At 46.7% G+C, this 144,179-nt stretch overlaps 2 protein-coding genes and 1 pseudogene across 10 annotated transcripts; 2 read left to right on the top strand and 1 right to left on the bottom strand.

Moving 5' to 3' along the window:
• LOC139050354 (uncharacterized) overlaps positions 1-9,899 on the top strand; it is a 14,765-nt pseudogene extending 4,866 nt beyond the window's left edge.
• A 5,074-nt stretch (positions 9,900-14,973) lies between these two features.
• Positions 14,974-16,479, top strand: LOC135910241 (copine-9-like). The gene has a single exon (XM_065442293.2). It carries the CDS (start codon positions 14,974-14,976, stop codon positions 16,477-16,479), a length of 1,506 nt encoding a protein of 501 aa, XP_065298365.1.
• A 35,414-nt stretch (positions 16,480-51,893) lies between these two features.
• LOC135910242 (Na(+)/dicarboxylate cotransporter 3-like) lies at positions 51,894-112,257 on the bottom strand. Of its 9 annotated transcripts, none has more exons than XM_065442294.1 (14): positions 112,016-112,257; positions 108,504-108,653; positions 97,888-98,010; positions 96,730-96,869; positions 92,918-93,090; positions 92,040-92,221; positions 83,617-83,736; positions 80,062-80,181; positions 66,934-67,011; positions 63,716-63,808; positions 62,732-62,909; positions 59,341-59,502; positions 53,708-53,845; positions 51,894-52,134 (listed from the first exon to the last, which is right to left on the bottom strand). In XM_065442294.1, the coding sequence occupies exons 1-14, from the start codon at positions 112,240-112,242 to the stop codon at positions 51,991-51,993; spliced, it is 2,028 nt and encodes a 675-aa protein (XP_065298366.1). In that variant the 5' UTR covers positions 112,243-112,257; the 3' UTR covers positions 51,894-51,990. The 9 variants fall into 9 exon arrangements, with proteins under 9 accessions (XP_065298366.1, XP_065298367.1, XP_065298369.1 ...); XM_065442295.1 differs by having other exon boundaries at positions 108,504-108,650; XM_065442297.1 differs by having other exon boundaries at positions 97,895-98,010; positions 112,016-112,217.
• Between the last annotated feature and the right edge of the window lie 31,922 nt (positions 112,258-144,179).

The following is a 144,179-nucleotide window of genomic DNA, read 5'->3' as shown; positions in this document are numbered from 1 at the left end:
GAGGGAGTGCAGGGGGACATGGGATGGACGTCATTCGAAGGTAGAGAGGCAGTAAGTAAGCTAAAATATGAACAGAGACTCCCAGCATTGGAGGAAAAAAGGTGGGCAGGAAGGGGTACAAATATCTATACATGAAAAGTTTGACCACAAAGTGGACACTCAGAACGAGGAAGCTGAGGAATAGATACCTACAGCCGAGGGAGGGGGTCCAACGTGGTTCTAGTGTGGGGAAGGAGGTGACGGAGACGGAAAGAAAAATGTGGGAAGAAAAGATGCTCGGAAAGCCAGCGCCATCTATGTATAGGTCAAAAAACAGGAGGTTAAGAGAGAGCTCTTATTTGATAACTCGCGGGGCAGCTCACTATTATTCGAAGCTAGGACGGGGGTTTTGAGAACGAAAACATACAGGGCTAAATTTGAAGACGTGGACCTTTTGTGCACAGCTTGCGGAGCCGAAATGGAGACCACAGAGCATATAGTGCTGAGATGCACAGACCTTCGCCCGACTCTGGCAGAGGAAACAGTGGCAGATATGGAAGGGGCATTAGGTTTTCCCGGGGAACGGGGGCAAATGGACGAGGAAAGAGGGGCAGTAACGAAGGGGAGGCTAGAGGATTGGTGGAGGAAGTCAATGGAGAGATAATACCATAAATCGGGGAGATAATGTTTTTTTACTTTTTTAGATAGTTATTTTGGGGGGAGGAGGGGAGTGAAAACTAGTTTAAGGAGAAGGGGATATAAAGAAAGGAAAAATAAAATAGGAGGGGGAGCTAAAGGCTAGGTGGTACCAGCCGTCACCTGTTAGCAATTATGTCTGAACAACCAATAACGGCAGAAAAGCCTTTGGTTACAAGAACTATTATCGATAATGCACAGGTTGACACAAAAATCAAAAATACTAACTGGAGTGCACTCTTACCGCTTGATCACTTAACCATGTACAGTAGTCTTATTGAAACATTCAATAGGATTTACGAAGGTTCCACTAAAATAGTAAAGGTGAAGAAGAGAAAGCCTGACAGTAAATGGATCACGCCAGATATCATAGAATTGTGCTACCTTAAGGACAAAGCATGGCAGAAAAGCAAGAAAGAACCGCACGATGTTACGAAAAGAGCAGAATACTGTTCACTAAGAAATCTGGTGACAGCAAAATTACGACTTGCGAAACGAAGATACCTGTCACGAGAATTCTCGTTAAATAAAAACGATGTAAAGAAAACGTGGGCATTGGTAAACGACCTGATGGGCCGATCGAAACACGCATGCGTTGAAGAAGTGATAAAAAAGAACTTCCCCACAGTAGACACGAAAGTAATGTGTGATAAGTTCAATGACACGTTCTTGCATGCGGCGGAAAAACTAAGAGCAACAAGTCGCGATGGGCACACCGAATACAAACCTAAACGCACATGCGCAAACACAGCTTTTCTGCCAGAAATATCTGAATTCGAATTATGGAATATCATCAAGGGTTTGAAGGAATGGAAGCCACCGGGTTTTGATAAGATTCGTAATCGAGACCTCCGTAGTAATTTTAAGGAACTAAAGGACGTATTATTAAAAATACTAAACGGAATATTTCAAACTGGAGATATACCGAAAGGAATGAAAATCTCCGTTGTTAGGCCAATATACAAAAACGGAAAAAAGAATGACTGCGGAAATTACAGACCGGTTTCTATCCTTTCAGCGCTTGCCCACATAATGGAAAAGCATGTAGCATCCGTGCTGCTGTCGTTCTGTGATCGATTTTCACTGAACAATAATGCGCAATTTGGCTTCACACAGAATAAAAATACAACTTCCTTGCTAGATGAGCTATCCGATTACATCAACAGTTCGATAGAAAATAACAGAGTGGTCCTGGCTTTATTTTTAGATCTAACAAAAGCTTTCGATACCATAGACCATAACATTATGATAAAAAAGTTGCAATACCTGGGTTTTCGGGGACACTTCATTAAGTTTTTTTCAAGTTATTTTGCTGACAGATTTCAGTGTGTTAGGTTGGGAGATACATATAGCAGTTTGGAGTCACTAAACTATGGAGTACCTCAGGGTAGTACGTTAGGACCCCTGCTTTTTAACATTTATGTTACAGACCTCAGCCTTCTACCATTACATTCTAAAATGTTTCAGTATGCAGACGACACTGCGATTACTATAGATGTTGCCAACATTGATACAGGGTTCCAACAACTACAAAGTGATATTGTTAAATTATGTGATTGGTTTCAGGAAAATTATATTTACATAAATAAAGGAAAAACAAAGCTTATTTGTTTTAAGAATCCCCACAAAGCTATCACAATTAATAGAAGGATTTTTTTTTGCATTCATCAGACTGTAATTCATGCCGTTGCCTACCTTTGCCACTCGAATCAACTGTAAAGTATTTAGGTGTGCATTTCGATCAATGTCTTAATTGGAATAGTCACGTTAAACAAGTATGTAAAAAGCTAAGATCAATTGCTGCCATGATGTATCACCTTCGAGGCAGAGCTCCATTTAAGGTAAAGCTTACTGTATTTAAGGCGCTAGCTGAGTCTTTACTTATGTATGGCATTACATTATACGGCACTTGCTCTGAAAACAAAAAACAAGAAATTAATCGCGTAATTCGCAAGATAGTCAAGAGCATAACCTACGGTACAGCGTTAGATAGCGCAGATACAAGGGAAAAATACCAAGCCCTGGGTATACTACCAGTGACAGAACTATTTAATTATGTAGTTTTGAAGAATCACTACTTCAGCAAAGAATTCAAGGTTGCCGTAAAAAAGAACGTGACATTGCGACAAACTGAGAGGTACGTGAAACCACGAGTCTACACTCACTATGGGAAAAGAACCCGGAACTACTATGTCCCTTCAGTATTTAATCAATTGAGTGATGAATTATGTACACTAAACACGAAACGAAAAATGAATAAAGCGATCAGAAAATGGTGTGCAAGCTCAACAAACATTTAGTAGGTAAAGCCAGTTGACTCATGCGGAATTGTTTACCGGCTTTGTTTTCAACTTTTGTTTATGTTCTTGCTTCGATACCTGTGTATAATTGTGAATTCATCAGTTTGAAGAATTGAGTTGTAGTCCTGTAAGTGACTGGTGTACTTATGTATCGCTTTGATGTTTTGACTTTGTTTTGACTTTGATGTTGTTGTTGACAACATTGTGTAATGAAACGAAAAAACAGGAACTCAAAATGCTTGTTATTTTTTTTCTTTTTTTGTTTACTGCATTGGACGGTGTTCAGTGTATATATGCTAGAGAATATATTAATTCTGGTAATATGAATTTATTATGTTGTTTCACCAACTGCCTGGTCATTTTACAAGCACTGCGTGCTTAGATTGACCTGCAATTTCACCCTGTATAAAGAAATTTGGATAAATAAATGAAAAATGAAAAAAAAACCTGTTACAAAGGATGTAGCCGCCATCCATCCATCCATCCATCCATCCATCCATCCATCCATCCATCCATCCATCCATCCATTTCGTGAATGTAGTTGCACGTGTTCGCAGTTCTGCGTTTCCTTTTTTTTTCGTGCAGCGTGTGTCACGAAACTCAACGCTGTTTCAGAGTTAGCACCGGAACGGTAACGTCATCGGTAACGACGAGGAAGTACGTCGGTGCCGGGAGGTGTGTGTCCAGTGTACAGGCTGTGAATCAGCAGGCTGGGCATTGTTGCGTACTGCGGTGCCGCGGGAACTATGATGGTGGTGAGCGTGTGCGTGTCTTCACCTTCCCTTCGGACCCAGCAAGAAGAGCTCAATGGATTAAAGCTATCCACCGTGCGGACTTCACTCCAGGAAAGCGGTCGGTGGTAACGAAACATTCCTTTGACTGCCGTTGTTACGCCTCCCTCAGTGGCATTACAAACGCTGCGGGCAGCATGTTGCGAGATGATTCCGTAGTGCTGCTTCTTTCGGACCGAGTAAATTTGTGTTGCTGACATTCAGTTCACACGAAATTTATAGAAATTTCTCGCACTGTCATTCACCTGTATGATCTTTAAACTTCAGGTTCTAAATCTTTTACTGTCTGTTTTTTCTTATCCCAGGTCTGCGAGCGCCACTTTAAACCGTCCGACACGGTAAATAGAACAAGTTACACGGATACAAACACCGGCAAAGTAATTGAAGTGACGCTGAAGCTCGTACGGTTACGACCTGATGCTGTTGCATGCATACTTCCCGACTGCCGGGCATATCTTTCTGCCCCAAATGCAAGCACGTCTCGAGAGGCCCCAGATGAAAAGAGGACGCGCCGAGAGGCAGCCGCGTTACAAGATGCCATCAACTTGTCTATTGAAACACACCAGGCGGAAGAGGCCAGAAACAAAATCGACAACTTTCAGGTGCTCTTGAAATGCATACCATGTATCAAGGTCTCCAAATTCTGGACGGTTGTTTCCCAGCATGACTTTATTCTCTTCCTCAATCTGGCTGTCGATGGTGCCCCAGCAATCAAAAAGTCCGTTAAAGTCACCGGGGACCTCTCTCTAAAGCTGTATTTTCATGATGCCGAGGTCACCAAACTTGATGGCGTGGCGATCATTCCAAAAACTGTGAATGATATTCGGTGCTTGACAGGTCTATTGGATGCTGTTGAAAGCTGTGATAAGATTCCTGCCTTCCGCGAACCTGAATACAAGACAGGTGGCATATAGAAGATCGTGCTATCTCTTCTTGAAAACGTAACAAATCAAGAATTGCAAGACGAAGAGCGGCATGATGCTGTGACATTTTTAAAGGAACAAGTATTTCTCCTTTTTTTTTTTTTTTTTCGAGGATCCCTATATTGTTTATTGTTTGTTTCACGGATTCTCTCCGTGTAGGGGGCAGAGGTAAAGGCAAAATGCCTGACAGAGCCTCTGCGCCCCTACAGTTCAAGGCAGCATGACATATCATTCACATACATATTTGTCGAACATATCATTTACAGCACACAGCAACGAAAAATTCAATTATTCAGAACACATGTCTCGAAAGCATTACTTTTGATTCAACGGGATAGATTTCGAAAAACCAGAAGATACATACGCAATAAGTATTACATAACAATAAAATTGGCTTACACCAGAAGTCAACAAAGAAAATAAAACCATAGAATCACTTGCTCGAAAATAAATAGCACATACAGTAAGTAGATCAGTACATAGAAACATTTCAGAAAAAAAAAAACGAAGGTTTAGACTGATACACAATGTAAATGCCGAAACAATGGCAAACATGAGTTACAAGCGCTGAGAAAAATCTGTAACATAACTGAGGTTACATGTGTTATCAGGGATGAGCACAAGTTACTCAAAATGAAAATGCAATGTCACTGCCCACTAATAGGTTTTTACAGTCATTTTTGAACCTGTGGAAGGATTGTGTGTATTGTACATTAAAGTGATTACTGTTTAATATATTAATCGTTTGATAATTCAATGTTTGCTTTCCGTAATTAGTTCTTGTGGCGGGCTTTACATAGTGTGGTTTACGTATTGGGTATGAGGTGCAACTGTCGACAGGTATTGTGTGCAGCCTATTTTTATATATCCACTGCAGTAGTTTGAAATAATAAACTTGATCTGCTTTAAGCATGCTATATTTAATGAAGAGCGGTTTTGTTCGGAGTCCTCGTTTGTCACCCACATAGTTTTCACACATTCTCAATATTTTCTTTTGTACAAGGATTAGTTTGTTGTAGTTTGTTGTTGTTGTTGTTGTTTAAGCAAGTCACCCCGCTACTCTTCAGAGCTGTTAGTATTTTCCAGCCTTCTATTTATCATCTCTCCTCATGCCTATAGGTACTTGCGTAACTATGGAGCCATAAAATTCAAACAGTGCTAAACGACAGGACCAGAATGAGGAGAAGACAAACGCGCCGCGTTTGTCTCCTCCTCATTCTGGTCCTGTCGTTTAGGGCTGTTTGAATTTTATTGTTACCATGCAACACCAACTCGCCCAATCCGCTGCCCTTCTGCAGTAACTACGGAGGTCTAACATTGCCGCATGAGTCCACGATCAGGCGTGAATGCAATGCAAATGTTGTAAACCCAGCAGCTGAACAGCAGGATGCTTCTTTCCTGCTTTATGTGAAGCAACTTGCGAATGCAATGAAGGGTCATGAGAAGTCAGTGGTTCTTAAGATGGATGACATTCATCTACAGGCGCATTTTGATTATAAGGGTGGCGCCATTGTCGGCACTGCCAGTAACACTTCAAATGCTGCAAAGCAGCTCATGTCTTTATGATCCAAAGCCTCCTGTCATCACAAAAAAGTGTTGTTCACATTTTGCCAGTAGAACAAATCAATGCCCAACAGCTGAACACTGTGCTCCGCAGCATCATAAATGAGCTTGAAAAAATTGGCCTTCGCTTCATTGCAGTCATCACAGATAACAATTCTATCAATCGCAAAACAATGTCTCTCTTTGGATTGTCATCAGAAGTCAGCAGCTCCTATCCTCACCCATCATATCCCACTCGTCCTCTTTTTTTCGTTATTGACCCTGTTCACTTGTTGAAATGTATTCAGAACAATTGGATCAACCAAAAGAACCATGGAACCTGCATGTTTTTTCCTTCACGTATGAATTTGAACTCCAAACCCAAAATTATCACTGCTTCGTTCAAGACCCTCCGTGATCTCCATCTAAAAAAAGACCACCTTATCAAGGCTGCTCCAACACTGTCAGTAAAGGCCCTCAATACATCTAATATGGGAAGGCAAAATGTGAAGCTTGCACTGAAAGTGTTCAACCTATCAACCATAGCTGCTCTAGAAACATGCGGTCAACGCTATGCACTGCAGCATGCAGCTGGAACAGCGCAATTTTTAAAGGTTGTCGAAACCTGCTGAGGATTGTTAATATGAACTCGCCCTGCAAAGGACGCCTGCTTCGTGATGACCTGCAGACTCCCATTGCAGAAAAGCTGTGTGTCCACAAGTTGAATTCCTTCTGGGACTGTGCTTTCCAGAAACTTTGCCAGCTCAGACACAAGTTAAAACATTCTTCCGTTGAAGCTCGTCGAATTGCTTATACGTCCCTTCTCCGTATTCAACTGGAATATGCAACTCTATACGATAGAGGATCCTGATACGTTGATGCCATAGATATGATTTAGCGTGAAGCGGTAAGGCGAAAGCGTAAAGCGAAATATCGCTTAACTAACTCCCCAAGCCAGCTAATGATTGATCATAATATTGAGATGTCGCCATTAAGAAGGAAAATCCACACACTTTAATTTCTTTTTCACTTAATGAGGGCAAATTGCCTCTTTCTCCCTAGCCTAACATGGAGCCACTTACGGCCCGCAGAACAAAACATCATCACTGTGCGTCGCTAACACCTTGCAATGCCAGAACTAGCGTTTTCGGATATTCTTTCTTTACTCACACAATGATAGAGGGGGGCAGTCTGCCCATTGAACAACTGACCAGCATTGATTCTACTGAACATATAGCTAACTAAATCGGCTGTGTTCTTCATGTTTAATTAAGCTGTTGTTGAACCTACTCCCTAATGAACCTGTCATTGTTATCATTGCTGTTTTTCTAGTTTATTAGTGACGTCTACTCTTCCACTACTGAAGCTGTGCTGCATAAAATGATTTTGTTGTATTGTTTCTCTAATGTAACATTTTCTTTTTCTTTTCTAACGTGCTTGTCGCAATATATTTGTAACGTACTGCGATTCTACACGTTCTACTTTATTGCATATGTGCTTTACCCCTCGTACTTGGGCCTTCCGAGGCCTGCAGTACTTCATAAATAAATAAATAAATAAATAAATAAATAAATAAATAAATAAATAAATAAATGGGGCCAATATCGTGAGACCAGACCAACGTATCCTAGTAATCATGACTGTTTTGATGGACGCCACTGATTTTTTCACGGAATCTTGAAATTAAAGGTACGGACTCGGGAACGTTGGTAGTTCATGTTTTAAGTAAGAACAGCGCGATAGACAGGGACAAACGAAGAAACATACGCAGAGAGCTGTGTGTCTCTTTTTGTTTGTCCCTGTCTCTCGTGCTGTTCAAGTTTTTAAGCCTGGAATGGTAGAATTCAGTCAAAGACGTTATTAATGATAACCCCGCAGGGGCGTTTGCGTGAGCAGGCGTTTGGTGTGTTCCGACACCACGTATCCGAGCACATGGGGGTTGGACTCTCCCGCGTGTAGCCGTGCGCGGCTTGGCCGTGTCTGGGGAAAGGGGGATCTTGGGGGTTGAGCCGATGCTGGGTGTTTGGACCGTTAAGGCCCCCCGGTGGAGGCAACACACCTCTTCGGCCTCGGCTACACATAGAGGGCACCTCCAGACTGACCCACCTGGAGGGCATCGGCAGTCGCCTTTTCCTGTCTCTCCCTCCTCGAATCTTCGTCTTGATCTCTCACTTTTTGACCTTTCCTGTCTTCTCTCTTCAATTTACTTCCTTTCTCCACGGCGGCAAGGGTTAACCTTGTGTGAGTAGACAAACTAGGTTAAATCATATTTGGTCATAGTGGTCGCGTACAGCTGGTGTTTGTAGGCCCTGTTTTTTACAGGCCCTGCAGCGTCCCCCTGTTGGGCTCCATGGTGGGTGGCTGGCGCTACTGCCGAAAAATACACTCTCACTTATGGCTAGTTTCTTCCCTACACTACCTGATCGCTCCCTGTAGAGGGGGCCGAAGAAATCTTTGAATTTATTGGACGCCAAAAAGAAACTTTCCCGCGATTTCATGTCATCCATTCTGAAAAACAAAAACAAGCACGAACAATTTCAGCTTTTGTTGTTTCGAAATCTCTTATTCAGGCACTTGGACCAGGCTATAAAGTATCAAAGATGGCTAGCGGTGATCTCCTTTTCGAACTCCGCGACAAAAAAGCAACACGAGAAACTCCCTAACGTTGTATCATTTGGAGATGTCCGCACCGCACGATGAACTCCACCTGTGGTGTAGTTTCAGATGATGATCTGATGAAGCTTACGGACGTTGAACTGTTAGAAGGCTGGAGCGGTCAAAACGTAATCAATGTTAAGAGAATTCTGCTAAGCCGCGATGGCAAAGAGATTAAAACAAAACACCTTATTCTTACCTTTGGTTCAAGTGTGTGCCCTGAGAGTATTGAGACACGATATCTGAAGATCCGGGTCAGACCATATGTCCCAAACCCACTGAGATGTTTTAAATGCCAGCGATTTGGCCACAGCTCACCGAACGGCCGAGGCCGCCAAACCTGTGCGAAATGCAGTGCTCATGAGCACTCCGCTGAATCGTGTGAAACCACTCTCCACTGTGTGAACTGTGATGGGGAGCACGCCGCGTACTCGCGGTCGTGCCCATCTTGGAAAAAAGAGAAAGAGATTGTAACGATCAATGTAAAAGATAATGTATCATTCAAGGAGGCACGTAGGCGGGTTTCATACCTGCCCAAGAAAAGTTTTGCCGATGTGACGCGTCAGGGGGCAGCGACACAACGGCCTCCGGTGGCTGTCCGACCCACAAGAAGTGAGTCGGCAGTTACGCCATGTGCCCCCGCGACGGTTGGAGCTAGCGCTGCTCCGTCAACCCAGCCGAAGGGATCATCGACCCCGAAGGTGGGCGCAGCCCAGGCTACCCCAACCTCCCCGGCCCCTTCCAGCGCTGGCAACAGCCGGTGCAGCCAACAACCTCAGGGAGCCCCATCTACCTCCGGGCTGGTGCGCACAGGGGTCTTGCCCTCCAAGGCGGGACTCTCTCTGATAACTTCTCGCTCGCAAGAGCACGCGTCCGACGCCTCACAAGAGACAATGGACACTGCACCTATCCTCAAGGCGCACCAAACGCCTAAGGAGCGCCAAGGCTCGCTCGAACGCTTCAGAAAGGGCAAAACCCCCGTTACAGGGCCTCGAAAGAGCTCTGTAATCTAAGGCATCACTTCCGTTTCCGTACACACAGCACCAATTTACTTTCAATGTCGATAAATGAATTATTCAATGGTAAGTCAGAGGTATCCTCAGAAACCTTGATAACGTGCAAGAACTTATCCACAAACATAATCCAAAAGTGCTGTGTTTACAGGAAACACACTTAAAACCTAAACGCACAAACTTTCTCCTACAGCATGCTACGTTTCGCAAAGATCGGGATGATGCTGTCGCATCATCGGGCGGCGTTGCCATTGTTATTCATAAAAGTATAGCGTGTCAATTTTTGCAGCTACAAACGTCTCTCGAAGCAGTGGCGGTTCGCGTTGTTCTGCTAAACAAACTTATCACTATTTGCTCGCGTTATATACCCCCACATTACAAATTAAGCAAACATGAATTTCAGTCCTTTATAGAGGAATTGCCAGAACCTTATGTTGTTCTTGGCGATTTCAGTGCACACAACTACCTGTGGGGCGACTCTCGTATAGACGCGCGAGGACGTCTTGTTGAACAGTTCCTTTTTTCTTCAGGTGCGTGTTGCTGAATAAGAAGAAACCCACTTATTACTGCCTTGCAAACAATACCTTTTCTTCAATTGATCTGAGCATAGTTTCCCCGTCTATACTGCCCGAACTCGAATGGGAAGTTACGAATAATACCTACGGAAGCGACCACTTCCCCATACTATTAAGAACACTTAAAGAAAATGAATATCCACCACAGGCTCCTAGGTGGAAGATTGACACAGCAGACTGGGAGGAATTCCGAAACTTAACTAGTATATCATGGGATGACATGTCTTCTTTAGAAATCGATGCTGCTGTGGAGTACTTCACAGCCTTCATAATAGATGCCGCATGTAAATGCATACGTGAAGTAAGTGGCTCGGCATGCAAACGGCATGTCCCGTGGTGGAACGATGAATGCAGAATCGCACGTAGGAATCAGAACAAAGCGTAGGTGTTGCTACGCGCTTCGCCCACTGCTGAAAATCTTGTCAACTTTAAAAAAGTATAGTCCCAAGGCAGGAGAACCCGCCGACAGGCTAGAAGAGAAAGTTGGGATAAATTTTTATCGAGTATAAACTCTTATACAGATGAGGCCAAAGTATGGAACAAGTTAAATAGAATTATAGGGCGACAAACATATTCACTCCCTCTGGTAAATACTCAGGGCGATACACTGCAAGATCAGGCAGACTCACCTGGGGAGCACTTTCAGAGCGTATCAAGTTGAAATCATTATTCCAATCCTTCCTGAAATATAAACAAATAGAAGAACGTAAGCCATCGACAAGAAAATGTCGAGAGAATGAGCCTTACAACCATCTATTTAGTATTGCCGAATTGAGAGCTGCCCTGAGCGCATGCAAGAGCTCCGCACCAGGATCTGATAGAGTCATGTATGAAATGCTCAAAAACTTACACAATGATACGCAAGTTACACTACTTACACTTTTAAACACTATCTGGGATGCAGGGTACCTTCCAACTGCATGGAAAGAAGCCATTGTGGTCCCTGTGTTGAAACAAGGCAAAGACCTTTCCTCAGGGGCAAGTTGCCGCCTGATAGCCCTCAGAAGTTGCATTTGTAAAGTATTTGAAAAAAAAAGATAAACCGGCGACTCATCCATTACCTTAGACTGAGCAATATGCTTGATCACTATCAGTGCGGCTTCTGAGAAGGGCGCTCCACAACCGACCATCTTGTACGTATTGAAGAAAATATCCGTGAGTCATTTGTACACAAATAGTTTTTTTATCGATATTCCTCGATATGGAGAAGGCGTACGATACAACATGGCGCTACGGAAGCTTGAGAGATTTGTCAGAAATGGGCATTCATGGTAATATGCAAAACGTAATAAAAAGCTACTTGTCCAATCTTACCATCCGGGTAAAAGTCGGCAATGTGCTGTCACGTCCTTTTACACAAGAAACTGGTGTACCCCAGGGAGGCGTGCTCTGTTGCACACTCGTTATTGTTAAGGTGACAACACTTCGTGCTTCCTTACCACTGGCCATATTGTATTCCGTTTATGTGGACGACATTCAAATAGATTTGTAGGTTTCAAATCCTCTAACCTCGCAGTGTGCGAGCGACAGGTACGGCATGGTTTGAACAAGGTGTCAAAGTGGGCAGAGAAAAATGGATTTGAAATCAATCCTCACAAGAGTTCTTGCGTTCTGTCTAGAAGAAAGAGAGGCCTGGTTCCGAATCCTTGCTGAGAACTGTGTGGACAAAGCACAAAGCACAAATTTCTAGGTGTTATACTTGACGATAGACTCATTTTCGTCCCACAGATTAAACATCTTAAAGAAATATGTCTGAAAACAATGTGCCTAATGAAACTTCTATCCCAAACTACGTGGGGTAGTGACAGGAAGTGCTTAATGAATCTCTATAATAGCCGGAGTCGGTCACGATTAGAATATGGCGCCTTGGTATATAACCCTGCCGCCCCGAGCGCACTAAAGATGCTAGATCCTGTTCACCATCTAGGTATCCGCTTAGCCACGGGCGCTTTCAGAACAATCCCGATTAAAAGCTTATATGCCAAATCGAATGAGTGGTCACTCCACCTACAGAGATCATACATCAGGTTTACATATTTCCTTAAAGTGCGCTCTAGTCTTGAACATCCATGTTTTGGTTTAATCCCGTTAATTTGTTTAATTGTTTAATTAAACAATGTTTTAATTTAATGTTTAATTTAAATGTTTAATTTAAAAATGTTTTAATTTGAAAATGTTTTAATTTGAAAATGTTTTAAAAATGTTTAATTTAATCCCGTTACCAATATGACGTGCGCTACACTTTTCAGCAATCGCCCCTCTATAATACAGCCTTTCTCGCTGTGTGTGAAGGAGCTTAGCGATGAAATGCATGTCCCGCTCCTCGAGCATCGTTTAATGCACCCAACCAAGCTCTTACCTCCTTGGGAGTGGCAGGTGATAGAATGTGACATATCCTTTATAAAAGTTACAAAGCACGCTTCAGAGGCCAAAATCAGAATGCATTTCCTAGAACTTCAGTACAAGCACTCCTGCGCAGAGTTCTACACAGACGCTTCGAAGTCAAATGCCGGGGTATCCTATGCAGCCGTCGGCCCATCTTTCTCGGAATCCGATGTACTGCATCCGAAAACAAGCATGACCCGCCGTGGTTGCTCAGTGGCTATGGTGTTGGGCTGCTGAGCACGAGGTCGCGGGATCGAATCCCGGCCACGGCGGCCGCATTTCGATGGGGGCGAAATGCGAAAACACCCGTGTGCTTAGATTTAGGTGCACGTTAAAGAACCCCAGGTGGTCAAAATTTCCGGAGTCCTCCACTACGGCGTGCCTCATAATCAGAAAGTGGTTTTGGCACGTAAAACCCCAAATATTATTATTATTAAAACAAGCATATTTACGGCCGAGGTCTACGCATTACTCTCTGCTGTGAAGCATATAAGAAAATCAAAACTTCCAAAAGCAGCGACCTATACAGACTCTCTAAGCATCGTGAAGGCCTTAATGTCACTCAGCAAACGTAAAAATCCCGTATTTAATGAACTCTACTCGGTCTTGTGCAAAGCGTACTTATCTAACCAGAATATCATATGCTGGGTACCTGACCATAGGGGAATCGAAGGTAACGTTCTGGCGGACGAGATGGCCACGTCAATCGCATCGCAAGCTGTTAACCCTACTGCTGATGTGCCTGTCACAGACCTGAGACCTTTCTTACATAGTAGACTGCGAAACCATTGGCAGTGCACGTGGGACGCGCAAACAAATAACGAACTGCACGTTATAAAGCCACAGTTAGGTTTTTGGCCCTCTCCAACAAGACCTCGGCGAACAGATGTCCTATTCTGTCGCCTCAGAATAGGACACACATTTGACACCCATAATTATCTGCTTACTGGAAGTGAATCTCCATTGTGTGGTACATGCGGGGAGAGGCTGACCGTCCTCTCTCCTTTTCTCTCCGATTCTCTCAGAATCAAACATTTTCCGCTTGCACACCATTATTACATCCCTCTACACCCGGCTATGTTTCTTGGTAAGGAACCGCTTTTTAACACCGAGGCAGTCCTCAACTTCTTAAATGGTGTTGCCCTACAAGTTATAAGCCCACTAACTTCGTAGAGCATGCTCGTTCCAGAGGATGGCGCTGTGATAATTGTTTTGCGTAGCATATGCCTCTAGGCCCTTATGTTTCAAGGACACTAAGGAGGCAGTAGTGCTCTAGCCAATCTTATAACCTGATATATTTTACACATGGTATCATTCTTCTAAAATGGATTTTGATGGTCATAGTACACGTCATACGTCATCGTCATATTCTTATACATAATTTACGCACTTCAAGGTGACCATTTTTAAGGCCTCTTTACAGCCACATCACACCAACTTCATAGATATAATAATTACACTGCAAACTCATTACCACCGATATGACGCTCTGTCGTCATACTTGGCCCTTGCGCCATTAAACATCAAACATTCATTCATTCATTTATTAATGATAAAATTGAATATCAGCATACGGAAAACTTCCGGTACCCAATTGCTGTGACGTGCCATTGGCTCTTCATCCTTCTTTAGCGTCCTGAAAAGTATTTCTAAAGAGAGAGAGAAAGAAGTTTAATGACACGAAATGCCGAACGCTTCCAAAACCTAGGCGGTAATCTGACTCTTCGGGTAAACCTTTCCTTTGGGGCTACCATACTGGGTTACAGCCACTAAAACGTTTGTGAAACCCTCTGCTACTTTCTGAGCGAGAAAAAAAAAAGAATTGCAAGCTAAAACTGCTACTCTTACTTCTTATGCTCGCCTAATGTGGTCCGCAATATTTAGAAATTTAAACCTTCATATCTGTAACAATAGATGTTTATTTCACGTTAACACGGCACTTATTCAATTTCACCTTATTCCCCTGAACAATTACAACAGTCTTTCACCGCCCAATTCATGGTCGATCGCCCTGAGTGGGTTGGACCATTTCACTGGGAATAAAAGCAAGAGCAGATTTGTGGGCCGCGTGAACCTTTAGCCGAAGAGGAAGATCAGGCAGGAGTGCGCGAGAAATGGCGGCCGAGGTGTCGACGTCGAGTGACGCGCTCGATATCCGCCTCGAGCTGACCTGGTCGGGCGTTCGCGACCGACGCAGCCACTCGGCCTCGTGGCTGGACACGTTCGCTGTCTACTCGGTGAGCGACGGCCCGGATCGAGCTGTCTTCCGCGAGCTGGACCGTTCCAAACCAGGCAAGGACTGCGCGGCCGTCTTCTCCACCTCGTACTGCTTCGGCGAGACGCACCTGCTGCTCTTCGAGCTGTTCAGCGTGAACCGCATATCCAAAGCGACCGAGCCCATAGGTCGCGCTGTGTGCGGCGCTATTGACATGCTCGTCTACCTGGACACGCCCTACACGCGGACTCTGGTGGACAGGAAAGGAGCCAAGGTGCCCGGCAGCATCACGGTGGTTCCCCGCGCCACCAGTCACCCGGGCGGTTTTGTGGCGCTCGAGTTCTCGGCCCGTTCGCTTCCGGTCAAGAAGCTGTTCCGCTCGAGCGACCCTATGCTGGAGCTGTGCGCCCAGGACGGCAACGCGGTCCTCGTCACCGAGGTGGTCTCGCGCAACCGGACGCCGCGCTGGAAGCCGCAGGTGATCAACTCCGACCGCTTTCCCGGCGGCGTCCTGAAGCTTCGCTGCTACGACGTCAGCCTGACCGGGGAGCGCACCTTAACCGGTCAGACGACCGTGCTGCTCGACGAGGTCGAGTCCGGCACCGTGCTCCCGCTAGAGGTGCCCGCAGCCGCGGCGGCGGGTTTCGAGCCCAGCTTGGGTGACGAGATGCCCGCGCTGCTCGTGGAGCGGTGTCGCCAGTTTCCCTGGACGCTCATCGACTACCTGCACGGCGACTTCTCGCTGCACTTCGCCTTCGTGGTGGACCTGAGCTCCTCGAACGGCGACCTGAGCGCCGGAAGCGAGATGCGGCGCCAGTACGAGTCGGTCATCCTCGCGTTCGACGACGTCGTGCAGCAGTTCGACGAAGACCAGCTCCTGCCGGCGCTGGCCTTCGGCGCCCGCTCCTCAGCCGGTTTGATCAGCGAACCTTTCGCATTCCTCTCGGCCAAGGGAGAGCCTCGCGTCAACGGCGTTCAGGGAGTGCTGGAGGCGTACACCCAGAGCCTCGAACGGCTGCTCCCGTCCGAGCCTTCGGAGCTGGCGCCTGCCCTGATGTACCTGACCCAGCTTTCCCAACCGGCCCGGTATCACGTGGTGCTGGTCCTAACGGACGGCCGACTGGACTACGGGCTGAGCACGCTCGACTGCCTGGCGAAGGCGTCGACGTCCGCCATGTCCGTCGTGCTCCTGGTGATCGGCGAAGAAGGCTGCAGCCGCGCGCTTCGCAGAGACTTGCTGTCGCGCCGTCGTGCGGGCTGCCGGGAGTGCGTGCACGTACTCGAAGTGGCGCCGTACCACGACCGCATGCACTTGCTGCCGCGAGACGCGCTGGTCGCAGTGCCGGAGCAGGTGGTGCAGTTCCTGGCGCTCAACGACGTCGAGCCCGCACTTGCCGTCCAGTGATGCGCGCGGCCTGGACTACTTCGACGCGCACTGTCCGAGCAGGCTGTTTGCTCCTCTGCCCCTGCACGCACGATGGTTGTTTAAAAATTACGCGATAAAAATTTCAGAGTTTGGTAGCATTTTTTTCATTGTTACGGGCACAGGATAACACATGTATGTCTCTCGAACGTTGAAAACTGCGCCCGCATAATGCTTTTTACGTTAACTGCATTAGTGTGACATGCAGTAGAATAATGCCTGTGACACCAAAATTCGTTAGAAATGCTCCCAAAATATAAAACATAGTGCTGATGACGATTGATGTGACATTAAGCGAATAACTCAAGGAAAGAGTCGATTCGCCTCTTCACTGCGCTCGTCTTTCGAAGAATTTGTCTACGATGCCACACGAAGTTGCTTTCTTTGGCAGATTTCGCCCTGCGCTTGTGATATCTGTGCACCAGGAGCGCGAAGAATTAGAGAACATACCTTCTCTTATAATATCAAGGTTTTTCAAAACAAGAACAATATGTTTGTTGCAATTTTTTTTACTTTTTTATATTGCGATTTTGAAACTTCTCCACTAGGACTTCTTTCAGCCTAACTGACTAAAATTGACTGTATGCTCCGATTGCACTATTGTTTACGCTGGCTAGTGTTTCCGAAATAGCAGACTTTTGTGAGCGTGCAGAAATGCGTGGCCATTTGTTAGTCTCCTTTTCACTGACGCTTCCATACATAGAAGCGCAGCAGGTTTATAAAGTGGAAATGAGGCACCACCTTAAAGGTGACGTGACTTCAGAAATATCTTAGGACTTTTATTATCCTTGCACAGAGAAAGCTCTGCTGTTCACTCTGCAGCCTATATGGCTGCCTAATATCGTTCATTTGTTTTTCAAGTCCATCACACACGATGTCCTCCACGTGACGAACAAACAGGAACGTATGACTGACGCTAGAAAACCTTTCGGCTAGTTTTCCTATGGAGTTACTGTATATGGGTCCCAAAGTGACTCGTATACAGTAGCTTTAGTGAAGAACTGTAAGAGTTACTGTACGTACTTCCCGCGGTAACATATACAGTAACTATAGTCCACCACAGGGGAGCGCCACGTACACAAACGACGACTCGGGCTAGAGGCACGGAAGGTTTTCTTCGTATTAATGCGAATAGCATGCTTTGCCTACTTCAGCCGTCCTGAATCTATCTATCTATCTATCTATCTATCTATCTATCTATCTATCTATCTATCTATCTATCTATCTATCTATCTATCTATCTATCTATCTATCTATCTATCTATCTATCTATCTATCTATCTATCTATCTATCTATCTATCTGTCTGTCTGTCTGTCTGTCTGTCTGTCTGTCTGTCTGTCTGTCTGTCTGTCTGTCTGTCTGTCTGTCTGTCTGTCTATCTATCTATCTATCTATCTATTTATCTGTCTGTCTGTCTGTCTGTCTGTCTGTCTGTCTGTCTGTCTGTCTGTCTGTCTGTCTGTCTGTCTGTCTGTCTGTCTGTCTGTCTGTCTGTCTGTCTGTCTGTCTGTCTGTCTATCTTTCTTACGCGCCCAGTGGCCCAAGTTGTCTACCTGCTTTATCAACTCGGTTAGTGCCCATGGTCGTGAAGCTGTCGTTGTCGTTCTCTTGTCATTTAAACTTCGTGACCTTACTCTCGTGTCGTTGTCGTCACGCCATTTAGACCGACCCAGATCACACTTTTTCACTCAACACTTATCATGCCGACATCGTGACGCCATCGCCGTCGCGCCGTCGTCGTACATTCAGTGTCACACCGCCATCCTGGTGCCATCGCGTACGTTCAGTCGTCGTCATTCCAGCTTCGTGATCTTACTGTTCTCAAGCCTTCGCCGTCATGCCTTCTAAACCCCCACCCTGTGGTTAACAGATTTAGATGGGCTAGTTGGTTCCATCAACCCACCCTGTGTGCCCAAGTTGCCTAACACCTCAAGCTATTAGAGGTGGGCTCGTGGTCGTGATGCCGTCGTGGTCTTTCCATTGTCGTCATTCTAGCTTTGTCATCCGACACTGGTCATGCTGTCGTCGTCGCGCCGTCCACTCCGACCCAGTGGACTAACTTTGCTAATAGCTTGGCCCATTAGGTTTGTGTTCGGTGTTGTGATGCCACCGGGGTCATTGTATCGTCGTCATTCCAGCTTTGTCATCAGACGGTCGCCATGGCGTCCTCATCATGCCACCGTCCTCGCTACATTCGTCGCGTCATCGTCACGCTGTCGTTTCATCATTGTCATAACTTAACGTCATCCCAGTGCCGTCATCGTCATCCAGCCTTCGTTCCATCGACCTCAGTCTTTTTCTTCATTGTAAGCTAATCATACTGTTGTCAGTAAATCATGATTATGCCGCACTTGCCATGCTGTCATCGACAGATAGTCGCTATCACACCTTCATTGTCAGACCGTCGTAGTTGCGTCATCACCGTCACTCCAGCTTCGCCATCCGACTCGCGTCATACTGTCCTTTTCACGCGATTGCCTGCATACAGGTCCCGTTACTACAGTCATTGTTACGCCAGTATCACCATACACTCGTCATCATCCCAATGTACTATCGGCCAAAAAAGTAAACGGACCACGGCACAGGTGGCCGGAGCGGCTGCGGGGCCACACCGGGGCGCTGCTATCTTGCTCCGCGCGCAGACGGCGAGAGTGCCCCGACTGACGCCAGACTTTGCCCTCACTCTCGTGCGGGGCCTTGTCACGCTTGATAAATTTCTAGTGCACTGTTCGGTTGCTCTGCTGCTGATGGTCGCGACGAAGGGGACTGTGCATCGCCGGTAGTTTAGCACATGGCGCTGTCGAACAGTAGCGGACGGTCGCGGGGCATCAAAACGCACCGCTGAGAAGGAACGAAGACTCGTTATTAACGTTGTTTTGCTTATATTCACCGTACATCTCATATAAGTGCATTTCGCTGGCGTCCACCGCTGCTCGCTTTTAGGCAACACAACGCAAGGAGCAGCAACGGCGGCTATGGTGACGCACGCTTGCAGGTGCCAAGCTTTACTTTTCCGGCATTGTCTCCAGTAGTGGGTTTATTAACTATAGCAGTGCACCTCTCCACACTGCTTCAATTCGCTACTACAATACACAGTCCGTTATGAAACTTTCTTTACAAAAGTACCGTCAGAAAGAGATGATTGGAAAGACTAATCGGAAAATCAAGTCGCTCGTGAAAGTTTATTCACGAAAGAAGATAAAAAATGGGGTTCCATGCGTTGAAGAGGTCCTCAATGGGATGAAAATTCACCGTCGACCGCGATGGCTCGGCCTGCTCGTCTTGGCATCGAGTCGTAGAGCGCGGCCACTAGCTCCAGACGTCCGCGTAGGGCTTCCCACTCTTCCTTCACGGCATGCCAAAGCTGATCTGCTTTTATCTGCTTCAGTGAATAAGCTTTCACGAGCGACTAGTTTTTTTCCGATTCGCCTTGCAATCGTCTCTTTCTGACAGTATTTTTGTAAAGAAAGTTTCATAACGGGCTGCGTATTGTAGTATCGAATTAAAGCAGTTCTGAGAGGCTTCGTTGCTATAGTTATTGCACCCACTGTTGGAGACAATGCTGGAAAAGTAATATCGACAGAAAACCCGCACCGGCAGCAAAGCTTGGCGCCTGTAAGTTATCGCGCCGGCGTGAAAGAGCGCGCATGGAGCGGCCTTCACCGTAGTCGCCGTTGCGGCTCCTTGCTTTGTGTTGCCTAAAATCGAGGAGTGGTGAACGCCTGCGAAATGCACTAATATGAGATGTACGGTGAATATAAGCAAAACAACGTTAAAAACGAGTCTTCGTTCCTTCTCAGTGGTGCGTTTTGATGCCCCGCGACCGTCCGCTACTGTTCGACAGCGCCATGTGCTAAACTACCGGCGATGCACGGTTTCCTTCGTCGCGACCGTCAGCAGCAGAGCAACCGAACGATGCACTAGAAATTTATCAAGCGTGACAAGGCAACACCCTCTAGAGAACTGAAGGCCTTCTGGCTGACCCTCTCCCCTTGAGCTACGTCACGCATAAGAGGCCAAGATAGAAGTTCCGTGCACACTCTAAGAACAGTTTACACCCTTTGGCTTGCCCCTTCTGCCACACAAAAATAATCGTCATCTGCCTTGATGCGTTTCCTTTCTTTATCGCTGCAAGCCCGGAACTTTCCAGTAACGAACGGCACGCGCGTTATCAGCATAGAACAGTTTACACCCTTTGGAGTGCCTCTTCTGATAACGCGCGTGCCGTTCGTCACTGGAAAGTTCCGGGCTTGCAGCGATAAAGAAAGGAAACGCATCAAGGCAGATGACGATTATTTTTGTGTGGCAGAAGGGGCAAGCAAAGGGTGTAAACTGTTCTTAGAGTGTAGGGGCGCACACGTGTTGAAAATAAAGCGCGGAAGATATAACCCGGTTATCGGAGAGGAACGAGGCGACGACGGTGGCGAAAATAATTCGATTAGTTCCAGGAACCCTGCCGCTCCCTGAATAGCTTCAAGGTTCAACAAGTCCCGGCATGCTCAGCCATGCTGCCGCATGCTTCCGAACGCACATTCTTTTTCTAGACGTGACCAGTGCATTCAGTCTCAACACTTGTGCTGTGCTTGTGATTGTGTGTACCGCAAGTCTTCATTGCCCCGGAATGTGGAGTGCCATGCCTAAATATGCCTAATAAGTGCTGCGTGCCCAATTGCCGGAGCAATTACAAATCGGGGCAAGAAAGTCACGGTCTCAGACTCGGGTGGACGGTACGACCTCGTGAAACAACTTGACAGGGGAGGACTTGTCTATCCAGCTATATTTGCCGCCAACGCTGTCGCACACAACTACGCGGTTGTTAAGCAACTATCAGCGAAAGAGGAATTTATTAATCTGCCAAACCAACGTCGTTTAGTGACTGACCTCACGCTTAAACTGCTCGTCAGTGATGATTCCTCAGAGTTCGGCGCTTGCGAGGATGGACACAAATGTGAATTTGTGTTAAGGCACCTATTGTGGTGTAGCACGAATATTTTATTGAGGAATTACTGCTGCAAGATGAACGACAAAATATTGGATGCCAATGCAAAGGCAAGGAAGAGAAAAGCTGAAACTCTGCGCAATAAGGCAGCTGTTTCCTTGTAAATAGCTGCACGAATGTTTTATATTCCGTTTTTATACTTATGCGAGTTGCTGTAAATTAGTGCACTGCTGTAATTAGTGCGTCAAAAGCGAAATTATTCGTTTAAGCAATAATCCAGATTGGAAGAAATACATGTGTCCCCAATAAAATTGTTCATACGCAATTGTGAAGCTGATACAGTGCGTTACATTCACCATTGCCGCGCCATAAAAACCATAGGTACAAAATATGGAAGAAAACGCTTTTATGGATTCAATTTATTTGAAGTAATAGGTATGAAGTTTGGGGTGTAATAAATCACTATAATGATTATAAAGCACAAAAAACGTACAAGGACGAAAAAGCGCGGTGCTATAAAAAGCTGTTGGCATCAATACATGCACAAGCTTTACAAAGCTGTTTGGTATCTGTGCCTCTAAACAAATGCTCTGTAAGGTGCCTGCTGCTCATTCCGCAGTTTCGACTGAAGAAAACGTGTGGAGTGGTCAATAAAAGCATACGGCTGCTAGGTGAACCAAGCCGCGATCCCTTCACTGAACCCGTATCCCCGAGCGTGCCGATGGCCTCTTGCCCGTGACGTCACTCGCCGAGCACTCCGGCCTTCTTGTCTAGGAGGTGTTGGACAAGGCCCCGCGCGAGAGAGAGGGCGAAGTCTGGCGTCACTCGGGGCACTCTCGCCGTCAGCGCGCGGAGCGAGATAGCAGCGCCCCGGTGCGGCCCCGCAGCCGCTCCGGCCACCTGTGCCGTGGTCCGTGTACTTTTTTGGCCGATAGTACTTAAGTCGCTGCCATGTTATCGTCGTCGCGCATTCGTTGTAATACCGTCCTCGGGATGCTGTCGCGGTCGTTCCGTCGTCATCATTGTAACGTCGACATGTGACTGTCATCATGCCACCGTCTTCGATATATCGATCGGCGTCATTCGTTGTCGGTCATTACAATCGCGTTTATGCTGTCGTCACTCAATCGCGGTTGTACCGCCTTTGCCTTGCCACCGTGGTCACTGCGTGACGGTCACACAGACGTGATCACGCATACCTTGTCGCACTGCCATCACCCACGCCATCTTGGTCGTGCCATCTTCGTCAATGTTGTTTCTTCCTCCTGTTGTCGTCACACTGTCGTCATCTCATCGCCTTTATGCCGTCGTCGTCGTCACGCTGTGGTCGTTTTGCCATCGTAATAATATAAGAAGCGACGTCTAGTCGTGCCGTGGCCGTTATACGTTTTTGTCGTTCGATCGATACCTTTCCGTCTTGGTCGTTCAGTGGTCACTATGTCGGCATCATAAGGTCGTCGTCATGCCTGCATGCTCATGGCCGACCTTGGCAACCGAGCTCCATAGCAATCTGCGGTGGTATCATAGTATTTGACTTATAGCCAAAGCATCAAAAATGTCAGAAAGGCCACTACAAGCGTTAAATTAACGTGAATTCAGGAATATGGCCTGTCGCTGCATGGCCCGTCGACAGACATCGTGAGACGAGTCATGCCGTAATTTTTCTCGCAAGCAAATTGCTCGCAGGCATTTCCGAATGCTTACTACAGCGAGAGAGTGCGAGACTTGCTGCGCACAATATTGATGCGTCCCTGCTTTTTATATTTATTTATTTATTTTATATACATTCAAGGCCCGTGGGCGCTACAGGAAGGAGTGGTACAGTGGAAAGGAGTGTATATCTTATTGCTTTTTTGCGTCTTTTTCCCTGAATATCACTTCAAGAATTGTACTCCCTGATATGTTCATCTCTTGTGTATTTTACTTTCTAGTATTAATGCCTTACGTTACGTTTTACTCATGTTATTTCCTTCAGTGTACCTTTGTGGCCTTTCATTACTTCAGTTGTTCCTGTTTCATGTTTTAATCTTGGTAATATTGTTGATGAGGCCTGTATTGAGGTGTATCTTTTGTGTACCACATTAGAAGGCTGCTTACTCTGTAACCCCCCTTACACAATGCCCCCATGGGGCCTGTAAGGTATTTTAAATAAATAAATAAACAGAAAAGGAATTCAGAACAATGAATAAAGGATTTGTTAGATGGCATGGAGAGCAGCAGTCTTTAACCTCGACGCGTCTGTAGTAGTGGCGACCGGTGCGGGAAGGTGGCTTAGTTTCGAGGGAGAGGGTTAGTGATGCTTGAGGGGAATCCCAGATGGATGAGGTATAATCTAATTTTGAGTGAACAATTGTTTTGTAGAGCGCCAGCTTTAAAGATGCAGGAACGGCGCAAAAGGATGCGCAGATAGCCAAGCGTGCGACTAGCGTTAGAGGTTATATATACAACATGCTTAAGTCGTGACAGATCGTGAGTGATACAAAGGCCGAAATACTTGTAGAAATTACCTTGACAGAGGTGGGCGCTATTCAGAAAATGCATACGTGTGTCAGTATTGTTAGTGCGGCGTGAAATGCGCATATATATATATTTATTAACGTTTAATTTCATGTTCCATGCCTTGCACCATGTGGATAAATTGTTAAGGTCATCTTGTAGTTTAAAGGAATCGATGGGGGATATGTTGCGCAGTCTATATTTATCTAAAGTCTAAAGTATAAACCATGTGGTTTATAGGTGATTATAGGCGATCGAGGTGATCGAAGAGTATCTCCGCCCGCCGGACTTCGATGCTCCCCCGCCATGTCAGAGCTTCTGCTTTACAGAAAAGCTAAGGGAGGCAGACCCAAAGATTGGAAGCCAGTCTCCGAAAGCAGCATCAGTCTTCGCACTTGTGACGGACGGGGGGGAGGGGGGTTGATACCCAGGGTCGACGTTATTCGAGTACTGGGCATGTTTGTCGAATTCAACGGTGGGGACGGAGCGGCTCTCCGCAAGATCATCGCAAAGACAGACAACGCTTTCCGCCTCTTTCGCAGAATCGCAAACCGGCACCGAGGCATGAAGGAAAACAATCTTCTCAGGCTGATCAATGCCTTCGTACTATGCCACCTCACGTACACGATTTCTATGCACAACTGATTCAGAGCGGAGCGAGACAAGCTCCACGCTCTCATCCGCAAAGTAGTCAAGAGCGCTCTCGGGCTACCCATCAGGACCCATACCGAGGATCTCCTCAAGCTGGGGGTGCTTAACACCGCCGAGGAGATTGCCGAAGCCCAAGAACGCGCGCAACTCACTCGCCTGACCACCACAACGGCAGGTAAACGCATCCTCGAAGAGATGGGTTACCACACTGCGGGATTCCCGATGGTCATTACCCCGATCCCTAGGTGCATTCGAGACAAGTTCGTAGTGGCCCCTATGCCCCGAAACGTCCATCCCGTCCACAACGAGGGCAGACGCAAGGCCAGAGCAGGAGCCATGGCAGTTAGGACTTTTCAGAGGGGTTGCATCGCCAAGCAAGCTGCTCGTCTTCTCAGCGGCTGGAGTCCATATACTCTCACGCATCATTCAATTCACTGGTTTCCCGCTCACGTAGGGTCGGTCGAGGGTGCTCCCCCGAACCTCAATGAGGCTCACGAGGCTGCGCGTGACCTCACCGACCGCGCTTCCTTTACAGGAGACGCCGACTCCCCTCCTCTCTACGGTCACAGGGACGCTCCCACTACTCACATCATCATCATCATCATCATCATCATCATCATCATCATCATCATCAGCCTGGTTACGCCCACTACAGGGCAAAGGCCTCTACCATACTTCTCCAACAACCCCGGTCATGTACTAATTGTGGCCATGCCGTGCCTGCAAACTTCTTAATCTCATCCGCCCACCCACCTTTCTGCCGCCCCCTGCTACGCTTCCCTTCCCTTGGGATCCAGTCCGTAACCCTTAATGACCATCGGTTATCTTCCCTCCTCATTACGCGTCCTGCCCATGTCCAAATCTTTTTCTTGATTTCAACTAAGATGTCATTAACTCGCGTTTGTTCCCTCACCCAATCTGCTCTTTTCTTATCCCTTAACGTTACACCTATCATTCTTCGTTCCATAGCTCGTTGCGTCGTCCTCAATTTGAATGGAACCCTTTTCGTAAGCCTCCAGGTTTCTGCCCCGTAGGTGAGTACTGGTAATACACAGCTATTATATACTTTTATCTTGAGGAATAATGGCAACCTGCTGTTCATGATCTGAGAATGCCTGCCAAATGCACCGCAGCCCATTCTTATTCTTCTGATTATTTCCGTTTCATGATCCGGATCCGCCGTCACTACCTGCCCTAAGTAGATGTATTCCCTTACGACTTCCAGTGCCTCGCTGCCTATTGTAAATTGCTGTTCTCTTCCGAGACTGTTAAGCATTACTTTAGTTTTCTGCAGATTAATTTTTAGACCAACTCTTCTGCTTTGCCTCTCCAGGTCAATGAGCATGCATTGCAATGGGTCCCCTGAGTTACTAAGCAAGGCAATATGATCAGCGAATCGCAAGTTACTAAGGTATTCTCCATTAACTTTTATCCCCAATTCTTCCCAATCCAGGTCTCTGAATACCTGCTGTAAACACGCTGTGAATAGCATTGGAGATATCGTATCTCCCTGCCTGACGCCTTTCTTTATTGGGATTTCGTTGCTTGCTTTATGGAGGACTACGGTGGCTGTGGAGCCGCTATAGATATCTTTCAGTATTTTTACATACGGCTCGTCTACACCCTGATTTCGTAATGCCTCCATGACTGCTGAGGTTTCGACAGAATCAAACACTTTCTCGTAATCAATGAAAGCTATATGTAAGGGTTGGTTATATTCCGCACATTTCTCTATCACCTGATTGATAGTGTGAATATGATCTATTGTTGAGTAGCCTTTACGGAATCCTGCCTGGTCCTTTGTTTGACAGAAGTCTAAGGTGCTCCTGATTCTATTTGCGATTACCTTAGTAAATAGTTTGTAGGCAACGGACAGTAAGCTGATCGGTCTATAATTTTTCAAGTCTTTGGCTTTGTTAAATTCATTCAAGATCATTAAATTTTTCTACATGTCAAGAAGGGTCTTTCCACCCCCTCACCCCAAGTTGAATAGGGCGCAAGCCGTTTCGCTTAGGCTTCTACAGACCAGCACACATCCGTGTCTGTCCGCTGTCGACGAGGCTTCCCCGACGTTTATCGCGACGACGCCTGCCCGTCCTGCGGGCAGACCTCCACTCTAGCGCACATGCTCGGGAAGTGCAGGTCGACATACCCCAAGTTCATCAAATAGGAGTGAGACTCGCTTCTGCGTAGCCCCGCTCTAGAAAAGCAAATCTTGGCCATCCGGCGTGCCCGCGACCGGTAGGCTAGACCTGCTGGTCCTGACGTGGGACTAGCCGGGTGCGCGAGGAGTTCGCGTCCTCGCTGTACCTGCAATAAGGTTTCTCCACTAACTCACTCACTCAAGTAGCAGCCAACCCATCCGAATATATATATATATATATATATATATATATATATATATATATATATATATATATATATATATATATATATATATATATATCCGAATTTATGGGTGGGCCCGCGGCGAAATATGGAACTGAGGAGAAGGAATAAACTTTTATTGTACAACCAGCACTTTATGATGGCCGGGCCTAAGCCTCCCATGAAGGGACGTAGAGGGCTGAGAGGGTCGTAGAGGGTCGCCCAGGTTTGGTCGTCGAGAGCGGAGCTCCGCAGAGTCTCATGCAACCTCAACGAGAGAGTCGTGGTGTTAGTCTGTGGGTACTGTGCTGGGCACTCCCACAGCATATGCGGAAGGGTAGCCGGGTGAATGCCACAGCACCGGCAGTTGGGGGTAGTGTAGGCGTCTGGAAATATAAGGTTGAGGCGGGCGGGTGAAGGGTACGTGTTTGTTTGGAGCAGACTGAGGGTGGTAGCCTGCGCCCGGCTGAACTTGGCGTGAGGCGGGGGGAAGGTTCGGCGACTGAGGTAAAAGGCCTTAACGAGATCGTTATAAGTTGTCAGATTGTCCCTAGTGTCCAACTCATCTCCAGTGACTCCGGCGCGGTTGACTAGGCCTCGCGCAATGGAGTGGGTGACCTCGTTGAGATTGGGGAGGTGTGGGTGGACAGGGCCCGCATGGGCCGGGATCCATGTTAGAGAGATTATGCTGTTTTTAGAGTGGTGCCTGGCAGAGAAAGCGAAGAGCTTGGGAAGAAATACGGCCTTCTTTGCTGAAGTTAGTGACGGCGGAGCGAGAGTCACACAGGATGGTGTGACAGGTGGGATCTAAAGTGGCCACGGTACTGTAAGCATTTAGGCCCGTTTCGTGCAGATACTGCAAGAGCGATTTGTGAGCTGCACCTGTTTTAAAAATTTTGTTGGCCTGCAAGCAGCTACACTACAATAAGTGCGCTAGGGGCAGGTGGCACAAGTATTAATGAAGACGATGTTAAGCGCCCAGACATATAAAATGGGAATAGTAAGATTAAAGGCAGTTCGCCTTAATAGAGCTGAAGCACTAACGCTCCGTCTACTACAAACGAATACGTATCCCAATCCGTCGCTCTTACGTACAATCTATCCCGATACTTACACCGGCGGTAGCTGCCGCAATTGTGGAGAAATAGCCACATGGGAACACACGCTCTGGCGGCTTGCCCGGTCACGCTCTATCATCGATAACAGCTCGGCCAGATAGGAGGCGGTTCTCCGCAGCCTTCTTCTGGCTGACCAACTCTGGACTGTCCAGCAGGCCCACAATACTGCCCAGCGGCTCGTCCTTTCGGTTCCCACGTGGGAGCGGCCCACTTCTGATGACTCACGGTCTGCAGGATCTCAATAAAGTTCGACCATATTGTTACGTAGGAAGACGCAGACGAAAAGCTATGTACAAATATATTTACAAGGAAAATACGCTGCGCTTGGCCAAGAGGCAACAGCCCGCGCTAGCTTCTAATCGTCGTCGTCGTCTTCACACTGCTGGCCTTTCGTGATCGCACATATTGTGCCGTAGCACTACCCCCGGCTGCAAAAGCGCCGTCCCGGAGCGACTAAAGATCGGACTCGGAAGCAGTGTAGTAGGCCTTGAGCCTACTGACGTGTACGACATCACTAGATGCCACAGGAGAGGACGAGGTTGAGCCCACAGGAGCAATTTCGTAAGTCACAGGCGTCACCTGGCGCAGCACGCGGTAGGGCCCTGTGTATCGCCAGAATCCTTCCATGTTTGGAAGGACTCTGGTATGGAAGGACTTTGGTATTCCGCATGGAAGGACTCTGGTATCGCGAAAGAAGCTTCTCTGAAAGTCCGACGTGACTAGAGGGCGACCACAGGAGCACGAGCGCACCAGGTGAAAACTGTACGTCACGATGGCGGGCGTTGTACTGACACTGCTGAGTGGTCTGTGAGGCCGTAAGTCGAGCACGGGCAAGCTGGCGTGCATGGTCGGCGAGGGCGATGGCGTCGCGCGCATACCCGCTTGTTGAGACCACAGCAGGAGGAAGTGCCGTGTCTAGGGGCAAGGTAGGTTCGCGACCGTACAGTAGATAAAAGGGAGAAAATCCGGCGGTGTCGTGCCGGGAAGAATTGTACGCAAATGTTACGTAAGGAAGGGCAATGTCCCAGTCGTGGTGGTCCTTGGAAACGTTCTTGGCCAGCATATCGGTAAGAGTACGGTTTAACCGCTCTGTCAGGCCATTGGTTTGAGGATGGTATGAAGTAGTCAGTTTGTGTTGAATGGAGCAGGAACGCACAATGTCAGCGATAACGTTCGAGAGGAAGTTTTGACCACGGTCAGTAAGCAGCTGTCGCGGGGCGCCATGAAGCAAGATCATGTCACGCAAGAGAAAGTCCGCGACCTCAGTGACGCAGCTGATAGGGAGAGCCCGAGTGATAGCGTATCGGGTGGCGTAATCAGTCGCGACGGCTACCCATTTGTTCCCAGAGGATGACGTGGGAAAGGGACCGAGCAGGTCTAATCCAACAAGAAAGAACGGTTCCACAGGGACGGTGATCGGCTGGAGATGACCGGCAGGTAGCACCTGAGGTGTCTTCCGACGCTGGCAGGGATCACAGGCAGCAACATAGCGTCGAACGGAGCGAGCGAGACCAGGCCAATAGAAGCGGCGGCGGACGCGGTCGTACGTGCGGGTTACCCCAAGATGTCCTGCAGTGGGTGCGTCATGCATCTCAAAGAGCACAGTCTGTCGTAGATGTTTTGGCACGACAAGAAGAAGATCAGGGCCATCAGGGAGGAAGCTCCTTCGGTACAGAATGCCGCCCTGGAGGACATATCGGCGAACGGACGCGTCCGTGGGTGCAGAGCGCAGACGCTCGATGAGTACTCGCAGCGATAGGTCTCGGTACTGCTCGTCGGCGATGTTAGCGAAGGCAGACACAGAGAAAATGCCGTCGGCGGTACTACTGTCGGCGTCGTCAGGCTCGTCTACCGGGTAGCGAGACAGGCAGTCAGCGTCCTTGTGTAGTCGGCCAGATTTGTAGGTGACAGAGAACGAATATTCTTGGAGGCGTAAGGCCCAGCGACCAAGTCTTCCTGAAGGGTCTTTCAATGAGCATAACCAACAAAGCGCGTGATGGTCTGTGACAACGGAAAAGGATCGGCCATATAAGTATGGGCGGAATTTCGCAACCGCCCAAACTAGGGCCAGACACTCACGCTCAGTGATGGAATAGTTGCGCTCCGCGGGTGAGAGGAGCCTGCTGGCGTAAGCGATAACACGGTCGTGGCCACGCTGGCCTTGTGCCAGTACTGCTCCAATTCCGTGACCGCTGGCATCAGTACGGACTTCGGTAGGCGCAGAAGGATCGAAATGGGCCAGAACGGGAGGCGTTGTGAGAAGATCGATGAGAAGCGAGAATGCAGAGGCCTCCTTATCGCCCCACTGGAAAGGAGCGTCTTTTTTCAAAAGGTCGGTTAGTGGTCGTGCTATAGCGGCGAAATTCCTCACGAAACGGCGGAAGTACGAACAAAGGCCCATGAAGCTGCGCACATCCTTGACACACTTCGGAACAGGGAAGTGCGTAACAGCATGGATCTTGCCTGGGTCCGGTTGCACTCCGTTCGCGTCAACGAGATGTCCAAGGACGGTAATCTGGCGACGGCCGAATTGGCACTTCGATGCGTTGAGTTGCAGACCGGCTCGCCGAAAAACGTCCAGGACTGCTGAGAGGCGCTCGAGGTGCGTAGCGAACGTTGGGGAGAATACGATAACGTCGTCCAAGTAGCACAAGCACGTGGACCATTTGAAACCGTGAAGAAGGGAGTCCATCATGCGTTCAAAAGTGGCAGGAGCGTTACATAGGCCGAACGGCATCACCTTGAATTGATAAAGACCGTCGGGTGTTACAAAGGCAGTCTTCTCGCGGTCGAGATCGTCCACGGCAATCTGCCAATAGCCGGAGCGAAGGTCAATAGAGGAGAAATAGCGAGCACCGTGGACGCAGTCAAGGGCGTCATCAATCCGAAGTAGGGGATACACGTCCTTTTTGGTAACCCTGTTAAGGTGCCGATAATGCACGCAAAAGCGCCATGAGCCATCCTTCTTTTTTACCAGCACAACCGGGGACGCCCAAGGACTACATGACGGTTCAATAATGTTCTTGGCAATCATTTTGCGAACTTCTGCGTGAATAACTTGACGCTCAGCTGGTGACACTCGAAACGGGCGGAGATGAATAGGAGGGGCATCGCCGGTATTAATGCGATGTTTGACAGCTGTAGTTTGGGCTAAAGGACGATCGTTAAAGCCAAAATATCGTGGTAGGAAAACAGAACGCGGTAGAGGTCACGAGCGTGCTCGGAGGGCAAGTCGGGGGCAATCATTTTCCGTAAGTCAGCGATGGTACAATTTGTCGACTGCGATGGTAGAGGAGTATCGGATGAAGTGTCGTCTACTGCAATGGATGCTACTGAGTGATCCTCGAATGAACAAAGCTGGGCCAAAGTCATCCCACGTGGCAGCACTTGTGTCGTCAAGCCAAAGTTGACCACTGGCAGGCAGACGCAATTCGCCGTAATAGATAAAACTGTATGGGGTACTGTGATCCCGTGTGTAAGGAGCACGTCTTGCATAGGAGCCGCGATGTAGTGACCGTCGGGGACTGGTGGGGATGACACTAGGTCAACGTAGGTCAGTGCCGAAGGTGGCAAGCGAACGAAGTCGGCGGAACTGAGGCGACTGGGGTGTGGTTCAGCAGGATCCAGGACAGGCAGGTCAAGGCGGAGAGTACTGGCGGAACAATCGATGAGAGCAGAATGTGCGGAGAGGAAGTCTAAGCCGAGGATGATGTCGTGGGGACAGTGGGTGATGACTGTGAATAGCACGATTGTTGAGCGATCGGCGAAGGAGACGCGGGCGGTACACATACCAATTACGGGGGCTGTTCCGCCATCGGCGACACGGACAACAGGCGTCGTGGCGGGCGTGATAATTTTCTTGAGCCGGTTACGAAAGTCAGCGCTCATTACGGACAAATGCGCCCCAGTGTCTATGAGAGCAGACACAGAAACACCGTCGACTTGCACGTCAAGAAGGTTCAGATGAGTGGGCAAAGTCAGTAGAGGATTTGGCGGCGTAGGGAGCAATGCAGCGCCACCTCGAGGCGCTGCATGGTCTAGTTTTCCGGCTGGGAGCGGCGTCCGAAGGGAGTCGGCGAATAGGAGCGACGGGGCTGGGGAGAGCGAGATTGTCGTCGTTGGGGCGAAGGCGAACGAGAATAGGGGCGGTTCGTTGCAGGAGAATCAGTGGCGGCATTATCGGAGCGTGCGGCATAGGGACGAGAAGGGCCACCTGAGGGGCGAGAGTAGGCAGTATAAGTAGACCGGATCGGGGAACTCCAGCAACTACGACAGTGCCGAGAAATGTGCCCGATTCGATGACAGTGGAAACAAATAGGCTTGTCGTCAGCAGTGCGCCATTCAGATGGGTTGCGGAAACGTGGTGGGTAAGAAGATGCGGGACGGGGCGAAATCGAAGAAGCCCGGCGGGTATCAGGGCGATGGGCCGAGCAGATGGTGTGAAGACCCATGTTTTCAAACTCCTGGCGGACAACTGCCTGGATCAGTGAGACCGTGACTGCAGATGTGTTGGTGGGACTGGAGTCGAAGGCAGCCGGATAGGCGGCCTCGATCTCACGCCGGACGATCCTGGTAACATCGGCAGTGTTCTTGGGACGAGGAGCGTCGGCACAGGAAGATGTCGCTGGGGTGTTGAGCAGACGGGCAAACTGCTGGTCAATACGTCGGCTTTTGGCGAGTTCCAGGCGGCGGCACTCTTTTATAACAGCATCCACCGTGGCTACGTTGTTGTAAACGAGCAAGTTGAAGGCGTCATCGGCAATGCCTTTGAGGATGTAGGAAACCTTGTCTGACTCAGTCATGTGGGTGTCAACTTTGCTGCACAGAGCCAAGACGTCCTGAATGTACGTGACATAGGGCTCTGTTGACGTCTGCACACGGCCGGAAAGCGCCTTCTGCGCGGCAAGTTGTTGACCGTATGGGTTGCCGAACAAGTCTCGAAGCTGTGTCTTAAGTGAATCCCAACTGGTGAGCTCATCTTCGTGCGTGCGATACCAAACTCGAGGTGTGCCACAGAGGTAAAAGACTACGTTGGCGAGCATAATAGTAGGGTCCCACCGGTTATTGCGGCTGACGTGTTCATACAGGCGGATCCAGTCATCGACGTCTTCCCCATCTTGGCCCGAGAATACGCCAGGATCACGGGGAGCGGGGAGAGTGATGTAGGTCGTCGAAGTGGCAGCAGGTGTCGGAGCCGGTGGAGTCGGGTTGTCGTCGCCGGGAGCCATGAAGGAAGGCTCGACGTACCGTCCACTGCGAAGCTCCGTGACGAGGTACGGGGAACGTCCACCTCCACCAGATATGTTACGTAGGAAGACGCAGACGAAAAGCTATGTACAAATATATTTACAAGGAAAATACGCTGCGCTTGGCCAAGAGGCAACAGCCCGCACTAGCTTCTAATCGTCGTCGTCGTCTTCACACTGCTGGCCTTTCGTGATCGCACATATTGTGCCGTAGCAATATCACACCAATTCGCCATGATCTTCGCCAAGTTACGACACGTTTTATAGCCTAAGTTCACTATGGACCCGAGACTAGCCAAAGGCTATGGGTCCAGTAAGGCTTTCGTATTTTGTAAAATATGATGTAAATAAAGAATGAATGAATGAATGAATGAATGAATGAATGAATGAATGAATGAATGAATGAATGAATGAATGAATGAAATACCTCGCGCACCACTTTCCGTCGGGACGAGACACACCGACGTTAAAGCCACACACAATTGCGATGGTATTGGGGTCCACCGGGAGCGTCCACCCAAATGTGTCGATCATAAAGTCTTCAAGGTCTCTCTTTGACGTTCCGGGATGAACGTATACGGTGGCGACAACGATTCTGTCCCCAGTCTGTACGGCGCAGGCGTCGGCACGTTCCACGGCAAGGCTCTCGCCCGTCATCGGTGTAAGGCATAGGGCACAACGGCCGCACTGTCGTTGTTTGTGTAGGTCGCAGCGCCTCAAACTATCATCCGTCATCCATCACCGGTTTGGACATTTCTCGGCTGAAACGCAGCTGGGAGACATACGCTGATAGTATTTTGCATCACGCTTAAGCTAGTCCAGATCTATAGACGCCTCCATTGTTTTTGCCTGTGCATATTACCAAACGCTGTAAACTAGCCTAAGGCAGCTCCGCTGTAAAAACAACAGGCCGCGGGTGGAATACGAACGTACGTGTTTGCACTACGCGTGCGATGCTCTTACCGACTGAGCTACCGCGATGCCGCTCTAATCCTTTCTGGGACAAAAAATTACCGACGATTACGTTACTTCCTAATGCGAAATTTGAGCGCAGCGAATAAGCTGTTTCACCTTTTCGATAGATTGAGGCAAAGAAATCGAGCAACACATGTATGCGCTATCACAGAATTTTTTTTTTATTTTTCACACGTATTCCTTTAACAAAGACTCCACTAACTGTTCTTGACAGTCATGAAGGAAGCTTTGTGGTCGGAGAAATAGACTGATAAATGTTCGACTTGGTACACCAATGCTTGATTCTCAAAGACGGGAGGAGCGAAGAAAGGAATTAAGTTCGAGCCGGCGCTTTGACAACCGGAGACTCGCAGGAAGAGGGGGGAGGGGGGCGGCGTGTACACCCAGCGGCAAACGATGGGGGCAGAAGCGCGCGCAGCAAGCGGACAACACGATAAAGGGAGGAGGGAAGAGATAGCAGCGACTGACTGATGCCGCTGACGCCGATAGTGAGTCAACCCCAGCTGCGGAGTTGGTTTCAGGGACAACGCCGCCGATGCCGACACAAACAATATGATACCCTCGCTTCCGCAGCGCTAAGAACCAGGTCTAGCCGAGGGAAGGTGGTCACGTATTCGTCGACGTGCCGGGGCCTACGTGAAATAACCGGCGCGTCGGCAACTGAAGAGCACCCTACCCGCCACACAAGAACAGGGGGGGGGGACCCTTTCCTCCTCTTTCTGCGTGGCGGCGACGGTGTTCTATGCAGTCACGTTATCTTGACTCTCTAGCGACGTCAGCGGCATCCAGCGGTATCAGACGGTCGCTGCTAGCGCTGGGGGGATGAAAGGGGGGCGGAGCTGGTTACGAGGCCGACGACAACCGCGACGACGACACGAAACCCAGGAACGGACGCCAAAGAGCTGCGCTCTAATATGTTTGTCCACTAGAACAAACCCTGGGAGTGTTAGTCAACGCCACCACTCACGGCCTTGGCGACCGATGTGGAACAACCTTTCTGCCGCAGGCATCACGTTTATGTGAACTTTCTGGGTGAAGGAAACTGTTCGACAAACCCACACATGCTACCTTAAGGCATCAATAGTTACAGATTCGAGGCACTCGCTATGCAATGAAAGAGAAGAAAGAAAACCGAGGCGCCTGATTATCATTAGTGAAATCATAACAAGCCAACAAACATTGACGTCAAGAACAGCCCAGACAAATTATTTGTAGTTTATTGAAATAAAGAAATCATAAATAAATGGACGTGACAAGCACGCCTGCGGAAGAAAGGCTGTTCCATCTCCGCCGCCAAGGTTTGTGAGTGGTTACGCTGGATAACACTCCCAAGGTTAGTTTTAGTAGTAAAACATTAATACCTCAGGAAGTGGTTTTATATATATATAAACGAGAAGAGAGGGGGTTAACCGAGGGTCCCGATTTTTATTAGTCATATCATAAGAAGCCAACAAACACTGACACCAAGGACAACGTAGGGGAAATTACTTTTGCTTAATAAATGAAATAAAGAAACGATAAAATAATGGAAATTAAAGTGGATTAAGAAACAACTTGCCGCAGATGGGAACCGAACCCACAACCTTCGCATTTCGCGTGCGATGCTCTACCAATTGAGCTACCGCGGCGCTGTTTCCCCATCCACTTTCTTGGGTATTTATGTGTACTAGTAGGACGCTGGGGGTGTTAGCCAGTGCCACCACTCACAGACCTTTCTTCATCCACTTTAATTTCCATTAATTTATCGTTTCTTTATTTGATTTATTAAGCACAAGTAATTTCCCCTATGTTGTCCTTGGTGTCAGTGTTTGTTGGCTTCTTATGATATATATATATATATATATATATATATACACTCAAAGTGCCTGAAGTAGGCAAATAATGCTAATCGCATTAATAGGAGTGTGAGAGATAATAAAAATCAGATTCATTCCACTCTGTGAAGGTGTGGATGACCAGCGGAGCTGTATATAACTATAAAGAAAATAAAACAACAAAACAATATAACAAATATTTATGCACAAGTATTAACACAAGTAATTTCCACTATTTTGTCCTTGCTGCGATTGTTCGTCGTCTTATTATAATATGATTTACGAAAATTCGGCTGGTACACTTAAGAATGCTTGCGTGTGGGAATGCGAAAGAATTACAGTCCCTTTGGTAAAATATATTCGATCAGTTGGAATCAAGGCGTGGTGACGCCTCCTCCCCATTGGCTGCACCGTCACGTGCCCAGTGACGCACGCAGGAAGCACACCCCCAGTCAGTCAGAACCGCGGAGCCGCCGTGGCGTCCTGCAGATATTATAGGTGTCGGCCATGTATGGATGTTTACTAGCGCTAGTAGTGCCGCGAAACATAATCTCGTCGCCTATGGTGAGCTCCGTGTCAAAGCACTGAAGTGCATGGTGATAGATCCGGAGACTAAAGACATCAAGCTTAAATTACTTTGGCTTCCACCTCACCTTTAACCTCGACGCGTTGAAGAGGTGTTCCGGGCGCACAATCACGTGAAATCTGTGTGTAGAGAGGTGTGGAGGTGTACTGGTATGAAAGAGTGGGTGAGGACAAACCTGGACGTTTCCTTGGTGCTCAAAGATGCTGTAGCCGTAAGCCCAACACGACAGATAATGTCCATTTATGGGCACCAGTGCCTGTTACTTATCCCCGTTAGGCCTCCGCTGTGTCTTCGTTGCAAGCGGGTGGGACCCGTCCGTCGAGAATGCAGAACGACGAAATGCTCCCTGTGCCACCAATAGGCTTCGTTTTGAGCAATGTAGCGCAGAAGAGGCGCAAATTGATCATTGATGCTACAGAGGTAGTAGATGCCACGGGAGAAGCTACAGGCGGCATCGGGGACGAAGAACAGGAGTCTCTAGAACCAATGCCGAGCAGCCACAGCAGCTCAAGTAGCATTAACGAAGCTACAAGCAAAGATAACTTGGTCCTGGTATCATTGTTTGTTTGAGTTGGCTTCTTACGGCTTCACTGTGTGTGTGTGCGTGTGTGTGTGTGTGTGTGTGTTTGTGTTTGTGTGTGTGTGTGTGTTTGTGCGTGTGTGCGTACGGACGAGTCCGTCCGTCCGTAAGCACGGGCGCTTCACGCCCATGTTGCGCTACGCTAATTATCACCCGTCACATTCTGGAAGCTTAAATGACGCGGTTCCTGGATGTCCAAAATTTATAAGAGAATCTTGGTTTCTGCAGCTGTATTGTCCACATGTTCTCAAACAATACTGTCGGATGCTCCGCCGACTACTATGATCTCCTCTATATTGCACTGCATGAAGGCCTCCTCCTGCATGCGCTTCATCCACTCGAAAGCCTACGCGACATCTTTGCAAAGCATGTTTGATAGAAAGAAAGCAAGGAGCTGAAATGTAGGGAGGTCAACGAGACAAGCGTCCGGTTTTCTACCCTGTATACGAGGGATAAGGGAACGGGAAATAGAGAGGGGAAAACAAGGGACAGAGTGAGCACTGTACGCGCACAATTTGCCGCACAACCGGAGTACAAACAGTTACCGCGGTCGGTGCACTTCAACAGCAGCGCACGAATCTACGCCAGCGACGGATGTGGCCAGAGTCCTAGAGTTTTCGTTACACAACATGTTGTAGCTTTCGGCCGGTTTTGTGTGGTCTGGTAGAAAGATGACGTCGCATTGTGGGCAAGTTGACAACGGTTGTTCGAATATGTCCAAGGCACGTTTCAGGCGTGCTAGGGGTTGCAGAATAAGTTTTTAACCTCCCCCAAAATACTCCTCGTGTTCCTTACCTGAGAGGAGCTGTTGTCAGGACATGTCCTCAGTTTGGTTTCACCTTGTCTATGCGGCGGAGAAAAGATTGCACACTAATCAACAAAGAGGTTTGCGGAAGTAAGCGAATAGTTTCTTTCCGGGTCCGATGAATTATATACGAAAGTCGTCGGTGCAGCATTCCTTTTCGTTTCTAGGCGGTCATGGTATCTGCACGTAAGCCGCTGCCAAGCTTCGCGTCTAAGGTACAATGTTTCTTCTCTGTGAAGCCCAAACCACACGAATGCTTGTGGAGGCACGCCCACGCATGCACAGACGGTAACGTACGACTCGTACGCGTCGAAATGCGGCGCGATCCAGGTGATCAACTCCTCTCTGTAATCTCGCGCTCGATACGCCTCGCATCGGCAGGCCTAGCTACACAGCTGCGGTGTACTGCAAGCAACTCTCACTGAGCCAAAGTTGTCATGGAGGAAAGTGTTTTTTTCTCTCTGCGATGATTTAATGACTCAAAAATAAGAACAATAACTCCGACACTGCTCCAATATGTAAATACGTGTAAAATGTACGAAACGATGTCTGCTAAAATGTTTATGTATCAGCGCGCGCTGGGGGCGCTGCCGCGCACTCCCGTGGATGCAAACCGCAATTCCTCGCTAGGCGCGGCAGGCGCTATAGGCGCGTAGACGCGAGCTTGCGCGTGTCCGCAAGCGTACGCGTGGTCAGTGCTTTAGCGGCGGTCATGGCCGCCGCCTGTTGGCATCTTGCCTAGCACCATTTTCTTATAAATTCTGTTCCTTTCCGGCAGAAGTCATCTCAGCAGCACGCTGGGCCACCTCTTCGCCGACCCACAAGGTTCGCCTACTTCTGGCGTGACGTCGACGCTTCTCCCACAAACCAGCGGGGTCCGGAGACACCGCCGCTTTCCCGTCTTCGCCCTGAAACTCGTTTGTCCGCAGGCTGTTACGACTGGTGTTTAGCACTGTTGTACCCGGTATCCGTTCCCGACAAATGATGCTTCACCGGCGAGCTTGCAGCTATGAGAGACCCTTCACGCTGCAACGTCGTTTTCACAGGACCGGGGAGCTGGTAACTAAGTCAGTGTCACCAGAGGTGACGAGCGAGACGAGCGCCCGCCTGGGCTAGACTGAACCCGACATAGACTGCGACACGCAAAAAAAGTGCTCACTTCGAGCCGACAACAGGCGCCACCATTCGTGGAAACAACTACTACCGTGAAGGCCACTCTACGTGAACCTGACAATTAGACCGTCATAAAAGGCCCAATAATTGATAAAAGGGGTCAACGTCGAGGAATTCCGTGGGAACGACGTCGACATAAGGTTACCGGTTTGCCACGTCGTCGCCTCGCATGCGGGGGCGATCGCGAAACATTGGAGGCGGAGTCCGGCGGAACGGTGCGACGTCATGGGCGGGAGTGTTCGACCGATTCGACGATTGTAGTTGGCCACGAATAGTGAATTTCTCTGGCGAGAGAAAGGGGGAAAAGAAGTGGTTATAAATGTATCTTCAGTGTAGTGTGTGTGGGAGGGGGGGCGGTGTTCATGCTCATACGTTTCTACTCGTGCTCGTACATGTATACCATCATTATGTAAGTTTGTAAATAAAACTTTTTTTCTCATCTCTTAGACGTCCTCGCCCGGGACCTCTCGATCGCCCGGCACCTGGCAGTCGCAGTCATACAGTCGCAACAACTGTATGACAGCGGTGGGATACGCTTGGCGATTTGCGCGGTTTCTTGCGCTTCGCAGAGACTTTTAGAGCAGAGGCGTCTGTGCATGTATCTTTGCAACCACAAGAGGCAATGCTGTAGCAGACGAGGACTCCATGGGTCCCAACAAAGCTACACCCCCGTGGCAGCGCCCCTCCTTACGGCGCTGGTCTCTCACCATTCCTTTTTTCCCCGCAGGGGCATCTGCGTCAGCAGGCGTTTGGTGCGTTGCGACACCACGGACCCGAGCACACGAGGGTTGGACCCTCCCGCGCGTAGCCGTGCGCGGCTTAGCCGTGTCTGGGGAAAAGGGGATCCTGGGGGTTGAGCCGATGCTGGGTGCTTGGACCTTTAAGGCCCCCCGGCGGAGGCAACACACCCCTTTGGCCTCTGCTTCACATAGACGGCACCCCTGGACTGACCCACCCGGGGGAAATCGGCAGTCGCCTTTTCCTGTCTCTCTCTTCGCACACCTTCGTCTTTCCCTCTCACTTTTAGTCTTTCCTGTCGTCTTTTTCTTCTGATAACTTCCTATCTTCCTGGCGGCGAGGGTTAACCTGGTGTGCTATGACCTACCTTGGTTATAACATATGTCGTTATAGCGACGATGTACAGTTGGCATGGTAGGGTTTGCTTCACCGCATACCTTGCCGTGTCCCCTTGTTGGGCTCGGTGGTGGGTGACTGGCATCGTCGCTGAATACACAACACATTTCATGGGAACTTCCAACCCCTTCTGTACCGATCGTCCCTCTAAAAGGGGGCGCACCGATGCTACGTTTCAGTTTTTTCTAAAAGGCACTCAGACTTTCCCTAAATTTCACGTTGTCCACAGTGACAAACCCGACAAGAAAGCAAGAACTATTTCACCATTCGTTGTCGCGAAGCATCTCGCAGAGACCATTGGAGGCGGCTATAAGATCACCAAGCTGGCCAGTGGGGATCTATTACTAGAACTAAAAGACAAAGCACAACACGACAAGCTAACAAACCTGGTACAACTTGGAGACATCCCTGTCAGTGTGACAGCACACCGAACCATGAATACAGCCAAAGGCGTAATCTCTGACATAGACTTGATGGACTTGACCGATGAAGAACTCCTGGAAGGATGGAAGGATGAAAACGTAATAAGTGTACAAAGAATAAAAATTAGACGTGACAACAAGGAACTGCCAACTAAGCACCTGATTATTACCTTTGGCTCTAGCACACTACCAGAGACATTAGAAACTAGATATACCAAACTCAGAGTACGACCATACATCCCAAACCCTCGACGATGTTTTAAATGCCAGAGGTTTGGTCATGCTTCTCAGAGCTGCCGAGGGCGGCTAACATGTGCAAAATGTGGCATCAATGACCACTCTGCAGATGACTGTAAGGCTGAGCCCCGTTGTAGTAATTGTAATGGTGGTCACCCCGCATATTCACGATCATGCGCAGTCTGGAAGAAAGAAAAAGAAATAATTACAATAAAGGTAAAAGAAAACATAACTTTCAGAGAAGCAAGACAGCGCATCTCACCAACATTTGCACAAACCACATCTTTCGCCGAAGTGGTACGTCGGGGGGCAGTACCACAACGGCACTTGGCGGACGCCAGCGCCACGCATAGCGAGCGTGCGGCAACGCCACCCGCCCCCACGGTGGGAGCAGCAAAGGCTGCCCTACCTCTCCCGAAATTGTCCACAGTGGAGGCCTCTGCTGGTGCTGGCACCAGTAAGCCCAGCTCCGAGGTCAAGACAAGCCCACCAACCACCAGGACGGTGGGCTCCAAGGCCTTGTCTTCAGAGACAAGGCCTTTGCGGAAAACACACCGCTCGCAAGAGCGCGTGTCCAGTGCCTCTCAAGAGGCTATGGACACAACACCGAGTCAGAAGGCGCAGTTGACGCCTAAGGAGCAGCGCGATTTTGCCGATCGCTCCAAATAAGACAAAACTCCAATTACAGGGCCCCAAAAGGGCAACATAAGCTAAACCAAGTTCATTCTCTTTGACACATAGCACAACATTTATTTTAATATGCATACACTGATTATTCAGTGGAATATCATAGGCCTGCTTTGCAACCTCGATGATGTCCAAGAAATCCTTAAAGAACTAAATCCAAAAGTGCTGTGTGTCCAAGAGACTCATTTGAAATTTAATCATAAACACTTCCTACGTCAGTATGTTATTTTTCGGAAGGATCGCGATGATGCACTCGCATCATCCGGCGGAGTAGCCATAATAGCTGACAAATCTATAGCCTGCCAACATTTACGGCTACAAACACCCCTTGAGGCAGTGGCCGTTCGTGCTGTACTATTAAATAAACTGATAACCATTTGCTCTTTATACATACCGCCGCATTTTCAGCTTCACAAACAAGAATTCCAAACATTAATAGATCAGTTACCCGAACCATATCTTGTGCTTGGAGATTTAAATGCACACAGCAACTTATGGGGCGACTCGCGCTGCGACGCGAGAGGTCGCCTGATTGAACAATTCCTTTTTTCTTCAGGGGCATGTCTTTTGAATGGGAAGGAGCCCACGTATTACAATCTGGCAAACAAAACATACTCCTCAATAGATCTTAGCATTGCATCTCCAACTCTTCTACCCCACTTTAAATGGAAAGTTATTAAAAACCCTTACGGGAGTGACCATTTCCCTGTGGTTCTAAGCACACCAATGTCTAATGAATGCCTTCCACAACTACCTCGATGGAAAACTGACTCAGCTGACTGGGAAAAGTTCAAACATCTTGCTACTTTATCCTGGGACGACATGTGTGCTTTAAGCATAGACGCTGCGGTTGAATATTTTACGGTTTTTCTCGTTGACATCTCCTCCAAATGTATCCCTCTAACAAGTGGATTGTCCACAAAACGCCATCTTCCGTGGTGGAACGATGAGTGTCGAAAAGCGCTAAAGAAGCAAAACAAGGCATGGGCTTTACTTCGGGATTCTCCGAGAGCAGAAAATCTAGTTAATTTCAAGCAGGTCAAATCCCAGGGTCGAAGAACGCGGCGACAAGCTAGAAGAGAGAGTTGGAGAAAGTATATATCGGGAATTAACTCATACACTGATGAAACAAAGGTTTGGAACAGAGTGAACAGAATAAACGGTCGAGAGCCTTACTCGTTGCCTTTGGCGAATACTCAAGGCGACAGCATGGAAGACCAGGCGAACTTTCTTGGCGCACATTTCAAACAGATATCCAGCTCGTCGCACTATTCTGAAACATTCCAAAGGTACAAAAAGCAAATAGAAGGAAAACCACTAGACCGGAAAAGCACAAAATGCGAGGCATACAATAGACCTTTTTGCATGGCAGAGCTTCAGGCAGCTCTAAACAGCTGCAACAAATCTGCCCCCGGTTCTGACCGCATCTTATATGAAATGCTAAAACATCTGCCGCCTGAAACACAAAAAACGCTTCTTTGTCTTTACAATTCTATATGGTCGTCCGGCCAAATTCCCTCTGCTTGGAAAGAGGTCGTCATAATTCCTATATTGAAATCGGGTAAGGACCCTTCTTTGGCAAATAATTATAGGCCTATAGCTTTGACGAGCTGCTTATGCAAAGTTTTTGAGAAGATAGTAAACAGTCGCCTGGTACATTATCTAGAAATTAACAAGGAATTAGACCCATATCAATGTGGCTTTAGAGAAAGCAGATCGACGACAGATCAGCTTGTACGCATGGAAATGTACATCAGGGAAGCATTTGTCCACAAACAGCTTGTGTTATCAGTGTTTCTTGACATGGAGAAGGCGTATGATACTACGTGGCGCTTCGGGATCCTTCGGGATCTTTCTGCAATGGGCATGCGCGGCAACCTCCTAAGAATAATTGAAAGCTATCTCTCTGACAGGACATTTCGTGTTAGAGTTGGCAACGTACAGTCTCGACCATTTTTGCAGGAGACAGGTGTACCGCAGGGTGGAGTACTGAGCTGTACGTTATTTATTGTTAAAATGAACTCCCTCCACACCGTATTGCCTCGCACACTTTTCTATTCCGTCTATGTGGACGATGTACAAATAGGGTTCAGGTCATGCAATGCTAGCATTTGCGAGAGGCAGCTACAACTTGGCTTGAATAGACTCTCAAGGTGGACGGACGAGAATGGTTTTAAGTTTAACCCCCAAAAAAGCACATGTGTCTTATTTTCAAACAGGAGAGGTGTACTGCCACAACCAGACATTAACCTCAATGGAGAAAGACTAACTGTTAGCCCTGAACACAAATTTTTAGGTATTATCCTGGACACAAAGCTTAACTTCATTCCCCACTTAAAATATCTTAAAGAAAAATGCCTGAAGACCATGAACCTCCTCAAGCTGCTCTCTCGAACAACTTGGGGCAGTGACAGGAAGTGTCTGCTTAGCCTGTATAAGAGTCTTGTACAATCACGTCTCGACTACGGAGCCGTGGTGTACCACTCCGCAACAGAGACTGCGCTAAAGATTCTTGACCCAGTTCACAACCTCGGTATACGACTTGCAACAGGCGCCTTTAGAACAAGCCCTGTTGAAAGTCTCTATGTTGAGTCCAACGAATGGTCCTTACATCTACGCAGAACATTCCTAAGTTTAACATACTACACTAAGTTAAAATCAGACGCCGAACATCCATGCCATTCCATTATTAGCGACCTCTCCGCTGCCAGACTTTACCGTAACCGCCCACTTATTAGAACTCCTTTGAGCCTGCGCTTGGAAGCAATGGCAGAAAAAACAGACATACACTTCCCAGAAAATATTCTAATGCCTCCCACTCGCCTTCCACCGCCTTGGGAATGGCAGACCATGGATTGCGATTTCTCTTTTGTTGCAATAACGAAACATGCACCTGAGGCACACATACTCTCACACTTCCTCGAACTCCAAGCGAAGTACTGCTGTGCCTGTGCCGAGTTTTATACAGATGCTTCCAAGTCATCTGCTGGTGTCGCGTATGCAGCTCTTGGGCCAGTTTTTTCCACCTCCGGTACTCTAAATCCTAACACAAGTATTTTTACGGCTGAAGCGTACGCAATACTTTCAGCTGTAAAGCACATCAGACAAACAAATCTGAATAAGGCCATCATTTTCACAGATTCATTAAGCGTAATAAGGGCCTTAATGAGTTTTCGAAAACATAAGAACCCTGTTTTTAATGAACTATACACACAACTCTGCCTAGCATTAATGTACAACCAAAACATCGTCCTATGTTGGGTACCTGGCCATAGGGGCATAAAAGGCAACGTAGCTGCTGACGAAAGTGCGATGTCAGTCGTCTTTAATGAAACGGATGTAAATAGACCTATAGCAGCAACAGAACTTAAGCCCTTCTTACGCCATAAACTGAGGAAGTACTGGCAAGATCAATGGGATAATGCAGTACTTAATAAGCTACACGTTATCAAACCAAAATTAGGGAACTGGATAACTGAAAGAACAGCTAGACATAAGGAAGTACTTCTCTGTAGACTAAGAATAGGACATACGTACGCCACTCACTCCTACCTTTTGACTGGAAGCGAACCTCCGACATGTACCAAATGCGGCAACAGGCTTACAGTTATTCATGTTCTTATCCAATGCACTGAAATAGAGGCAGAAAGGAAAAAGTACTTCTCTCCGCTTATCTGCAACACATACCATTACACCCAGCATTCTTTCTGAGCAATGAATCCCTTTTTACTTTTGGAACAGTATTAAACTTTTTAACTGAAACTGACACCTTAAATGTAATTTGGCCAGGCTACTTGTAGCACGGCCTCCACCTGGAGGCCGTAGCTGCAATGAAACCATTTTCGAAAGCACGTGCCTCCCAGCCCTTGCTTTCAAGGCCTTGCTGAGACACTAGTGCTACAGCCATTACATGTTTTACTGATCATCCATATCTCGCGAAACACCTATTTTCATCGCAGAGACCATCAATCACTGTCATTTTTTATACTTGTATTTTACGCACTTCAGAGCGAATCAACTTTAAAGTTTTTAGGCCCTTATACAGCCATATCACACCTACCATAATAAATTCACTGTTCACGCTATTTAGAATAAATCCTTCAAATTACCATTTGTCATGGCGCTCTTTGGCCATAACTGGCCCTTGCGCCATTAAAAACCACATATCATCATCATCATCACCATTCCTTTAGCGCGGAAAGCTCGGCCGTCACGACGAAAACAGGAAAAAGAGCCAAGGAAAGGCATTCGCTTTATTGGCTACTACCAATGCAATTCGTACTCACAGACCTGTGCACTTGCGAGCCACATACACGCGCTGTCGAGCAGCCTTCGCGCTTGGCGATTTGCGCGGGTTCTTGCGCTTGGCAGACTTTTAAGACCAGTGGCGTCTGTGCATGTATCTCTGCAACCACAAGAGGCAATGCTGTAGCAGACGAGGACTTCGTTATGCGCTGTTGCTACGCGACTTATGACAATTTCGCTTGAATTGTGCACCGAGCTACTGTGGATCGTACTTAAATGAAACGGCAAAATCGCTCGCACGAACCCTTCCTAGGTGGCGGTATCTCTGTTCTGCCTACCCTTGCTTGGGTCGCTGCGGTTAGCCAGAGTGAATGCCAGAATTCTAGATCTTCGTTAGAAAGCTCATCTATTCAGCTTTTTGTGCTGCCGATATACTAGGGACAGTTAGCAAGCGCCAAGCCAATCCAAAACGGCTGCGCCGACAAAGAGACTACAGCACGCACAAGTGAGAATGACTTTTATTGAAGACACCTAGACAGGTTAATGGTGTCGCGCTTGTACTCCGATAAAGAAGAGGACAATGCGAGTATACACCAGCGTTTCTATCAAGGCGCAGTGAAGAAGTCGCGGTTGAGCTCAGTATTAAAAAGGCCACCTGCCGTTGTGCCTTCTGAATAGTGCTATACGACCCCTCTTTTTGACGTTGCGACAATATTAAAGTACACTTGTACTAAAGCTAACAATACCTAACAGCCCTTCACCAATTAAGAAAACGCTCGTGCATTGCTTTTCGCTATTGAAGTGCAGAGTGTTAGGTATGGCTGGATGCCAAGGGCCCCGTGGGTGCCACGTCATCCCCTTCCCCTCTCATGGTCGGGGCCCGTGGGTGCTGCGTCATCCCCACGCTACCGGAGAGGTCACTCACCCGACGCTCTCCCCGGATTCGTCGAAGAGAGGTCATTCACCCGACCCTCTTCACTTCTTCACTTCACTTTATTTCCTTAAAGACCCTCATGTGAAGGAATTACTCAGCTTTTTGTGCTGCCGATATACTAGGGACAGTTAGCAAGCGCCAAGCCAATCCAAAACGGCTGCGCCGACAAAGAGACTACAGCACGCACAAGTGAGAATGACTTTTATTGAAGACACCTAGACAGGTTAATGGTGTCGCGCTTGTACTCCGATAAAGAAGAGGACAATGCGAGTATACACCAGCGTTTCTATCAAGGCGCAGTGAAGAAGTCGCGGTTGAGCTCAGTATTAAAAAGGCCACCTGCCGTTGTGCCTTCTGAATAGTGCTATACGACCCCTCTTTTTGACGTTGCGACAATATTAAAGTACACTTGTACTAAAGCTAACAATACCTAACAGCCCTTCACCAATTAAGAAAACGCTCGTGCATTGCTTTTCGCTATTGAAGTGCAGAGTGTTAGGTATGGCTGGATGCCAAGGGCCCCGTGGGTGCCACGTCATCCCCTTCCCCTCTCATGGTCGGGGCCCGTGGGTGCTGCGTCATCCCCACGCTACCGGAGAGGTCACTCACCCGACGCTCTCCCCGGATTCGTCGAAGAGAGGTCATTCACCCGACCCTCTTCACTTCTTCACTTCACTTTATTTCCTTAAAGACCCTCATGTGAAGGAATTACTCAGCTTTTTGTGCTGCCGATATACTAGGGACAGTTAGCAAGCGCCAAGCCAATCCAAAACGGCTGCGCCGACAAAGAGACTACAGCACGCACAAGTGAGAATGACTTTTATTGAAGACACCTAGACAGGTTAATGGTGTCGCGCTTGTACTCCGATAAAGAAGAGGACAATGCGAGTATACACCAGCGTTTCTATCAAGGCGCAGTGAAGAAGTCGCGGTTGAGCTCAGTATTAAAAAGGCCACCTGCCGTTGTGCCTTCTGAATAGTGCTATACGACCCCTCTTTTTGACGTTGCGACAATATTAAAGTACACTTGTACTAAAGCTAACAATACCTAACAGCCCTTCACCAATTAAGAAAACGCTCGTGCATTGCTTTTCGCTATTGAAGTGCAGAGTGTTAGGTATGGCTGGATGCCAAGGGCCCCGTGGGTGCCACGTCATCCCCTTCCCCTCTCATGGTCGGGGCCCGTGGGTGCTGCGTCATCCCCACGCTACCGGAGAGGTCACTCACCCGACGCTCTCCCCGGATTCGTCGAAGAGAGGTCATTCACCCGACCCTCTTCACTTCTTCACTTCACTTTATTTCCTTAAAGACCCTCATGTGAAGGAATTACATAAGGGGTGGGACACATATATGTTAACAACAGTAAACAGAAAAATCTTGAACGATTTATACAAACAAAAATGATTATTGTGATGCAAGCGCACGCGTAATTTGGTTAAGGAACATAGATGGGCATGTGATGGCAGCAAGTTCTTGGGGAAGGTCGTTCCAGTCGCAAGCAGTCCGGGAAAAGAATGACGAAGCAAAAGTTTTTGTGTGTGCTCGTCGTCGAGACACCTGCTGCTGATGTCCGGTGCGAAGAGAGAAACGTGGTGGGGGAGGGCAGATGTAGGGTTCCTGTGATAGCTCGGAATAAAAGAATTTATGAAATAAGCCCAAACTAGAAATGTGGCGACCAAGTGCAAGAGTAGGTATGTTGGACTGCGATTTCAGAGATGATATGCTGATATCGAAAGAGTACGAGGAATGAATGAATCTAGTTGCCCTGTTTTGAACTGATTCAAGTGAATTAGCAAGGTATACTTGTTTCGGGGACCAGATGGGCTATGCGTATTCTAATTTTGGTCGAACTAGTGATTTGTATGCGAGTAGCTTAACATGCAGGGGGCAGAGTGGAGATGACGCTTTAAGAAGCCAAGCGTTTTGTTAGCAGATGAAATAATATACGCGATATGGCTATTCCACGTAAGATCATAACTAAGATGAACACCGAGATATTTATATGATTGGACAGGGTCGATAGGAACGTTAGAGATAGTGTAGGGAAACAGGAGAGGATTACTGTGACGGTGGAAAGATATATGTTTGCATTTGTTTATATTAAGTGTCATTAGCCAGTCGTTGCACCAGTTTTCTACCAGATTTAGGTTATTTTGTAGGGATTGTTGGTTAAAGGTGCCAGTAACTGTTTTGTGAATTACGCAATCGTCGGCAAACATCCGAATATCGCAATCTAATTTCTGAGGAAGGTCCTTAATATAAATTAAAAACAAAAGAGGCCCTAGGACGGATCCTTGGGGTACCCCTGAGGAAACTGGTAGTAAGTTAGACATTTGTTTATTAATGACGACTGATTGGGAGCGGTGAGTCAAGAATTCTTTTATCCATGCTAGTATGTCACAATGCAAGTTTGCAATACAAGGTCTCCCCGGATCCGTCGAAAACAGGATCGACATCTCCTTCCCGTCTCAACTTGGTCGGGGCCCGTGGGTGCTGCGTCATCCCCACGCTACCGGAGAGGCCACTCACCCGACGCTCTCCCCGGATTCGTCAAAAAGAGTATCGACTTCTCCTTCCCGTGCTTGGTATTGCAGGAGGAGGGGCCTTCTCTCTGTGCCTGTCACGTGTCATCGACGAAAGCAAGATCCCTCCCACACGATTGTAGAGAGCCTATTTAAGGGGCTCCGAAATGTACTTCATACTTCATACCTCATACTTCATACTCTTCTTATTTTCTTTCAACTACCTTTGAATAAACAGTGCAAGTTTCACACTAGCAAAACATCGTCTCGCCCTTGCTCGGTCGCCATGGTCTACCGGATGCCTGCAGCTCGCCGACAACGCCACGCTACCCAATAAGTAATTTCGGTGGAGCTTCGAGAGACAGGGCGCTAGCAGTGGGATCGCCTACAAATGCAACAAACTGGTTGCAGGAGGGATCGCCCAACGGAGGGATCGCCCTGAGGTGCAACAAACTGGCTGGCAGCGATTGGGATACGGAATCCTGGAGACCCCAACTTGGACGACAACTACGAGATCGTAGCCTCATCGTCCTGGCAACAACGTTCGGAAAGAAGGTGTCTGGATCATGACTGCATATGGTGAGTGCACGGCTTTTCTTCACTGAGATATCACTTGGCTTTTACGTATTTTTTGGAAAGTACATAGCAGTGATTTTTCTTTAAACCGTTGACGGAAGTTTGAGTACGTCAAGGTTGTATAGAGTGAAGGTTTAGCAGCAATAAGGGCAATACTTCATTCTCTTCTTACTTTCTTTCAACTACCTTTGAATAAACAGTGCAAGTTTCGCACTAGCAAAACGTCGTCTCGCCCTTGCTCGGTCGCCATGGTCTACTGGATGCCTGCAGCTCACCGACAACGCCACGCTACCCAATAATAAAGTCGGTGGAGCTTCGAGAGACAGGTCGCTAGCAGTGGTATCGCCTACAAATGCAACAAACTGGTTGCTAACGGAGGGATCGCCCTGAGGTGCAACAAGAGGCTGCTTAAACGTTCCTCTGTGACAGACGACCACATAAGTGTCCCGCAATTTCTGAAGATGACGCAGTTGATTGTAACAGTTTGTTCTGATAATTGAGGAGATTCGCAAGAATGGAAATTCGACATACAGGCTGCAGAAGCGTACGAACTTGGGCTGGTTGGTTCGTGACTTCAGCAGAAAGAGCGCAATATAACAGGACGTGATAAGAGAACCGGCAGCGGCGCTGCCTAGAAACCCAATTTCACTCCTCCAGAAGCAAATGTCATCGTTATCGAAGTGATCACATTCTTCTCTTTACTTACACGCATGGTCCCTTCACGTGTTTTGTGGTTTCTCTAGCATAGTGCTACGCTTATATATGCTGCTTGAAAGAATAAACATTTTGTTGTTAGTCAGAGCTGTTATCTGTCTCTTTCTCACGTCCTGTTATTTTGCGCTCTTTCCGCTAAAGCCTATACGGCACTTGCTGGTATCAACCTTTACCCCTGTCAGGGCAAGTAAACGTAGCAATTCTATTAAAAATTAAATTATGGGGTTTTATGTGCCAAAACCACTTTCTGATTATGAGGCACGCCGTAGTGGAGGACTCCGGAAATTTCGACCACCTGGGGTTCTTTAACGTGCACCTAAATCTAAGTACACGGGTGTTTTCGCATTTCGCCCCCATCGAAATGCGGCCGCCGTGGCCGGGATTCGATCCCGCGACCTCGTGCTTAGCAGCCTAACACCATAGCGACTGAGCAACCACGGCGGGTGGAGCAATTCTATTGCTTGTGTGCCTTTCGTTTGCGATTAAAACGATGGTTTCCGCTAGACTACTGTTCTCGTAAAAATTATTTTTGTTTTTGAAGTCGCATAACGGACGGCATGATTCACGGCGTCAGTCGAACGTGAGCAATGTGGTTTCGGACCGAATGATCTACAGTGACTGCATCGCAAAGTGAAGGAGTGCATATCATAGCACGGAGAGACAGGAATAAAAATACAGTTAACGGAAAAGGCGCTCAACTTCCAACTAAAGTTTATTGAAAATTCAAGCATATGGTCATTCATTGGACATCACATTGGTGACATATGACTAAGGCCACCAAAGCAAAACTCAGAAGACACGGATACCGCCGCATCTGTACTGAACTTCATAGCGAAAACGCGCAGAATACCGTAATAGAAACGGTAAAGGGCAATCAAGATTGCGTTTAACACTATGCTGCAAAGTTCTGAGGCATATATACAATGGCGTCCACACGCAGTAGCCCCCCCCCCCAAAATCGTAAATAAGATCTCACAAGAACAGTAACAGTGACCTACAAAATTAAAAATTTAACCAGATGACAGATGACTTTAACCGCAATGCTGCGTCAAAAACCATATAACAAGGAAAATATACTGTGCGCCGTTATTGTCGCAGTTCTTATTGTGCTATGATTTTTACCTCCTTTTTGTGAATGAACTCGCCGAAGAAAATGTGTTGCTACACCACAAATTGTTCAACAGTAGTGATGGAAATATATTACACACATTTAAACGGCAATCTTAAAGAAACCCACAAAGCCCTGAAAGGATGGGCTCGCGTTAGCCCGTCATATCCGCTCCGTGGTCCTGGTTGCGTTGGGGAGTGCCCAGTAAGGAAATGAATCCAGGTCGAACATGGCGTAGCCAACCGTCAGGATGCTGAGTAACTCCAGCACCGCGAACACGATGTGTAGCTGTCCTCCAATGGTAATCTGCAAGAACAGCAGCACGCATTCTGTGGATGCACGAATTTGTGTCTGAGATGGCATCTGTACCTCTCGCCTACAAACGTTCATTATCCAAGACTTGACCGGAATGTGCTTATCGCCCGAAGACGGTTACATGAGGACGGTTACATGAGTTGAGCAACCGCGCCGCGGTAGCTCAACTGGTTAGAGCATCGCACCCGTAATGCGAAAACGTGGGATCGTTCCCCGGCTGCGGCAAGTTGTTTTTTCATCCGCTTTGATTGTCACTAATTTATCATTTCCTTAATTCAATTAGTAAGTACAAGCAACTTCTCCCATGTGTTCCTTGGCGTCCTTGTTTGTTGGCTTCTCATGATATGATTAATAAAATCGGGCCCCTCGGTTTACCCCCTTTCTTCAAGATCTCAACGAAGTGGTTATTATGTGCAACAGTAAGGAGCGTTTGTGAAACACCTTACGCTAGCAGCGGATAACGTTGTAAAGTGCGCACGAGCGGGAGTTAGAGCACAATAAATCACCAGGACAATAGAAGACAACCTGTGCACGTAGAGCGGTTTGCCCATAGTGTCTTTCTGTATCAACGAATTATTTGGCGCTTGTAACGCGACAGCGTTAAGGAGCCCGTGTCACAAGATCCTGCGTCGGCGTCCGCCGTCGGACGTCGTTCCGGTAAAAGAGATTTTCGAACCACCCATACCCAGGCCATCCATGTGACGCAATGAATTTAATGAATTGAGTTTCTCAAGCTAAAATACGCACAAAAATCGCGAACTACGACATGCACACAAGCTACAGACATGGCATCTCTCGAATCTTAATTTGACTATACGAGAAAACATAATTCTGTTACGCGAAAACTCGAAGAAACCCCTTTTCCAACGTTTCTACCATTCACACACCGGCCGTGGCGCCCGCCATTTGCACGCGTATGTCTCGGGGGCCACGGAGCGGCGCGCCAGGTTCCTTTCCATACCTCCAGATGGCGCTCGCCTCCGCCGCATCGCGGCCCACGCAAAAGGCCACGTTTATACAGGAAAGCCCGCTTCGGTGCATAGCGTTCGCGGTCAGCGTTTACCGGTAAACATTACGGTTACATAAGCTTATATAGAAAACGGGGATAGGGGATGTTCTAGATGACATTTAAAAGAAGAAAGTGGAGCTGGGCAGACCATGTAATGTGTAGGGTAGATCACCGGTGGGCCATTAGAGTAACGGAATAGGTTCCAAGCTAAGGGACGCGCCTTGGAGGGCGGCAGAAAATTAGATAGAATGATAGTTGGAGTCAGCTAGCGCAACACAGGGGTAATTGGAGACCACAGGGAGAGCCCTTCGCCCTGTAGTGGGCATTAAAATTGGCTGAAGATCATGCAGCACCAAAGTACAAAGATGCAAGTCGGTACCTATAGTGATTTTTTAACAGCAACCGTTTACAAATTTTGAAGGCACTCCTCCTCTAGCATGTCGCCTCCGCATGAACACACAAAAAGCACTGCGGAGTGACAGCGTCACTGAAACGGTTAAAAAAACTAAAACAGACAGAAGTATGGTACAGACACTAACTATTCTCAACACTCACCATGTCAAGAGCCGACAGACCACCGCAATCCCTGAGCAGAGCGTTATTCTGCGATGACGTCGATATGGAGAAGGTGGCCGAGGCCAGCCGAGTCACGGGCAGCATCAGCATCAGGGGGTTCACCTTCCGGGCTCGAATCTGCACCGCCCACATCGCAGGCATCGGTCGAGCGCTCTGAGTGCTTCATCGAAGCCGTTCATAACCTAGCAGGGCCGTTAACGTTCATCAGAACCAAGGTTTGACCTGCTTCAACTAAACAAGCTCGTAAGGAAGAAAACAAGGACAAAATACAAATTGCTAATACAGGGTGTCTACCAAGTTGACATTTCCAAATTCCCTGAGTTTTCCAGGTTTTCCCTGAGTGCCATTGCAAATTTCCCTGAGTGATGCAGAACTATGTTTTATATCAAGACGGGCTGGAACCATATCGCCTGATGCTGTCACTCTCTAGTAAGCACATGAAAAAAAAAGCAGCTTAATCCGATTTGAATACTAAGGAGCAGTGTTTATGTTATTCAAAAAGAGAATAGAAGGCAGGGGTTAGTAAAATGCACAGCAAATAAAGTGTCTTCGAAAACAATTGCAAATAGGGTCGGACATTATAAAGTACGAATAAAAAGGAGATGCATACAAAGGCAAATATTTTCTAATATGAGCTATTTCCAGCAACTGATAGCAACCTCAGGGGGATGAGGCCTGAACTCTGTCACAATTGAGATTCTCTCTCAACAGCTCGTAAGTCAACCTCAACAGTCCTGACATACTCTCAGTCCGCGCACGACGCCCGAGTGTTGTGTTGCACTGCTTCAAAGCGTGTATTTTGGTTTGGATGAGGGACACCTGCATCTCGGCATCAGCCAAAACTTTACTTTTTGAGCTCAAGCTCTTTCAAAACGGCGGCAACAAGCTTCCTTTCTCGTTTATTCCTCAATGCGTAGGTCACTTCTGTTCTTGTCCGCCTTCCGCCACTCGTTCGCCCCAAGGACTATTTGAAGCATCTTGATCAGTTGCACAGTCCACGACCGATTTTTCGAGCTCCCTGGGGGCCGCGAAAACGTCCGAAAAATCGGCCAGTTGGAAAAAAAATAAATGTGTGTCATTTACTGCCCTTAGGGGCTCAAACCGCCACAGACACGTTCAAAAACGCTCTGAAGGCCTGTCGGCACACATATTAGGCATACGTGTGCTCGTACTGTGACAGGAAATGCCGGGTGCCCGCGTGTATAATTAAAATATACATACTGTATTCCGTGGCAATAGCCCCTTCCCACGCTTGTTATGCTTCACTGCAATACTTTTTCGTAAGCTTTACCGAGTAACATTTCTGTACAGAGGCGAAGCTGACTTTCACGAACCGGCATTATGCAAAGCACCGTGTTTTCCAAGTTTCTAAGCCAATCGCGAGGACCACAAAGGTGGAGTCCGTGCCATTGCTGACAGCAGTGAATTCTTTCAATAAAAAGTTCGGCACCCAATGGCAAGAAGCTTCATAGCGAACGTCGAAGCAGCTAGGCCTAGCGTTGCCGCAGTGGCGGCAACGGGTGCCAGCGGATCTGCGTGCGAGAGTGCCGGTAACGCGGCGGCGAAGTAATCAAAACGGCAGCGGTGGTGCCTTTGATTAATGCCGTTTCGGACCTGCGGTCGCGGCAAAACGTCCGAAAAATCGGACGGCAAAGAGATCTTGCGTCGGAAATTTCACACGTTCTGATACGTTGACTCTATGGGGTACGAGGTGGCGCCGCGAAGCCGTCCAAGTTATCGGGAATCCGGAAAGTCGCTCGTTGACTGTACACTGGCAACTCCTCCTGCCAACGACAGCGCGTCAAAGACGATTCATTACGATTCCTGTCTGCTACTCGAGCCAGCATTACCGCGACTTTCGACCCTTTCAATAAAATTGCCGCTAATTTTCCCTGATAGAGGCCCAAATTCCCTGAGTTTTCCCTGACTTTTTCCAGACTACTCAAAATCCCTGAGAATTCCCGGTTTTCCCGGTTTTCCCGGTTTGTAGACACCCTGTAATAGTAAGTGCCAGGCAAGAAGCATTTTTCTAATTCGGCTAGGCCTTGCGTTCCCTTCAGCAGTGGCCTTCCAGGACACTCAACTAACTCTATCTAAAATCACGCCAACAGATTGTAAACCTTCGCCAGATGGAAAGTGTATAGCGTACATAGCTGAGCTTACTGAATTTCCGTGAGGCTGCTGGAGAATGAGTAAGATTAGGGTCGAACCTGCCACAATAGCTTAGTGGTTCCGATAATTGGTTGCTAACCAGGAAGTCACCGGTCCGACTCCTAGTCGCGGTAACTGTTTCATCTGAAGGATTCCAGTTGTTATAAATTAGCCCACAGCTAGACATTACGGCGTCTCTAATGGACTCGGTGCTGCATTTCGGATGTTGAAATTCCGTGAATGAAAGTTAAACTCAGAATTAGGGCTACTAAGAACGACCGCGTCAAATAACACTGGGCCTCGCGGTTGTCTTCTTCGTCCGCTCAGCTGTTACGCCCGACGAAGGTATAAAAAAAATGGCGCAAATACTTTTGTGCGGCACACTCGTGCTGCCTAATCAGTAGTCGTACCTGACGGCTCATTAAAATTAAATGACAGTGTACCCTCAAGAACACCGCCACCCCTCTCGGGCACAGGCACGGCGACGGTCTATTGACAAAGACTAATCAGATATCTCTGACGTCAAAGTTAAGTCACGTACATACATACTACGTGAGCGGCGAGAAGAATAAGGCAATCCGAGGAGGTCAATGTTTTGTTAGTCACACACTCACGAAAAAAAAAAGGAAACAGGCAACGAGGACGGATAAAGCACAGGGGAAATTAACAGTTATGTTTGAATGAAATGTAGGAATAATGTACAAAAAAAAACAGAATGATACTGGACGGAGAAATAAGGTGGGAGTCGAGTTACCCGAGATATTCCGCACATTTTACGCAATCAAGAAATTTATTGACCACTTTCTTGGGCATTTGCGCAAGCGTGCACGATCAGCTGTGGGAGAGTTAGCCAGTGCCGCTCACGTTCGAGCAGGCGAATGTAGAACGTTCGTCTAACCGCAAGCCTGGCGCTGTAGCGGGGTCGTCGGCGCCACGTGAGTGATGCATGGCTAATCTAAGCCTACATACGTACGCAGTGTGGACCCTTAAAGACAAGCTCTACGCTACGGGATACACGCGTGAAGCTTTAATTGCGCTGTGGAACCTTGCGGGGTCAGTGTTGATATGGACGCACCCTTCCCTTCCTTGGCTTCACCCCACTGAGGCTTCGGCGGCGCCAGGCCATCCTGTGGGAATATGTATCCATCCATTCGTACAGACATACGAAGGACAGTAGAGGGGTGGATGGCCCCGCAGTAGTTGAGGTGGCGAAGCACCGCACGTACGTAATGAGCAAGGCGTGGGTTCGGCTTCAACTTGCGGCAAGTTATCTTTGCGTCCGCCTTAACTGCCCCTCCCCGTCCCCCCCCCCAACCGCCCACATTCTTTGCCTTCCCATTTCTACATTTCAATGAAACAAAATGATTAATCGTGCTATGCTTTACCTGGTTTCATTGCCTGTTTGTTTGTTTTTTTTCGAATGGTTACACCTACCACGTTTTGCTTTTAAACAAAGACACGTTTTAAATATTGCCGGAAGCAGTGCTGCGTCTTCCTCTGGTTTATTATAAAGAGGAGATTATTTTCACGAAAATCACGATATTCAATTAGCTAAATAACGTAGCTTCGATATTCTTTATTAGTCTCTTACATTGCGATTCAACTATTGAGGCCACTTAGCGGAAATTACCTGACTAGGTTATTTTCATCTAAGGTATCCGCGACTAAGTATCCATCCCGCAGCTGGGGTAGGAGAAAAAAAATGCGCTAATCTCGCAGTTTATTCCTGCCTGTGTCAAGCGAGTGGGGCGATTGGAAACGTGTTAACTGAAACATCGATGTATTTCGTGGCATAATTCAGGGACGGATGCGTCGAACCTGGTGCTACGGTGACAAATATCTCCTAAGCACATATGACTTTATACAGTGTGCACCGAACTTGATAATCGACGAAATCGGGAGCGTAACTCGGTGATTAGAATACTGCGATTTATCATTCCGTTAAGCACATAACATCAGCCCATCGGGCACACACACATCACACACAATTACCTACTTAGGAAAGAAGACACACCAACATGCGAGAAATGTCAACAGCCACTAACAGTTATGCACATATTACTCACATGTACGCAGATTGAAACACACAGACGAGCACTCTTGAAAAAATTATATGAACAACACATACCGTTACACCCTGCTCTAATTTTGGGCGATGATCCACTAGTCCCATTTTGTGACGTCCGTAAATTTTTGGACGACACTGGATTTTTACATAAAATATAGATTATTAACACAGTCTTTCACTTTATAAACTGTATTTTAGAACACCTCGTGTTTGGCGCAGCATAGCCTTAGCTGCTTTTGCGCCATTAAACCCAATTAAACAAACAAACAAACATAACATCAGCCGCTTCAAGTAATCCACCTGAACAAGCGAAATTCAGCTGCACGCCGTAATGTTTAGTAAAAAAATCAAAATAAATACTCCGTAGACAGTAGTAACACGGTTGACGCCGGCTCTACATCAACACGGTATAGGGACGGTGTAAAAAAGGTACAGCCCTGTCCAAGAAAGAACTATCACACTTTAGATATTGTGCCATGTAATGATGTTCCGTTGTAGACTTTTACGTTTGTTGTGTTTTTGTGCGAATCCCGTGATTGTTAATTCGTTTCCCATGCGTCTCGCGGTCAAACGTTAACGAATTTGCGTATGCGTGTCTGCGAAACCGAAAACGAACCTTGAGTCCGAAGTCGGCGTTTGTGTCTGTCTACGTGGTACGTCCCTTGTCTGTTTCTGCACCGCGGTAACTATCACTATGGCTCTATACGAGGTCACTCGGCAGCGGCGTACATGTCGTCACGTTGCAGTGGCGATGCAGAAGCAAGCATTACCAAAAGTGTCCCGTAACGGTCTAACTCTTTGTCGGGTGAGAACATTCGTGCCGAAAAATAAACGCAACGCCAAATCACAACAGCGGTGAGGACGGTCGTCAGTCGCTGAATCCGACTCGCGGGTCATGGTACAGGCGGGCGGGCGGGCGTCTTCTGCCTATCGATAACTTGATAGCAATGATAATGCTGTGAAAGTAATCGACGGCAAAAAAATATAATAATAATAACGTGCGAGTGACATGAGGGCAAGGAAAGAAATATTTACATTGTAACTGCACTTTTACTATAATACCTGTTTTGCTCGCGCTTCTTCATTTCATGAACTATTCTTTGTTTTGGACGAACTGTACAAACTGTGACTTTTATACTGCGCCTTAGCGTTACTTCTACTTTGATTAACAAAAAAACTTAAATGCCAAGTGTTTATACGAGGTGCTTCTGGTTCGCTTCGACAATACGGATTCTGTAGTGCGCGTGGCCGATGCTTTCACTGGATTCCTCAAATAACGCGCCGTCTTTATGTTTTTCCGCGCTTCTAGCCCATAACGATTATCCGAGTCGCCTACAGGTGGTGTCATGCGCCGCAGTAGAGCCTCGCAATAGGCCTAGGCATCGGCACTCACGACGGTGTCCAGCGTGGGCAGGAGGAACGAGATGCCCCTGTCCTTGCTTGTCAGCTCGGCCGTCACTGTGGACAGGGCGCCCAGCAGCGAAAGGAACAACCGCGACGTCTGATTGGACAGGCTCTTCACCCACGATACCAGCACGTCGTTCACGCCCGAACGCTGGGGCCGTTCAGGCCGAGGAATCGGGCAGTCACATGCAATCAAGCGAAGTCAAGGTAGTCTGTTGGTTCAGCTACCTATTATAGGACGTTCCTGTATACACACACCTCCACTAACAGAAGAACAGGCTGGAAGCACCGCCTCTAGGCTTAAAGGGACACTAAAGGTTACTATGACGTCAAGTTAAAGTGATAAAGCAATGCTCTAGAACGTCTAAGGCGTCAATATAATCGCGAACAGAGCTTTAGTAACCGAGAAATTGAGGTAAATGCAAGACACCATTTTAGACCCCCCAGCGACATTCCGGTACTAGCCCGATGACGAAGGCAGTCCTCATCACAATTTATGTCACTAGTATTCAACTACTCGTACTAAAAAGATCATTTCATTAAGTTATAAGGCGGGAGAAAATACTACTTGTCTACTTCTGTTCGCTTCTAAGAAAAAATAACATTTTGACGTTACGCTTCAGTAGTATGGGTGGTCGAAAGGTTTCATCTTTGCTCGACTCTGCGCGCTCGACTCTGCGTCGCGCGCGCTTTGGAGTTTCAGTTGTTTCGTTATCGCGTCGTGCTGGGCTGGTTCTGCTGGCTCGCGAAACTTGCATTTGGAACATGCAGCGAGAATGCCACGTCCATGTGATGTGGGATGCGCGAAGCGAACGGTCCGCGGAACTTGGCCAAGGGCAGTTGCAGCGGTGAATCCAACGTTACTTATCACTGTGTGCCAACGAGTGAACCTCTCCGTTCGAAGTGGTTAAGTGCCGTACCTATGCCACAGCGCGTTGGCAAAGAGCCGCAAAATCGCATAGTGCGCTCGCTGCACTTTCGTCCAGAGGATTACGAGTTCAACGCCGACTTACTGAAGTCGTGTGGAGTGCCTTTCAAAGCAATGCTTTCCCGTAGCGCCGTTCCGTCGGTCTTGCCTGCATTCTCCGAAGCGCAACAAGAACTGCAGGTCGGAGACGGGGCGGTGATTGCGGCATTTGGTTTTCACGAAGGAAAAGCTACAAATGTGCGAATATGTACAGCCATGACATACAGTTGCCGTCGAAGTAGCACACAACGACGCCGGCAGCGCGAGCCCTCAGCAGCAGGTCACGTTCATCAGTGCTTAAATCGCTGAAGTCGAGCCCAGCATCGTGAGCCAATAGAGAGTTTTAGTATAGCGTAAAACCCTTGCGTTAGCGTTAGCGTGCCACGCAACGCTAACGCAAAGAAAGACTGCACTGCGCGGCACAAGGTAGTGTTTTATAATAGCGGAACGGAGAAAAGCGTTAACGTTAACGCAAACAAATACAGCGCCATCTAGATGTAAAGACACAAAGTACTGGAAAGCCAAATCCACACGAAATGTCGAGCTTATCCAATGCCGAATCCGCAAGTGTGTCCCTAAGTCAAGCTTATCGAAAGCCACAGTCGCTGCGTTAATTACGCATGTAGGTGTTCGGTTTGAGCGTTGTTTTGTCGAGAGTCGCGAAACGTACCGATTAATCTTGGCATGCTGCGATCGAGTGTTCTGTGGGACCCACATTACGTGTCCTTTTTAAGTTGGGATGACATAGACACCCTCATGCTTCGGGAATGAGAGCGACCGCGCACGTTCTACGTGTCCTCAAGATCCACTCAACGTCGAAGCTATACCGGAGGGGACGTTTCGCCGGCAATTTCTCTTCCAGAAAGCGGATTTCCCACTTCTTTCCATTTTTTTGCAACGGACGCCCACCTTGACGTCCATCCGAATGGGTTCAAGGCGAAAACCTCCTTCACGAGGTTCATATCGTCGTCGTTGGTAAAACGCACACGCATTGTGACCACAGCACCGACCACACTACTGTGTTTTGCCGCGGAAAACATGACATACATCGGTTCCACATGCGGCAAGCGAACGAGCGAAAAACACTTGGGCGCCCTCTCGAGGCGGATACAGCAAACACATTTAGCAAACCCATAGAGTTGTTCTACTAACTCTATGAGCAAACCCTCTCGTTAAGCCTACTGCGCCGCTAATCGAGAACGTATATCGTAAACAACGCCCATTTGTCACCTGTGCACCGCTGCCGAAGCATCATCACACAAATCTAAGGCGAACACGAGCATTAGTGGGGAAGGATAGAGCCTAGCAGTGCAGGCAGACGGCTCGATAGATCCGAAGCGGGCTGCTCTCACTTCGACTGGCGTCGCCATCTTGCCGTACGTAAGGCTCCCCTTGCGTGCGTTAGCGTTCAACGCTAAATCCTGAAAATAGCGTACGTACGTAAGAGCTCCAGCAGCGTTTACGTATAGCGCATGCGCAGTGTGGTGCACGCAACGCTAACGCTAACGCTAACTCTTTGCGTTTGCTGCTTTACGCTATACTAAAACTCTCTAATGTGTCGTCTGGGCCATCCATTGCAACGAGCGTCAAAGTTGGCGTCATAATATAAACAACCAGCTTATCGTCCCGCACTTTCCCTTTCGCTAGCCACCATATAGTTCCGCTTTCGCGCTGCTGTCGGCTCTGTCGTGGCTCTGTTTCTGGCAGCATGTTTGCGTTTTGCGCAGAAAAGCCGCAGCGCCGTCTGCGGGCGCTGTTTTACTCACCGACGGCGCAACGTCACTATGAGACCATGACGTCACCACTCCTCGATCGGAGAGCGGGCGATTCGAACTGCGCTGCTAGAGGTACGCGGACGCTTCAGATCGCATTTTCTCTTAAAATAAGTCTCTTCTTCGCTATAAACAAGCGTTTCGAGGTTTCTGGGACGGTATTTCAACAGTCCACGTTGATTTAATGTTAACCTTCAGCGTCCCTTTAAATAGTGAAGCTTCTTTGCAGTTTTTAATGAATCTTCATTAGGGGTTTGCGAAGCGGAAGAAGCCGATCGCATGATAGAGGTGTGTGCGTATATAATATTACTGTAAATGTAGCGCATGAGTGGTGGAAGAAGTGTGGGCAGAAAACACGAAGAGGAGTCGGACATTTTACCCCGTCTCAGGCTTGCTTAGGTCATGAAAGAAACTATGTTAGAAGGAATCAACAGTTTTGGTGTAGGCGCGCAGCAATATATATATATATATATATATATATATATATATATATATACATATATATATATATATATATATTACGTGAGGCCGGCGTCGCCAGCCTATTATTTCAGGGTAACAATAACGCTTTCGATGTTCCAGAAGTGTAACTCAGCAATAGAGCTCATCCTTTGAACAAGAACCAGGCGCCACGCGCTCACCTGGAAGAACACGACATGCACTTGCCCGCAGGCGGTGAGCGCCATGCAGCTCCAGGGGAAGCGGGCCCTGGCCGCCGCCCAGGGCAGCACCGGAGCTGTCGATGCTGTGCCTGGCTGCGCAGGAAGCGAGAACAGCGACAGCGAGAGCAGGAGAACGAGGGTTTCGGGCGTCACTTGGCTGCAAGCAGAGAGGGCGTGAGGACCGAGGAGGAGGCGAGGCAAGAAAAAATAGGCTGTATTCGTGCGAAGCAAGAGAGTATAAAATATCGGGGCAGTAGAAACGCAGTTTTTCGCCTTCCGAGCAGCATATCATAGGAAAGTTGCAGAATTGCCCACTCACTGATAGCGATAACAAGGCATTTAGAATGTCACACGAAGTTTGTAGTTCACGATCAGTGTAGGACGGAGTAAGCATTCGCTGACACGCCTGGTGCGGTAAGGCGCCCAAAGAGACACGTGAACATAGTTAGCGTTGTTAACTACTGTGAATGCCTGCGGTAACAATGCTAGTGCGATGAGGAGCGCCTGCAGCGGGGAGCACGCGCGCTTCTCCCAAAGAGTAAGTTTCCTTCTTGCCGCTATCATTTTGCTGTGCGGCGCCTCCGGACCACCAAGCAGATCACGTGACCACGAACACTGAGTGCGCGGTAGGCCTATGCGCGAATAGGTGCGCGTTGCCCGCCTGCTTGGGCAACAAGGCACGGCGGCAGCAACGGCGACGGCGCCAATGGGCTTTGAACGTCCGTGTATCGCAGTAAAATTAGTAATTGGTTTAATGAACTAACCACAACTGAAAACTCGGTCAAGCTCATAAAAAACTTACATGTAGTATAGACTATGTCCTAGGTCTCCCGAGCCTAAATCAGAGTTTTGAGCAATCACACTCGGCGTAGCAAAAACGATACGTTGGGCATTACCGGGTCAAAATGACTTTAACCAGATTTTAGACACAATGCCGCAGCAACACTGGAGATGAACACCGACCTTCTAGAGAAAACGAACGTCCACGCCGACTTCGGAATGGCTGAGACGACCAACGCCATGATAGCGATTGCCAAGGTAGAGAGTTCCCGGAAGCTGCAGAACGGGGTGAAAGCAGATATATCACGGTTGCATAACTGGGACTCATACCAACAGTGCACCAATATAAGGTGTCTACATGTACAGCCGCTCTGATTTCAATACCTTATATCGGATATATTTAGTTTGTCCGTAAACTTCGTAACGTATGCGAGTTATTCGGTTGCCGCGCACGGCAGTAGCAAGGCTGGTCGCGACATCGTGTACCGTTGTCAGATGGGAGGAGGACTTGGCACCTTTGAAGGCACCGCGTCCATGAGCATACATATCTCATCAACCCATCATCATCCGATACGTCGACCCCGGTACTCCCCCTCAACCCGGGTTGACTGGTTGGGGGGACTTGGTTCGGGCCAACGGTCCTTCCCGGACAAGGGGGCTGTTGTGGTGCAGCAACACAAAGTTACCGCACGCAACACACAAACAGCCATGCTGGTCGTACAGGACTCGAGCCTGACTGACCTTCGGACTGCCTCGGCGCAAAAGAGGCCAAGGCATACAACCATGCATAGCACCAAAGCCGTCCGCGGGGCAGCGCGACCAACCAACATCGTGTTAACGTGATCGTGTCGTAGAAAATGCCGCGTCCGATGTCATGCGTCGCATTGGCAAAAAGATTTTCGAACCACACATACCCAGGCCGTCCATATGGCGCAAGGAGTTCAATGAACAAATGGAATTGCGGTAGCTAAAATACGTGGAAAAATCGTAAACTACCACTTACACACTACCTACAGACGTGACAGCTCTCGGACTGTAATTTTAATATACGAGAAAACATAATTCTCTTACGCGAAAACTCAAACAAACCACTTTTCCAGTGTTTCTACAAATCACAGACAGGAAACGGCGTCCGCCATTTGCGCACGCCGGTGCGTAAATGTCTCAGAGTCCGCGGAGCAGCGCGCCCGCTTCCTTGAAAGACTTCCAGATGGCGCTTGCCTCCGCCGCATCGCGGTAAAGCTAGGGAAACGATGGAGCACGCTTTATTAGAATGTGAAGACATCTGCCCAGCGGTCGATTTAGGCACACCTGGCCTCCTTGAAACCTTTGGCTTCAGCTAGACCAGGGGAAAAATAAACATGTCCGCAATAGACATTAGTAAGAGGCGATTGGAAGATTGGTGGATGAAAAGTAGGGAAACGACAAAAAACAGAGTCGTACAAAAGCAAAGTTCGCAATAGGGAATAAGAAAGTTTGGTTGTGGGAGTTCATAGTGTGTTTTGTGTGTTTCTAAACCTAGGTGGGATATTAAGCATTACAATAGCAAGAGCTTTGTGGCGCAACCCGCCGCCCCGTTCCAAAGGGGACGTTCATAACATCCATCCATCCATCACTCCATCCATCCATCCGACAGCAAAGCAAAGTTCGCAATAGGGGGTCAGAAAATTTGGTTGTGAGAGTTAATAGTGTCTTTTTAACCTAGGTAGGACATTAGGCAGTATAATAGCAAGAGCTTGGTGGCGCCACCCACCACCCCGTTCCAAAGGGGACGCCCATAACATCCATCCACGGCCCCTGCAAGATGCCGCCATCGAGCACGCAATCGTGATAAGCGCAGAGCGCAGGTATGATGATGTAGTTAGACTGGAGCGTGATCAAAAATCCGTATGGAAGTGAACAGTTTGCAATAACATTGAGCTCCACGAGAAATGTACAATATATTCCGCATATACCCAGATGGAAGCTCGACACAGCCGACTGGGAAAGTTTTCCGAGAACGTACCATATTTGAAGCGAGGTCACATCGCAGCCTTCAGCATTGATTACGCAGTTGCGTACTGCACAGCTTTCATTACTCATGCTGGTTCAACGTCTATCCCACAAACAAATGGATCTTCTAATGAGCGACGCTTCCCTTTGTGGAATGAGCAATGTATGAAGAGGCGTCAAATCCAAAACAAAGCTCGGGGTCTTCTGCGAGAGTCGCCAACTGTAGAAAATTTACCTTCAAGCTTCGGACAGAGTGAGGAAAATAAAATGACGGCAAACACACTCGATGCCATTAGTGAATAACTAAGAGAATAGCATGGAAGATCAAACGAATTATCCTGGGTCCCACTTCGAACTTGTGTCTGGTTCTGCGCACTACTCACATTTTTAAGACATAAAGAGGGAATAGAAAGGAAGCCATAGGAACACAAATGCAGACAAACTGAGACGTACGTGGAACAGTTCTTTCAGTATGGCTGAATTGTGCGTTGAACTGATCTGCTGTAACGATTCTGCGCCAGGACTTAATTGCGTCTCATATGGAATTATCGAGCAGATACATAATCACACTCCTCTCATTGTTTGATGCAATATGGGAAGAAGGGTACGTTCCGTCTTCCGTATAATTTATAAGCCTTTATAATTCCCGTCGTTAAAGGAGAAAAAGAACCATCCTTGGCCAGTAGCTACAGACTGGTAGCATTAATTACTTGTCTGTGCAAGCTCTTCGAAAAGATGATAAACCGACACCTAATCAACTATTTAGAAACCAACAAATTATTACAGCCATAGCACTGCGGTTCCGGGAAGGATAGGTCAACGACAGACCACCTTATCCGCATAGAGTCAAATATAAGATATGCGTTTTTGCACAAACAATTCTTCTTGTCAGAGTTTTTAGACTAGGAAAAAACGTACGAAACTACCTGGCGATATGGAATTTTACAAGATCTCTCTTTCAATGGGTGTCCGCGGAAACATGTTAAACATAATTGAGAGCTATCTGTAAAACGCACATTCCGTGTGAGAGTTGGCACTACTCTGTCTAGACCGTTCATCTAGAAGACCGGCGTTACTCAAGGTGGGGTGCTTAACTGCACGCTATTCATTGTGAAAATAAATTCTTGGCGCTCAGCATTACCCCGTACAACGTTATTTATTAGCTTTTTTCAGTAAATATATATAATCTGCAGGCTGTGTTGGTAAACTGTTTAACAAATGTACGAGTGATAACGCTAAAGCAGGACATCTTCAGTGAAGCGACGAAACTGTCTTATATACACGTTCATCAAAGGGACGAACATTTCTGCCGGCCAGTTTGCATCTATGCCGCGTTCAGGGGCGCAATGCTAACGGCTGTTGATTCCGCAGTTGAAGAAAAGCTTGAAGCAGACAAAACAAAATCGTACTTCCAGTGTCCATGAAGGGTCAGCCTGTTCTCGAACACTCCCGGAGGCAGCCTACGCTCATCCTGGCGAATCTTCGCTCTGAAACAAAGTAGAAGTTTAGAAGTTCGCGGGAAATATGATGCCCACGACGTAGCCTTGGCTAGCTGCTTTCACTATAGGGCCAGTACGCATAAGGACTCTATACAAACAATTTCTCATTAGATAATTCCCTACACGCACGCACTCATTTGTACAGACAGGATCTTCTGGTGCACAGATTAGATTAAGTTGATGTGCCCGGCGTGGAGACTTGGTAAGTTAGCCAGAGCTAACCACTGAACGAGACAACGCAAAATGGTTCGCGTAACCCTAAACAAGAGATTCGAAGAGAACAGTACGGTTTCGAAAGGAAACTCAGGTAGCTAATACTCCTGTTGGGATTACGAGGAAGCAGTTAAGAATAAGAGGATGTCAAGTTCTCTTCCTCCTTTTTGCCTTTTAAAAGGTTATGCAAGAAGCATGACCACTTTCTTGACCCGTAGCCCAAGGGCATCAGTGGATACCATCAGTAACTATTAGTCAGAAGCAGGGCAATTCATTGAGAATTCAATGCAAACGTGGACATGTCCAAGGACATGAACATTATAGGAACATATACAATAACGCACATACTGACAGAAAGAAAAAAGCCGAATGATCAAATTCAGCAGAGCAGAAGTGTTCAAAAAGACAGCGGCGCACGGACAACAAATATTCATTAATATCACGGCAATACTAAGCCCACGTAGTAATGTTAAAAACGAGACAAGCAACAATAGGGAGGAAGAACTCAAGAAGGAAAGTTCACAGTTCAGCAAACACGAACGGGTCACCAGTGGTATATTCGACTTTATAATGTGGCGAGGGAAACGAAACGTGTCATGAGCTGCAAAATTTTGACGGTGTGATAATATTAGAAAGTTCGCAGGCTAGACATGAAATCGGCAGTCAAGACTGGGGTAACTGGGGACTGGCAATGGGTTCAAATAGACAAATAATATAACTATTATTATTATTATTATTATTATTATTATTATTATTATTATTATTATTATTATTATTATTATTGCCGCTGTTGTCGACAACTTTTCGAATAATTTAATATTATGAAGGACTTTTGCTGCAGAGTTTCTTGGGCAGTTCAAGCAAGTATATAGCAGAGCGGTAGTTGCCCTAGTGTTGACCACTTCAAATATGCTCAGTTCGTATCACTCAGTGCCTATCCATTTTGAAGGTCGTGTTCACGATATAGAAGAATCGTCATCTGTCTTAGCTAGCGTAGCACGAAACTAGCAAGTAAAGTAATACTGATTTCTCAGAAAACTTGGCCTTCGAAGAATACAACCTCAGAGTAACGAAAGCCTTTGTTGCACACCATCGGCGGGGTGGGCTAACTATCATAGCTACGATCATGTTTGGGGCAGTGGCTCACTCAGGGTGGGAAGACAGGCGAGCTAGCGATGTTCGAGCACTGTGACTGTCTTCTTTATGCGATCTTCAATAGATACCGTCTGCACGTTTTAGATGAGCTCCGATATCGCGGAGGCTAAGTAGGTTGTTGGTACAGTGTGGCACTCAGCGATCTTGGAGGTAATAACGGGATCACGACTTAAGGCTTTTTTAGAGCGCAGCACTTTGGCGTCCGTTCCTGGGTTTCGCGTCGTCGTCGGCGTTGTCGTCGGCGTTGTCATCGGCCTCGTAACCAGCTCGCCGACGAATCTGCTCCGCCGCCGCGCATGCGCGCTGTCGGCTCTCCGGGCGAGGGAGGATGTTGGAAGGGAGGAGGAGAGACTGTGGAGGAGGGCTGGCTACACAAATGGCTCTTTGGCGTCCGTTCCTGGGTTTCGCGTCGTCGTCGGCGTTGTCGTCGGCCTCGTAACCAGCTCCGCCCCCCTTTCATCCCCCCAGCGCTAGCAGCGACCGACTGATACCGCTTTCGTGAGTCCGCTACCGCACTCACGAAAGACGTCGTGCACTTCCTGCAACTCGCATTAACCGTCCATCGATCCACACCGATGTTAGTAGCGGGGGATTTTAATGTTGACATAAAGACAAACAGCAATTTCCTAACACTTATGCGGGAGAACATCCCGTTCCTCTCGCTCGTAACGCGTCCCACGGCTGTGACAACCTCGCGAGGCACTTGTATAGATCTCGTCTTTGAGAATCAAGCATTGGTGTACCAAGTCGAACATATATCAGTCTATTTCTCCGACCACAAAGCTTCCTTCATGACTGTCAAGAACTGTTAGTGGAGTCTTTGTTAAAGGAATACGTGTGAAAAATAAAAAAAAATTCTGTGATAGCGCATACATGTGTTGCTCGATTTCTTTGCCTCAATCTATCGAAAAGGTGAAACAGCTTATTTGCTGCGCTCAAATTTCGCATTAGGAAGTAACGTAATCGTCGGTAATTTTTTCTCTTACGAGAGTAGGATGACATTGCATTTTCGTTGTTATTCTTTTACACGGTGCACGAGAGTAACGCAAAACGTCAGCCGGCAAAACATATGAGGCCGGGTACGTTATGGCTTTACACATTTCATTACGTCATTTCGTTTGCACGAGCCACTAAAATCACGCATTAGAGATACTGAGAAATAAAAAATCTTACGAGCACCAACACGCGTTTCGCTATATGGGCCTCGATGTCATCATAACTATTAAAATAAAAGGACTCCCTACTGTGTTCCAAGTACCTCCTATGTTGTAGCGCAATAGAAAGCCTGCCATTCGAAGTGTCTATAATCGTGCAGTGGTATCTCCGGAAGGCTAGTAAAAATTTCTAGAACTGAATTTTTTTGTCCTGCGTAGTCTCTTAGTAAAGCTTTGTACGGATGCCTACAACACTGATTACCGGACGCGAGGCAATCTCGAACGCACCACTCCGTTCAACGTGATTCCGTTCATTTGCACAAGTGGGCGCCACTTTTCTACATGCGCTAGCTGGAAACGAAAAGAAATTACTCCCTCACGCAAATAAAAGTTGGCAGAAGAGCATAAAATACGATTTCAGGGACTACAATATTGTAAAAAAAACCTCTCTCCACGTTTCTTTTTTTTTTTTTGGGGGGGGGGGGGAGGCGGTTACGTGACGCTACTGGGATTAGTTGCGTTCTTTCACCGTCGGGCGCCGCCACATGTCGTCCTTGCGCAACTTTCAGAACCAAATCAAAAATGTAATTCCTTGCTTATGGCATACAAGCATGCTTGTTTCCGTCAATGTGGCACGCACTCTTCTTATTCCCATTACAATACAAACACATGTTCCCAGCGGTAGACAGTCCGTTTAAACATAGCATTCAAGAAGGAACAACCCATTGGTTCCAGGACGCGGAAAAAATACCACAACTTTCATAAAGTTCGTATTTGCATATTCAAGAACAGTTGGTATTATGAGCTGATTACAGGAAGAAGCGTAGCGGCTGGTAAGGCGCAGTCGAGCACGTGCACATTATTCCCGTGCGGTTTTTGCGAGTTTTGTGAAGAAAAAAAAAAAAGAAACGCGCTGCAATGGAGCTGAAATGCACGGAAAACGCAGCGCTCATTCTTGCTGGTTAAATTTAGAACGTCCAAAGGGTGTTCGGTTAAGAGCAATCGACGTAACACATATTTTGTGTACCTGCTTACAGAGAAACAATGCAACGCAGCGGAAGACGAAAGCAGGTGGCGAAATTAATGGTCGATTTATTTCGGATACCAGGTACCTAGTGGTGATTGACTCGTCTCGCTTACCGTTCCTATACTTAGAAATACTCAGTTTTCTAATGGGAACATACATCTCTGAACGAAAATGTTTAGCTTAATAATGAGTAACATACCGTATTTGACCGAATATTTATGATGCTATTTTAGTTGCATCGAATTTTTAAATATTGCCTGTGGCAAACGGCACAATTTTAAAGCCTGATCTAAATTACGCGACGAACTGGTCATTACTCCAAGGAGAAATCGATATTCTTAATTAAATATTTAACACAATTCCGCTAGTTAATTTTTAATATAATTACTCTGCAGCACACATTTCAATCTACGAATAGTAGCTGGTGCGTTTGCAAGGCATATCGACTTTGAACGAATTCTGAGGATGGCACTGGTTTCGAGATATGCGCCGTCAATGTTGCGGCAAAAATGCACTGTTATCCGACTTACCTTTCAGCAAAACGTCTGTTTTATACATTGAAGCATAAAAGTAGCTGGAACATCGAAAATTAATATCTCGAAACTGGTGGAGTCCTGAGTATTCGTTCTAAGTGGGTATGCCTTGCAAACTCACAGGCTACTCTTCGTAGATAAAAATACGCACCATAGAATTATTAACAATTATTTAGTGTACGTGCGATACCTATTCAGTCAAGCATTTTTGTTTCTCGTAGAAGTAATGCACGTTTTATCGACTAATTTAGATCAGGAATTACAACCGCAGGCATCTTTTTTTATAAATTTGGTGCAGCTAATAAAGAGCATCTTTTAGGTCGACCCCTGTATATTGAATGCGCCGAAAAATAAAAGTATAACTTCAAATATGGGTCGAACTGTATCTTTAAAAAAAACAATAAACTATAAAAGTGACACACCCTGATTTACCATAAGCACAGCTACCAAATCTTCCTAGTCGATGCCACAAATTGCATCCTCGACAAAATTGTCAGAGAACTCAGTCTCTTCGGGTGTTTCGCAGCCGCCCTCGGCTCCCCAAACAACGCATGCCTCGGGTGCGTTGGATATGAAGTTTCTTCTTGAATCCAGCATGGACAATCTCCACACAGGCTATTAGCCCCGAGAACGAACACGAGCGGCGCTGCGAGCGCCGCTCGCGTGACGTCAGGGCACGGACTCGCGCCTGTCGTCTGCTACAGTTCGTGCGTTGTACGGGCGCTTTCTGCGGTGTTTTCGTTTGTTCGCCCTCGTTCTCTCTGCTTGTATACTTATGGTGGTCGTCTCAAATATATTTTTATGACGTCTTCCTTTGCGAACATTTATTCAAAGAGCTAATTTCTTAGACAACAATGCAGCTCTCGAAGGCAACGCTACAGTACCAGCCGAAGCGACGCAGACCAGCCCATTGCGGGTTTTTCATACGCGGATAGACAATCGCAAAAGCATAGCCTATATGAATCCAGTTATGATACCATACCTGCCGCGGTGCAACAAGTATGTCACAAATCTGGCTATATATGACTTCTACAGCAGTTACGTTGATTTTATTCCGCTAAAACAGGTTTGCTCACGACGAGTAGTTCATGGTATAATATCGAATTTTTGCATTTCCTCACAGAAACGCTCGGCAGTAGCACGGTGACTTAACTAATAATGGAGCTTAGATTCTACACGCCTCACTTGCTTCTTTAACTGCTTGTCAACATTAGGCGGTTCTTCACGTGTTTATTTTTTTTAAGCGGCGGAAATTTGAAGTAAAGTTAACGAAGGCTTACAGCTATTTACAGAGTACAAATAGGAATGTACCAATATATATTCCCTTTTCCGTGCTACACGTTCAACTCACCTCTTTAGAGCGCGTTTGTTAATGATTAATAATGCATGTTATGTTCCTCTTTTTTATCTATGTTACCAAGTGTATATCATTTATTTATTTCAATGCCGCAGTGTGTTTTGCATTGTTATCATGGAAGTATTTCACTGTGCTTTCATATATTGTATAACTGCAATGTTTTATGGCCACTATATAAATGTAATTTATATGGCGCTTGATGTGTTACCCCATGCAGCCATATTGTACTTAAGAGGGTGAGATTACCTCAAGCCGCGTCTGTGCGGCTTTTTTCCCTCATCCACCTCCATTTACCACTCCTCTGTACATGTGTGTGTGTAAATCGAAATTAATAAATCAAATCAAATCAAACTCACTTGAGAAATTTGCTGGTGCTTGTTGCTAGAGGAATATACATGACGAATCTGTTTGGCAAACTGACACAGGCTGCTAGGCCCAATTTTTTTAGTGAAGTATGCCTGCTGGACCGCATAGCTGCAGCCAGAAAGCAGTCGAAGCGTCAATGACTAGTAGTATGGGACATATTGAAGATATCGAAATTCCCCCTGTGGAGGGTCAGAAATCAAGTGAAAGTATATGCAAGGCTTGTGGTGCTTTCTTTATGAATGTTTGCGATTGGATTGGAGCAAACTTAAATTAGCCTGCAAGGTTCTCTTTTAAGTACCGACGAAGCGAATAGTTATCCGTTTGTATAATTAAATACCCCGCAGGGGCGTCTGCGTAAGCAGGCGTTTGGTGTGTTGCGACACCACGTACCTGAGCACACGAGGGTTGGACCCTCCCGCGTGTAGCCGTGCGCGGCTTCGCCGTGTCTGGGGAAAAGGGGATCCTGGGGGTTGAGCCGATGCTGGGTGTTTGGACCTTTAAGGCCCCCCGGCGGAGGCAACACACCCCTTTGGCCTCTGCTTCACATAGACGGCACCTCCAGACTGACCCACCTGGAGGAAATCGGCAGTCGCCTTTTCCTGTCCTCCTCTCCAATCTTCGTCTTTCTCTCTCACTTTCCCATCTTTCCTGTCTTCTCTTCGCTTCTTATTACTTCCGTATTTCCTGGCGGCAAGGGTTAACCGTGTGTGATATATTCAACCTTGGGTATATACATTAGGTTATAGTGGCGCTGCATAGCTGGCGTCTGCAGGTTTCTTGGAACCTGTAGCGTCCCCTTGTTGGGCTCCGTGGTGGGTGGCTACCACCGCCACCGAATTTTGAAACCATCCAATGGCAGAAGCGTTCCCGCGACTTTCAGATCGGCCTCTGAAAAGAGGTCGCACCGAAGCAACTTTTCAGTTCTTTTTAAAACCAAGCCAAGACACATTTGCGAAATACCATGTTCTTCATAGTGAAGGCAACACCACCGTTAGAAAACTGTCACCATTCATTGTATCGAAATGCCTAGCAAATACAATTGGAGCTGGCTACAAAGCCTCGAAGATGGCTAGCGGAGACCTCCTCCTTGAACTAACCAAAAAAGATCAACTTGAAAAACTTGCTGAACTGACCACTATCGGTGACATCAAAGTGACAATTTCTCCACATCGCTCACTCAACACTAGCAGGGGAGTGATTTCTGAAGAAGACTTCTTGAACCTCAGCGACGAAGAGCTCCTCGAAGGATTTCAGGAGCAAAACGTAATTAAGGTCCAGAGAATCACACTACGACGAAATGACCAACAGATTCCGACAAAACATGTGATTTTGACATTTGGTAGTAGCACTGTCCCTAGTTCACTCGACGCAGGATATCTGAAAATCAACGTCAGACCGTACATACCCAACCCAAGGCGCTGCTTCAAGTGCCAGAGGTTCGGGCATGCATCTCAATCATGCAGAGGAAAGGAAACATGCGCGAAGTGTAGTGGCAATGACCATCCATCTGACAACTGCAATGCTCCCGTACAATGTGTCAATTGCAAGGGCGATCATCCTGCTTACTCGCGGAGCTGCCCTTGCTGGAAAAGAGAAAAAGAAATAATTGCAATCACAGTAAAGGAAAAGATTTCATTCTACGAAGCGAGGAAAAGGCTAGGGCACTTACCTCAAGCAAGCTATGCCAGTGTGACGCGGCAGGGGGCAGCGCCACACCGGTCTCAGGAATCTACAGGGTCCACATCAGGTACTCCTGTAGAAACCCCAACCGCCCCCTTGGTGGCTGCAGCCAGTGCTGCTCCACCAGTAACGCATACGGGCCCGCAGACAATAGTGCCGCAGGGCCCGAAGTTGAAGCGTACCCCACGGCCCGAGACGCGCGTCTCGGCGCCTGGCTCTCGATCGTCCAGTGCCTCGGAAAAGGCAATGGACGTCGATCCAAAAATCCCGGCGTCATTGACGCCAAAAGACCCGCGCTCCTTGGAGCACACACAGAAGGATAAACATATTTTAACTTCTGTGAGATGGGGAAAGGTAACCTGAGCGGTTACCGCCCTTCATAATAGTAACCAGGTTTTAAATAGATGTCACCTACAATTTATGAGCTCACACACAAAAGTATTTTTTTCCCAATTCCAATAAGATGGCTTTTCTCATTCATTGGAACTGCAGAGGCCTAATTCACAATCTAGGTGACATCAAAGACATCATAAATAAATTATCACCAGTAGCATTCTGCCTTCAAGAAACGAACCTGGGACCCAAACATACACATTTTCTTAAAGGTTTTACTGTCATAAGAAAGGACCGCGAGCACTCCAGCCGTCTATCAGGAGGTGTCGCAATTATCGTCCAAGGTGGCATCCCCACACGGAACGTTTCACTACAAACTGCGTCTGAGGCAGTAGCCGTCACTGTTTTAACTTTTAAGACTGTCACCATATGTTCGTTGTACATCCCTCCCCATACCCATTTCACAACTCGAGACATGGAAAATTTAATTAGCCAGCTGCCGGAGCCTTTTGTTTTAGTTGGAGATTTTAATGCTCATTGCACTCTTTGGGGCAGCGATAAGAATGACCCAAGAGGCCAACTTATCGAAGATTTCATTTTGACAAACAACATCTGTCTTTTAAATTCAGGTGCACCAACTCATTTTTCACCGAGTTCACGCAATTTTAGCTGCCTCGATTTAGCCTTTTGCTCTCCGGACATTTTTACAGATTTTAAATGGGATGTACTCGAGACTTCATATGGCAGTGATCATCTACCTGCCATAATCAACCTCACCTCAACACTACCCATTATATCGCACAAACCACGCCAATGGAAATTACAAATGGCAGACTGGGCTGTTTTTACAGAAAGTGCCAGGCTGGAGGAGCTTATTGTAACAAACTTAAGCATTGACAAAATTAATGAAAAATTTACTAACAGTATTATTTCTGCAGCTGAAAAGGCCATTCCACAATCTTCTGGCGTTGTTCGCAAAAAGTTAAATCCTTGGTGGACACACGAGTGTACCATAGCAAAAAAGCTGCAAAATAAGGCCTGGGGAATTTTACGCAGGTACCCAACCCATAACAACTTTTTAACTTTTAAACAAGCCAAAGCGAAAGCTCGATACATTCGGAGACAGGCAGAAAAATCTTCCTGGCAAAAATATGTATCAACAATTAATAGCACCGTCACATCCAAAAGGATGTGGGAACAGGTCAGGAAGTTTAAGGGGGACTACACACCATACACGATACCAATACTCACACCTTCAGGCACTCAGACAACACTACAAGAACAAGCGAATATACTTGGGGAACACTTCTATAACGTCTCTAGCTCGGCTAATTATACAAACAGATTCTTAAATTACAAACTATCTGCAGAAAAACAGAAACTACCAACTACTTGTACGTCAAGCGACGAATACAACGCTCCATTTACGTTACAAGAGCTTAACAGGGTTCTCTGTGCTGGCAAAAAAACTGCAGTAGGTCCTGACCGCATCCATTATTCTATGCTCGCACACTTGTCCCAAGCATCCGTAGGTGCTCTCCTTAATTTTTTTAACAAAATATTTGAATCCGGAAGCATGCCAAAATGTTGGAAAAATGCAATAGTTGTGCCTTTTTTAAAAACAGGAAAATCCCCCACATCCCCAAGCAGCTTTCGACCCATTGCCCTGACAAGTTGTTTGGCAAAATCGTACGAGAGCGTCGTAAATGCGAGGTTAACATTCACGCTTGATAAACGGAACTCCATCGATTTTCACCAGTGTGGCTATAAGAAAGGGTGTTCAACGACAGACCACCTCGTCCGGCTTGAACACGAAATACGTGAAGCATTTTTACACAAACAGCACTGCCTGGCGGTGTTCTTCGACCTAGAGAAAGCGTACGACACCACGTGGAGATTCGGAATCTTACGTGACCTCGCCGCGTTAGGAATCCGTGGCAAAATGCTAAACTGTCTGGGTGATTTTATGTCCAACAGAACATTCCAAATCCGTCTAGGCACTGTGCTCTCGCGCACATTTATCCAAGAAAACGGCGTGCCACAAGGTTGCGTACTTAGCACAACACTTTTTATAATAAAAATGAACTCTGTCAACAAAGTAATTCCCACCTCTGTTATGCACTCCATATATGTCGATGATCTGGAAATAGCGTGCCGCGGCTCTAACTTACGAACATGTGAAAGGCAACTCCAGATAACAATAAATAAACTAATGGAGTGGGCTGAGAAAAATGGCTTCCGATTCTCTACTCAGAAAACTGTTACAGTGCTATTTTCGCAAAAACGAGGGTTGTACTTAGACCCGGATTTAAGATTGAATGATGTCGCGCTGCCGGTAAAACAAGAATATAAATTCTTGGGAGTAACCTTTGACAAAAAACTAAACTTTCTCGCCCACATTAAAGCACTAAAAATTAAGGCAAATAAAGCATTGAATATCCTCAAAGTGTTATCTCATAAGCACTGGGGTTCTGACCGAACGTGTCTATTACGCATTTATCGGTCCCTTATTCGTAGCCTTTTAGACTACGGCTCCATTGTTTACGGCTCAGCCAGACAATCCTACATCCAAAGACTTGATCCAGTACATAACCTTGGACTGCGACTGGCAAGTGGTGCCTACAGAACTTCACCCATTGAAAGCTTATACGTCGAATGTAATGAACCCTCCTTACAGCAGCGCAGAGCATTACTCACTTTTTCCTACGTACTCAGAATTCAGTCATCACCACAACACATATGCTACAAAATCCTCACACAATGCAACTCACGCTTACACTACACAAATAAACCGAACGTGATTAGGCCACTTGTCCTGCGGTATGAGCAATACTGTCGTGATTATGACATTCCCCAAGGAGTCCTCCAGGTTGCCAAGAAACCACAACGGATGGCACCGTGGTGCGATTTCACACAGTTGTGCGACTGGACATTGACTCATTTAAAGAAGAAAGACACCCCACGCGAACACATTACACAAGAATTCCGTGCACTTCAGGACAAATATCAAAATAACATGCAATATTACACTGATGGCTCTAAAACAAAAGATCACGTGGGTGTGGGGGTCGTAACGGAAAATTGGGAAACAAGTATTCGATTACCACAACACGCTTCTGTGTTCACAGCTGAAGTTTACGCTATCTGGGTTGCTGTTAAAAAGATTATAACTGATAAACACAAACATGCAGTCATATACACTGACTCTTTAAGCTCACTGAAGGCTCTACAGATGACATCTGAGTGTGAACCCCTGATAGGAGACATTTTAAACATGTTGGTGCTTAACGAATACGGGAGGTCAATTCGTTTCTGCTGGGTCCCAAGCCATGTTGGGATACCAGGTAACGAAGCGGCTGATAGATGTGCATTGATGGCAGCGCACAAAGATATTACAAACACGAAACTCCCATATAATGATAGCATCCGTGCAATTAGAAAAGCCTTCACGGTAAAATGGCAAGGCGAATGGGACCGTTGTGCCGACAACAAGCTACATCTCACGAAATCCATAGTTGGCGAGTGGAAGTCATGCTCTCATCAGGAGCGGTTCATCGAAGTAGTTTTGTGCCGACTACGCATTGGGCACACACACCTCACGCACAATTACCTACTTACGAAAGAAGACACACCAACATGCGAGAAATGTCAACAGCCACTAACAGTTATGCACATATTACTCACATGTACGCAGCTTGAAACACACAGACGAACACTTTTGCACAAATTATATCAACTACACATACCTTTACACCTTGCTCTAATTTTAGGTGACGATCCGCTAGTCCCATTATGTGACGTCCGTAAATTTCTAAACGACACTGGATTTTTACATAAAATCTAGATTATTAACAGAGCCTTTTCCTTCATTCACTGGATTTTAAAACACCTCGTGTTTGGCGCAGCATAGCCTTAGCTGCTTTTGCGCCATTAAACCCCATTTAACTAACTAACTGTATAATTAAATAACGCTGGATCGAGACATGGTGAGACAAAAGGTGCTTGAATTTTCCTTTTGTAGGCAATCTAGGCTGCGTAGTAGTAGCTCGAGAATACTTTAGCCATTCCAGTTGGCGCTGTAAAAAAATGCTTTATGGTTTTAATTCGAAGTTGAAGTGAACTGATGGGTTTCGCGAACATAGCGTGCCTCGCCATACGGACAGTCGATTGCTACCGTTACGTGATCAGGGGTGTGCCATATTGTCGATAAAGGCTACTGAGGGCCACTATGATACATTTCATCACTTTCAATTGAGTGGCTGTTGATCTAAACAACGAAACTTTTCTCTCAGGTGATTGCTACTATGGTGTTTGTGAATTAACTATGTAAATACTCTACATGACACGCCGTCGTGTTAGCAGCCATGAGCAATTCGTTTTTTGGAGGCCTGTTTCAGAGGGGGATGAAAGTAGCAGCAAACATTTTCATAAGAAATGCGCGCCTAACTATTTTTTACGCATTAATGAATGGCCATATTTGAATAGAACAACACACCAGAGTAATAGTAATCATGATGACAGCTTCGCTGGGCAGTGTCTTTCTAACATCGGATAACATGTTGACGCCAAGTACCAAATTTTTCTTCCACGTAAAATGCAATACCTCTCATAGCTAAATACTAAAGGAATGTTAAGTGTTTAGCGAAGCATCATACACAACTTCGCGCGTTGAATTTGCAGATATTCTTTTTTTAGTCAAAATTTACCGATAGACACGGCGCATATATGCATTGCAAAAACTTGTAGACCCCTCTAACGCTACTTAGCTTGCGATATCCAAGTCGCAAAGTTTCTCGACTCACACGCTTTTGAAGAAGAAACTGTGGTTAAGGTATTGCAGCTGAAAGAAGCCGACTTATTCTTCAATACGTACGGCTCGAGCCACCTACACCCCAAGCATACACGAAGGGAACGAGCGCGCGCGGCAGCCGAGCGAGCCGGAGCGAGCGGCGTCCTGGCCGTGACGTCACTCGCGAGAGGGCGCCATTCCTCTTTCTCGGGGTAATAGAGGGCGCACGACTAAAGAACTCCCGTAGCTCGGTACTATTGCTAGCTTTGTTTACAAATATAGGCCGATATTCTTTGGTCACGAATATAGATCGATAGCTCACTCCGGATAACATTTCCGAGAGAGAAAAAAAGTAAACCAATTTTTGAATATACACGGCATATATATCGAGTGATGACCAGTGTGAAGAAGCTAGCCGCAGCGCTTCTCACCGCTCCGTCTTCATCCTCCTCAGCAGGTAACACCACAGGTAGAGGGTACACAGGAAGATGGTCGGCATTGAGTAGAAAGTGAAGGTGAACCTGCCCAGGACGTGGTACTCGGGATACTCCCTGTGTGAGCGACAGCAAAGGTTATGCGGAAACCGATAACGACGGATGCTGTCAGCTTCAACGTACCAGCATGCAGATTGTTTTACGGCAACGTTATTCGCATCGCACTCTCTTCAGCCGGCGAGCACGGATATAACGGCCCTTCAGCCAACACGTTCAGTCGTCAGTGAAACAGCGGGCCGGCGCCTGTGCCCGCTGACCGCTCCGCTCTCAAGCCCTCTGAGTAAGGGCAGTGAGCCGGCAAAGGGAGTGCTGATACCTTACTTTAGCTGGTACTAACTCACTTCATGTACAGCCGAGTTAAAAAAAAACACATTTGCGTTCATAATTCGAATTTCCTCAAACATTTGCAGCATAAAATGTCTTTTTACACTGCCCACTGCTCATTTCTCTACCTCTTTTTCCTTTCTTCTTTTTTTTTACAGTACAGTTCAAATTTTTGCCGCCAGAAGCCGCGATATGTCACCAAGAGCGCACCGTAAACCTTCCAGAGGCGCTTGAACTTAAAGTGGACGGAAGCATCACTTAATGAGGGCAGCAGCAGTAATGGAAGCATCAACCGGTCAAAAGTCGAGATAAGCTTAAAGCTTATCTAAGTTTATAGATTATAAAGTATTAATAATAATATATGGGGTTTTACGTGCCAAAACCACTTCCTGATTATGAGGCACGCCGTAGTGGGGGTTTCCGGAAATTTTGACCACCTGGGGTTCTTTAACGTGCACCTAAATCTAAGTACACGGGTGTTTTCGCATTTCGCCCCCATCGAAATGCGGCCGCCGTGGCCAGGATTCGATCCCGCGACCTCGTGCTCAGCAGCCTAACACCATAGCCACTGAGCAACCACGGCGGGTTTATAAAGTATTGGTGGCAAAAAGAGCAGGAAAGAGATTCATACGACCGGATCCTTTTCAGGCATAGGTAGCGATACAAGGCACACAAAAAAGTTTTCAGCAAGAACAAGAAAATTTATGGAGATGTATACAAAAGTGGTAGAATGAAAAACACGTACGGTACACCTGATTAAATCAAGCAGGCTAGGCGACTGTTTGTCACCGCCACGTTTCATATGTGATGCCAATAAATGATCATCATCAACAACAACGCACAATAACCGCTCAACCGCGCTGGGCCAAAAGCACGACAACCCACACTCCTAAGGCATACTTCTCAGCTATTGCTCGATAAGAATGTGAAAAGTGGAGCAGAACGAAAATGGCAGTTTCGCCGAATCACTAACTGCGACGTCAAGATTTAACGTTGCGCTTGAACATTGAACTTCTCGTACGGTGTTCACACTAAGCTCGGGTCCGACTAACGCGTGCGCGACATACGCGCGTGCCGAAATTTCGGGCGCCCTGAAAAGTTTCAACAGGACGTGTAGGGCCTGCACTGTGACACCGCACAGGCGCCACTACGGCACACGTAAAGAGCCATGTCTGCGAAATTACAACACTTTATTGATTGAGCACTGACATTCCATGGAACTTTTAGTATATAATAGTCTGCGAATATTTACCATAAAAGACACGTGACGTGAGTGTTATGTTTCGCGAAATTCGTTCGGGGACCGCCATTCTCCAAATCTTGATAAATAGTTTAGTCAAGGACGTAAGACCTGTTGTGAACGCTTTCAGTGGTTGAATAGAGCAGCAATATAACCTGCATACGCGGCATGAACCTATACGCATATCCACGCATATCAAACGCACGCCAAATGCACGCAGGGTGGCTTAACGAATTTTCTCGTTCAACTGCTTAGCGCGATGTCAACCATTGTGTTCCCGATTTGGCGGGCTGCATTTCCTTGGGAGCGGAATGCGAACACGGGGTGTCGCGTTCACGCCGCTCTCTCTCAACCACTGCCTTAGCGCGACGAGCAGCTAAGCGAAACTGCTGTCATGCTCACGCATGATGCGCTCCAAGTCCATATGTCTAGTGAACCCACTGCCACCAATCCGCAAATTCTAACATACACCCTAGAGAAATCCATTAAACTGTCATTTATTGAAATTTTATTAATTACTCCATCGCACGTTCTAACAGGTAAGTAAATATAATTAACCATAATTTCACTGCTCGCTCTTCGGAGTCTTCTCGGTTGTACAGTTTCAAATTGCTGCTCTTCCGCTTCCCTATTTGTTTGCCTACTTTGCCATAAGTAGTTATTTGCTTTGGTGCATAATAGAGGATGCGACGAGCACCCGCTGTTGTGGCGTAATGGCCTGTGGTGCTGCCCTGCTCATCATCATCATGCGCCTATTTTATGTACACTGCAGGACGAAGGCCTCTCTCCCTGCGATCGCCAATTACTCCTGTCCTGCGCCAACCAATTACCCCTGTCCGGCGCTGCTAAGCAGGTCTCGGCCGCGGAAGCCGCATTTCAATGGGGGCTAACACAGAAGCGCCCGCGTACGGTGCGTTGGGTGCGCCGTAGAGAACCCCAGCCTAGGTGGTCGAAATTCATCCGAAGTCTTCCACTACGGCTTGCCTCATAACCACATCGATCGGCGCAAAGCTCCTCCCTGATGTGGCGCGGCTGTTGTATGCAGCGTTTAGTGTGACAACAGGGCGGACGCATAGGCAATGGTGATAACTGTTATCCTTCCCCTCTCGGCTGGCGAGACCAAGCTATGACAGCGTACTTGAGTTGGGTCGCGCACGTCTCGGGCGCGCACTTCAGGATCGGCCTCCCGGCCCTGCGGTTTAAACTCGGCATCTGTGGAGCGCAGCTTGGGGTCGGCCCTACGACGACGAGCCCGTTTATGAACCAATTATCGCTGACGCTCGCGGTATAGGCAGCTTAGTTCTCAGGAGTACGCACTACTAGTGGTCTTCCCATAGTCGTATCTGGGATGGAATGTGCGGAACCACTAATCCAAACCTCCATATATTGGGCGCAAGGCGAACCGCTGGAGATGCGGGAGATGCGATCGTTTTGACGATTGGTTGGATTCGTATGAGAATTGACGTGGCAGCCAGCACTTCTTGCTGGTGCAAGAAGTTCCGGCAGCCACGCGCTGCTAGCATCGCGTTTCAATCGCTGGGCACTTTTCGTTGACCGCGAACCGCCAGCATAGTATCTGTTTCTATCGCGGCAGGGTAGAATTAATCGATGCTGATCTGGCTCGATCGCCGGAAATGCACCTTGTGACAACCGTGTGAGATTCACGTATAAGATATAGCATTCTCAGAGGAGGACAGGGGTCACTCCAGCCCTTTCCCCCTGTTGAGTTATTCTTTTCCTCTGCCGCTAGGTCACGTGGCCCCTTTTTAGCCAAGTACGACAACGACGGCACAGGGTCCGCATAAGCAGTTTGGCTGTAAAAAGCTCTGTATCTCATTTTCGCCACAGCGTAAGAAGGGTCACTGTCCACCAAAGAACATCTCCCTTCCTTCCTATGCCTTTCGGGATAGAGTCAGTTTATATCTCACTTGGCCATATATGCCAGCAGGTCGTTGAAGGCCGGGGAGTGGAGCTGTGCGGTTGAAGCCAGCGTTGAGCAGTAGATGACGGCCGTCAGGAGGCACCGGCGTAGCCGCTGGCGGTACTTCCTGGGTTCGTGTGAAATCAGCGGGCCTCAGAAAACGCTTACCCAAACGCCCTTATACTACTGCGTACGGGACTGCTTTCTTCCATGTAGCATTTCCCTTCTTTCGTTCAATCCCCTTTGCCCCGTGGAGTAAAGCCAGCCGGAAATCCCTCAGATTAACCTCTCTGCGTTACTTTCCCTCCAATATATTGTGGATGGAGTCATGGTTGCTTGTTTTTCAACAGACGTTCCGCTAAATGGAGCGGATTTTGAGCATTTTACCGAAGCAAAGGAAGAAAAGCTGTTCTAGGTGTGCAGATATGTTCGCCGGTCATCCCCAGTCTCCATTTTTATTAATGATTTTGAAAAATTTTCTTTTGCTGCTTGAGTTTTCAAGAGAACGAAAGCAATCCTAGTTATACGAGAAAAAGAATGGTCTTCATTAAATAAATACAGAAGTGTTCTGCCTGTCAGACACGCTTTCTTGTTTCACGAATTTTACCGAATCCGCAGTTTGGTTAACTCCCACAGTAAAAAAGTGTACTGGCTACGGCTCTAAAATATTTATTGACACTGGGCGGGTCAATATCATTCATTGTAGCTAATTACCATGGAGTATCATCGATATGATACGGCTAAAGAATCGCCAAAACAAAACATTGCACAATATCAGCCAAAATCCAGATTTTTGCTCTTTCTGCATCTACATATTGTCACGTACGAGTTTGCGCCGCTGTGGACAAAAGCACGTTGGGAGGTAAAGAGGAGATTGACGTGTGTCGGCGATCGGTAGATGCCGCTACCCTGGCTACTGAGCTACGACCTTGTAACTGTATATATTGTCAACAGATATATTTTCTCCCCGTAACATTTTGGTGGAGGTGCGAGGTACTCTCGCCACAAGCCGGTCCTGGATCTTCGCAGCAGGCGTCATATCGGTTCCGCTGTTATGGCCACTGACGCTGCCTCCGCCGCTCAGAAACCAACGGAACCAGTGCTAACACAGCTACGTCAGCCGGCACTCTTCATCGGCACTGGCAAGGTCAACGTCGAAGACTGGCTGACGGCGTATGAACGCGGCCGTAAGCACAAAAAGTGGGATGCCACACTTTTGCTGGCCAACGTGATCTTTTCCTCTGACGGAACCGCGAAGATATGGTTCGAGACGCATGAAGCCGACATTAGAAGCTGGGTCTCCTGCTAGGAAAAGCTGCGCGATTTTTTCGGAAGACCTGTGGGACGTCAAATGGAGACCAAGCAAGAGCTAGCATCTCCTGCCCAGACATCAACCAAATCGTACGTAGCGTATATTCAAGACGTTATGGCTATCTGCCGTAAACCGGACGCGGACATGTTGGAGACCGATAAGGTTGGACACAGCTTGAAGGTCATCGCGGACTATGCATTCAACCTTCTGCTTTACAGGAACTGCTGAACGGTTGAGTCCATCATTAAGGAACGCCGGAATTACGAGCAAGCGAAGAGGAAACGCATCGTGCAACGCTTCGACCGACTTCCGAATACGGCTGCCACTTCCTCCTGCAACGACCCTCCCGTGTCACATTAGGACCCTCCGGCACCACATCCGCCTACTGCGCCAAGCTTGACACCGTCGCGAACTTGAGGCTATGACTCCAAGTATTCACTGCCCCCATGCGCATGACAACATGACCATCTCGCTTGTTCAAGCTGTTGTCCGCCAAGAAATTTCGAACATGGACATCCAGTCTGCCGTCCGTCCACATCCCACCCCTACCGCTCCTGTCATTGCCTCTGCTGCACCTCGGGAACAATCAGGATATCGATTCGGGAACAGTCGTTCCCGAATCGATATCGGAACCCCTCTGAGTGGCGAACACCGGATGACAGGCCAATTTGCTTTGCTTGCTCCCAGGTCGGTCACATCTCCCACCACTGCCGTAGTAGCCGCTGGTACTCCTCGCCTCGACCATATGCTGATCGCTGCTTCAACCGAGACCTTCGGCCTCTGCCGCCCCTCTCTGAACCATACCATGCTGGCCTTCCCTCTCGGGGAAACAGCACTAGCCGCTCTCCCTCGCCGCAACGCCATAGTCCCGTTCGCCTACACCTCGACGTCGCTCGTCCCCGTCCTAGGCGGGCCGCTTCTCGGGAAACTAAGCAATGCAGCCTCCGGAAGTGAGGCTGCATTGACGATTCTGACTGCAAAATCCTTTATGACCCCTGCTGCTCGACCTAACACTGTTGAAATTTTTGTTGATGATGTACGCGTTCAAGCCCTCATCGATACTGGCGCTCAGGTGTCGGTTATGAGATCGGATCTTCGTAGCCGTCTCCGTAAAGTCCTGACACCTGCCAAGTTGCTTGCGGTCCGAGTAGCTAATGGCAGTACAACAGCCGTGATGAGAGTCTGCGCCGCCCGTCTTACCAGTGCCGGCCGTCCAGTGTTGGTCCTGTTCACTGTACTGGCCGAGTGTCCCCACGAAGTGATTCTTGGCATCGACTTTCTGACTGCCCATTCAGCACTTAATTACTGTGCAACCGGCACCCTTCGCCTTGAACTGCCCCATTACTTTGCCGCCCCGACCCACGACCATAAGTCCCGCCTTCGTTATACTGAATTTCTTCGACTGCAACCTGACGCTGCGACTTCCGTCCTCATGTCTCCTTCTCCACCACTTCGACATAGTCCTTACGTGGTGGCCCGACTTTGCGACGTCCTCCTGGCCCTTCAAATAGCACTACCAAGCTTAATTGTAACTCTTGTCAACAATAAAGCGTGACTTCCTCTTCTGAGCTTTGGTTCGTGTCTGCAAGTGCTTCCTGAGGGTGTATCTGTCACTGTGCAGTCCCCTTTGGAAGACTGTGGAGTAGCTGCTCTTACGCCCGAACCACGATTACCGATTCGACACTGCTGCAGCTTCTGTCCCCCCTACTTCACGCAACGACAAGTTTACTCCAATAATAGCTACTGATTTACGACCTGCTTACGCCGACGCCCTTCGCGGCATTCTGATGTCCTATGAAGACATCTTTGATTGTGGCAATCGCCTGCTATGTCGAACCCGTGTGGTCACCCATTAAATTCACAGTGGTGACGCTCCTATACACCGGCGGCCGTACTGTGTCTGCGGCTGCAACGTCAGGTGATCCAAATGGAGGTGGACAAAATGCTCTTCAAATATATTATTGAGCCTCCCTGCAGTGCGTGGGCGTCACATGTCGTTTTCGTTAAAAAGAAGGACGATACCTGGAGATTTCGTATCGATTACCGTCACCTCAATAAGATTACCAAAAAGGACGTGTATCCGCTTCCCCGTATTGAGGACGCGCTCGGCTGCTTACACGCCGCCAGCTATTTTTCGTCGACTGATTTGCGCTCTGGCTACTGGCAAATTGCAGGAGATGAACGAGACCGCGAAAAGACAGCCTTCGTCACTCCAGATAGTCTCTACCGAATTAAAGTGATGCCTTTCGGACTGTGTAATGTCCCTGCTACCTTCTAGCGCATGATTCACTCTCTTCTGCGCGGATTGAAATCTCTGGTACCTTCATGACGTCATTGTTTTTTCACCGACGTTTGATAGCCACCTCCACCGTTTCTCAGCTATCCTTGCTGTTTTTCGACGAGCTGGCCTACAACTAAATTCTGCAAAATGCCATTTCGACCACCGCCAAATATGAGTACTTTGTCACTTGGTTGACGCTGCTGGCGTCCAGTCTGATCCTGATAAAGTTCGTGCCGTTGGTTAGTTTCCATTTCCGCGTTCTTCTACCGATGTCCGGAGTTTCCTAGGGCTGTGTTCCTATTTTCGGCGATTTATCCGGAACTTTGCCGAAATCGCTCGTCCTCTACAGACCTCCTCAAAAAGGACACCACTTTCCGGAGTCCAGACCAGGCTGCAACAATATTAATGTTAATCAGTCGCCTTATCAATCTACCCGTGTTGGGTCATTTTGATCCACATGCCTACACAGAAGTTCGCACTGATGCCAGCGGCCATGGCATTGGCGCTATCTTGTCCCAACGACAGCAGGACACCAATCGCGTGATCGCGTATGTTAGCCGTCTTCTTTCAGCGCCAGAGCGCAACTACTCCATAACAGAACGTGAATGCTTGGCCCTTGTTTGGTGCATTGCTAAGTTCCGCCCTTACCTGTTCGGTCGGCATTTCACTGTCGTGGCAGATCATCATGCCTTATGTTGGCTATCCTGATATACCTCAGAGACCCGACAGGCCGTCTTGGCCGCTGGGCTTTACGCCTGCAAAAGTGCACCTTTTCCGTGTGCTACAAATCTGGGCGGCTACATAACGACGCCGACTGCCTCTCCCGCTATCCTGTACCGCAACGATACATGGCACCGCAACCGATACATATACCTGCGTTTTGTCGAACTCCGGCTTCTCACGCATCGCCGGCGAGCAGCGTCGTGACCCATATTCGCGATCCATCATCGAACGCCTTACCTCGGAGCAACAGGGCGTTTCCATCCGCATGTTTGTTCTCCAGGACGGGACCTTATACCGGCGCAATATGAATTCACATGGTGCTTAACTGCTTCTCGTCGTTCCCCAGCGTCTGCGCTCGACAATTCTCTCGCGGTTACATGATGTGCCCACTGCCGGTCATTTGGATGTCTCCCGTATACGCACGACCGTGTGCGCAGGCGATTTTTCTGGCCCGGGCTATATCGCTCTGTTTGAAGTTACGTCGCTGCATGCGAACTTTGCCGACACTGCAAGAAGCCTCCATTGTCTCCCGTTGGCCACCTTCAGCCTATAGATATTCTCAGTGAGTTATTTTACCGCGTCGGCATGGACTTCCTTGGCCCATTTCCAACTTCATCCTGGGGCAACAAGTGGGTGGCCGCTGCAACGGACTATGCCACGCGTTATGCCATAACGCGGGCCCTCCCTGTGAGCTGCGCAACTGATGTGGCTGATTTTCTCCTTCATAAAGTGATTACACCATGGTGCCCCACGTCAGCTATTCACTCATAGAGGCCGCTGTTTTCTTTCTAAGGTTGTCGGCGACCTTCTTAGCTCTCGCTCTACGCCCCACAAGTTCACGACGGCTTGCCACCCACAGACAAACGGAGTTACCGAGCGTCTCAACCGTACACTCACGGACATGCTCTCCATGTGTACGTGTCTGATGATCACCGGGATTGGGACTGCACCTTACCCTTCGTGACGTTTGCATACAATTCGTCGCGTCATGATATTATTGGTTATTCTCCGCTCTATCTACTATATGGCCGTGACCCACTCCTGCCTCTTGACTCGCTGCTCCCTTCCGATGCCAACACTGCCACGTTCTATGCTGACGACGCCATTGTTCGCGCGGCCACAGCACGTCGCAGTGCCCGTGACCGTCTTCTGGCGTCTCAGACTATCCAAAAGCACCGTTACGATAGTTGTCATTGGGACGTCCATTTCAGCCCTGGGTCACTTCTCCTGCATTGGTTACCCTCCCATCGCAGCGGCCTTTGCGATACTACCGCGATACGTCGGGCAATACAGAGTTCTTCGCCAGGTCACCAGCCTCACATATGAGATATCACCTGTGGCTTCGACGTCTTCTACCCCTCCAAGAACTTATATCATGCACCCCCCCCCCCCCCCGTTTCGCGACTAAGGCCCTATAACTCGCACACTGATTCGGCACCCTAAGAAGCATCGAGACGACGCTTCTGCCGCCGGGGGTTAATGTCACGTACGAGTTTGTGCCGCTGTGGACAAAAGGACCTTGGGAGGTGAAGAGGAGGCTGAAGTGTCTCGAGGATCGGTAGATGGTGTTACCCTGGCTACTGAGCTACGACCTTATAACTGTTTATATTGAAAACAGATATATTGTCTCCCCGTAACAATATAAATAGCACGGTTTTCACATTTTGTAAGCTTATCGCCATACCTGTGTCTGAAGTTGCAGGCAAATATCTCGTGCAGATAACAGTGCCCTAATTCACTTCGCCTTAACAACACCGAAGGTAGTGGGTTCAATTGACTCTCGTCCTTCACCATGTCAATTGGAATTAAACTTGGAGATATGGCCGGTTCGCCCATATCTCCAAGAGCGTTCGACTCCCACCAAAGGTCGTGGGCTCGGGCGCTTTACTTATCTCTCTCTCTCTAAATTAGTTAATTAATTAACACCACCAGTCGTGCAGACGCTTCTTCGCCTCGGCTTCACGCTTTCTTATAAAGAAATCGATGGCCCGATTCGCCCTAAATAACACCAAAAGTCGAGGGTTCGACTCCCACCAAAGGTCCATGGTTCGACTCCCTGTGAACTTTGGTGCCATAACGCTGAACGGCGTAACGCCCGACATCGGATTTTTCGTAAACCCCGTACTGAACTGTAACGTTATGCCGTATCATTCAGCCAGTCATGACCCATCGCCAGTCATCCCAGGCCAGACCAGCCCAGCTCATCATCATCATCATCAGCCTTGTTACGCCCACTGCAGGGCAAAGGCCTCTCCCATATTTCTCCAACAACCCCAGTCATGTACTAATTGTGGCCATGTTGTCCCTGCAAACTTCTTAATCTCATCCGCCCACCTAACTTTCTGCCGTCCCCTGCTACGCTTCCCTTCCCTTGGAATCCAGTCCGTAACCCTTAATGACCATCGATTATCTTCCCTCCTCATTACATGTCCTGCCCATGCCCATTTCTTTTTCTTGATTTCAACTAAGATGTCATTAACTCGCGTTTGTTCCCTCACCCAATCTGCTCTTTTCTTATCCCTTAACGTTACACCTATCATTCTTCTTTCCATAGCGCGTTGCGTCGTCCTCAATTTGAGTAGAACCCTTTTAGTAAGCCTCCAGGTTTCTGCCCCGTAGGTGAGTACTGGTAAGACACAGCTATTATACACTTTTCTCTTGAGGGATAATGGCAACCTGCTGTTCATGATCTGAGAACGCCTGCCAAACGCACCCCAGCCCATTCTTATTCTTCTGATTATTTCTGTCTCATGATCCGGATCCGCAGTCACTACCTGCCCTAAGTAGATGTATTCACTTAGGACTTCCAGTGCCTCGCTGCCTATTGTAAACTGCTGTTCTCTTCCGAGACTGTTAAACATTACTTTAGTTTTCTGCAGATTAATTTTTAGACCCACTCTTCTGCTTTGCCTCTCCAGGTCAGTGAGCATGCATTGCAGTTGGTCCCCTGAGTTACTAAGCAAGGCAATATCATCAGCGAATCGCAAGTTACTAAGGTATTCTCCATTAACTTTTATCCCCATTTCTTCCCAATCCAGGTCTCTGAATACCTCCTGTAAACACGCTGTGAATAGCATTGGAGAGATCGTATCTCCCTGCCTGACGCCTTTCTTTATTGGGATTTTGTTGCTTTCTTTATGGAGGACTATGGTGGCTGTGGAGCCGCTATAGATATTTTTCAGTATTTTTACATATGGCTCGTATACACCCTGATTCCGTAATGCCTCCATGACTGCTGAGGTTTCGACAGAATCAAATGCTTTCTCGTAATCAATGAAAGCTATATATAAGGATTGGTTATATTCCGCACATTTCTCTATCATCTGATTGATAGTGTGAATATGATCTATTGTTGAGTAGCCTTTACGGAATCCTGCCTGGTCCTTTGCTTGACAGAAGTCTAAGGTGTTCCTGATTCTGTTTGCGATTACCTTAGTAAATAGTTTGTAGGCAACGGACAGTAAGCTGATTGGTCTATAATTTTTCAATTCTTTGGCGTCCCCTTTCTTATGGATTAGGATTATGTTAGCATTTTTCCAAGATTCCGGTACGCTCGACGTTATGAGGCATTGCGTATACAGGGTGGCCAGTTTCTCTAGAACAATCTGCCCACCATCCTTCAACAAATCTGCTGTTACCTGATCCTCCCCAGCTGCCTTCCCCCTTTGCATATCTCCCAAGGCTTTCTTTACTTCTTCCGGCGTTACCTGTGGGATTTCGAATTCCTCTAGACTATTTTCTCTTCCATTATCGTCGTGGGTGGCACTGGTATTGTACAAATCTCTATAGAACTCCTCAGCCACTTGTACTATCTCATCCATATTAGTAATGATATTGCCGGCTTTGTCTCTTAACGCATACATCTGATTCTTGCCAATTCCTAGTTTCTTCTTCACTGTTTTTAGGCTTCCTCCGTTCCTGAGAGCATGTTCAATTCTATCTATATTATACTTCCTGCCCAGCTAGCCAGTCCGTAAGTCATTAGAGAGTTTTAGATGAGGGGGATGCAAGACGTTGGGGCCCCCAAGTGCTATGGGGCCGTAACGCCTTGCGTCCCTCTAATCTCAAACTCACTATTCAGTCTATGAATCCCGATGGCCGTTTGCGTACTCACAGGACGTGCATGTTTCCCTCGGGCAGCAAGGCGAACTCGCGCATGCGCTGTCGGAAAGGGCTGGGATGTCCCTCCGCGAGTCCGCTGTCCTCAGCCGTGACGTACAGCGTGGAGCTCCGCTCCTCTCGATGACTGCGCGTACCGGGAGACGGCGCAACATTCTCGGCGGCCGCCCCGGCAGCCTGCAGAGAAATGCATTGCGTACTCTTTCAAGTGGTGAATTTGCGCCTATCTTTGAAAGCTTATAATCCTAGAATTTTGACATTATTAATCTATATGGGCACGGGAACGGATAAATAGCGTCACGAAATGCGCGGACATAGAAACCAAATAGACGTAACGAGTGCCGACTTCAAACCAAAGCTTATCAGAAGCACACGAGTGATGTAAAGATTTTATTCAAGCGATTAAAATAATGGATAACCTAATGACAAGATAGTACAAAATTTATATAGGACGAGGGGCGGGGGAGAGTTTTTTTTACCGTTCTTTTGCTATCAGAAAAAGACGGAACCTTGTATTGAGGGGCAACGGGGAAAGACGTCGTTGCATCGGCGTTCGTGCTAGTTTCTTTCCAAACATTGCAGCAGAAATATATTTTACAGAAATCTAGAAAGAAATCTAGACAGGGTGCTAGAACAAGGATAGCGTTCAATCGCAGTGTGCCCGAACAAGAAGTGTGCTCTAGCACCCTTTAAAAACTACTTGAACGCTTTCTGGCGGCGTTCTACATTAATTTCGCATCACTCGATGCCTGAGGTGGATATCTACGTTCATGTGACGAAATATCGAAACGTGCACCTTGTACGTACGCAGCACCACGAAGGCCCGTGGCCCTTTCTTGACAATCTTGCCGGTCGTTTATAAAATTAATATACCTCAGCGGCGACGGAGGATCGGCGACCCTGGACCGGTGCGCCTTCCGGAACCGACTTGTCGGTGACGGAGGCCCGCTGCGTTTCGGTGCTGTCCGCTCGTGTGATCTCCGCCGTGGGCAACTTGTCGGTGCGCGTCGGTTCTACCGTTGTGTCGCTTCGCGCATCGGGCAACGCTGGGCGGAAAGAAGGCACGTTTCACTCTGTATAGACTCCATAGTGTTTCTTGTAATGCTATGCATTAAACCTGGCGGAAGCTTGTATGTGACTATTTAAAAATGGAGATTAAAGGGGGACGAACACGGACTCGGTTTACACTGGTAAAATATTCGTCCGCATTACAGGTCCAAAGGGCATTCAGCGAGGTGGGGGAGGAGGTTTGGTTATTACAATTAAAGCACAAGCAAACTCGCATGAGGAGCAGGATCACAAATCAAGTCTATCAGGTCCCATTCGCACGTATGCTTTTAATAGTGTCAACGCCAACTGGCTATTCGAGATGATCGCCGTCTGTGTTACATTGCGTAGCAACAGTGCGTGCCAGCATGCACGCGCGCGTCAGTATTTCTTTAAGCTAAAGACGTAGAAATGAAACGGTCAGATTTATCGCATTCGATAAATTGCTTCACGAAAGCATGCATTGCATAGATTTCAAGATGTGTGTTGGATCTGTATGTCGACATTTCTTTTTCATTTCTTCTCTTACGTTTCCGACGTTTTAGCAACTTCGACAAAATAATACCGTCATGATTTCTCGTTATTTGACAACATGCTCGTAGAAGGCCTCTTTATTGCCATCTGATTGTAATGGTGTGAAAAAACAAAAGAAAACAAGAGAAGGAATAGTGATAACGTTTCCGCAGTTTGACGCATTTTCTGATGTAGACATGCTTAAGAGGAAGGTTTTGCTGGCATACGATCGCAGGGTAATGTTGGGAGAACATCCATAGCGTTCCCGTGATGCAGATGCTTTGTTAGATGCAAATACAAATTCATTTCCATCATCGCTCTTCACAAAACTACAGTGACGCTGAGGACAAAGACGAAAAGCCTGTGAAGAGTTTTGAGAGGGCCTGTGCTCTTTTCCCGCACGGTAGAGACCGAACAGGGCAGACACTGAAAGTGTATGCCATATCGTAAAAAATTAAATTCAAACCTAAAGATGTGCCTTCTGGTTACCCGAAAATATTAGTACGATAAGCACTGAACAGTTCTTGAAGCACAGGAATAAAGTTTGAAAACTTGAATGGGCTCTTTTTCATGGTAAATTTCTAGTTTAGAGGCTTTGGCAACGTGTCTCTAATCATCTGTATGTAGTTAGTGCTTGTACTGGGTATTGCCCAGCGGTTACTATTTCGCGTGTCAAACGGAATAGTTTTGTTTAAGAGTTATGAGGTCCCTAATTTATGCGAGATTGTGTTTCGCGTTCACTCTGTAGCACTTTATAAGCTTTGTTCTTCTTTCTATTCCTCACTCCCCTTAGCACTAGTGTGGGGTAGCAGACCGGACGCTCGTCTGGTTGATCTTCATGCCTTTTCTCTGTTTGCCATCTCTCTCTCTCTCTCTCTCTCTCTATTACCACGAAGAAGTATAAGTCCTTTATGGGCTGCAGCTTCCGTCTACAGAAATGTACCACGTGTCTTTATTTTTTCTTGGCTTCACCAAACTTTGAAAGATAACGTATAGCAGATAGCACAATTCTAGCGCTTGACTAAATTACTCGATGAGGAGGGAGTTACTTCCAGGAGAAATGAAAAGGCCTAATTTCTTATTCATTTATTACTTTACGGTACGTATTGCAATGTACAAATTGTAGCCGATAAGTTCACAAAGTGTATCCACTTGAAACAAATTTTCATGAGGATACCAGTTTCGAGATACTAATTATCAAAGTCTGCGACCAAATACTTCGGCATTTCAGTTATTCTTGTGCTTCACTGCATAAAACAGCGGCTACTTTAAAAAAAAATAAAGCGGAACAACAATGCATCTTTAGCGCAAGTCTGACGGTGCATATCTCGAAAGCAGTGTCAACTGGACCTCAGAATTCATTCCAAGTCAATATTTTTTTGCTAGTTGACCAGTTACAATTCGCCAATTGCAATAGGAGCTCCACATTAATCATTAAAAGCCTAATTAGCAAAATTTTGTTAAGTAGTCATTACGCATTTGATTGCTCGTGGAAAGAATGTAATCATCGAGTAATTTAGTTCAACGGTTATAATAGTGATATATGCCACAGGTAATTTGTTAAATTTGGCACAGATAAAAGAACACGCCACATTTAGTATGCGCATCATTGGCGATTGTGATCATGGCTTTATTGTGTAAAAGATATATTTTCATTTATTTTAAGTAAAGTTATGCCTGCATAAATTAGTGACTATAGCTTGTTACAGGAAAGAACAGAGGAATATAAATTGTAAGCTTAAACTGTTTTTTTCAGTAAGTGACGATGTTTTCAAGTAAGCCAGCTACTCCGAGTAGTAAGATAGCGCAATGCTCAGCGCGAGTGTTCTATGAACCTTTTTTGTTGAATATTACCGATAGTATATTTACTACTGCAACAAATTCTGTATTTTACAACTCAAGAATAAGGCTTAATTATGTCACCTGCCTATAACCTTATTCTTCAGTTCGCAAATTGCGTGCCTTACTTGCATTTACTTACTTACTTAATTGCATTGATGACTAAACAATATGTGCATGCATGTTGCTTACCAAAATAAAAACCTAAGGGATATTTTGACTACCTGATATCTCTGCTTCTCTAAGAAATAGATCACCAAAAATTATTCTCAGTTCAGGGAGCAAATCATTCAACTTTAGCCTCGCCAGAACGGGCCATGGTGCAATGGATATTAGCCGTTGGAGGCGCGAATGCGATAATTCTTTGCAGGTATTGGTTGTAATCAAGGGGGAGGCTAAACCTTGGTTGACAGTCATCGTCGATTGTATCTGAACGACTTTTTTTTTTCGCTCCTGGACGAGACTACAAACTTTATTAGTAGTAGGAGCAGTATGTGACTTTTAAAGGAAGGCTGTGAGGACACCTCTAAAGCACTGCACAGGGGAGGGATGAGGTGAATAAAAGATGACAAGAGGAAGGGGCCTCCCCGGTCAAGGCCAACTGTTTCGTTACAACCTGGCTCGATCCCGAAGGAGGTGCATTCTAACACAGCGTCCCGAAGCGTTGCTTTCCACGAGGCAAGAACAGAAGAATCTGACACGCTACCGTTCCTGACGCAAGGAGAGCGCTTAACTCTTTAGCCGAATGTAAATTAACGCGTACACACGCGCACTAGCTCGTGTTACGTGACGCGACGCACGCGCGAGTCATCTCAAACGGCTAGTTGGCGCTGGCACGACAGGAATCACGCAATCGTGGCCTAATGGTGCGGAAGATTTTGTCACGTTGCCACGACAGGGGAAATGGAACGTATGGGCACACTTCCGTCTCGTCAGAATATTGCGATTGCCTATCGCCGTTCTGCAGCAGTGTTTTCTCATCTCCGCCTTTTGTGCAGTCGACCAAAAAAGTTTACGGACCAAGAGATCTTACACAAAGCTGAATATCTCCTCAGTCTCAAAACACAGCCTGGTATTGCCATTTTTAGCCTTTTGTGGCATAGGCGAACAACATTGTGATGCACAATTTTACTGGCTGCTTTTAAAGGCTGCTCGTATATTTTGAATTTACTGAGATCCCGTCGTCCTTAAACTTTTTTGGTCGACTGTACATCGAGCTGTACTCTTTGCCGCTTTAAACCTTGTGAGAAGCTTAATGCGAAGCAACTCGCACGCGGTAGACTCACGCTTGATGTGCGGATCCAAGAGCACGAGGCTGAGCTCGTCACACACGCCGTCCACGACCGAGAGGAGCAGCAGCGTTGTCACCAGCGAGTTGAATACGAAGCACATGAACACGCTGCCAAGAGCGGCTGCCGTCAGCAGGCTGGACGGAAGCGGGCAGAAATCTACCGTGTGTCGCAGCTAACGATAGCCAAGCTGTTCAACGAAATAAATACATATTTAAAAACATGGTTCACGATACAATTATAAGGCCTACGGTGTTCACTCTTCAGCGTTCTAAAAACCAAACACTGGGAGCAGAATTGGCCTTCGTGCTTCCTCTCGTTTAAATACGAACTAACCAGCGCGAACACAGCGCATACGAAGCTATCAGCCCGCAGCGAACCAACGCTCTGTTTTCATCACAGGTCGCTTGCAAAGTAGGGCCTGTGCGACCGCGCTCAGCCACGTTACACGCAGTCGCCGCCAGAGTAGGAGCAATACAACCCCTCCCCCCCCCCCGCCTTACGCGCGGTGGAAGACGGTGCGCTTCCACCTCACTTTCCTTTCTTCCGCTCCCGAGATCAAGCAACACTTCGTAGATAACATGCCTGTGCACTCCGTTCTATCACCCCATGCTACATGGATCGAAATTGCCACTGTCAAGCCCGGCATGACGAAAGCGGTGACGTCAAAATCGCCGCGCCTTCTTCGGGAGCATCGCCATTAGATTGTACAGCAGTCGGGCAAGGTAACATGACGTCATGGATCGAAGTGCGCAGGCCTTATGCTACCTAGCAGGTAATGGCTCAAGCCACCACCCTCGGCTCAACCTCACACGCTCCCACTTGCGCCTATACAGCATACGGCGCGCGGCCACGGTGTTATCGCACTGGACATTATATGGAACATCACGGCGATGCTGCCGGCGATAACGACGGCGGAAATGCGCCTGTCAATATAGTTATCGCAATGATAAATAAATTTCCAACGATGCGGTAAAGTGCGCCTCGGCTTCCATATTAGTCTTGGCGGACCGGTAATGCGGTTAAAATTGCGGGATTCATCCGACCTAAACACTGAAAATGTTGCTTAATAGCGTTCTCGAGAAAGGCGGCTCGATGTACAGTACGTGCTCGGTAAATCAGTAGAATATCCGATTAATGAAGTAGGAAGATCACCGGACACCTCGTGGCGCTGGGTCCCAACCTGACCAGCAGGTGGAGCGCGGCGCGCCTCGCCAGCGTCGACTCCGCCATGGCTGCGGCGATGGTCGTGGCCGAGACGAAGTACAGCTGAGAGGGCTGCGACAAGGCCAGGGAGGTGCATGGTGAGGAACGCTTGAGCAGTTGTTACTTCATTGTAAAGGCTCGAATATTCCCACCCTGCAGCTCAACAAAAGAGGGACGCCACAGAAACACAGAACACGAATGGGCGCTAGTCCCAAATACGTTATAATACATGTGTTGTTACATGCGGTTACCCAGATGTTCGGAGCGTTCCGTTGACTAGACATTGCTGCGGCTCACGAGTCCTGAGCGGGGACAGGCACAGGATACGGCGGTGACGTAACGATGAACAAACAACATTCAGAGGGGCCTTGAGCCACTTTTTATCGAAGGGGAGAAAGGCATTTGAAATGAAAATAGGCTATTTCAGAAATACTTTGCCGGAAAAATAATTCAATGCGTTCAGCAGAAGCGGAGTTATTGGCAATTAAAGGGACACTAAAGGCAAATAATAAGTCAAGCTAATGTGGTAGATTAATGCTCGAGAATCTCTAAGGCGTCAATATTGCCGCGAACAGAGCCTTAATAATCGACACATTGAGGTAAATGCAGGCCATGGTTAGAGACTCCCCTGGGACATTCAAGCATTTACTTGCCCGATGACGAAAGCACTCCTCGGTTGAATTCCGTCACTAGTACTCAACCATCCGTTAAGAAAAATATCCTTGTATTGTATTATAAGACGAAATAAAATGCTACTTGTCCAGTTCTATCTCAATTTTTTAGAAGAAAGTACTCATTGAAATCACCCTTGACATGACGCGGGTGGTAGAGAGGTTTCATCTTCGCTCAACTCCGCGCGGTCCACGCTTTTATCGAGTAGTGCTGCGCTGGTGTTGGTGGCTCGCCAAACTCGCACAAACTGCAAATAGCAGATAATTCAACTTCCATGTGATATCCCGGTTTACGCCACTTGACCAAAAAGCAGCTGCAGCGGCGAATCCACCACTCTGTATTGGCTCGGTAGCGCCGTCTGTCGGGCGTGGTTTTACTCACCGACGGCAGCAAAGGGTGGTGATGGTGTATGAAACGTCACCACTCCACCGGTTGGGTGGCGGGAGATTTCACTTTCGAAAAAGGCATTCGGACCCTTCAGATGCAATTCTCTCGTAAACTAAGTCTGTCCTTGGTGTGGAACAAGCGTTGCGATGTTTCTGGAATGATATTTAAGCAGTCCACGTCGACGTAGTATTTGCCTTTTGTGTCCCTTTAAACACTGTCTCTACTGTGCTCCCGTTCTTTCTTCAATGCCTTGCACTGCGAGGGCTACGACGCAGTGGGGCGTGACCACAGCCTTCAAGATGTCACCGTGGCGCACAGTTCACATTCCATTTTGGAGACGCCACGACTTACGCCTTTGGCACCTGCGACGCGCTAAACATGAGTCAAACGCGGTTGTCATCGGCGAGCCGCTGTGCGCTTAACCAGTGGACTCGTGGGGACACCCCGCGGTGGCCGCGGTATCTGCGCCATGTAGCCGACCGCAGCTTGATGTCCGCTATCAGCCAATAGCAGCCGTCAATGGGAACGAAGAACTAAAACGTCCGATGACGAAATAAAGCGTCCAGAAGAGAGTGATGATAGGGCCTGCTGTTGAAATGAGAGCGCGTGAGAGAAAGATGACTCCGCGATCCGCTTGCGAGATCCACCGCAACGCGTAAAACAGCCAAACTTCGCAGAGATGCTCATAGCAGCGTATGCTACCCGCGGACTATGTCACTTCACCAAGCCCGAGTGCTTTAAGCCCGAGGCCTCTTTAGTACATTGTTACGGAGCGATCGGCACTACAATGAATGAATGGTTTTTATTGGCGCAAGGGCCAGACATGGCCAAAGAGCGCCAGATCAGCACTGCAGCCAGGTACCCTAGCACATGAGGGTTGGACCCCCCCGCATGCAGCCGTGAGCGGCTTGGCCGTGTCTAGGGAAAGGGGAATCCTGGGCGTTCAGTCGATGCCGAGTGTTCGGACCTTGAAGGCCCCCCGGCGGAGGCAACACACCTCTTCGGCCTCTGGTTCACGTAGACGGCACCTCCAGACTGACGTATTTGGAGGAAATCGGCAGTTGCCTTTTTCTGTCCTCCTCTTGAATCTTTTTTTTGCTTTCTCACCCGCTTTTTCATCTTTCCTGTCTTCTGTGCACTCCTCTTAACTACATATTTCCGGGCGGGAACGGTTAACCCTGTGTAATATATCCAGCATTGGGTATATATACAGGGTGTTTCGGCGAACACTTCCAAAATTTTTAAAAGATTTCTGTGGCAGATAGCTCAATAACCCGAAGTCTCCATACAAAGACCCCCCTCCCCCCCCCCCCCCATTACGGGGAAACAGTTCTCAGAAAGAGGCCGACTTCCTGTGGTATCCGCTTACTTTATCGGCGAAACGGAGTAATCGACGAGGCAGGATCGACGAGAGATAGCGCTATTCTGTCTATTTCTTTTTGGGTCCTCGTTCAGTCTCCTTTACACATTAAATCATTGCTAATTTAGTTCGTAAGCGAATGTTTGTAAGTTTACACGGCTGATAAAACTTCTATCCTTACTTCTTATAGCATTCACTAATTTGCTATCGCAATCGGTGCTTCGCTTTCCGGATGGAACTGCCACTTGATTCTTTTTCTTTGCATTTTTTCAACAGCAGTTTCGCCTACCATGCACCAGTGGGGAAATTTGCTCTTGTGGCGCAATTCCCGTTTACCTGGCGGTATACCCGCTGACGTCGGCGCGTGTTGACTGTTGGAGAAAATAGTACACGCACAAGTCTACGTGCTATCGCTCGTAACCACTGCAGTCACTCTGATAATATTTGCGGTCTTCTGACAAATACTTCGGCGCTGTATGATTAACGAGAAAGTCACAAAAGTCTTCGGGCACCACTTCGGTAGAGCGAAAGCCTTTTTAGCTCGATATCTCCCACGCAAAGCCTTAAAGAGCACAAATGCGATGTTGAAGGTCATATTTGGTAAGAATGCACCTTTTGAGAGTCGAAAAAAAAAACCAACGTCGACGCCGCCGCTAATTCGCAAGAAAAAATCGCATTACGTGAACGTCACCGTGCCGTGTAGGTGTGATGTTGTTGTGATACTTGCAGTGATCCAAGTTGACGTCAAAATAAGTTCATTGAGGAGCAGTAGATGCCCGTTGGCTCCTGGGCCACGTACCCAGTGGCAGGGTTTAAGGCCCGACCTACCGGAAAACGAACTTTCGTGTGTCTGCTTTTCAGAGAGGTCGCCATTTGTACGAGGCGGGCCACATTTATGCCGCCAGGTGCTATATGAAGTAGAAAACTAGTACGAATTGCGATACAAAAGCATCTCGACAACAGAGCTCCCCGGAGTAAGCTAAGACGTGCAGCTCCAGCATTTATATTTCATATGTTATTTCCTGTGCACGTTAACATTGTCGCGTACACAATCGCGTAAACAAGGGAGGAGCACAAAAACATCACCGACGATGTTTGAAAAACGTAGAAAATCCATACGATTCGTTATGTATGATGGGGCCTCTTGGCTGTGTGCCACTGATTATGTGCCCCAGGAACCAACGGCCTTCTGCCGCTCCTCAATCAACCTTTGTTGACGTTACCTTGGGTCACAACAACATCACATCCACGCGGTGTCGTTCACGTAGTGCGATTTTTCTTGCAGATGAGGGTCGGCGTCGATGTTGTGTTCTTTTTTTTTTTTTTATTCACTCACAAAAGGCGCGTTATTTCCCAATACGTGAACATCGCGTTTGTGCTCTTTAAGGACTTTGCGTGCAAGATATTGAGCTAAAAGACTATCGCTGCTATCGAAGCGGTGCACGAAGACTGTTCTGATTTTCTCGTTATTCAGACACTGGCCAAATATTTCTCAGAAAACTGTAAAGATTGCCAGAGTGACAGTGGTGGTTATGAGCGATAACATGTAGGCTTGTGCGTACATTCTTCGGCTCCAATGGCAGTTCATGCACCGGCAGTATCACGAATTCCTTCTCCGGTGTTTGGTAGACCTAATTTGAAGTGAAGTGAACACTCCAGGTGAAAAACAGTGATTTCCGCCTCTACGTCAGCTAGCGTCATTCGGCCCATCTGCTTGCGAAACCAAAAAATACACTCACTTGAAAACAACTGCGGGAGATCTTTCGTTTGTGCGTACCAAACCATAAAAGACATTCGCTTGAAAACAACTGCGGGAGAGCTTCCGTTTCATCATATTTAACTGTTTTCATAAGGATAGCGCTTGTTCCTTCATAAAAGGGTGCTTGCCTCTCCTCCACTGGGAAAGGGAAAAAATGGCTGTGGCTTAGCTAAGGTTAAGCCCAGGATGCGAAGAATACTAGCCTTTATTTTAACGCGACAGCGTTAAGGAGCTCGTGTCGCAGAAAAGCCGGTGTCGTCGGCGTCGGCTCAGGCGTGCGTCGCTTGCTCAGGCGCGCATTTCGTTGTCGCGCCGAACGCTGCGTTGCTCGACGCTCACCGCGTCCGATGCGGGGCGCGTAGTCGCTGCGCCGTAGCAAAGCCACCTAGAAACAGTCTCTGTAGCACGCCGCAACCTTCGCTTCTCATTCCAACGAGCAGCTCTGTCTCCAGGAGGCATCTCACCTCGTGAGTGTCTAGCAGAGGCAAGCGCAGCTGCTTATATAGCGCCGCGACGCCGCGAGCGACGGCGCGAGTTGGAGCCCCGTTTCTCCACTGTCGTGACGTCACGGTGTCACGTGGTCAGCCTTGAAGGCGACGCCGCGAGTTGGAGCCCCGTTTCTCCTCTGTCGTGACGTCACGGTGTCACGTGGTCAGCCTTAAAGGCGACGCCGCGAGTTGGAGCCCCGTTTCTCCTCTGTCGTGACGTCACGGTGTCACGTGGTATTGAAGGCGACACCGCCGCGCCTGAGGAGCTGGGTTGGGCTGTAGTAATATGCTTCGCATAAAAAAATTCGCCCTTGTGTTCCTCCCCGAGTGGCCACACCACACAGCCGCGCAGCATTCCTTGCGCTCTTTCCTCAGTTTTTTCCGACATTGCTGCAACGCTCGCCGCTACAAATAAAATTGTTAACTCCAGAGCATACCAAAAAACGTGCATGTGCATAGAAAGCGACAGCAGCAGACTAACACAATGACAGCCGAAGCGACGAAAGCGAAAACGCGATCTGCTGGCGCAACAAATGAAGCGACTGAATTAAAAAAGTAAGACGCCGAAAAATAACATGGCCATAAAAAACTTTATTTCTAGACATAATTGCGTCACTTTATTGCCGTGTAGGTTGAAACGATAAAGCGACACGTGCAAAACTTGTGGAATTTTCCTTTGGCTAGCAGTGTCATGGCGACGCTTTAGTGAGAATACTGAAACTAGCCCCACTGTCCACCCACTGGTGAACACGGGGATCGAAACCCCTGACGCTACACACACAGCAGCGCGATATTCAAACCGCACGTACGCATGCTTCTCTCCAGCCGACGTCAACTATAGTCGAGCACCTCTTTATGGAACAAAATGACCTGTTTAACAAAGAAATTACTCTGTCCCTGTTCTTGTGTGAGCTGCGCATTGAGCGACGTTTACAGTGAAGTGATCGGTATAATGAGGTATTTCAGACGCCCCAAAAACTTCGTTATAAAGGCTTTGTACTTACACTTCTTTGACAGAACCCACACAGCACGAGCTAGAGCCCTAGTCTGCGCTGTAGCTGCCATTCTGACACTATAGTTTTTGACTTTCTTACTTGCGTAACGATCGGGAGCGTGTCAATTTGTCCAATTCTCGCCTCGTGCCAGGTGACGCTTTGGAACACAGTGTTAAACTGCGCCCCCGTCTTCGGGGTCGGCTCTCATTCCCCCGTCCTTTCCCGTAGCTGAACGCTACTAAGGTAGGTGCTGCGAGACATTGTACTGCCTTCGGGTTCGGTCCAGACTGTGTCGTTTCTTTCTGGAGTGAAGAATTCGCCGTCGATTACGGTACTCCCTAATGCGAAATCTATGCGCGATTTAATTTGGCGATATCTTGCCTGGCGCGGTAAATCTGTCTCGTGTGGCCCATTGCAAATGGAGCGACGTGTGCCGCGACTGCCCCACTAATCGAGAGATCGCGAGAGTCCGCGCGTGGGCGACGCATGCGCGCGATTCACAGCAGCCGCCGCAGAAAGCCGCCGCTGACACCGCCTTTATTTTTTTCTGCGTCTGCGTCTACGTCTACGTCTGCGTCTGCGTCTACATTCTGCGTCGCAGAATGTAGTCACGATGCGTCACAAAGGTGCTCGCTCTCACTGTATACCACGATGCATCAGCTCGGTGTCCCCAGCGCATAAAGTCAGTGCAAAAAGCGCCGGCGACCATGCGCTTCAAGTATCGCGTCTCAGTTGCCGAACACCGTACGCACTGTTGCCTTCGGACCTCGCGTTTCCAGTCTTTCCGCCCTTCCATCTGGTGAAGTCGTGATGAGAAACGACTGAAGTGAATCGGCACCAGGCGCGGGATGAGTGTAAACCAGTGGCGCCTTCATGCGGCGGCGCCACGAATGTAATGGCATGTGACGGCCGTGCCGGACCCACCAAGCGCTGCCGCCAGCTATGTTGATTTACCATGTTCCATCGCTGATATCTCTTTCTCATTGCCGAAATGCCACGTGAAACCAAATCTGATCTAACGTGTGTTTTTGGGTGCACGAACCGTTACTGAAACGTGACTGAAGCTGGTTAGGCCATTCTTTCGAATCGTTTCTCATCGTACGTGGCCTCACCAGATTGAACGGTGGGAAGACTGGATACGCGCGGTCTGTAGGCCAGTACATAGAATGCTCGGCAATTGAGACGCGACACGCGAAACGCATGGTTGCCTGCGGTTTTTTGCACCGACTGTATGCGCGAGTGACACCGAGCTGCTGCATCGTGGTATACAGCGAGAGCGAGAACCTTTGTGACGCATTCTCACTGCATTTGGTCACATGGCAATCACCGTGGTGCCTATAGGAAGCCCCTAAATAGGGCAGCTTCAGTTTGACTGTGCACATTGTAGTAAAGCTAGCCCTTGCTATACGTAGGCTCTCGGAAAACGAGTTAAATATGGATCAAGCAGGTAATGATGCTGATGATAAACTTAAAGCCTGCACCTTCGTATATATCTGTTGCGAACATTTATTATTCTTTTTCACTTTCTTCCTCGAGGTGGAAGAACATTCGCTATGCAAAAACAAAGGCAGAGGAGCCGAACATTGACGAACAGCTCATGTAGAAAAGATAACTTTTCTTTGCCTGAGTAGGAGACATGCTAAAAGCAATGTAGTGTTAAACCGAAGTGACAGGCAGACAGTCTGCAATGACAGCTACTGCGTATTAAAAAACGCGGCGTGGTCGTGACTCAAATATATTTCTCTTACCTGCAGGCACGTACCCAGAGGAGGAGGGGGGAAGCCCATCCCGAAATTAAGTGGCAACCCCCCCCCCCTTCACTGCCCCTCCCGCGCCACCACTCCTCACACACATTCCTAAAGCTCCGCCAAATCAAAGTTCAGACTTGACAGCTATTAGGCGGTCCACATTGTGCTGCCCTTTTCACTCCTTTTGGATGGCGGTAGTTATCGGCATCTCCTCGGGTGTCAAGGCCAGTTTTCTCATCGATTCGGTGCCCACACGATTGAGTCGAGATGCATTCAGTTGTCACCATCTGTTCAATGGCCACGCACACAAATGTTGCTTCGTTAGTTCAACCTTCTTTGCTTTAACTGATCCAGGGAGCAGGAAAGGGATTCGGTTCATGGTCAGCTGGTCTAGCTGTATGGTTGTGGAACGAGTTGCGGCTGCAGAAAACACCAGCTGCGTTTAACTTTTCCTTTCGCTTCATTATTTCCTCGAGCAACGGCTCGCCGCGACGCTGGCAGATCCTCGGAACCGTATACCCGCGATATAGGTTAGACAAGGTGGAAAATAAGGCGAGGCAGCGTCCATCATCAAACCATGCAATAACCCTTAAACATATAAGCAATATGACTGTCACCCGTTACCTAGTCTGGTTTTCCCTAATTGTACCGTACTTTTCGTGCAAAATTGGCAAGTGGAAACAGGAGTCGCAAGGAGTTGCGAAATTAACCCTTTCGCTGTCACGGACGTACCGGTACGTCATCGCGCTTCCCCCCCAAAAGTGTCACTGACGTACCGGTACGTTCTCTATCGTGCGTTCAAAATTTCGCGCCAGAGCGCAAAGCTGGCGCTCCTGGATTGGCCACGCAATCTGTTGACTCTTTCTACAAGTTCGTATATTCGCCTCGACCTGTGTTACTCCATGTATTGAAGAGTACGGCGCGACGGCCACTCCCCACTTTCTCTTTGCTGAGTGGCGCGGTGGCTCCGTGTTCGCTGTATCATGCGTCGCGCGCGTGTGGTTATGGGTTCAAGGGTTGCTCTGCCGTCTCCGCTGGTTTGAAGGTTTTTATTTTTCTTCTGTTGGTGTGCCTGCTACGGCGCGTCAAGTTCAGGCGCACGTGCCGTTGTCTCTCCGAAAAGAGCGACTCGTTGCTGCTTTCGCTCTCTCGCCGCACCCTCACTTTCGACTTGCAGCAGTAAACGTAAAGCCCTTCGAACTTTGTTTAGCCTTTTTCCATCTCTCTCTGTCATCTTGATCACGCAACGTCCCATTTATCTCCGTTGTGCGGGCGACTGAAAGCGCATCCTCCCTGCGCGCGGTTACTTTCGGATGGCTCAGCGCGCGGGACCTTCGTCTGCTCATTGGAGCGGTGGCTCAATTCCGATTCAGAATACGAGCCGAGCTCGGATTCGGACTCAGACAGAGTCGCATGCGAGGAAGAGGGTTCCGCATCGTCAGATTCGGATGTTGAAGGGATTTTATAGTCAGGATGATGATGATGATGATGTTTACTAACAACAGCTGCAGAGCACTGAAATGCGTATATTACATTGACTATGTTATTTGTATACCAATCATAATCAAAAATAAATTGCTTTGTTCATTCCCTGTTATGCTCGTTCCCTGAAACCAAGCCGACACTGGGGGTGCGTCACGGTCAGAAAGGTCCGACAGCGAAAGGGTTAAGTGATCAGCCAAGGCAACAGCCAAACAGGAAGGAGAAGCGAAAAGTAACAAATTTAACTATTGTTTATGAAAATATTTATGGATCAACTTCTATTTATTTAAAAAGGAAGCAGAGAAAACGGCGCCAGAAGTGAGAATTATTCCGCGTATTTTGAATGACGCTTCCACACTCATCAGTTGAGCCGCCTGACGTAGCCACTTCTCTGCTGTGCTTATGTATAGGTGTTTTTCTAACCTTCCGCGGTGGGCGCAGTACTTCTAGAACCGCCGCGTCCTGCCCTGTCCCTGTACGCCGCTGTACGGGACTGGCGGCCATGCATCGTTACACAACTTCCCAAATAACAATATGAGTCGGTTTGGGCACTTGGTGGACCAGTAAACGAGGGATCCGAAAGAACTGTGATTATTCCGCAAATAAATATTTCTCTGTAATTCTTCCAGAGCTAATTGAAAAACCGCGACTATAGTCGGATGCAACTTAAATCTGCAGTGAAGCCCCGCCCACGCACTTATAACCGCCAGCCACTGTTCCTCCGCGAGGCTGCAAATAATTCGTACATCAAACTTTTCCTGTTACCCAAATAAGGCCGTAACTGCAAAAATAAAATTATTAGCGCGTAATGTTACACGTTTTCCCTCGCCTATTATAGGGGAATGGCGAAAGCCTAATTCTTTATTGAATTTAAATAAAATGCTTGCTTCGCTGCAACTCTTTATTGTCAAGTTTCACTTCAGTCGGAAGTGAAGTTTCATGAGTAAAACGGATTCAGCAGTGAAATGAACTCTACCGCAGACGTTTGAAGAGTGAAATGCTCAGACTCCATACACTTTGTCCATGTCTGATGCACACCTCATTGCTTCCGCCGATGAAAAGGCTCTTCAAGAAAAGCAGACGCTCCGGAGGTATCAAGTACGACGCTATTTTGAAAAGGACGCATGACGACGATTTTGTTTGCTTCTGTGATTGTCTCGCGGAGTAACACAACCCCACGAGGTCCGTGTGCCTTCGTTAGCAACTGCTGCTTTTTTTTCAGTTGTATTCTACTATGGTAATCTTTATTTTACACTTATTTTCTGCGTGAGTCCATCTGACGTGATTTCTTGTTCGCCAAGTAAAGGAGAGGTGTATGTCACAGGCGTACCTGTGAGATACGCCTTATTTAATTTCTCTTTTGCGGGTTTACGCATCTTTATGGCGAATGGGGGGCGTAATTCACATTTGTACTATAGTAAAGGTACAACCCCGCCCCCTCATTTGCATAAAAAAGTTACCTTGGGTTGGGCCCCCCCTGAAGAAAAATCCTGGGTAAGTGCCTGCTTAGCTTTCACAATTTATGCGCCGTGGCGCTTGCTGCTCACAAAGATGCCATTTCTACGGATACAACTGATTCGGCCACGTAGCAAAGTTACCAGGTCACCAAGTCACATGCGCCAGGCGCATCAACATGCTTTGCCTCGTTGAGTGGTCCTGGCAGTTTCCACTCACCCCAAAGTAGATGGCGCATACTTCCTCGGTGGACATGGGTCCCAGAATGGGCACCAGGAACACGGGCAGCAGGGCACTGATCGCGGCCGGAATATCGTTGACCAGCAAAAGGCAGTTGAGCACGCAGATCTCGAACAAGCACCGGAGCTGCTGCTTGGTCCAAAGACAGGACGGGCATGGCGGACGAAAGCAGTAGAACACGCAAAATAAGGAACCGATCGCAACGAGGTGTCCAGTGACTGCCGCACACGCACATATAAAGTTAGAAGGCAGATCAGTTCTGCGGAAGGCCCGCTCGGTAAAGGAAGACTCGAGATTAGGAAAAGTATCATCTGCCCGAATCTAGCACTATGCTACAAAGGGAACCCAAAACGGGCTTCTCAGGAAGAAATCTTCGCAGTACAAGGAAAATTTGTCCTTGTCCTAGGGATCGAAATCGTGACTGACGCCTTTCCGGGGCTGTCGCTCCACCATATGAGCCAACCAGCACACTGGCTTATCCCAGCTCGAGGGCGAATGGGTCCCGGTACAGCACGGACACTCGACACTGATAATTTTCCCTTTCATGAAAGTTAGAAGGCAGTAAAAAAGGACAGTGCTCACGCGACGTACGGATGGTAAGATTGTGCGAGTCAGCCGTGGAAATGCAAGACGGTATACACGGAACGTCGCTTCTAATCACCCATTACGTTTCATAGGGATATTGTACTAATAATTAAAACCGGTCGACGAATCGACGCTGCTGGAGCCAACGTTTCCGCAAGTCGGACGAACTCGAATCTCCTTGTGGAAACGCTGGATCTCTTTCGGCCACCCATGACCATTTCGCGTCTCCGTCATCCTGTTATCATCCGTCTTGTTTAATCTCATAGAGCCGTATGTAGTGCGCCGGTTTATGGCGCTCTTCGACCAGAACTGGCCCTTTGTGCACGAAACCCCAAGAATCAATAAAACAAACCAATTGATTTAGCTACTGAGGAATGGCGAAGAGTACGGCTATCCGTGTTATTGCGATAGCAATTATACCGACACACCAAGTGCATTCGCGCGTTGGCGCCGTCATGCTGTGACGTTAATCTCGTCGCATGCGCGGCCAGCGTTCGGTCGGTTACGAGGTCTTCTGAGAGGTCTTCTCCGTTTCTTTTTTTTTCTTTTTTTTATTAGGGGGACTCGCCGCAAGGCATATGTACAAAAAATTACGAAGATTTGACAAATTATTGCATGCATCCCTGTTTCGTGCAGGTACCCCAGCACCGAATTCCCGCATTAGGTGTCCGTTAACCTACGGGTAATGTCCTCAGGGACATTCGGCTTTCGCTTTATGCAACGGGTTAAGTGCTCAGGGACATTCGGCTTCCCCTTGGCTTCCCTAAGCATCTTGTGCCTAACGTCCTTAGCACCTGGACGCATCCACAAGAGACGACGACTGTCCGCCTTACAAGCACGTGCCGGGCACTTACGGGACACCTCGTACAGTTCGCACTTGTGTATCCCCAAGCGCAGGTGACAGCCGCTGTCAGGGCCGCCCCGGCTCGAAGCTTCCGAAAAAAACGCGAAGAATGGCGTATTGAGTGACGCTCAGTGCCTTTGGAGCCAAAAAATTGATGAAGCCAAGTCGATACGTTCTGCTGAGTCTGCTCTGCCGGAGTCGCGGCACCGTTCTGGCTTTCGGTGCTGGCGTGATCGCTGCGCGCACGCACATTAGTGTTCGAGCTGAGGAACTGTGTGCATCCGCTGGTACAGTGTACTGTAACACAGGTCTGGAAGCAACGAATAATAAGCATCGGGCTAAATCTATTACTTTCATCGCATCGCGTGCTACCTCGCGCCATGTTGCTTCCGAGCTATGTTAGAACGCCATGCGATGAACGCCGTGTGGAGAGTCGAAAGCTGTCGCTTTACAATGGCGCACATGAAGCCTCAGTGATTGCCGCAATCTTTATAGTTCTCGCACGACTGGCTTCGAAGCAATGTTAAGCGCTGGAACGATATTTCTTTAAGTTTTCCCGTCTGCTCTCGTCAGCTTCATTCAACTGTGCGGGCGCGGCTTTTTACTTGAGCTAGGAAACTGCAGGTAACGTCTCGAAGGGGCAGCGCAAGACGACAAAGACAAAAGACAGCAAACATACAGGACACCACGTCTTCTGCCTTTCGTCTTTGTCGTCTTGCGCTGCCCCTTCAAGATGTTCAACCAGAACCATCTCGCTTAAATGTCGATTCTTCTACTGTAGGTAACGTTCGCACTGGTTCCTGAAGCATCTTGTCTTATATGTAGGCTTATCTAAAGCCCCTTAAACTTCGTAAAGTAGCGACACTCTCCTCCACCTTCACTCCTCCTCGTTTCTCCTCTCTTTCACGCTCCCTCCTCGACCGTGGTGCCGCCTACACTACTCGAGCGTGTAGCAACGGCGCCAACATGCGCTACTCGCCACTCCGTAGGCGCTTCTCGAGCAAAAATGGCGCTGATGCAGGGCGCGAGAGCCCACGTGATGCTATTGGGCCGACAGCGACGCGGCGTCGGCCAGAGCTCGCGAGAAGGAGGCGACATTCTTCAAAGCGTGGCACTACTTTACGAAGTTTAAGGGGTTAGGCTTGTCGTGTGTCACATATATGTGCCACCGGTAGGTTAAATAGTGCGAACTTTTCCTTTGATACCAAGTTAAGGTTAGTGCTTATGCTAGTTCCACATTACAATGCCTGGAGCATCTAGTGTGTGACGCGCCCTCTAATACAGAAAAGGAAAACAGACCGGGAAAAGACGCAAAGCTGCGCACTGTATATCTTGGAGGCAACAACCGTGATTCGCGACGGCGTGCTATACCGCGCCATGAAGCTGATCCGCATCAAACACAGTGATTTCAACGAGGCATGTAGCATATGCATTGATAGCGCCAGTTGGTCAACGCACTACATCCGGAATGGCAAGTGATAAACCAGACAATGTACAACCGCCGCTAGATTTCAGCGGACAAGCAACGCTCCTGTCTCACGGCTTAATTTTAACAAAGTCGGCTCTAAATAGCGAGCATCCGATGCTTCAAACGGAATATGCATAGGCCAGCGCATTCAAGGTATACCCCAACAGGAAATCTCCTAGAAGGACTGAATGCTGGCTTAGTTTGTATTCTACGATAACGAAAACTAACGCAACATGCTCAGCACGAAGACGCACGAAACAGGCGCAGATGTGTGCGCTTTTGTCGCACATCCTTCTCGGTACATTCGCGCTATCTTTTGTGACTAAGAAATTTCCAGCAGCCTGCGCAGGAAGAAGCAAAATGTCTTTTAAGGCGTTAAGTATACGACGGAGGCAGTGCATCGGTGACACAGTACACAAAAGCGATCTCAACTTATTATCGCTAGTCTTTGCGGACAGCCTTTCGTTTTCAAGGAGAACCTTCGTAGTCCACGTAAGATAGCGCGCGTATCGGCGGAAACAGCGTCACCTCTGGCGCTACATGCGTCGGGAGTGACGCGTGTACTTGTGCACACCAGGTACTGGAAACACTCACGGGCGACAGGTACACGAAGACGGGCGTGAGAAGCGCCGGCACCAAGACGAGCACGATGCGCCTCCAGTGGTCGTGCAGCCAGCGTGGACAGCGTCGCCGATCGGCGAGTGGCGTCGCCATTGCGCCCGGAGCTTGGCTCGAGGACGGCCGTGACGACTTGGAACTTCGGAATCCGCTTGCACTTCGTCGTCAGCTTCTTCTTCCTCCCTCCACCGAAGTTGGCGCATACGTTACGCCACGTAGTGGTTGTTATTGTTGTCGTTGGCATGAGTGGACCGGATTCAGAGGTGGACGGTCTACTCTAGATGGGGTCACTGATCTCGTGTACACGATCGAACACGAAAAAAGGAGGCGCCGACTTGTAGGAGCAGTTTTCCTAGATATCAAGGGTGCCTGTGACAATGTACTACACGAAGCCATTCTTGATGCCCTCAATAATTTGGGCATCGGCGGCCGTCTCTACGTGTGGATTGTAAACTGCTGAGAAGGTCGCACAGTCTTCATGTTCCACGAATGATGGCGAAACGAGAAGGCACGTTGTTCTGTCCGCGAAGAGTTTCAAGGAGAAGTGCTCAGCCCGGCCCTTTTTAATGTTGCTGTTACCGGCCTTGCGGAAATAATTCCTGACATATACAGTACGCATCAGTACCTACGCCGGCGAGATATGCATATGGGCGTCCAGAGTCACGCGACAGCAACTTCGTGCAAGATTACAGCGAGCTGTTTGCTTAAGACTCGCTCACACTAGGCCTACCCGACACCGATTTCAGTCTGCCGACTGCCGGTGAAAGCGTCTTTTTTTTTTTTACCTTTGTGTTGGCGCCTCTGTCACACTGTACCGACGCCGACAGATCTCGGCGCCAGTACAGTCGTTTCTTAAATGGCGGATAATGCCCAGTGGATTTGTGAAGCAGACTGCTAATGTGTTGCATTTCTGTCCTGAGGAACCCTTGTGATGTGGGTTCGATTCCACTCGGCATCGGAGAAATTTAAGCGACCGTTTTCGTCGTTGTGGGGCGGCGCATTCCCAGTGGCGCATATCTAGTCACCCAAGTTGATGTCAAACACGTTCATTGAAGAGCGGCCCACACCTACTGGCACATACCGAGTGATCAAAGTTGGCATCAAGGAGGTTCGTTGGAGGCCCATGCACTCATTGCTAAAAGTCCGCGACAGAATTTTTTGGAACAGCGGTAACTACCCATTCCACATCTACGGTGACCCCATGCTCAATGACCGAAGTTGGCCCGATGGATGGTGGACCGAGTTCGTCCGATGGGCGCGCTACCCATTATGCCATGGTATACCCCAACTTCGCGGGACAATGGCTACACTCTAAAAATTTTCACACCCTTATGGGTGTAATGCGGGTGTATTCATCTTTTCACCCTTGTAAGCACCCTTGAAAATCCCTTTTTTAACGGAAAAGGGTGTTCAACAAGAAAACATCCTTGGAACACCCCAGTCTTTCTAATTTACACCCTAATTTTAAGGGTGCAAGTGAACAAGCTTACATTATGTGATAAATGAACATTGCCAGTTAAGGCGTTGATATTGGCTATACATGAAACGCGCGTTACCTGCGCTTGAATCAGGTAGCTGGAATGATTAGATCGGGGCATCTAAGCAGCAGCGCACTGGCTCCGAACAGTGGTCAAAAATGAAGTTTCCCACGAATGTCGATATCGAACGGATGACACTAACGCGCAGACTTTGCATAGGCAGATATCTGCAAAAGGCTTCATATGATCAATGGCAAAATATTTACAATGCTATCACTGAATACTTAAAGGTGTGCAACCAGTTAGACTGGGAATGGTTAGGAGGGTGGGCTAACGGTAAATAGCTCACCAACTTACGGTTTGTAGATGACATTGGCATACTCAGCAACGCTGCAGACTATTTGCAACAAACGTTTGAGGAACTTGTCGAAGAAAGTGTAAGTCTGATTGAGATTTAGTATGCAGAAGAGAAAAGTAATGTTCCGCAGCCAGGCGAGAGAACGAATGCCATGGTCTGCGCAGAAATACGTTTATTGAGGTTAATTACTCGCAGGGGCCTCTGATCAAGGAAATTAACAAAAATAAAACATTAGCTGGAGAGCTTACGGCAGGCATTACTAAATCATGACCAGGGAGCTTATTGCTAACCGTTGCTTTCTACCGTTACTAACGTATGGGGCCGAAACTTGGAAGTTACCAAAGAAGCTTTGGAAGACGTTGAGGACCGCGCAACGAGCGATGGAATGAAAATTATTAGGCATGATGATAATAGACTGGAAGACAGCGATGTGGATTAGAGAGCGAACGGGGATAGCTGATATTCTGGTTGACATTATGAGGAAGAAGTCGTGCTGGGCAGACATTGCAATGCGTAAGGGAGAGAACTGCTGGTCTATTGGAGTTGCAGAATGGGTGCTAAGGGAAGGGAAGCACAGTCGAGGACGGCAGAGAATAATGTGGACGTGATGGAATTGGGAAACTTGAAGACACGTGTAACCAGTTAGCACAAGACAGGGGTATTGGAGATCGCTGGAGAAGCTTTCGTCCTGCGATGGACGTCAAAATAAGGTGATGATGATGATGATGTGATGACATCCATGCTAGCTTCGTGGCATGTCATTCATGTTGTGTCATGCATGCGTGTCATGCACGTTCTGATAGCTCGATTTGCGTCGATAGCGGGGGGGGGGGGGGGGGCTAGTAGCGGCGTAGCCAAGTGGGGCACGCCGGGCACTTGTAACGCTCACTAACAGTAAAATTTTCGCTGCTATGGCAATGGCCCCACTCCTCCCCCCCCCCCCTCACACGAAAATATTTTCTAGTTACGCCACTGTGGGGAGGGGGGTGTAGGATTGCTCTAGACCCCTCCCCCTAACTTGTCAACGGAAACGGGGGACGGGAGGGCAGCTGCCGCAGGGCCGCAAACCTTAGGCAGCCCAATTAACGGCTGCATTTCCCTTTGGACGTGAATACTGCATTAATGCCATTACACTGTAGGATTCGTGGCGGTTCGAGGGCATGCGACAATAAAAAAAAAACATACAGCCATCAGAAAGTCTTAGCTTGAGCAGATCTTTGGGAGCTGGGCAAGGCTCTCACAAAAGAAAAAAAGCTTGGCACCCCTCTTACAGGCATTGTCAACTCTGGGTCCCACCGCTGACTGTACATTTCCGGTAAAAAAAATCACCCATGAACTCTTCTCGGATTTGTCTAAGTGTGCGTAAGCATTGTGACTCTTCCTCATCTACACGCAGTCCATGCCGTTATCAATGTTATGAGACTTGATCCGACAAGTATAAGCGACAGCGCTGCGGCGACACGGGCTGCTCTGGTCGGCAGCGCAAGCAAAGTACTGCAGGTGGCGGGGCCAGGCGCGCTGGTGACGTTCCGTTCGTTTTGAGCCGTTATCGCTCTTTAGCCCTCCTCATCCGCGACGAACCATTATCAACCGTTCTCCGGCGGCGGCTGCTTGTGGCACGGCCGCGCGAACCGTATCTTGAAAGCGAACTGCATTGTGGACAGAGTGTGCCCACTGCTGAAAGCTTCACGCGCTGTGTTCTCACCGTTTACTTCGCTTTGAAAACAGACGCGCGTACACCTATCTTGAAAGTGATCTGCGAAAAGCGCATAGTGCGGCATAAGCTGAAAGCTTCGTGAGCGCAGTGTTCTCGCCGCTTCGGTCGCGTTGAAGCGAGAGCTAGCACGAAGGTGAATTCACTCGCTGCTGCGGGTTCTATTTTGAAAGATATCGTGCGGTACGGACTGACGGACGGATGGTTTTTCTTTGTCTTTTTATGCTATTTAAGCGGCCAATTATGGCCTCTCAGGATCGCGCGCGAAGCTGGCGCGCGCGATCCTGAGAGGCCACAATTGGCCGCTTAATAGCATAAAAAGAGAAAGATAATGCCAAACGACACAGCTAAAAATTGAAACAAAGAACTGATCTTAGCTATACTGTTTGGGGAAAAGAAATAAAAAATTAGACAGCCGCAACACACGCCACTAAAGCCACCACCGCCGGCATAACGCGGAACCAACAGTTGGCAACATTCATTCGCGCGTCATTGCTTCGTTCGCTTCACGGAGGAAGGAAGTGGTCCGCTTCGTCTGCGCAACGAGAGCCGCCATCTTCTCGCGCCTAAAGCCTGTTTCACATGATGCGACTGCAACGACGAAAATCGGTGCTGTCGCACGCGTCGCAATGCGATTTTTTGAGGGCTCATTTCACATGATTGCGATTTCAACAATGCGACTGGTGCGACGCCCAGGGTTGCTTAGTGCCAGGTTTCGTGGCACACGCTGCATAATTCTTTTATTGTAGTGAATAAAACGTTTACACTATAATATTATTGACTTCTCTTGATTAAAAGCAAATAATATGTACGTTTACTAATTAAAAACGTTAGTTAAGATTTGTTTTGGGGTGCGCGACGGCGGTTACTGTAGTTCAGTGCGGCATCGCGCCCGTAAACAGCTGTTCGCAGGTGGTTCAGCGATTCTTTATTCTATGGTTCAGCGCTGTGTGTTGTCTTATCTACCTTCTATGACTGTTTCGTTCTGCCTGCGCTACAACAATCTACAAGATGACCTATCGACAAGTTCATATAGCTACCCTCACCGTATATGCAGTATTCGAAATTCGGCTGCCACGAAGTTGTCGTGTCAGCCCAACAAGGTCCTCGCGCTACCCGTGCTCGGCGTCAGCTTCTGAAGAAGTGATGCGTGTATATTGCCTGTCATTTCGCATATGTGGTGATCCTAGCCATATTCTTACGCCAAACGCAACAAGAAGCACCAACCCGAACGCCCGTGTGTGCCCCTGAACGAAGCCTCAAACGATCTGTGTGATTACGACGTGGAATGAAAATTGTGTTGTGAAATTCAACCTTAGCGCTAGCCTGGTTCGTCCATCGCCGTGCTTGCGCTGCGAATATATATATGGGAGCCCTCTCTAAATATTTCTAAAGGAAATAAATATTATTATTATATTATTAATGTTATTAGATATCGTAGTTTCTTCACTGTAATTTATAGCAATCATCCAGATTTCTTAAGCTAGTCATGCATTTAACCTGTATTAGATCAACATTGTTACAACATGCTTGTGGGAGTCATTTCAAACTAGATTGCTCAGCCAGAGAAAGTACAAATGCAAGCCTCAATGTTTATTCCAATTTGGTATTCCTAAACAGATTATATTCGCAGAATTTTATGCCTGCTTGCATTTCCTGCAATTCAATGTTCAGATAGCCGAAAGCAAGCTGTAATTATTCATTTCGAAAGTGTTAAGCAATGACTATATGTCGAAGCTTATCAATGCGTTTTAGTTCCACGAACACAATTAAGTTTTCTCTCTCCCTCTCGTTGACAGCCATGGAATGAAACCGTTCACTTTCATAAGTATCCGGATGCAAACATTCTGGAGTTTGTCCTGAGCATTTGTCTGCATCCTATAGTGTGCATGTTTGTATCAAGTTCTCGTGTTACAATCACAGTGATCTACACATATTGTTATATTGCAACAAACAAATTTACTTCACTTCGTTTTCAAATCTGCAATGTGGCCATGCAGTAACGACTGCATTAATAAGCAAAAAAGAAAACTGCAAATTCAGTGTATGTGTTGGAATCTATGCGAAGTGAAGTTTTTGCCAAGTGGTCAGTTAAATGCTGTTAAAGTAACTGCGATATATACACTTTGTTTTATTTTCAACAATCCAACATGTCATCTTTTGCAAGGTTTGCTTATGCACCGCATAGGTCACAACCTTAATGTCATGTAATCTTTATGCATTACACTGTTCACAAACCATACCGAAATGCAAATGGCAGTTAATGTAGATGCATGCTGCGAGACATCAACGCAGTGACGTTTGTTGAGCAAGGAATGGTGCGAGGTGTATGCTGATGAATGAATGACGTGCTTATGTACTTATTTATTTATATACCTCGCAGGCTGCAATGTTGGAGTATTATGCAAGGGGGAATAAAAAAGTTGTTACAAAAGGAAGAAGGGCACTACATTAAGAAAAAAACCAGCAAAAAAAAAGCACTACCAATACATTGCACCAACTAGCCCAACGTGTTTTACTGGCACAACATTATACAATACTTAACAAACAATAACAGAAAAAGTTACTGCCCATGCACCCTGTACAGACGGTAAACCAGCGAAGCTGAAATGTGCAGCCCCGGTGTTTATCACTGGGTTAATTGCAATGGTTTATTCAAGTCTTTCTATATTATTGGTTATCTCTGTGTTTCTTAATGAGGTTATGCACATGTTTGGCTTGAGTTTATCACATTGTTTATTTGGAATGCCACACATTGCACTTCGCAAGATCACAATCATGGAAAGTGCAATGAGTAGTTCATTCTGTTAATCCAGCGGGTCCATCAAAGTCTTTCTGAATTATGTTACGCACTTGTGTTTTGCAATGTGTTAATCATAATGTCTATGACTCAGTTATGCACTGTAGTTACGAAGTGACACACCGGGGCTGCATGCACATTTCATTTAATTAAATACAGGGACACATTTTCGAACCTATTGGGAAGTCGGAGAGAGACTGCTGCACGCGCGCTCTGCTGCTAGAGAGAAACGACGTCACTATCGGTCTAGCCAATGGCCCACCACACCTTTGCTGTGAGATAATAATGACATCATGATCTTGTCTTAACCAAGACGAATGCAATGGCTCACACCCCATTAAGCAATGGCTCATACCACTACACTTGGGTTTTTGGGATCGGACCATGAGTGTTTCGCCTAGGCATACACAGCTTCACTGTAAAGAGAATGAACACCTTTCTGCTAGAGACCGATACAATCATGAGGTGTATTAACAAATGAAAGTTTATTGAACATGCCGAGTAAATGCTGTTCGACAAGCAATAAATCGAATTTACACAAAAAGCAGAAGCAAGATCTGATGTGTGTCCATACAGATCCCAACAGGAAATGCATCCATCTCTGAAAGTGTAACAGCGGCCATGCTGACACAAGATTCTCCCAGTGTATTTGCATCTACAGCATCCATAATTTCTCTAGGCAGCCGATCTCCACAGAATGCTAGCTTCTTCTTCTACAATGCACTCTCCACATTTGAGCGTGCATTGTAGAGGAAGAAGCTAGCATTCTGTGCAGATCGGCTGCCTAGAGAAATTACGGAAGCTGTAGATCTAAAAATGCTGGGTTAATCTTGTCATCACGGCCTCCGTTAGAAATGGATGCATTTCCTGTCAGGAAACGCACATGAATTTTTGCTTCTCCTTTTTGTGTATGTTCAGTCTATTGCTTGTCAGCGAGCATTTACTCGGTGTGTACATTAAACTTTTGATTGTTAGATCATCTCGGTTTTCTTGTTTGTCCTATGTGTTCTCTGGTGCCATTTGCAGCCAGGCTATTCGTTTCTTTTTTTTTTTTTCGTTAGACTGCAACAAGTCACTTTAATGGCCCTCATGATACCTTATAAAATCTTTTATTTGGCCAATGTAGCAAGAATGTACAGTGTGAAGCAGTAAGAACACGGTACGCTAATTTCTAATTAAAAGGTTTATTGTGAAAATGCAGTGATCTATAAAGGTTACCACAAAGTAGTACAGCAATAAAACCTGATAAAGACTAGTGCTTGATGAAACCAAACATAAAAGCAGGAAAGGGGGAAAATACATATAGATATACAAGTCCAGGGAAAAAAAACGTTATCACCAAGTGTGCATGTGGCTACCTTCCAGGAAATTCATTTTGTTCCCAATGGCATGGAACTGGAAGAATGTGCTTGCATAAGCAAGCTGTCAGTCCGTCTATTGGAATAACAACAGTATTTCTTGAAAGGTGCTGGCATGCAGGATTGGCAATTGTAATGATTTTTTCCTGCACTTGGAATTTTTCTCTATTTTCTTTATGTAGCATTTTTATTTATGTTTGGCTGCATCAAGCACCAATTTTTATCTATCCTTCAAAGATGTCTTTCTTTTTCTGGGGAAAACTCGGGGAAGGCAGGAGATGGAAATTAAAGACGATGAGCAACATGAGAACAAGGTGAAAGTAGGAGCCAACGTTTCCACACGTGGACCTTGAAAAAGACAAGTCCATTTGTCGAAACGTTGGCTCCTGCTTTCACCTCGTTCTTGTTTTGCACATCGTCGTTTTTTTTTCTGGTAATTTATATAACTCACCACATTTTTGCAAATGAACCTCATTTGAAAGTTAGTCCTCATCCATATCTAGTGACAACCTGTTGATACTGCTTCATGTTATGCACTCTTGCAACATTTGTGTGTGTGTGTGTGTGTGTGTGTGTGTGTGTGTGTGTGTGTGTGTGTGTGTGTGTGTGTGCGTGTGTGCGTGCGTGCGTGCGTGCGTGCGTGCGCACGCATGGATTTGGATGTGAGATCGGGCCCTTGGGCAGAGGTATCATTCTTCTCCTGTGCAGCCTTATGAATTCATTAACTATAGTGCAACAGAAATGCGATGGACAGGAACGAAGTGAACACACGGAGCGCTTTGTTCTTGTTTGTTGTCTATCTGTTGCACTTTATATAGTTAATAATGAATACACACAAACTCATCTAGTTTTCAGTTATTATGTCAGGCTTATAAGCCCGCTTGTGCCCTGGAATATCTGCATGGCTATGTACCCTGTAATTTAATTTCTGGCCATGTCCTGACACGGCCAGAAATTAATCTCCTGATTTTCCTGACAATCTTGTGTGATGTGCAGGCCCAGACAGTTTCTGGTGAATCCATGCAGGGGTTGTGCAGGGTGTAATCTGCACTACAAGTGCTGCTTTGATTGCTTTCAGTTCAGCTTTTATAGGTGTAGGATTACCTGGAATGGTACTCACTTATATGGGGTTTAGTTTTATGTAGTGTCATACTGCTGTTACACTGCTATTGCCAGATCAGTGTACTATATGTGCCTTATGTTTGCTTGCATCTTCATGATTAGCAACATCCTCTATGTGTTTGGCAGTTGCATATAGTCTCCTGGCCTAATTGTTTGCCCCCGTATTCCACGGTATGGGCCTGTTGTGTTTCTGAAGGGAGGGGTAGTCGTCTTTGCATCTCATATGCTAGCTGGCATAGTATCTTGGGACGAGGTTCTGAGCTCTTGAGACAAACAATTTGTGCTGCAGGCTGCAACTCTGTCTAGGCGCTTTCTCATAGAGGTCTTCAAGCATGGTACAGTTGGAAAGACCTGTTATTACTGCCCGATGCCTGTATTCAATGAGTTGTCTTTTTTGTGTGCTGCTGGTAATTCATACCGTACCATACCTTGGACACAAGCACAGCATCTGCGATTTTCTATAGTATCCACTCGTCCACCCCCATTATTTCGAGATTATTCTTTTCACCAGGTGTGGAAGTTGCGTCCAGGCATTGCATAATTGTTTCACCCACGTGCTGGCTCTGCCGTCATGGGCTTACACTAGCTGAGGATTTGTGGATGTTGACTTGCGGGCATATTTGTCCAGCTATGTGGATCACGATGTGCAATCTGGGGTAGTTCTTGATTCTAGTCTTTCTTTTTTTTCCGACGTCGATATGAGCCGATTTATCAGAAAGCGAGAGACCAGAGTGGCCAAGAAAGTCTGCAGTGTTGTCGAGGGCTTGTTGCATCATTCTTGATTTCTGTATAAGATAGCTTTCCCATAGACTGTAATACACCATAGGCTGTAGTGTTTCTTGTAGTATGCCCGTGTTGTTGGTGTGTGTGGGCCAAATGTACCTCCAACTCTCACCTGGAATTTTCTGTCTTTCAGAAAGTTACTGTTTAAGTGCTCTACCAGAAATGTTTTTGCTCATCGTTCCTCTTATTAGAGCAGCATGAGGTACTGCTGTTAAAAGCCTCTTCACTCTCTTCATTCTTTCATAAGCGGTATTACACAAAGTCCTGCAGTCAAGTTTCTGCTGCTTATGGCCCACTCATCTCTGCCAGAAGGGACAACTCTTGAAAAGGGTTTTCTTTGTGCTATGTGTGCGACGTAGTATGAGCATTCATACCTTGACATTTATACATCTGTAGAACTAGCTTCCTGACAGAGTACTTGCTATACCTGATCATGCTTGTTTGTGCAATGCTGTTGAACAATACATATTGATGCAATGAATATTTACACACTCGAATTATCACGAAAGATGGTTGTTTTACAATTCTGCCCTTTGCTTTCTTTTGGTGTTAGATTTTGCATAAGCATGCTCCCCCTCTATGCAATAGTATATTGAAGTGTAAGGGTTCAATAAAAGGTTATGAACTAAATCTAAGTGCAAGAGCTTTCTTTCTCACCCATGACTCCCATCGAAATGCGACTTCCATGGCTGGCAAATCAATCCCTCGCCTTGTGTTAGCAGCAGAATGCTATAGCCACAGTGGGGCAGGCGAACAAATTGAAGAACAATATTTCTGTCTATAATATTTTTTCTTGCCTGTATGCAAGTAAAGTTTGGAATAAGTTTATCATTGCAAGAAAGCCCAGTTTGTGGTCTTTTATTGAATAAACCACATATTGTGTATAGTTGAAATGCAGAAATTCGTTCTAAAATCCTCAGGTGATATATGTTCTTGCAAGTAGCATGGTATTTCATTACTTATAAAGATAGTAATCGCAGCGGATATCGTTATATGGGTTTACACACTAATATATGTGATCACAAACTTATTAGAAACTTACTAGAAACATGTAAGGCATGAATTTTCTGCACACTTGATCAGCTGTGAACGTGCAAGAACTGCTTGTACTGGCTGACTTCACTGCACAGTTTTGATTTACTTTTCTTCAGCGTGTCGTTTTATACTGTTTTCTCCCCACAAGAACAGGCCGTTTGCCTGCTTTTCGCATTGTTGCACGAGTTGTACATAATTGTGCAGGAGGGTACGTTGTCACTGTGCCACTATAGCAAGCAATTTACTTAATCTACTAGCTGTACAGTTAATTACCTTGCAGAGCAAGTGTTCATACAGATGCATTAAGGATACAAAGTCCGCAACATAGTCAATGTTTATTGGTGTCTGTGCAAGAAAAAAAAATTTCTCCAGAGAAGAGGCGCAACTCAACGTGCATGTAATATTTTATTCAAGCCACGGATTCAATGCTATCATAGCAAATTCATTACGATAGCCTACGCTTTTGCTCTGTCAAATTTAATAAGAGGCAAGATAAGCTTTCAAGATGCATCGGGAAATTCGTGCTTGAAAACCGACAAGAAAATGCGACTGAACGGTACCGCGTTCAGCGCAACGTTGAAACTTCGGGTACTTTGCTGTATTGTCATTTGCCCTTGCCGAGGTTGAAATAATTCAAGCTGTTCCGTAAGCGCGATTTTTGCATGCTACTCAACAAAACATTGTAGCGACCTCGTCGTCTGCTGGGGATCGAACACCTCCTAGCACTGACAACTCGCAAAGGCGTACGAAGCAAACGTGAAAATGCACTTCATTTGCTGTGCAGAGTGTCAACAAACGCATAGAAATCGGAGAATGCAATCTGCGGTACAAGTTTTTTATTGTCCCTTCGCGTACGTACCGAATTCGACGATCCACGTCTCCGCGCATTGTCGATCGAGACGCCATTTTCCAAAACAAACCAGCGAAATAGCTCCTTTGGCAGCTCTCCGCGCAATTTCGACGGAAAATCGCAGCGATCGGTGCGACGGTGCGACTGTGCGACCAACCGGTTGGTCGCAGCCGAAAATCGGGGGGTCGGCACTGCGACTGCGATTTTCATCGCAAACGACGGAAATCGCACTTCCGGTGCGACGAAAATCGCATCATGTGAAACAGGCTTAACGTTTTGTATGGCTTTGTTCTCTGCAATCCGCGCACACAGCTCATCGGTGGCTGCACGTCTGCTCGGCGTCGCAATGCGGCCTGCGTCATTTTCTGGTGCTCGCGCAATCGGTGTGAAACATGTCGCATGTGAAATGTTTGATAGAAGTGCCTCACGTCCAAGTCAAGCCGCCGTACGGGTGTATGGCTGTGCGCCTCGTTCTCGGAAGCGTCGACGGGTTTCCGGCATGCGGATTTCAGGTACGTGCAAATGCGTTTCGCCCTCCTATTGAGCTCCGGAGCAAAGCGTGCAATATTCCATGTGAAAGATGCAGTGCCCGTCATCATGGTGTGAATTTCGAGCGGCAAACGAGAACTTTGGCACTTAGAGCACACCGCGGCTGCTAAGTCAGCGTGGACATTGTTTTACGTTACCGTAATATGTTGCTGTCAGTCTAATCTGTGGCTTGTGGACAGCTAGCCCATTGACTTTTGTTTGTGGCAGCGATAGGTATATAAATGGAAGCGGTAATAATTTTCGAGAGCAGAGAGTGTTTTCGCTCGATGTTTGGTCGTGTTCATGGCGTTATGAAAGCTAGAAAACTGGCTTGATCGTGCTTAGTTCCAACTCCAAGGGGCGTAACGTTGGCGCTGTATATGTTTGTTTTCGGTGTCACGAGTACCACTTTCATGCTTTTGTTGCATGAGAGTGGTTGATGCTACATGCCGTCAGCGCAGAACACAATAAAAGCAATTTCCTCACTCATACGTATGCAGTGTGACGTAACAAAATTTCCAGCGTTTTATTCGGAGCGTAAATATCCAGTATAGTTTAGTAAGAAACTCAAATTCTGTCTTAGCTTAGTAGGCGTGAAACAAGTGAAACTCTCATTCCTTTTTGAATTGTTCGCCCAAACCGCACCACCCGCAGATGCGTCATCGGGTAATTGACAGTAGCTTCGCTACGTGAGCTGTTTTATGCGCCAATATTGCCCGGTTAATTATCCTGTTAATTTATTCTGACGCTCGTTCATCTTGATTTTAAGCGGTTACTATCCCCGAGTATCGGACGACGCCAAACTTGTGAGGTGTAGCAAACGCGGAAAATTCAAGGTGGCGTGGCTGCAAGTTCCTGTTTTTACATTTCTTGCATTCAAAGCCAACAGACACAGTATCACTGATTTATTTTCCATTTCTGCTGTACTTGATCAATCTAATGTGACAACTGCATTTGCTCTTTAATGTTCTCCATTTACTGTGTATTCAGCTTGGCTGCCGCCCTCTCTTCAGAGGATGCCGCTGTGATAGCTCTTTCATATAGCACATGCCTCTAGGCCCTTGTGTTTCAAGAGCTCTGGCGAGGCAGCAGTGCTCCAAGTAATTTTACCATCCTATATATTTTCTATTTTGCATCATTCTTCCACATTGGATTTTAATGTTCATAGTATTCGTCATTAGTCATCGCCATAATTTTGTAGCACGTAGATTTTACGCACTTTACAGCGCCAATTTTTAGGCCAGTTCACAGCCAAGTCACATCTTCCATAATACATCAACATTACCACTTGTCATGGCGCTCTTTGGCCAAACCTGGCCCTTGCGCCATAAAACACCACACATCGTCATCATCAGCTTGGCTGCCAGAAAATGCTTGAATTTCTTTCAGTATCGAAGTGACGAAATATTTCACTGACGGCGGTGTGTGAAACGTGCAAGTTGACAAAACTGATAGCAAAATGATGAGATATTTCTATTATAGCGTTTGGACTCGACTTTTGGTGAGGATGTCGATCGACCTTGGGCCTGGTGACAGCACACCCGACATCGCCAAAGTGCAGCCTATCAGTTGAGTGCCCCTGAATGGACCATCAACATCTGAAAATGAAGCAGAGCCAGGTAGGGGCAATTTTTACTTTGGAACAGAATACTGACAGCTGCCTCTTTCTTTAAGAACTAAATAACATATTTACAAACCAATCCTTTCTCTTTGTGCAGCCTACATAGAATTGTTTTTTGCTTGTTTTACAGACCTCCAGAAAGCAGTTCTTCTGAACCGTTTTTGCATGCACAAATAAATAAAGAGGAATGCACTTTCTGAAGAAATTGATGCACTGAAATGTGCGTTCGACACACAGTGGGATGCAAAATAACCAACAACTTTAAAGCGGTGAAAAAAAAAAGTTTGAAACGTGTTCTAACATCATAACCCGCCTTGGCATACGGATCTAATTATAACAGCAACGGAGGTGCATGCAGAGAAGTGTTTGTAAATGTTTGCAAGATATGTACATTGTCTAAGAAATTGTTTTTATTTACTTGGAGCTTCTTGGTGCTATGGCAGTGCAGTAAAAGCTCAAAATGATGCCCCTGCTCCTAATAAAGCACCTTTAGATTTTAAAATTAAATTATGGGTTTTACATTCCAAAACGTAATGTCTTGGAAACCTGGCTTCTTTAATGTACACCTGAACCTAAGTGCATAAGCGTTATTGCATTTTACCCTCATTGGAGGTCAGCTGCCATGGCCTAGATTGAAGCTGGGACCAGCGTGACTGAGCAGCATGGCATCATAGTAAGTGGGCTATAACACCAGGTCAAAATGAGAAATACTGCTTAGAACTACCAACTTGTTGGCTCACAAGCACTTTGCACTAAGTTAGAGGAGTATGGAGTACTGAGAGCGACCGTTCATGTACCAATTTCTTTTTAGGCTGACTCCATTATTAGGGTGCAAAGCTTCAATTAGTCAAAACCAGCGTAAATTACAGAACCAGCTCAAAACACGCACCATGTATAGCTAGATTTGGACATGCAAATTGAGTCAATTCATGTCGCCGAAAATGGAAGTGGCAGTCACACTATTTCATGCATTTTGCCAAAAACATAGTCAATAATAATTAATCAATTTCTAAAATATTCTTTTCAAAAAGTTTTTTTTTTTCAAGCATGAAAGGAGGCGCCAAATGGTGTTCAGGTGCACGAGCGGTTAGTTGCACGGCACTTCTTGCATGTGTTCACTGGCTTCTTTCATGCTTGAAAAAAAAAAGAATTTGTTGCACCTACTCAGCAGTAGAAAGCTGGATTGGGAATTTTTCAGGATGCTCTACAATTTTCGCACTGACACTTTTGCTTTGAATAAAATATTTGAGCAGTTAAATAATTGTTAATAACTAATTACCTAACTAGGAAAAATGCAAGAAATGGTTTCACTTCCTCAAAACGATGGCAAACGATATTGCTTTGGTGCTGTACAGCTACGTGGCACTTGTACATATTTAAAGCTTGCACATGTCATACAGACCACCTGGTAATTACAAGGCATATATAGAAGTGGCCAAGTTGTGTGAGCCAGCCATGTGTAGCGAATCATGAGAAACAGCCATGTTTCTTTGACTTAAGGGCATAATAAGATTTACATGCTCGACACCTTGTATCAGTGTGCTCTAGGCCTGTTCGTAGTTTAGCTGCTACATAAACAATATTTCTCCACGTGTAAGCTCATATGCATCTTTCAAGTATATTGCCTCGTGTGTCCAAAATAAACCATCTTCGCGTTTCCTTCATTATGTCTTCATCTGTTGCTGTGCTAAATTTTTAACATGCAACTGCACAAATTTTCATCTAGTTTTCATATTTCCTCGTTGTTTGGTGGATTTATTTCTGAACAAGTTGTTTTCGTTAAACCCTGTTGCACACAGCAGTACACAGCATTTCTGCTTAGAGTGGGAATTGTTTTTTTTTTTCAGATTGACATTTATACGCCTTGCCTGGGCAATGTAAGGCATTCTACATAACACGGCCCTGCAATAATGTTTTATATTGCATTCCAGCATCATGCAAAACTGTTTACTTACCAGATTAGAATATGTATAAGTGTTGGTAGTAACAGAACTGGAAGAAGCCAGCAGATAATGAGGCCAAGGAAAGCATACAGGAACATGTTTTAAGTTTTTTATATAAAGTATAGAAATGATAAATTCTAGGTAAGTGAAAGTGGATTAAAAGATATCCACCTGTGGGTGGGGAACGGACCCATAACCTTCACATTACGCATGTGATATACTAACCACCGTGGTACTACGGCCGTGTTCGAGCGTCGACAATCTGACGGGCCATTGTGGACGGTTGAATGCTGCCTCGGTGGCACAGTGGTTAGTGCATCGCATGCCTAATGCAAAGGCTGTAGGTTCGTTCTCCCCCCATGCCTGGTTGTTTTTTTTTACCATTTTCATTTCCCTTTATCATTTGTACATTTAAATAGAAAATTACAAATAAGTTTCCACGTGCCTTCTCTGGCATCTTCCAGCTGTGATTCAAAAAAATTTTGACCCTCAGTATCCTTTCTTCTCGTTTGGTAGAACAGGAGCTTCATTTTAAAAATAACGAATTTCCCTTGTTCAGCATCTCAATGTGGTCTCAAATCTCATCACAGCATGTGTATTACTAAGTGAAGTTTTTGTTAAGATGATGATATAGCATGGGACCTAATTAGTAGCCTTTGTGTACAGATATATGACTAGTCTAATAAATAGGAGGATTTTAAGAAGCACTTCTAACATGGTCTGAGCATGTGTTTAAAAAAACTAATCTAGCATGATTTCAGGCATAACTGTTGCCCCTGAAAAATATTTGGATCATCTGCATTGGCATTGTTTTTAGAGAGCACCAATACTGCTTTGATAGAAGTAGCCTCGTGGAACATGAAGCATCGCTTCTTGCTAAGTCAAGGAAATATTATCTGCATATCTGAGGTGCATGTGTCATATGCTCGAATGCTGTGTAAAGGCTGCTAATAAGAAAATTACTTAACTTGCCTTCTAGAGATTGCTTCAGTAGTCTATGCTACTCGATCATAAACAATTTACCATAGTGAGCATTCATCACAGTTGGCTTTGCAATGTTTATGAAAAATACCACAATTGCCTACTAGACATGTGACTGCACTGAAACTTGGAATTAATGACCAGTAAGATTTATCGGACAGCAAAACTTAGTTTATTACTCCTCTTTCTGCCATAGTTTCTTACAGTAATTACTTGAAGGGAACTCTGGTGCTGGAGTCGTACCACCATGGGAATGATGGGAAGCACATGGATTTGTCTGATATTCGTGCTTGTGAATTCAGACGTTCTTGTGGCTTCGTATATTATACGCTATATAAATCTTATTGTCGTACATTTCAGCGCAGTCTATACTCTTCGAAGTGCAGAAGACGGCACCAACACGCACAATTGCTATTAATTACAACGATTGAGCTTGTCCAGGTGGCCAAATCGAAAGGCGCCAAGCGTCTCTAGGCAATGGTATGCCCGCGATAAATTTATCATGGCGTTGCACTCGCTTGTCGTTACATGCCTCCGTGGCTTAATGGTTTCAATATCAGACTTCTGTTCTAGAGTTCCTGTGTTTGAATCCTGTCGTCGGACGATTTTAATGTTTATTTATTTATTACACAGTTTATTGTTGAAAATGACTAGTTTACAAAGTCACAAAGCCGTTTGAAGCCAAACAGACGAAGTTTAGGCAAATCCATGTACTTCCCATAATTTCCATGCTGGTACAGCCGTTCTTGTTTGATCTCCTGTGGACACTAACGTCAGAGTTCCCTCTAGTAATTATTGTATGAAACTCTTATTTCTCCACCTCACTCGTGTAGAAGCGGCACCACACCTGCTGCGTAAACATGCACTACCTTTCGGCCAAGTGCAGGGAATGCTGTGAACTCGCCCTGTACAAAGCCTGCACTAAGTAAAACGAATCACAACGTGCAGGTGCTGCCACGTTGAACTGGTGGAATGAGGAGTGAAATCAGCACCTCCTGAACTTGTTCAGAAAGTGCGCGTTAATCAAGTGGAGATTATATAGTAACAGAAGTTGGGTGATTCTGCATTACATTAACGAAATATACTCCATGATACTTTTCCATTTATTTCCTCAGTTATTAAGAATCCCTTTTGCATTGTTGGACAAAACTACAGACTGCCAACATATTTTCTAGCATTCACTGGTAGCAAACATGTCAAAACTTGTTCTAGTTTCTGGATTGCCTCTTTAGCCGTTAACCCCCAAGTTAATTCCGGAAGAATGTACTAAATTTTTTACGTACTCAATTTTTCGGTGTCATTCTCATTCTAAAAATATATTACTTCATTGGTCTCTGGTTAGAAATAACACAAAAATAGGAGCTGCTCTTGCGGGCAGCTTTCCCTCAATGCCGACTGTAATTCATCTGACAATAAGAGCAGCGTAACATCGGGCAGAAAGAGTGCGACTCGTCATTCGCGATATTGGTACTACTTCCAGTCACTAGTACAGCTTGGGATCAATGGTTAAAGGTTGCGACTTTGTTGCTGCCCAATTTTTATTCTGCAGCTGTTACACTTGGGTGTAGCGTGTGTATGTACGTGTGCATGCATTAAAATGACTTCACGCTAGAGCAAAGCAACTGTAGTGCAGAGAGGCATTAGCCATCTTTATACATTTGCTTTGTAAAGATGCACTAAGTTTATCTTTTGCAGTATAGACTTGGCGCTCATTGGCCCAAAATGCCCTTGTGCTACTAAAACCAATCAATTAATTCGCTTTCGGTCTGTGAGTTTTAATTTGTTTTTCTTGAACTGTGCAATTCCCGCTCACAGGACTGCATGTCATCTGAGGTGTTCCTTTTTCAATCAAGAATGTTGAGGTTGTGTTTGTGAAACTCGATTTCTTGCCTCAAACGAGCTTGTGCAAACTGACCAAGCTGATAATTCTACCTGCTTATATATTAAATATGTTGCGGTTATGAACCCTCATAATGAATGACACATAGTATAAAAATTTTATCTAATAAAACAATTTAATGAAATTTTTCATGTTTTTCGTGTTCATGTTCACTTCTCTACTCTAGTGACCTGTCTGCATGCCTCACCTCTTTTTTTTGCATATTAAATATCGTATAAACTTAACCATGCTTTTTTTACCACAATGCAGGGGAAAAGGTTCCGGTAACACCATGCATTCAGTATGGCGGCCCAGATGTGTATGCAAGCAACCTCCTTCACGTGGACCAAGAACTACTCTGCAGTGTCTCGCAGACTTCGTTGGAATGGCTCGTCCTCGTCTCATTGGAATGGCTGCTCATCTATCTGCGTGTTCATCACCAAGACGGCCAGTTGTAAAGCTCCTGTACCCGTTTTAAGAAAGCTTAATGATTTTTTTTATTTAGTTTTCACGGTTGGCCGTAGAATCTTAAAATTTTTGATGTTTCTAACATTTTTACCTGGCACAAAGTGGTACTATAACTTTAAACCAGTGTAATGTATTTAAGTGTTGCTCACTCTAATGCCTATCTGGTTTTGTTTGTGTTTAAGAAATTTGAGTGTCTGATGAGGTAACGGCATTTGAATTTGTCATCGTGGCTCGTTTCAATTAGCTGCTAGGAAATAAGACGCATAGCTTATCACACGCCAGTTGTAGCATTTTTGTTTTCATGAGTGAAGTATACACGTTTCAAAAGATGGAAAGTGGGGAAAAAAGCCTCAAGAACATAATCATCCTAGGATTGTCATGTCCTTACAACTCTGCAATGATACATCTTGGGAGCACATTGGTCGCAATGCCTACAGGTATACTTTATAAGAGAATAGCATGCACTCAGATTTGCCACGCAGTTGACGGCTGATGGCTTTTGTTTGTCGTCTTCATGTTACTACTATGTATTCAATATTCATTTAGATGTGCTGCGGTTTTTTGCAGTCACCTATATATATATATATATATATATGTTTTCGTTTCATTAAAAATTTAGTTGAGAGTTAGCGCTCATCCCGTCTGCTTCTAGTCTCTGTCCGTGTCACTTCGCGCTACAATCCAAGATCATGTTACTGTATCAACTCGCCCAACTTTCTATCCTTGTGTTAAAGACACACTCAGACTTGTTCTGACTTATGTGACCGGTTATTTCTGTGCTTTATAATAAGATGCAGTGCTTTTTGAATGAAAACATGTAATAGTTCGTAGTCAGGTTACTTAAAAAAACTTCTGCTTAAAATTTAATTGAGCAAGCCTGTGCCATTATTCGGTGCTTATGTCTTTGTACTGGTATGGTTTTACTCCTTATTTTCCTTTTTACATTTAGAATGTGCAAACATTATTATGTAACCATTTCTCTTTATTGAAATAAATACTTTTCTTCTGACATTTCCTCACAAATTTTACAATGATCTTGTTCAATTAGGTAACCTTAGACTAGCTGATTGTTATTCTGGTAGCTTAACTTACAATGCCTGTGGAATATTCAATGCAAGCACATGGTGAAAAATAAACTAAATTATTGGGTATAAGCAGGTCACTGGCAGTAATTGGAGCATACATATATTTCAGGAAATAGTGCATGCTTATATATTGAACAGCATGCACAGCTACACATGCTGTTTTGTTCGTAAATGCTGAAACATTATTCGGCGTGGAAGCACTTTGTTCTTTGGCTTTCAGTGCTACCTTTAAGTCATATGTGTGAAAGTACTAGTAGAAGCATCCCGTGGAGATAAATGACAACTTTGATGAATAGAGGTATAAAATGTGTGCTTAAAACGGCAAAAAACTGCTTGACAGGCAAACGTATGCTTCTGTAGTACTGCACTTGTTACCGTCGCCAATCCATGCATTGCTTGCGCTCTATTGCATTCAATATGAGCTACAACAACGAGCTGTGGTGTGTTTCCCTCCTGGTCGAGCTGGTGTTGCGAAAAGTTTTGGCCAAGAAAAGTGGAGGTTTTTAATTATTTCTGAAATGCATGTAACCATGCTTTTGGCTGTGTGCTGTTTCCACTGGGTTATAAGTACTGGTGCACTAAGGTGTGGGAGATCCTGTGTCCTTAGTGCAGCGCGCATTGTTATTGCGCTCTGCATCCTGCCGGCAGCATACTATCACTGCAGAGGAAGATTACGAAAAGCACGGCCTGTGTGCTTTGCTGCAATGGCGAAACCTTAAATTGTTTGCCTGAAAGGGTCGCACGTTATGCTACCACATGACGGACCAGAAGCGCAATATGAGGACGCCTCACAGATTCTGGCTCATACAGAACAAGTAAGTACCATAGCTAAGGCTAGGCAGCATTCACAACAGCTAGTCTGCCCATTAACTACATGGCTGTAGTGAACGCCAAAATACTTGCAGGGATAACACCCTTTTGGAAGGGTTTTGTCCATGCTACACCCATATTGAAAGGGTGGTGTCTCTGTTACACCTTATATAGAAAGGGTGTTGTTTGGTTTTACACCCATAGGTGAGGTGACGTCATATTAACACCCCTTCTTTTGTGGGGTGTTAATTTGCATCCCGTTGCTTGGGGTGTAGCAATACACCCAAAAAGGGTGTCACCCATGGGACAAGTCATTTACACCCTTAAGGGTGTTAAAAGTTTTAGAGTGTACAAATAGATAGATAGATAGATAGATAGATAGATAGATAGATAGATAGATAGATAGATAGATAGATAGATAGATAGATAGATAGATAGATAGATAGATAGATAGATAGATAGATAGATACCGAAAAAAGCGCGTCAAGCGGTGAGATTCGAGCCTCGACCCGACAGCGCAACAGCCCGATTTTGTAGCCACCTGCTCACCATTCTCCGTTTCGTTTTTTTTACAACTTGGCCCCAATCTCACAAATGCTTCTCTCGTGCCAAAACCAGCTAGCTCTTTCAAATGATTACCAAATGTTGATTTGAATGATGATATCCATGCTGTGACACATACGCACAATAAGGGACTCGCCAAGAAACGGAAGGTAGCTACCGCGTCGCAACTATTTATTTTATTTTTATTTTATTTCATCATTCATCATTAGTACAGAAGGAGGTCCCGGAGTTACAAGAACTGTCAGGGGGACCTCCTATTAGTAATTTAACATTGCATGAATTAATACATTTTGGCAACATAGCAACGACAGACATCAGAAAACACGAAGTTAATGAAAAAAAATAAATACAAAAAGTTGCTTATAATAATTGAAGTTCAAAATACAGCAAATAAAACAGATACAGCGTATGCATAAATAAATATGTGGTAATTGACACGTTAATGAAACACAGGAAATGACACATGTCAAAGAACACGGGGTTATTGCAACAGATAATTAAAAATAAATATATGCTTACAATACACAAAGTACAAATGTTATATAGGCTATGCGACAAAAAATTTGAAATGTCTAAGAAAGGATTAAAAAAGAAGACAAAGGAAGATGTAGAATAACGAATAAATAAAGGCTGTCGATACAATAGGTAAGTACAGAGTCATTGAAAACTGCGAAATATATTTGTACACAATATATACTTATAGTAATGAATCAGTAGCCAGTAGTGTCGTTAGTAAATATTTCTTCGTCTCTCTCCTGAATGTTAATGTTGTGCGGCAGGCTTTAATATGGGGTGGTAGTTTGTTCCAGTATTTAATGGCCGTAAAAAGCGAAGTAAACATTCCATAATTAGTGTTTATTCGAGGGAGTAAAAAATTGTTGTTAGAGGAAAATCTCGTATTGTTAGTGTTGGTAAGAGCAGAGTTATTAAATGTATCTGAAATTATTTCATGATTTAGTGTGCGGTACATTAGTAAAACCAATTTGAGCTGGAGCATGTAACGTAATGGTAGTATTTTTAAGGAACTGAAAATTGGTACTGCATGTGACATGTAACTGGAGAAAGTAATGATCCTTAAGGCTTGATTTTGTAAATGCTGTAGATGTATTATGTGCGAGCAATATGTGTTTCCCCAAACTGAGATGCAGTATTGCAGGTGACAGTGAATAAATGCGTAATAAAGTGAAGTTCTAACGTTTTGTGGAAAATACGAGCGCGTTAGGATTAGTACTCTTATTCCAAAGGCAATTTTTTTTGAGACCATGTCAGCATGTAAGTTAAATTTAAGTTGGGGATCAAGTTTGACGCCAAGGAAGACAACTTCATGTGCAGGTGAGAGAACATGGGTTTGTAAGACGAGTGGTGGCGCGGGTGCGATGACGCGTTTATGTGTATGAAAAAGCATAAACTGAGTTTTCGAAGGGTTGATGTGAAGTTTGTTACTTGTGCACCACGCAGATAAGTTGCTTAGGTCAGAATTTAGTCGTTTTATTACAGTATTTATGCATTTGCTATGAGTGAATATAGTCGTGTCGTCAGCATATAGAATAGATGAAGTACTGGTTAAACAGTGAGGAAGATCATTAATGTACACCAGGAAAAGTAAAGGGCCTAAAAGTGAGCCTTGTGGGACACCCCTAGTGACTGGTTTAGTACGTGAAAGTGAACCTCCGAAATTTACAACTTGAGTTCTGTTAGTCAAATAACTGCGGATGAGCGTAAGAGCTGGGCCACGAATGCCCAGAGCTTCTAACTTGTAAGAAAGGATGTTATGACAGATGGTGTCGAATGCTTTACTGAAGTCAATGAAAACTGAACCAACAATATGGGAGTTGTCAAGGGCATGTTTTATTTTGTCAGTGAATGATGTTATAGCTGTTTCGGTCGAATAACCTTTACGAAACCCGTGTTGTTCAGGCGAGAGAAGATTAAATTTGTGAAAATAGTTTGTTAAGCGGGTTACAAGTAGTTTCTCAATGACTTTGCTAAAAAAAGATAGCATACAGATAGGACGGTAGTTTGAAATTAATTCTTTGTTACCTTTTTTTAATATGGGAGTTATTTTACCGTGTTTTAATTCATCGGGGAAAACGCCTGTTATGAACATGCAGTTAACAATGTGCGCTAGTACATCGGCGATATGGGACGATACTAATTTGATTTTAGAAGGGTGTAAATTATCAAGGCTGGGACCTGTAGTTCGTAAACTAGCGATTGAATCAGATACTTCTTTGGGTGATGTAGGGAACAAGTAAAATGAATAAGGGGTTTGCCTGAGTACTGGCTGTGGTATACTGTCTAGTGAATGATCATGTGTAGGACAGAAAAAAGTATTGAATTCATTTGCGATGTCAGTGGCTTCCGTTACTACCCTTGTTCCTGTATTAAGTTGGTTCAGTGCGTGGTTTGGTGAAGACAGATGAAGAAATGACCTAATGGTATCCCAGGTTTTGCGGGTGTTATTTGTGTGTTTAACAACCATTGTCTCGAAGTAGGAACGCTTGGCTTCTTTCAAGAGTCTGGTAAGTGTGTTAGAATAAGTTATGTACCGCGACTTTAAAGTTACATTAAAAGGTTGGCGTTTTAATTTTTTGTGGAGGTTGTCACGTTTTTTAATAGTTTTTAAGAGGGATCCTGTTATCCATGGGTTTCTAGGGGCGGAGAACCAGTGAGTATGTTGTGTTATGTTAGTACACTCCGAGTACACGCTTTTAACTTTGTTGTTAAATTGTTCGAATGCTAGAATTGGGTCTGTTATAGAAAGAATCGGGTTCCAGTCGATTTCAGCAATTTGACTAATGAACTTAGTGGTGTGAAAGTTTGCCGTTTTTATGTTTCGTTGGTACGGTGTGTTAATAGACTTTAATAGAACGAATATGGGATAGTGGTCTGTTATGGGAACAGTGACTACGCCAGCACAATGCTCTAGGTGTAAGTTAGATAATACATGATCTATTAAAGTGTGAGATCCGGACGGAGGACATCTTGTGGGTACGGTTATTAATGAATCTAGGCCATATCCCGCATAGCAGTTGGTATAATTAGAGCAATGACTATCATTGGGGTTAGTAATATCTATGTTTATGTCACCGAGGATGACAACATTTTTGTTTTCGTTTGCAATGATGTTCAAGATAGCATCTAGTTGAGAACAAAAGTTTGCAGAGCAAGATGATGGAGAACGGTATACTGATCCAATTATTGTGTTTCGACTGTTAGCTGAAAGAAAGGTTTTATCGAATTCCAAAAATACAGATTCAACGTTAGGGCAAGAGAAAGATAGATCATGGCGACGGTGATATGGATGGTTATCTTGGACAAGAATTGCTGAACCACCATACCGAGCATCTTTACGGACACATACTTCCATTGTGTAACCGCGTATACCAAATAGCTTGCTATCAGCGTTTGTCAGCCATACTTCTGACAGGCAAATGATAGTGAAAGGGTTATTTAGATTAGAAAAGAAATCTATCATGTTATCATAGTTCTTTGAGAGGCTACGTATGTTGAAGTGTATCAGGGATTTATGGGTGAGCCTGCTGTTATTTAGTGAACGTTTTAGTTCTTCTGAAGAAAAATACATTGTTTGGAATATTTATTTGATTAGATGTAGAAACGGAAGGCTTGGACAGCTACGAGGCGATTAGCGAAAGGTCGCGTGTGCTAGAAATAACGTACACGCGGCCTCCTTCTGTCTTTCATGCTTTGATGCGGCAGTTGTCCGTCCATAGGAATTTCCAGTTGTGCTGCTTTTTTAGTTCGAGGGCTTGAGCAAACAGACGTTTGTTGTCTTGTGTTAAGTGGTCGTTAATGAAGACCTTCGCCTCTGCAGATGGAGGGAAGCCGAGAGTAGTAGTGTTTAGTCGTGCTTTTCTGGCCTTATTTATGAAATCAGTCTTCTTAGTGCGGGAACAGAAGCGTGCAATGATGTGTTTATCCTTCTTCGCAGGGACGCGGTGAACAATGTCAATGTCAGATGGTGCCACAGGGCAGCCAATCTTGTCGCCGATTTTTTGGAGAACAGCGACACAATTCTCGCCCTGTGTGGACGGCACACCCCGGATCTCGACATTGTTTGTACGAGAATACTGCTCGAGGTCCGCTACCCTTCTAGCCAGCTTTTCATTTTCCTTTGGGAGCGTTTTGTTCTCTGCATTCACAGCGTCACATTTTCCCCTTGATTCTTCGTACAGGTGGTTCATCATGCGCAAACTTTCACGCATTTCTGCGATTTCTTTCCGAAGGGCGTCAACATCGCGAGCAAGTTCTGCATTACTAGGCATTGCTAAAAAAAACCACGGGAGTAACTTTGGCAGCAGCAGGCGTGACAAAAGTTAAGAACAGAATGGTTAATGCCGTATAAAAGCGAAGACTAACCTGCGTAGCCAAAAAAGTACTGCTTAGTGGTGTGTCCTTCTTGCCACGGCTGCTGCTGCCAAGTGAAGCGCAGGACGAAACGGATCCCTTTTTTATAGTGCTGGCGGCGCCACGGAGCGGTCCAGTTCAGTGGTAGCGTTGCGAGGTGTCACCAGGTGGCCACGGTGATATCGACTGGCGGGGATGGTAGGCGTGGAGTCCACGTGCCAAGATAGCCGTATGCTTGTCAGCACAACGGCGGTTGAAATCAGCGCTTGCCGATTACTGTTCTCCGATCTGCGTAGCCAAAAAAGTACTGCTTAGTGGTGTTTCAGATGATCACCGCGTGTTAACCACGCTTATAATTTCTACACTGCGACATAGACTCACAATGGGAGATTGGCCAATAGGCGAGGGGTTCATATCGTGCCAACGCTAACTAGCTATTCGACATGATGAATATGATCTCCATACGAAGGCACATACCCACAACTAGGATTGGCCAAGAAGCGTGTCCGCGTATTGATTACTGTTATCACGATTTCCATACATTGACTCATGCCAACAACGGTGTATGGCAAAGAAGAAGCAGGCGGTACATATGCTACTAACTCTTTGAGATGATTACCGCATGTGGATGACGATTGGGATTTCCAGACTATGGCATATGCCAACAACCGGGGATGAGCTGCTTCATTTAAAATAAATACGAAAAAAATTGAGAAATACAACAGAAAATATAAGATTTTTCAGATGGCGTGGCACAGGTGTGCGAGAGCACATGCACGCGCAAATTAACTTTACATCAAGGGCACAGGTATGAAACATGCAAAGTTAAAGGATTTTATTACCGCTCCAGAAAGGCTTCGTTTCACATAGATTCCAACATCTGCGTTGGCTCCCTTTATTCTCTTATCAGTTGAATTGCAGAGGGCAAAAAAAAAAAGTAACGTTTTGGGTCAGTTCCAGTTCGCCCCCAAAAGTTTGGGGGTTTTTTATCGTGTAGTGTAGCTACGATCTTCTGCTTATCATTCTTCCTCCTCCATGACAAAGAGGGCGTTAGATATTCCTTCGCGTCAGCTTGTACTACACTTGCATGTTCCTATCATGTTACAGTGTCATATTGTGCTGTAGTATGGAGCATCCACAATGCGCCAGACATACTGGATTGTATTCATCCTTATAAAAAATTTCCTAGGACTCCCGCCGACCTAATGTAATATGTTTCTTGTAGTTACTTCCATCTCGAATTTGGTGCAACAATTTATTCCTTTTAATATAAAGAAACATATCAACCGCGTCTAACTGCTCCTTCTCATTGCTTTACGTTGATCGTCTTAGTTTCTTTCACTAAGCTGGAAAGTCCAGTCCAGTTGTGCATCTTGCCAGCCCAACCCTATTTTTAAGAAATTGCCCATAATGTGCACGTGCCACACTCCATGACAGCATCACCATCACCATCGTCATTAGAAGAACGAAGAACGATTTCTCCTCCACCGTGGATCGAACGCCATGAGCAAGACCAGCCGCAAGCGCAAGTCTTCGCGCGCATCGGCGCCCATGCCGGCCGTTCAAGCCGAGCAGCGTCCTCAGCCAGCAGCACAGAATGCTGCCAGGCCACTCAAGGCTCCCGAGTCGTCGGCGCTGCTGTCGCCAATCACTTCCCCAGCCGAACAGGTCCCGGTCGAGACACGCCCGAGCACTCTACCAGCGGTGGCGGTGACCCTGGGCGCCGCATTCGCCGCCTTCTTGTTTGCCCTGGCACTCGTGGCTCTGCTCGGCGTCACCAGAGCCGGACGCTCGTCTCGCAACGTCAGCTCCTTCTGCTGCACCGGCGAAGCCCTGGTAGTCTTGGGAGTAATCAACTCCAGCATTGAGCCATGCGAGGACTTCTACGCCTACGTCTGCTCCAGGGTTGACGCGGGCACTACGGACCACCTGTCGGCCGCGTTCAGGGCCGCCACATACCGAAAGCTCCTGGAATCGAGCACGGTGGGATCGGGCAGAACTGCCGCCGGCCGGATGCTTGCCTCTTTAAACAACCGCTTTCAAACAACCGCTTTTGATGACGACGTAGCCGACTTCGTGACGGCCATCTTAAGCACCGGACTTGCCGATCAGCAAATGAATTCGTCTCGTATGGTTCGCTTCTTCGCTGAGCTAAGCGTGAGGTACGGCCTGCCGGCCATTATTTCTTTCTCTGTCAAAAAAGCAGGCGGAGCTCTCACGATCGAAAGAAACGACGACTGTTTTTCGGACGACAGCTATAGGAGCATCGCCACCTCCGGTCTTCACGCGGTCAATGAAGCACTGAACGTTTCAGTAAGCTTCGATCAGCTTGCACAAATCGAAGGTAACTTTACCAAAGCGCCGCACTCAGATGCTCCAGAAAGCGTGTCGCAGGCGCCTCATATTTCACCGTTTGCTTCGTTATCCGAAACTCACTGGGCTGCAATAATGAATGACGTGGTCTTACCGGTTTACCCGAACCTTATGACTGTTGTGGTTCGAGAAGGAGACAGCCTAAATAACATTTTGAACGTCCTAATAAGCATACATTCCCAACCTGCGGCAGTGGCTTATGCCATCGTCTGCACTGCCCTGACAACGCGCGGCGAGATAGAGGACGACGCCCCGGGGCGGCTAATGGACATTTCATGTCACGTGCTCGACGTCTGTGAAATTGAAGACAGGCTCGTGACTGACGCGATCCTCAATGCCCGTATGGACAACCACATCCGGTCCGCTTTTGCCGAGACGCGCACGAACGTCATCGAGCGAGCGAAAGGGCATCCCATGTTCGCTGGGACGTCAAAGCAAGAACTCGCCGATGAATTGAACAAAGTCAGCCTCATGCTTCCGAACGAGATCGTCGTCTCAGATGTCCCATTGCCAACCGTGTCAAAGACATTCGCTTCCAACCTGCTGAACGCGCGGTCTTATATCTACGACATTCGGAAAGCCAAGGCGGCGCGAAAGGTGCCCAGCACAGACAGCCTCTTCTTACCATCTCTCGTGAGGCACGGTGACGTCATCTATTTTCCAACCAACCTGTACGTCCTTCTCAACCAGAGCCCCAATGTAAGCGATGCGCTGGACATCCCTACTTTCAGGCTGGACATGGCTGCCCAGATGTGGTCTTTCCTGCTGGAGAGGCCCTGGTCGTCCAAGACACGCAAGAACATTGATGCGCGCCTGGAATGCTTCAGGAAAGAGTACTTCAACGAATCCACTGATGAAGACTTCATGAAGACTGCCACTGCTGCCTTGTCCGTGCGTTCCGCGATCGATGATGCGGTGACACCACGGTGGCACACCATTGAAACGGTGAACGATGCGAAAATGTCGCTTGCGCGGTTGGTGTACCTAATGTGGGCATACGACAAGTGCGCAGGCTTTCCAGGAACGATGTCGGCCCTGAATACTAATACTGTGCTGCGGAATTCTGCTGCGTTTGGCGGTGCTTTCGGATGTCCCAAGGGCTCCGCTATGACGGAGCCAAATTGTTGTCTTGAGTCTTGTTAAAGTACAACTTGACCAAAGGGCGTTCGCAGTTTGTCAAATCAACTTGTGGGAGTCCTATTAAATGTACTTGTGTGAGTGCAGAAGGAGTCGGTGTCATGCTTGCTGGTTTCAGCCTTGCCAGCTAAATATGCGTTATGCTCTATTGTCTTTAGAGCCACTGCCTTCGTGTTCTGAAATTCGCGCAAAGGGGCATTTAATACCTTTCGTGTCAGTGGTGAATCTTGTCGGATATCTAGCGTTGCTTTTATGAAACGTCCATCAATGTCCATGACATATTTCATTTGTTTTTCTCCTCCTTTAGTTTCCATGTTGAGTTAGGTGCACGCAAATGTACGTTCTCTGTGATTAGTTTCACTCAAAAGTTCATTTGTAGAAACAGGTTCTTCATGGCTCTTTGCACCTGATTCACAAGCTTCACTCTTGCGACCTTGCGTGTTCTTGTGACCTTTCTATGGCATCTCCGAGTCTCCTTCCCACCGGTCAAAATCTTTATCCATCAAAACACTGCGTTCTTACTAGTTGTGTGCAGTATACGCCTCTACTGCAACAGGCTAAGCTGATGGTACTCTGGAATGTGTGTAAAGGCTACAATTAGTTTTTGTAACGAAAAAGAGATAATTGATTAAAAATTTTGTTAGAACTTTTTAAAGTGTATCTCTTACTTGCTGACAATTAAGAAATAGCTTTCTACATTGATTTGGAGCTGATTGGTTTGGATGGAATATGGGATCTACGGACTTCAAAGTGGCCGCCTTTGTTCACATTTTTACCGTGCTTTCTTCCTCGTTTATAATAGGACTATATCACTAAACCAAATTGAAATAATGGTTGTTTTATCCTAAGTCGAGCTCGTAGAATCCCAATTTCAACTTTGTAATTACGGATGACACTTCGTTATTTGAGATTAAGTGGATTAGTAACCGGTACACATGTGATCGATGATTGGGGCGAACACACGAAATACCGTTGTATTCGTTCGCGAATACCTTTAGTTCTAATTATAGTAGGTTCATGAAATTTTCACTGAATATTCTTCTCGTTATTTTGAAGGAGGAATGCAAAAGCTCAGCATCACTGCTCCCAGGGTATTATAACAAAAAAAGTGAAGAAATAATCATTTTTACCTCGAGGTCTGCCGGTTTGTTTACATTTCTTTTTTTGCTAAAAACGAGGTAAAATATGAACCAAAGTAACGAAACTTGCTCTTTTATTGATCGCGGAACGTTTACGAATAATTCAATACCAAGTTTGACAATGGCAAGCGAAAAAAAAAAACTTATGAGTGAAAAAGTGAAGAGCACTTGCCCTGCTGTCACTTCCTTGGTGGCCAGCCGGAGACTCCGGCTGGCCGAATTGTGAATTGCGGTATTCCGAATTGCGAGGAATGCGGTATTCCTGAGACGACATCTGCCCGCGATTTGATGAACAGAGAAAATCGCCGACGGACATCTTGTAAAAATTTGTATTTGGACCATTAACTGAAAAGATTCTGTTGGAACCTGCGCCTGATCCTTGTCATCAGCCTGATAGTCTTAAAGATCTAAAGGAATTTTTGTATGAGAGCGGACTGGACAAGAGACTTTGAAGTCTTGGAGCGTGCAAGATTTTTACCACGATCTTCACCGTCATAATCAACGTCTTCTCTATTCTTTCTGTGTACACCCTTTCCCCTTCCCAAAACGCCGAGTAGCAGGTGAGAACATTGATTCAGGCGGACCTCTTCGCTTTTCTATCATAATAACTCTGTACCAAGCGTTTAGGAGTCCGAGGAATAGCAAGGCCATCGACATATACTGCCTGCAGATTAGGCCCGTGCAAGACGTGCTCGTTTTTATTTCTCCATGCTTAGCACATATTTCCAATCTTGCTATCGAATCGGGTATCTTTCCTTCCAAGATGAAGGAAGCAGGGGCATCGGTGATAAATAAAGGTGGCGACAAAAGTGACGTTCCTAACCACCGCCCGGTATCGTGTGCTGCCCGTATCGTCTAAGGGCATAGAAATAAAAAAACATTTTATCGCAAGAAAATTTTTATTTTTACATCTTGTCCGGCTGCCAGCATGGCTTTACCAATGGCAGGTCTACTGAGTCTGCGCTTCTAGTGCAAATAGAAACAGTTCTATAGGCCATCGAGAAAGGGCAATTAACAGTAACAATTTTCATAGACAATAGTAAAGATTTTGATTCACTCCGTCATGTTATAGTGTTAACTACAATAACACGGCGTCCATGGAATGACGCTCTCGCTCTTGTATTCTTATCTCACTAATCCGCAACAGACGGGTCTATTAACAGTTTTGTCTACACCTAAGAATTTACCGAGTGGATTTCCTGGGGGCGGCACCCTGTACCCCTTTTGATTTAACGTATATGTTAATGATCTAAATAAATTTGGCAACTAGACTAGGTTTATTTTATACGTGGATGACCCTAGCCTTTCTGTTACTGCTGATAACGACATCGACTTAATACAGTCGACACATGTTCCCCTCTCGAATGCTCTTCCAACTTTATCATGCATTCTTTGGGTCGCATTTAAACTACTGTTTAATAATGCGAGGCACGGCAACAAGAAGTAATATTAGCAGGTTCTTGCTTTTAGAAAAGAAGGGCATTCGGTGCGCAAGCCTTGACTTTTCACCCAACAAAAGAATTATTTCAGAGAAACAGGATAGTTAATATCGAACACTCATACAACTACCGTCTTTTGTATCAGCTCCATTTTGCAGAAACAACAGCTGCTGAATCTCTACATAGTGCATCTAATCCGGTAAAACGCTCCAGTATTCATACAAGGAAACACGAAAGGTGGTTGGTACCGGGCCCTAGCACCCTTTGTAGTCTGTAACTAACTGCGTACCAGTGCTGCTGCTGCTGC

Source organism: Dermacentor albipictus, chromosome 10, assembly GCF_038994185.2.
Source record: "Dermacentor albipictus isolate Rhodes 1998 colony chromosome 10, USDA_Dalb.pri_finalv2, whole genome shotgun sequence".
Lineage (NCBI taxonomy): Eukaryota > Metazoa > Arthropoda > Arachnida > Ixodida > Ixodidae > Dermacentor > Dermacentor albipictus.
The sequence above is the reverse complement of the archived record's forward strand: the minus strand, read 5'-3'. Positions and strand labels throughout refer to the sequence as shown.

Coding starts and splice junctions, on each gene's coding strand:
- LOC135910242 (XM_065442294.1), bottom strand. CDS start 112,242: ATGCGCCAACTTCGGTGGAGGGAGGAAGAAGAAGCTGACGACGAAGTG. Junction 83,737..92,039: donor GAGGGAAACATGCACGTCCT/GTGAGTACGCAA, acceptor ACACGAACCCAG/GAAGTACCGCCAGCGGCTAC. Junction 52,135..53,707: donor GTCTGTCGGCTCTTGACATG/GTGAGTGTTGAG, acceptor CTGTTCTTGCAG/ATTACCATTGGAGGACAGCT.
- LOC135910241 (XM_065442293.2), top strand. CDS start 14,974: ATGGCGGCCGAGGTGTCGACGTCGAGTGACGCGCTCGATATCCGCCTC.